This window comes from Schistocerca gregaria, chromosome 2 (assembly GCF_023897955.1).
Source record: "Schistocerca gregaria isolate iqSchGreg1 chromosome 2, iqSchGreg1.2, whole genome shotgun sequence".
Lineage (NCBI taxonomy): Eukaryota > Metazoa > Arthropoda > Insecta > Orthoptera > Acrididae > Schistocerca > Schistocerca gregaria.
In genome coordinates this window covers 481,375,317-481,519,495 of record NC_064921.1, presented here as the reverse complement: position 1 = coordinate 481,519,495, position 144,179 = coordinate 481,375,317, and the positions used below count along the sequence as shown (strand labels likewise).

Below are 144,179 nucleotides of genomic sequence, written 5' to 3'. Positions count from 1 at the left end.
TTCTGCGGATCGGAGCGTGGAATGTCAGATCCGTTAATCGGGCAGGTAGGTTAGAAAATTTAAAAAGGGAAATGGATAGGTTAAAGTTAGAATTAGTGAAGTTCGGTGGCAGGAGGAACAAGACTTTTGGTCAGGTGAATAAAGGGTTATAAATACAAAATCAAATAGGGGTAATGCAGGAGTAGGTTTAATAATGAATAAAAAAATAGAAGTGCGGTTAAGCTACTACAAACAGCATAGTGAACGCATTATTGTGGCCAAGATAGACACAAAGCCCACGCCTACTACAGTAGTACCAGTTTACATGCCAACTAGCTCTGCAGATGATGAAGAAATTGAGGAAATCTAAGATGAGATAAAAGAAATTATTCAGGTAGTGAAGGGAGACGAAAATTTAATAGTCATGGGTGACTGGAAATTGTCAGTAGGAAAAGGGCGAGAAGGAAACATAGTAGGTGAATATGGATTGGGGGGAAGAAATGAAAGAGGAGGCCGTCTGGTAGAATTTTGCACAGAGCATAACTTAATCATAGCTAATACTTGGTTTAAGAATCATAAAAGAGGGTTGTATACATGCAAGAATCCTGGAGACACTAAAAGGAATCAGATAAATTACATAATGGTAAGACAGAGATTTAGGAAACAGGTTTTAAATTGTAAGACATTTTCAGGGGCTGATGTGGACTCTGACCACAATCTATCGTTTATGAACTGTAGATTAAAACTGAAGAAACTACAAAAAGGTGCTAATTTAAGGAGATGGGACCTGGATAAACTGAAAGAACCAGAGGTTGTACAGAGTTTCAGGGAGAGCAAAAGGGAACAATTGCCAGGAATGGAGGAAAGAAATACAGTAGAAGAAGAATGGGTAGCCTTGAAGGATGAAGTAGTGAAGGCAGCAGAAGATAAAGTAGGTAAAAAGACGAGGGCTAATAGAAATCCATGGGTAACAGGAGAAATATTGAATTTAATTGATGAAAGGAGAAAATATAAAAATGCAGTAAATGAAGCAGGCAAAAAGGAATACAAACATCTCAAAAATAAGATCGACAGAAAGTGCAAAATGGCTAAGCAGGGTTGGCTAGAGGACAAATGTAAGGATGTAGAGGCTTATCTCACTAGGGGTAAGATAGATACTGTCTACAGGAAAATTAAAGAGACCTTTGGAGAAAAGAGAGCCACTTGTATGAATATCAAGAGCTCAGATGGAAACCCAGTTCTAAGCAAAGAAGGGAAGGCGGAAAGATGGAAGGAGTATATAGAAGGTTTATACAAGGGCGATGTACTGGAAATGGAAGAGGATGCAGATGCAGATGAAGATGAAATGGGAGATACAATACTGCGGGAAGAGTTTCACAAAGCACTGAAAGACCTGAGTCGAAACAAGACCCGGGAGTAGACAACATTCCATTAGAACTACAGACGGCCTTGGGACAGCCAGTCACGACAAAACTCTACCATCTGGTGAGCAAGATTTATGAGACAGGCGAAATACCCTCAGACTTCAAGAAGAATATAATAATTCTAATCCCAAAGAAAGCAGGTGTTGACAGATGTGAAAATTACCGAACTATCATGGCTGTTGATATACTTTCCGGGATGTGTGGTCGTGGTCCAAGAACTTTTTCTGCTCGTTACGTTTCGTCCAGGACTGCGCGGAACTTCCTCAGAGGCGCTGCTCCGCTGAGGAAGTCCAGCGCAGTCCTGGACGAAACGTAAGGAGCAGAAAAAGTTCTGGGACCACGACCTCACATCCCGGAAAGTATATCAACAGCCATGTCACCCGGTCGTGAAAGCCTTCATTCTACCGAACTATCAGTTTAATAAGTCACAGTTGCAAAATACTAACACTAATTCTTTACAGACGAATGGAAAAACTGGTAGAAGCGGACCTTGCGGAAGATCAGTTTGGATTCCGCAGAAATGTTGAAACACGTGAGGCAATGCTAACCTTACGACTTATCTTAGAAGAAAGATTAAGGATAGGCAAACCTACGTTTCTAGCATTTGTAGACTTAGAGAAAGCTTTTGACAATGTTGACTGGAATACTCTCTTTCAAATTCTAAAGGTGGCAGGGGTCAAATACAGGGAGCGTAAGGCTATTTACAGTTTGTACAGAAACCAGATGGCAGTTATAAGAGTCGAGGGACATGAAAGGGAGGCAGTGGATGACATCGGAAGTTCACTGAGGCTTTTTGCAGATGATGCTGTGGTGTATCGAGAGGTTGCAACAATGGAAAATTGTACTGAAATGCAGGAGGATCTGCAGCGAATTAACGCATGGTGCACGGAATGGCAATTGAATCTCAATGTAGCGAAGTGTAATGTGATGCGAATACATAGAAAGATAGGTCCCTTATCATTTAGCTACAAAATAGCAGGTCAGCAACTGGAAGCAGTTAATTCCATAAATTATCTGGGAGTACGCATTAGGAGTGATTTAAAATGGAATGATCATATAAAGTTGATCGTCGGTAAAGCAGATGCCAGACTGAGATTCATTGGAAGAATCCTAAGGAAATGCAATCCGACAACAAAGGAAGTAGGTTACAGTACGCTTGTTCGCCCAATGCTTGAATACTGCTCAGCAGTGTGGGATCCGCACCAGGTAGGGTTGATAGAAGAGATAGAGAAGATCCAACGGAGAGCAGCGCGCTTCGTTACAGGATCATTTAGTAATTGCGAAAGCGTTACGGAGATGATAGATAAACTCCAGTGGAAGACTCTGCAGGAGAGACGCTCAGTAGCTCGGTACGGGCTTTTGTTGAAGTTTCGAGAACATACCTTCACCGAAGAGTCAAGCAGTATATTGCTCCCTCCTACGTATATCTCGCGAAGAGACCATGAGGATAAAATCAGAGAGATTAGAGCCCACACAGAAGCATACCGACAATCCTTCTTTCCACGTACAATACGAGACTGGAATAGAAGGGAGAACCGATAGAGGTACTCAGGGTACCCTCCGCCACACACCGTCAGGTGGCTTGCGGAGTACGGATGTAGATGTAGATGTAGATGTAGAAGGGAGTGAGACAGGGTTGTAACCTCTCCCCGATGTTATTCAATCTGTATACTGAGCAAGCTGTAAAGAAAAGAAAATAAAATTTTGGAGTAGGTATCAAAGTCCATGGAGAAGAAATAAAAACTTTGAGGTTCACCGATGACATTGTAATTCTGTCAGAGACAGCAAAGGACTTGGAAGAGCAGTTGAATGGAATGGACAGTGTCCTGAAAGGAGGATATAAGATGAACATCAACAATAGCAAAACGAGGATAATGGAATGTAGTTAAATTAAATCGGCTGATGCTGAGGGAATTAGATTAGGAAATGAGACACTTAAAGTAGTAAAGGAGTTTTGCTATTTAGGGAGTAAAATAACTGATGATGGTCGAAGTAGAGAGGATATAAAACGTAGACTGGCAATGGCAAGGAAAGCGTTTCTGAAGAAGAGAAATTTGTTAACATCGAGTATAGATTTAATGGTCAGGAAGTCGTTTCTGAAAGTATTTGTATGGAGTGTAGCCATGTATGGAAGTGAAACATGGACGATAACTAGTTTGGACAAGAGGAGAATAGAAGCTTTCGAAATGTGGTGCTACAGAAGAATTCTGAAGATTAGATGGGTAGATCACATAACTAATGAGGAGGTATTGAGTAGAATTGGGGAGAAGAGGAGTTTGTGGCACAACTTGACAAAAAGAAGAGACCGTTTGGTAGGACATGTTTGGAGGCATCAAGGGATCACAAATTTAGCATTGGAGGGCAGTGTGGAGGGTAAACATCGTAGAGGGAGACCAAGAGATGAATACACTAAGCAGATTCGGAAAGATGTAGGTTGCAGCAAGTACTGGGAAATGAAGAAGCTTGCACAAGATAGAGTAGCATGGAGAGCTGCATCAAACCAGTCTCAGGACTGAAGACCTCAACAACAACAACTGATTTTGTCAAGAAATTTCTTTAGATCTTCTAAGCTGGCAGGCACTTAATTTTTTCTTGTGGATCCCATGTATTGCTGAGTTATTTGCAGTCTTTTAAGACACAGTATGTGGCCTAAGTGCTCCAACTGGTCTAGAAAGAACTCACAGTTTTCTGAAATGCACTTTTGCCCAATTTGTTGTAGTGTCTGTAACATTATACGTAAGTTTGCAATGACTTATTGCACCAGTTACTAATATATCGTACAGATAATTTATTGTACTCGTGCTCTATTGAATCAGCTGCTGCAAAAAATTCCGAAAATTACTCGTGCACAGCAATTTCTGATGGCTACATGTTCTTTCAAATATAGTCCAAAAGAGTGTTAATAACCACAAATTCGGGTGACTGTTCATCTGGTGGCATCTGCAATTATTCTTGGGGCAACTCAGTTTTGGAAATGTACTGACCACCTGAAGACATCAGCTCATCTGGCTTTTAGATGGAATAGGCGCCAGTCTCTGAGTGTGCAATTACAGTTGCTTTAAAATCATCACATACACGGAAGGAACCCTTTCATCTGCACAAAACTGATTGTGCTGACACTTGATGTGACTGTTGAGAGGATGTCTTCTTGTCTCCTTGCACCAGAAGATCAAATTCCATTGCAAGAACATTTCCCAATGCTACTGCCACTGGTTTAACAAGTAGCGAAATGTTGCGTAAGACTCCGAATTTCAGCTGAAATTCGGTTAGTCTTGTATAGATATGAAATTTAGCTCACAGTGAGTTAACATCATCGAATGGTTCAACTGCTGGTATAATATCGATGTCCTCTGCTATTTTAAATCCAAAATAAGAAAAGAGTCAATTCCAAAAAATTATTGTGAAAGGGCTGTGCTGTGGCTGCAGCTTGTTTACTTTGTGGCAGCGTTCTTGACGCAACACAGTGCTGCATTTAAAAACTTCCACCACACGCCCGTGCTTACAGCACTACGCATAGCTCGGAGCTGTGGCGGCTTTCTTGCTATGTATCGACATCACTACTCTTATGATCTCTAACATGTTGCCACTTGAGCACAGTGCTCTCTGGTGTGGCGGCTCGGGGCGTGGTGGCTGGTTTAGAGGGCAATACGAGCTGAGGAACGAATCTGTAACTCGCTTTCCGTGGGGCCTCTTCTCTTTGGTGTTATCTGATGGCGGACGACCAATATTGGGGTCATGACACTCACAGTAGGTTACTGAGCACCAACGTGGCTGGTGCTCTAATTTATCAGAAGGTCACGACCTGTCTGGGCAGTGTTCACTTTGATTTTGGTTTGCTTCCTTCTGTTTGTTGTGTACGGACGCCTGTGTTTCCGTGGTATTCGAAAGTCAATGAGATTCCAAGATCTGGCAGACATTTTAGACTATTTCATTGGCTGATGTCATATTACAATTTGTTTTATGTGTTAACCTTACGTATCCGTGGTGCTTATCAATCTTTAGCTGATGCAGAGCGCAGTGTTCCAGAATAAAGCTTATTTGGACGATTGGCGGTCTGCATTAGTGTATGCGTTCCTGTTATTGTCCGCCTCCCACACTAATTCTTCTTATTTTTGAAGTAAATGATTGGTCATGTGGTGTTACAGTGAAACGTTTAGCTTTACCAGTTACCACGGACGTTTAATTGTTCATGTCAGAATATGTGTCAGTTTTGCTATTTTATTTCCCTATTTATAATTTGCTTTGGTTGTTCGAGATTCCTCGAAGCTAATACTAAAGGCTGTCTAAAAAATTATTTAGTACATATGTCCTGTTTGAGTGGCTCAGATAAATTCCAGGACGCGTTTGTTCTCTCCGAACCACTATGGTCTAATGCGTGTACGGATGACCTTCGAATGTCATGCGAGAGAGAGATCTTGTGACTGCTAAAATCGTTTGCTAAAAAGAAAAAAAATTGATATTACAATTTTATTGCTGATTTCTTTTTAAATATTTGTAGCTGGTATCTTAAATCTTTTGGTTAAGTTGTCATTGTAGTTAAGTTGCCATTGTTTCTCGTATGAGCTCAGATTAATTAATTCTACCCCAAGAGTTATTAATTTGTTGCACGGCTGTATTTTGGCGTTCGTTCTAATTAAAATTATTTGTGCCGCAGGAAACTGTCGTTAATAATCTTTTGAACTCCATTGTTACGCAGGAACGGGCTGCACTTGCTCACGCCTCGTCGGCTTGCTTAGTCGGCTGTTAACGTCATTTTTAGTGCATACACTCGGCAACTTTGGATACATTCTAGTGTCCGATTCCACACGTCGGCTTTGAGCAATGACGTCATACCTAAAGCAAAGACGATACGTATAGGCAATGTGTGAAAGCATCCGATTATACACGAAAACAAACGAATGTAGCATACGATAAAATTACAATAACATTCACACACTTATTTACTTAGTCATGATTTATAACGAAACGAACTGAAGGTAATTAAAATAATTATGAACAAGAATTAGAAACAAATTTTCATGCCTTATAAGTAGTATTCTCGTAATTTATGCGACTAGAAAAGCAGAGAACCTTTAAATTGCATTACAGTAAAGCGCGTGGTGATGTCATACTGTTATAAAATAGCGTTAATTGTATATTAATTATTGAATCTAACGGAAGAAGCGCAGGAAAGTGAGAGTTTTGCACGGGGAGAAACTAAAATGTATCAGAAAAATGAGAAAATTAAATGAATGACAACAAATACGAAGTAGTAGCATAGAATGTGGAGAAACCAACACACTCAATTCTAAAAAAAAAGCCTGTGCATGGCAAAGGAATATCTACAAAAAAAGAATATTGAAGTAAATAACTAGAATTAACCAATGTAGGATAATTCCATTTAAAGATTCCAACCGCTCCTAGATTCATATGTAAATTATTTTTGCAGTTATATGCACTAAATAGTAATACCATTTCTATGTTCGTAATTGTACTCTAAAACTAGAACTGACCTTTTATATATATCAATTCTTGTTACTGACAGCAATATTAGTAACTTTTTTTGCTCTAGTTCAGCGGGCAATGACAAATGCAAAAATCATGTTAGCCTACACTTCACTACACACGCGTGCAGAAAAAACGATTTAATTAATGAATTATCGAAAGGTTGGAGTCGATAACTAGAATTAATCCACACAAGTCGGTTCCAGTTACCGATTCCAGTATTTGTTAGACACTATTTTTTGTAAATTTTCGTTACTTTTGTATTTGTTCCTTTACATTCAAGAATTAGTATTAAAAGTTGAAGCTGATTCACAATATTATGACTTCACCAGGCGCTATACTGTACTAGATTTAAAGGTTCTCTGTGCTTTTCTTACTCGCATAATTACGATAATAATTTATTTCAGGCATGTATACTTCTCTCCTTTTGTTCTTATTTATTTTCCTAACCTCTCATTCTGGTCGGTGTAATTTGTGGCAAAATAATTAATCACGTGAACTGTGTTTGTAATTTTATTGTATGCTAAAATCGTTTCTTTACGATTATGATCAGTTGCTTTCAAAGCTTGGCTCTATGTAGCATCTGCGCCTTGAGTATGGCGTCATTGTTCAAAGCCGACGAGTGGAATCGGCCACTAGAATTGACCCGCAGCTCTCGCTGCTGTCTGTCTTTCACGTTGTTTCCTCCAACCCCAACCGCACTGTTTAATGTTCCTGTTCAAATTAAGCTTGCTGCTCTTTTCCCATTTCAGCTAGGAACGTGGAGTAATACATTGCTGCACCAAGAAGAAATGTAGATGATAAACGGCTATTCATTGGACAAGTATATTATACTGGAACTGACATGTGATTACATTTTCACGCAATTTGGGTCCATAGACCCTGAGAAATCAGTACCCAGAACAACCACCTCTGCCCGTAATAACGGCCTTGATACGCCTGGGCATTGAGTGAAACAGAGCTTGGAATGCGTGTACATGTACAGCTGCCCATGCATCTTCAACACGATACCGCAGTTCATCAAGAGTAGTGACTGGCGTATTGTGACGAGCCAGTTGCTCGGCCACCATTGACCAGACATTTTCAATTGGTGAGAGATCTGGAGAATATGCTGCCCAGGGCAGCAGTCGAACATTTTATGTATCCACAAAGGCCCGTACAGGACCTGCAATATGCAGACGTGCATTATCCTGCTGAAATGAAGGGTTTCGCAGGGATCGAATAAAGGGTAGAGCCAGGGGTCGTAACACGTGAAATGTAACGTCCACTGTTCAAAGTGCCGTCAACGCGAACAAGAGATGACCGAGACGTGTAACCAATGGAATCCTATACCACCACACCAGGTGATACGCCAGTATCCAATGTGCGTTCACCGCGATGTCACCAAACACGGATGCGACCATCATGATGCTGTAAACAGAACCTGGATTCATCTGAAAAAATGACGTTTGCCATTCACGCACCTAGGTTCGTCGTTGAGTACACCATCGCAGGCGCTCCTGTCTGTGATGCAGCGTCAAGGGTAACAGGAGCCATGGTCTCCGAGCTGATAGTCCATGCTGTTGCAAATGTCGCAGATGGTTGTTGTCTTGCAAACGTCCCCCATCTGTTGACTCAGGGATCGAGACGTGGCTGCACGATCCGTTAGAGCCAGGCGGATAAGACGCCTGTTATCTCGAATGCTAGTGATACGAGGCCGTTGGGATTCAGCACGGCGTTCCGTATTACCCTCCTGAACCCACCGATTCCGATTCCATATTCTGATAACAGTCATTTGATCTCGACGAACGCGAGCAGCAATGCCGCGATACAATAAACCGCAATCGCGATAGGCTACAATCCGACCTTTATCAAAGTCGGAAATGTGATGGTACGCATTTCTCCTCCTTACACGAGGCATCACAACTACGTTTCACCAGGCAACGCTGGTCAACTGCTGTTTGTGTATGAGAAATCGATTGGAAAGTTTCGTCATGTCAGCACGTTGTTGGTGTCGCCAGCGGCGCCAACCTTGTGTGAATGTTCTGAAAACTAATCATTTGCATATCACGACATCTTCTTCCTGTCGGTTAAATTTCGCGTCTGTAGTACGTCATCTTCGTGGTGTAGCAATTTTATTGACCAGTAGTGTACGTTACAGAATATTAAGCATGTTAAGAAACGATGGACCAGGGCTGGCGACAAGGCAAATTCTGCGAATCGTTTAATTTCTTTTGAGAAAGACTTGTGTTGGTTTGAAATTAACGCTAAGCTAATGGCACCATTTACATTTGCACCGTGCTGGTTTTATGTGCAATAGTAGGCACCCTAAAATAACTCGGGACTGGAGAGAGACTGATGGTTCTAATTTGGTCCACTGTTGTATCGCACCATGGTCTAAGATAAGTTTGAACCGTCTGAAAACTGTCTTGGTTTGTTTGGATTTTACGTGCAAAAACATATTTTTCTGGGAAGTTTTTCATGTTCACCACTTCTATGCTTTAAACTTGTACGAATCAGTTCTGGCATCGCTCGAGGGTATAAAAATGGATCAAGAGGAAACAATGAATTTTTATCCAATAATCTTTACCGTTTGTGAAGGTACTATGGCTGATATTCGAGTAAACTGTAGCACATAAAATTCGTTCTCACGTGAATTGAATGCATGGAAGCATTAAGCAAATTAAATAAAAAATGTTTTCTTACTCGGTTTCAAAAATCTTCATTCGATTTTACGCACACTAAACGCGTCATGATGAGATGTTTTAAGCACGCCACTACTATGTTTCAAACGTGAGCGAAAATTTTGTAAGAAGGTACCAAATAAATTAATGGTCGTCCTGTTTTGTGAAAGATTTATCCTTCAGCACGATACAAGCAAAGTGATTCAAATGACAACAAAAAAATCTACAGTGGTTCAGTCTTCGACCGAGTTAATAAAATCGGTTGCCAAGCTATAGCGGCGCAATGACAAACTTGAGTAAGAATTGGGAACAAGAATGGAAGATGCACCTATCATAGCACAAAGAAAGTCGAATATGTATTAGTCATAGGTAGAGATGTAAAAGAAGGGAACTAGCTTCTCGACTTGTTTGGCAGCTTCAAAGACATTTTAGTCAGAACAGTATGACCTCAAGAGTGGGAGTGCACCCATAACAGGAAGTACCCCACTGTAGAGGTGCAAGCACCATAAACTCAAATGACACGACATGACAAGTGCCATGTTGAATGACATGAGGGCATGTGTCAAGTTATACGTCACGACATTATGTGTCATTGTTACATAACTTGACACAGTGCACTATATTACATGACATGGGTGCTAATACTAACAAGTAAAAAAGCACGAACGTACCAAGATGTTTTCATTTAAATGTCTTTGAAGCTGTCAGGTAAGTCGAAAAGCTAGTTTCCTTCTTTTAAATCTCTAACTCTAAATTCGTCATCTTTGTGCATCGATAGAAGCGTTTTTCATTCTGTTATGAAATTATTGTAATCTCTGTAACCCATGTTTCCCGAAGGAAAGAATTCCATTACTTTTCGAACGTGGTCATATATCACAAGGTTGAGGACGTTCGTACACTTTTGGCACGTCGTGGTCTGTGGTGACCAGAAGGCACCGTTTAGCCATCGTTCGAATCAGTAATCTTCAGACGGTCGCACTGATGCTATACAGTGAAAAACCGACTGCAAATTTTCCAGAACTAGGCTACCTCAGATGGGAGAAAATGGAGGAAGCCAGGCCATAGGTTCTACTCGTTTTACGGCGGTAAAGATGGAAGGCCAATTTTACTACGTGGGAAAGGTACGATTTGGGAACATCCGAATAGTTGAGTTGAGGTGGGCCACGGATTTGTTTTCTTTGGACGACATAAACGCTGCGATTTGCAGATCAGAACCTGTACGTCATTTTTCAAGTGTAACATTGCAAGGTAATACATCGTTCTTTCCAGTTTTGGATGAGACAACTCAGCTTCCTTTCTGTTTCTGATTTTTTTAAATACAGTACATTAGTTAAACATTGTGTAGATGTATTTTAATTGCAGAAGTCTCATTTTTCCATGCAATTCTTCCCTTTTACGTTCTTAATAAATGAGGGAGTTCTGTTCGAGAAAAAATGTAAGGATTAATCAAAAAATTTATCCGATGACTTCTGATTATGATTGGACTGTAACATACACAATTTTAAAGTGGCAACTAATGTTAAATTTAGTTCTGCTACTTCACGTCTGGTTTTAAAATTAAATTGCGAAGCCACAAACTTCAGTATTTTCTGTGCATTAGTTTAAAATATACTGTAACTTGCTGATTTAGAGAGAAACAGTCATACTAATAATACATAAATATTTAGGTGGTACAATTGTAAAGGACATCTTGTAATGATGTGAAGATAGGTAGCCACTGTATGTTTCATCATCTTTGGCTTTACGACAACAGACAAACCACAAGAAAGGAACTTCTGATAACAAACTGGTTAAAGCAAAACAGATGTAATTGTCCTACAGAACCTGGCGATAAAATACAGATGTAACAGTTCTACAGCAGGTGATGCTCGATGTGATCTTTAGCGGTCTCTTCCTCAGTTATTTACTTTCAAATTCTGAGAAGGCAAGCATTAAACAGGTCAGCAGTGAAAATACGTAATGTGCTTAAGAAGTGGCTTTATTATTATGCATTAGATTCTTCGGAATTACCATAGCTTCGAACTTGACAAATGTAGTTTCTCAAGTCACAGCAAATTTATATCATGTTAAGACGAAGAGACATTCTCAATTGCAGTTTGGAGGTAACTATATTGAAATGTAGTGCATCTTATTGTATAACAGCGTGTCTTCATATAGCTCCTGCCCAATGGTAAATTAATGTTAACTTCATTCTATACGGGCTTATTCTGTTGCACCGTACTTTAGCTTCAACGTTATAAGTAACAATCTGGCATATGTATCTCAACTATTCTGGTTACATTATTTCAACTGGATGTATTGATTAAATCCTAAACCCTAGACGCTACACAATAAAAATATATAAAATGATAATGTCATAGACCGTTACATGTTTCAATTAAATTTATGGTGCTGATCGACATATTTCCGCCATTCATCCACCCAGAAATAGGCCATCACATTGTGTTCCACTGTAAAAGATACTCGATGTAGGAAGATCATCAGCAATTTTAGATAAACGATCCATGCTGTCGACAGAGCGTTCCAGAATATAGCATCACGCAAAGGTTCTAGTATTTTAAAATCCTAACTCATCCCAGATACTTAGGTGAGGACGTAGTGACTAAATTCTGCACCACAAGGTGTTTGATAATTTCCAGAAATTGTTAAAAGTCGAGGAAATTTATTTTCTCTTCACTGTCCAGATTTTTGTTATAGGTAATCATTAACCTAGCTAGGCGACTTAATTTTTCCTGGGTATGATTTCAGTTTTGTAAGGGTCAATGGGAAACTATGATCAAGCCCAATTGGACAATTTACGTTTACTAGCACTGCTTTCCAGCAGATAATGCAGACTCGTTGGTAACTCACATACACGGAACGTTGGATTCACGCTGTCATTGTATTGTAAGTTGCATATCAAACTGTAGCAAATAAATCTTTATGCGTCTGATTGTGATCTGTATTGCTCGCAACACACCATTCATGTTGTTGTTGTTGTTGTGGTCTTCAGTCCTGAGACTGGTTTGAAGCAGCTCTCCATGCTACTCTATCCTGTGCAAGCTTCTTCATCTCCCAGTACCTACTGCAACCTACATCCTTCTGAATCTGCTTAGTGTATTCATCTCTTGGTCTCCCTCTACGATTTTTACCCTCCACACTGCCCTCCAATGGTAAATTAGTGATCCCTTGATGCCTCAGAACATGTCCTTCCAACCGACCCCTTCTTCTGGTTAAGTTCTACATCTACATCTACATCTACATCCGTACTCCGCAAGCCACCTGACGGTGTGTGGCGGAGGGTACCCTGAGTACCTCTATCGGTTCTCCCTTCTATTCCAGTCTCGTATTGTACGTGGAAAGAAGGATTGTCGGTATGCTTCTGTGTGGGCTCTAATCTCTCTGATTTTATCCTCATGGTCTCTTCGCGAGATATACGTAGGAGGGAGCAATATACTGCTTGACTCTTCGGTGAAGGTATGATCTCGAAACTTTAACAAAAGCCCGTACCGAGCTACTGAGCGTCTCTCCTGCAGAGTCTTCCACTGGAGTTTATCTATCATCTCCGTAACGCTTTCGCAATTACTAAATGATCCTGTAACGAAGCGCGCTGCTCTCCGTTGGATCTTCTCTATCTCTTCTATCAACCCTACCTGGTGCGGATCCCACACTGCTGAGCAGTATTCAAGCATTGGGTGAACAAGCGTACTGTAACCTACTTCCTTTGTTGTCGGATTGCATTTCCTTAGGATTCTTCCAATGAATCTCAGTCTGGCATCTGCTTTACCGACGATCAACTTCATATGATCATTCCATTTTAAATCACTCCTAATGCGTACTCCCAGATAATTTATGGAATTAACTGCTTCCAGTTGCTGACCTGCTATTTTGTAGCTAAATGATAAGGGACCTATCTTTCTATGTATTCGCATCACATTACACTTCGCTACATTGAGATTCAATTGCCATTCCGTGCACCATGCGTCAATTCGCTGCAGATCCTCCTGCATTTCAGTACAATTTTCCATTGTTGCAACCTTTCGATACACCACAGCATCATCTGCAAAAAGCCTCAGTGAACTTCCGATGTCATCCACCAGGTCATTTATGTATATTGTGAATAGCAACGGTCCTATGACACTCCCCTGCGGCACACCTGAAATCACTCTTACTTCGGAAGACTTCTCTCCATTGAGAATGACGTGCTGCGTTCTGTTATCTAGGAACTCCTCAATCCAATCACAAGTTGTGCCACAAGCTCCTCTTCTCCCCAATCCTGTTCAATACCTCCTCATTAGTTATGTGATCTACCCATCTAATCTTCAGCATTCTTCTGTAGCACCACATTTCGAAAGCTTCTATTATCTTCTTGTCCAAACTATTTATCGTCCATGTTTCACTTCAATACATGGCTACACTCCATACTAATACTTTCAGAAATGACTTCCTCACACTTAAATCTATACTGGATGTTAACAAATTTCTCTTCTTCAGAAACGCTTTCCTTGCCATTGCCAGTCCACATTTTATATCCTCTCTACTTCGACCATCATCAGTTATTTTACTCCCTAAGTAGCAAAACTCCTTTACTACTTTAAGTGTCTCATATCCTAATCTAATTCCCTCAGCATCACCCGACTTAATTCGACTACATTCCATTATCCTCGTTTTGCTTTTGTTAATGTTCATCTTATATCCTCCTTTCATGACACTGTCCATTCCATTCAACTGCTCTTCCAAGTCCTTTGCTGTCTCTGACAGAATTACAATGTCATCGGCGAACCTCAAAGTTTTTATTTCTTCTCCATGGACTTTGATACCTACTCTGAAATTTTCTTTTCTTTTCTTTACTGCTTGCTCAATATACAGCTTGAATAACATCGGGGAGAGGTTACAACCCTGTCTCACTCCCTTCCCAACCACTGCCTCCCTTTCATGACCCTCGACTCTTATAACTGCCATCTGGTTTCTGTACAAATTGTAAATAGCCTTTCGCTCCCTGTATTTTACCCCTGCCACCTTTAGAATTTGAAAGAGAGTATTCCAGTCAACATTGTCAAAAGCTTTCTTTAAGTCTACAAATGCTAGAAACGTAGGTTTGCCTTTCCTTAATCTTTCTTCTAAGATAAGTCGTAAGGTCAGTATTGCCTCACTTGTTCCAGTGTTTCTGCGGAATCCAAACTGATCTTCCCCGAGGTCGGCTTCTACTACATTTTCCATTCGTCTGTGAAGAATTCGTGTTAATATTTTGCAGCTGTGGCTTATTATTCTGATTGTTCAGTAATTTTCACATCTGTCAACACCTGCTTTCTTTGGGATTGGAATTATTATATTCTTCTTGAAGTCTGAGGGTATTTCGCCTGTTTCATACATCTTGCTCACCAGATGGTAGAGTTTTGTCAGGACTGGCTCTTCCAAGGCCGTCAGTAGTTCCAATGGGATGTTGTCTACTCCCGGGGCCTTGTTTCGACTCAGATCTTTCGGTGCTCTGTCAAATTCTTCACGCAATATCATATTTCCCATTTCATCTTCATCTACATCCTCTTCCATTTCCATAATGTCCTCAAGTACATCGCCCTTGTATAGACCCTCTATATACTCCTTCCACCTTTCTGCTTTCAATTCTTTGCTTTGAACTGGGTTTCCATCTGAGCTCTTGATGTTCATACAAGTGGTTCTCTTATCTCCAAAGGTCTCTTTAATTTTCCTGTAGGCAGTATCTATCTTACCCCTAGTGAGATAAGGCTCTATATCCTTACATTTGTCCTCTAGCCATCCCTGCTTAGCCATTTTGCGATTCCTGTCGACCTCATTTTTGAGACGTTTGCATTCCTTTTTGCCTGCTTCATTTACTGCATTTTTATATTTTCTCCTTTCATCAATTAAATTCAATATTTCTTCTGTTACCCAAGGATTTCTACTAGCCCTCGTCTTTTTACCTACTTGATCCTCTGCTGCCTTCACTACTTCATCCCTCAAAGCTACCCATTCTTCTTCTACTGTATTTCTTTCCCCCATTCCTGGCAATTGTTCCCTTTTGCTCTCCCTGAAACTCTGTACAACCTCTGGTTCTTTCAGTTTATCCAGGTCCCATCTCCTTAATTTCCCACCTTTTTGCAGTTTCTTCAGTTTTAATCTACAGGTCATAACCAATAGATTGTGGTCAGAGTCCACATCTGCCCCTGGAAATGTCTTACAATTTAAAACCTGTTACCTAAATCTCTGTCTTACCATTATATAATCTATCTGGTACCTTTTAGTATCTCCAGGGTTCTTCCATGTATACAACCTTCTTTCATGATTCTTAAACCAAGTGTTAGCTATGATTAAATTGTGCTCTGTGGAAGATTCTAGCAGGCGGCTTCCTCTTTCATTTCTTAGCCCCAATCCATATTCACCTACTATGTTTCCTTCTCGCCCTTTTCCTACTGACAATTTCCAGTCACCCATGACTATTAAATTTTCGTCTCCCTTCACTATCTGAATAATTTCTTTTATTTCATCATACATTTCTTCAATTTCTTCGTCATCGACAGAGCCAGTTGGCATATAAACTTGTGCTACTGTAGTAGGTGTGGGCTGCGTATCTATCTTGGCCACAATAATGCGTTGACTTTGCTGCTTGTAGTAGCTTACCGGCATTCCTATTTTTCTATTCATTATTAAACCTACTCCTGCATTAGCCCTATTTTATTTTGTGTTTATAACCCTGTAGTCACCTGACCAGAAGTCTTGTTCCTCCTGCCACCGAACTTCACTAATTCTAACTTTAACCTATCCATTTCCCTTTTTAAATTTTCTAACCTACCTGCCCGATTAAGGGATCTGACATTCCACGCTCCGATCCGTAGAACACCATTCATAACAGTAAATAATATTTCGTTTTATTACAGACTACACGGTTTCAGAATAGGAATTATCCGTCTACAGGAATCTGACCGTGAAGATCCTATGCTTTGAGACAACGGTTATCCACAGTCAAATGGCAGTAGATGGCCGATCACTCTTCAGAAAGAGGTAGTCTGTAATAAAGAGTGCTGCGGCCGAGGCGAGTCCTATATACTACGTGGTGGGTCTCTAATGAATAAGCTCTTATCTACGTTAATAAAGGTGCTGCAGTCATCGAAGTCTGCTTATATAGATGGAAGCGCCGATTCACAATCAGACATGTCTACAAAGTGACTACCTTTCAAGTTTTCCATATGACGAGGAAACAGAAAGAGGTCTGCAAGCGTCAAAGACAGGGTGTAGTGTGTGTTTTTGGTGGACAGTAGCGTGCGCGGATTGCAGCACGGCGGCAGGAGTCGTGCGACAAACTCCACTATCCAGTCTTCTACAGCCATACCCCAACACATTAGGAGCTTATCATCAACAATGTCGAAGCTGTGGCTTAGAATACGACGCTGACAGTTTAAATTTCAGACAAGTTACGGATGGATCATGGTACTGTCGTCGTAAATGTATATCAACATTTCGATCCTATCGTTTTGGAGATACTTTGTCGTGTGATGTGAAGAAAATGGTGGACGTCATTCCATGAAGCCTCGATTTGATTCCATATGGAACACACAGAACGAAGTATCATCCTCTGTAAGGAATTGGTTCCACGAATTTCACATTGGCATTGCCTGCAGCTCGGCTATGGCACAGATACTGTTATGCCGTGCAGAAGTACACTCGGCAGCACAACGGTGGGTTCTTTGGATTGCTGCGGAACGAGACAGAGTGTAACACATAAAATATTAGTTCACCATATTACAATATAGATATAAAGATTTACCTAACTCTGTATAATCCATTTCCACAGGAATGTTCACCGTATTTACATCGTTCTCTGAATACGGAAGTATCACTTGATACGGACATATTTACAAGAATCTTCACCTGAAGATGTTCACATTAAGTTCTCCATAAGGCATTTTATTTACTGGTGGCCGATGCTGTCGTCTGGATAGTTGACTGCGAACTGGTCCGAGCGTTCTCCTGCTCAGCGGTAAGTAGACCATCGATTGCAGTGGCGTTGTTCATTCATCAGTTCTGCATGCAGCGGTTATACTTTTCTGTGGATTCGTTGTTAGGTGTCAACCTAGCTTTGGCACGCCGCTCTGTGGACGACAGCACAATTCTCCCCTCCCTCCCCCCCCCCACCCCCACCTACAGAAAACATCTACATGCTGCCGTCGTGTAGGGCAGGCGCACATGTTGACGGCGGGGAGCGGAGGGAAAGCGGTGTAGGGAAGCAGAATGCGGAGGCAAATGAGGAGAGAGAGAGAGAGAGAGAGAGTGTAACACTAACGAATGGCTACTCCCTGCCCACACACCAGTCTCCAGCCTAGCAAGTGACCAGGAAAATCGATCGTGTGGTCGTTTGAACAGCAGTGGTGGTAAAGTGGAGATTATCAGAACTGTAGACTTTTAACAGCCGAGAAGTTATTGATTACCGTACATTTCAGATATGTGATGTGTGTAACAGAGATCGTGGTTCGTCTTACTATATGTCTACAATGCCGTTGGTTCTTAGGACAAGGAATCGTCGTAAAGTAAATGACTCAGAATCTGTGTCTGCATGGGTTAAAGATACACTGAACTGCGCTAAGATTAAAGTTGTTGGTGATGTGACACCTTACTATAGAAACTGAAATAAAGTATCTGTCCTTTCCTTATGTACAACTCTGGGTAGCCTGTTGCACTGCCTGTTAACTGAAGATAAAAATAAATCCTATTTTACTCAAGCGCAAAATCCGTACAACCCGAAGATCGTGCATATAAATAAACTAATTTGCTGCAATTTGCTTGAAAATGCTATGAGGCGAAACGGCCATTTGGGCGCGCTCTAACAAATTTATGATATTTTGAGCACACTTTCTATTATTTGCGAAATCGCCTTACGATTTTCGCCATTAGGAAAGGCTATAAAACACAACACAAAACCAGTATAAGATATGGAAAGTTGTAACATTTCACCGTTGATTAGTGGAATATTACCTTACATCAGTTACACAAAATTCTTCGTTAGATATATTGTATCTAGTGAACATTCTCAACAAGTACAAAGTATTACGAAGGGAAAAATTGGAAGCCAGGTGGACTAAATCGCTAGGCGGGGCTGCATACGTTGCACACGCTGCAATCGATTGTTTATAACTACGTCTTCATCGTCACATCGTATAAAATGATGTCATTACTAAACAGTTCATGGAAATCGCTTTACAACGTTTTATAAAAAGGTATTTCCTTACAGAAGAAATGTATATACAACAGAACTTTTGAGTGGTCGAAAATAATACACTGGAAAAGCCCGCTGAGTGGTGCTAGGGTACACGAAGCCAACTGTCCGTTAACAAACAATTTTTGATAGCTTTGTTGCTGTTGTGGTCTTCCGTCGAGAGACTGGCTTGTGTATCTCTTCACGCTACCCTATCGTGTGCAACCTTATTCACGTCCCAGTACCTACTGCAACCTACATCGTTCTGAATCTGTGTACTGTATTCATCTCTTGGTCTCTCTATACGATTTTTACCCTCCACGCTGCTCTCCAATACTAAATTGGTGATCCCTTGGTGCCTCAGAATATGCCCTACCAACCGATCCCTTCTTCTAGTCAGGTTGTGCCACAAATTTCTCTTCTCTCCAATTCTGTTCAGTACCTCCTCATTAGTTATGTGATCTACCCACCTAATCTTCATCATTCTCCTGTAGCAACATTGCATTGGGGCTTAAGTAAATATAATGCAAATATTTTTTGTTTTAGTAGCTGTTTGTCCGATTACGCAGTCTCGTAACCGGTTGGCCCTGAATAATATTAGTACGCAATTTGACTGCAGAGAATAACAACAAAGAATGAAAGAAAAGTTCCGTTAACACAATTAATTAATTAAGTCCCCAGCAACTATAAAAGCTTCGAAACAACAAAGCATAAATGTAATTGTTCTGTGCTTGGAAGTGTGATTCAACGTACACATCTAGCACGGTTCTTCCTCAATACGACAAGATGCTTTAAACGCCATTTACAATGAAGTAATTTAAAAAAAAAAAAATACAGAAATACTATGATTGCACATAGAAACCAGAATTACACTCTAATACATGAACACAAGCCAGATGCTTTGTTGACTGAACCTGTGAGCAAGAGGCATAGTTATTTACGAAATTTAATATACAAAAATGCTTTAAATACCTCATATATATTGACGAAAAATATACTCTGATCATTACAACATCCCTAATCGAACAGCATCGGTTGTCTAACCCATCAGAACAACTGCACACGACATGCTCACAACCAGTACTGCAACTACGCCTACCTCAGAACTACAACTGCCCACAGCAACTTTTCAACAAGCACTGCCAGTGGAGGCGGCTGAATAATACTCTTTGGCGCAATACTCTTTGGCTGAATAATACTCCCACCTTTCATGTGCCCCTCCTCCACGGGCTAGAATTTGATGGTATTTTTGCCAGCATTGGTGGTGTAAATACCACCAAATTCGTGCAAAGAATGCGGACAAAATTAAATGTCACATAACTAAATAAATTTTGACTTTGCACTGACCCTTCAATAACCGAATATACAAAAACAGTAAGGAATACAAATGCTTTCATACATGTGATTTTACACGATAGTTTACACAAGTATCATGTGGTTAAACAATTCAATCAATAGCGTCGGCATTGAAGAATAGTTGCGGGTAAGAGTCTCATAACATTTCATAAACAGTAAAAACAGAAAAAATCAGTTTGCACAAATATTCACATAAAATAGTTCAATAAACATGTAGGACGCCTCAGAGTAGTTGACAGTTCCAACAGTAGCACCCAGCAATGGTTAAAAGGTGCAAATAGCATCTCATAACATTTCATCATCAGTATTTAAACAGCTCCAACAGTGGCACCCAAAAATGGCGAGCAGGTGCAGACACCAACAAGTGACATTATCTCAGTAGAAGCAGTTCCATTAGTGGCACCCAGTAATGTCGAGCAGGTGCAGACAGCAACAAGTGACATCATCTCAGTAGAAGCAGTTTCATCAGTGGCACCCAGCAATGTTGAACAGGTGCAGACAGCAACAAGTGACATTATTTCAGTAGAAGCAGTTCCATCAGTGGCAGCCAGCAATGTTGAACAGGTGCAGAGAGCAACAAGTGACATTATTTCAGTAGAAGCAGTTCCATCAGTGGCACCCAGTAATGTTGAACAGGTGCAGGTAACAGTCCATAATATTCACTATCACTAATCAGACAGTTCATCAGAGTTTATCAGCAGAAATTAAACATTTCCAAGTGGCACCCATCAATGTTGAACAGGTGCAAGCACGAACAACAGTTTGAATGCACACACAATTGCTGTTGCAAAATTATTATCAATGCTCTTACACTAAACATGCTCAATATGTGTATCAAGTAGTAGTGGTACAGTGTATAACAGTCAGTCATAGTTAGTCAACGTCATAGTCATCATGTCAAGACCAATGTTTGCCAAGCCGTCTTTTTCTGAACAACTATCAGTGTGCCATGATATGCAAATACTTCCTCTCTCTAAAAAAAAAAAGTATATACTGCTTATAGATTTAACAAAGTGTGTGTGTGTGTGTAGACAATCTTCCTATTGTTCTAGTCTGCCATCTTCATCCTCCTTGTTCCATATAAACCAACAAAAAAAAATGCTCCTCACTTACTTTACCTCTTATCCACCAAGACTCCAATAATCATCAGCATCACATACTCTTAATACTTCAATAATACCTCTTCAATACGTCGATACATATAAACCTTACTACCAATGTCATTTACCTTACCTCTTATCCACCAAAACTCCAATAATCATCAACATTACACAATCTCATTACCTCAATAATACCTCTTCAATACGTCAATACACATAAACCTTATCGCCAATATAATTTCACTTCCATAACAACTCTTTCCTCTAGTCAGTCTCCTCGAACAAGTACAGATAAAATCCTAGTGCAAACTTCAATTCATCATCCCATACAATCTGAAGACACAATGTCCAGACACAACCTCTGTGTAATCCATTTGACCTAAATCATCTACTCATTATGAATCATAAAATACATTTTGGTTACCTTGTCCATCATTAAATAAAAGAAATGCATACATGACCTCTAACAGCTTTTAGTTTGAATAACTCTCAGTAAGTAAGTACGAGTACGAAGTGTGAAGGATCGTAATATTTCACAGTGTGTACACCACTTCAAGGATCAGGGCAAAACAGAAGCAAACATGTGGAGTATTTCTTGTGTTAAGTGTCACTTGCTATATCAATTGCTCACAAAGAATGCAGTATAATAACTGTCAATGGTCTAAACCTAATGTTGGTATTTCATGTCGTCAGCTTCCTTCTTATTAGCATAAATTTATCCAGCTTCCATAAAACCTCCAGCTCATGTGACTTCAATGAAGTTTCTTTTACCAATTTCGTTCGTAGAATTATAGCAGTTCATTTTCTTATCTTAAAATATAAAACACTGAACGTAAGCAAAAGATGCAATAGCGAGTAAATATACCAGTAGAGTACAGAATGTCAACAAGTGGATGCAGCACAAACCCTACAACGAGGCTCTGCCAAGCGAACAATCTATAATTAATAGCGTAGTGTGGCCTAAACTCCATGTTCGTACACCGTACATCAACATTTCTATATACCAAATTAAAGAATAGTTATGACAACAAAGCATAAATGTGTAAATATGCATTCCATAGGCATAGCAGCAAATATATATCTTACATTATTAACAGGTCATTAGCATCATATCACCATAAGCAAATAAATGTTCATATGTAATGTTAATAAGCGAACATGTAGGCGCAAGCAGATAAATCACAAAGTATAACCTACATAACCATGCCAGCACAACTAATCAGGTGACAATTATAATTTATATAAATAAGCAGAACAGGCACATAATAAAAGAAATGTGACAACAGTGAAAAAGCATAGCAGCCAAGCGATGCATTATATACACAAGTACCAACCCTGTTCATTAATAAACATCGTAAAAATCAGCAAATATACGCAAGCACGTCGCTTCACAAGTAAATTCATAGAACATAAAATTTAGCACAAAGTATAAATCACGTAATCGCGAGCAGCAAATTACGTATAAAGTACATACCTAAGTAGAAATATGTTACGTGAAAAATAAACTCAATTAATAGTTGCCTTTTTAGTTTATTACTTTCTTCTTCGAAATTACATTCTTCCTAAAATTTTCTCGATAGCAAGTCCTCTTAACGTCGGACACACACAGAATTTACCTGAGGTCCTTGAATATTTTATACAACCGTATCCTGAAAAATACTGAACGTTAATAACATAATTCATCAAGTCACTATAGCTTTAAACTGAATTTATTAGGAGAAACTAGACTGTGTATTTGTTTACGGCTGTCAGTGCATTCGCACTGAGCGCTCGATCAGCTGTAGGTACGCGTGACGTAAGAAGTAATTGTTTGCGGTCAACGACTGTCTTGTGTGGCGCGCAGACTTGACTGTTGTTTTGAGTATGTGCCGCCGCCAGAACACAGTGCGGTATCCTTGTATTCTCTGCGTGTTTACGTATAACTGTTAGTTTCTCAAAAGTATGTCATTCCACAAAAATTTCAACGTTCGATATGTGATGTATTCCCTTAGAACGCCGTGATTTAAGAGTTTCTACTTCGACAGTGTTATCATGAATAATTTTGCAAACCCTATATGGACTGTTATAAAGCAGTAAAAATTTGCGACACAAGCCTTTTCCTTTGTGAGACAACACCGTTTGACCAACTGACAAGATTTTCAAACGACCAGGACGTTTAGCCGATTTCTCTCTTCTATCAGCCGCAAATGCAATATTTTATAGAGTCCGATTGACAACTTCAGAATGCCGCAGTTTCCGTGAAGGCGGAAAAGGAACGATTTCAGAAAGCGATTTGACGGTGCTTTATTTTTTAATATCAATATAGGCGGTAAAGAAGTTGAATCATTAGGGAGTTCATTCATAATATTTTGAAAAATTTGAAGATACTGATCCCACATTCTGTGATTCTGATGACAATAAAGTCGACACAATTTATTGATTTCCTTCATCCATCTCTCTGAAGCGTTAGATTGAGGGTGAAAAAGTGAAATGAAAATTGGTTTAATCTTACGACGCCGTAGAGTACGAAGCCAAATTTTAGAGCTAATCTGTGATCCATTATCTGATATAACCTTATTAACATGACCCACTTCTTTAAGAAAACATTTGATGAAAGCATTAAATGCTGAACGAGCTGTTGCTTTGCGTAAAGGTGTAAAACACACATATTTTGATGTCAATTCCACTGCTACCAAAATGTACGCAAAACTATTAGTAGAACGAACCACTGGACCGAACAAATCGACTGCAGCCATCTCCTTTAATTTCGCTGGAATGATAAGAAACAACGGTGCTCTGTGAGAAATAGTTGGCGGCTTAGCCTTTTGACATAATTTGCATTTGGCAAGAACAGATCGAATACGTTTTTCCATATTACTGAAGTAGCAATTTTCTCGTAATTTATGAAAGCATTTTCTGGAACCAAAGTGCGCCTAACTGAAATGTGTATAGCAAATCAATTTATTCACCCACTCATCAGGAATGCATACTAACCAAACAGAGTTGTCGGCCGATTTTCATTTAAAAAGAATATCATTGCAACTATATACTAGTGTCTAATCGCTACACTTTCCTTTCTCCTCCACTTCTCCTTAATGTCCTTCCAGATTGGATCCTTGTTTTGCTCCTTAGTGATGTCCTGGAGCGAAGACGAAATAAAATTTTGAAACGCAACACCTTGAATATACATCAAACAATAATTGTTTTCTTTGCAGTCCTCCTCAGCACTTTGTTTCAAACCCATAGGTGCACGTGATAAAGCATCAGCAATAATATTTGAAGAATCCTGTATGTAAACAATACTAAAATCAAATTCCTGTAGATAGAGCGCCCATCGTGACAATCTTCCATGTGTTAATTTTGCTGACATAAGAAATTCCAGAGCTCTGTCATCGGTGTAAACCTTAGTATTTCTGCCATGCAAAAATATGCGAAATTTTGTGAAAGTCCAAACAACAGCCAAGGCTTCAAGTTCCGTAATCGAATAATTCTTTTCTGATACTAAAATGTAGACTTCCACGGCCGGAAATATCATGTCCATTATACTTGTCCGGGCTGTTATGCCGTGGTCATCAACCGATCACGGCATAACAGCCCGGACAAGTATAATGGACATGAATTCTTTTCTGATTTAGAGAAAACACGACTTCCAAATACAATAGTTTTCTGTACTACAACGTTGTTTGCTTATATCTCTTGACATAAGTGTGCGCCTAGGCCTTTGTATGATGAGTCCGTCGCCAAACAAAAATCGTTAGATAAATCCGGATGTGAAAGAAGTGGAACAGCAACTAAAGCAGCACATTGTTCCAATTCTGATTGAGCTTCCTCATCCCAACACCAATTAGAATTCTTTCCAGATAGTTCACACAAACGAGGTGTGGCCAAATTATCCAATCTAACAAAGCGGCTAAGAAAATTACAGACACCAAGGAAACTACGAACATTACGTTTTGTGGTAGGAACAGCATAATTACGAATAGCGCCTAGTTTCTCTGGATCAGGAAGAATACCTTCTGTAGAAATAATATGACCAAGAAATTTCACCCGAGAACGACCAAATTCCGATTTTTTCCAAGTTCACTGTAATGCCAACTCTTTAAAAAGTATGTAATAATGAATCCAAAATTTTGTGTTGCTCACTCCAAGAACGTTTAGCAAAAAGAATATCGTCAACATATAAGTAATATTGTCACGAAGATAAACATGTAAAATTTCGTTTAAACTACGAATGAATGCTGCAGAAGATCTAGTAAGTCCAAACGGTAATTTCCGAAATTGATAACAGTTGCCAAAGGCTAAAAAGGCAGTGTATTTTCTACAATCAGGGTGGAATTCTATTTGCCAGAAACTTACGCGCATATCAAGCGTGGATAAAACTCTAATTCCATGGAAATGTTGAAGAAGTTCATCTAAATTTTGTGGACTGTCAGTTTCAGGAATGATGATATTATTTATCTGTCTGGAATCCAGAACCAAACGAATTGACCCATCCTTTTTAAGAACGACGTGTAATGGGTTGGTATAAGGACTGACTGCTGGCTCAATAATGCCTTGATCTAACATGTATTGAAGTTCACTCTTAATCTTGTCTCTGTAAGCCAAAGGAATAGCGTAAGTTTTCCCCCGAAATGGTGTGTGTTCTTTTACTTTAAATAAATATTGTAAGCCTTGTATAGTTCCTGTGTGATGACTAAATACTGTAGCATGTGAAGTCAAAATTTGGTGCAACTCTTCTCTTGCAACGTCATCTGGCACTTCAGCTTTCTTAACCTTTTCATTAATTAATTCTTCGCTATTAATTATATCATCCATCGCGTCTCTGTATCTGTTGTCGTTGTCATGAATGAACACATTGATGTCATGATGCTCAGCGAAAACATCAGAAGTAAGAAATCTTAAACATTTTGTGTCTGATTCAGATTTTGTTAAACACTCGAAAAATTTCAAACATTTCGGCATTCCGGCAACAGTCAAATTCACATTTCCTTCTTTGAAGTTTAAAATTTCCTTATGTGCGTTAAGAAACTCCATACCTAATATAATTTGTGTACTGAGTAATGTAACAATAATAAAGTTAGCAGAAAATTCGTATCCTTGACAAATGAAATTTAAGTTGGTCTGTTGTTTGACTTCCACAATTTTTCCAGAAATAGCTCCTCGAATTGTAGTTTTAGAAACAGGTAACACAGGACAAGCAATAGTTCCTACACATATACGAAAAAGTGGTTCACTAATAAGGGTTGGAAAGGAATTGATTCTTTCGAATCATATGTTCAAAATATTCTGCCGGCGTGCGGAACTCAGACTGTTTAAAATTACGCTGCATGATAAGACTATGTTTGACTCTGTCTTGCGTGTTTTCGGAAATATGCCGATAGAAATGCATGATAAAAATCATTTAAATTATTACAGTCTCTAACAAGTGCGCGCATCCGCGTCGCCAGTTTGTTTTCTAAATATCCACAAATAAATTCCAGTTTGTGTCTTAGTGTCCAATTTGGTGGAAGTGCGTACATACATTGATCTAACCATGAACATGGATGTATGTCATTCTTAGAATTGCGAAAGATTTTAAATTTCCGAACAATTAAAAAGTGTTTATAGTCAAAGTTTTCACCTCGTGGCGACAAAGATCTACCGCGTCTGTCTGATTCCTAATGTCGATTATTGTCAAGGTCGCACGCCTGGCGCTCTCTTGTTGCTTCTCGCAAATGAAATAAATTATTTTCTTCAAAGCCCTCTGCTACCTGTGATTCTAAATTTCTTCTACTGTCCTTCCCTACGATTTCGCTTTCAATTTGTTTCACTTGCTTTCGTAACGTCTCAAATTCCCTTTTAACGCGTTCATTAAATTTTCCCTGATTTTCAACACGTTTATTTATATTCTGTTACTCTTCTGTTTCTGCAAATGGCAATGGATCTGTATCATCTGAATCTCTGTCCCCATTTAAATTAAGACTTGTCAATTTATCTGAAATCTCCTTAACTCATTCCAAGAAGTCAAGTATTTTTCCTTTCTTTTTATTTACGTTGCAGTACCCCGCGGTCTAGGGGTAGCGTCTTTGATTCATAATCATAAACGTCTTCGGTTCCGGGGTCCGATCCGCGCCACTGCCTAAATTTTGATAAATAATCAGCGTTGGCGGCCGAAAACTTCCGGCATAAGAAGTCAGTCTCATCCTGCCAACGGCCTTGTCAAAGAAGGCGGAGGAGCGGATAGAGGTTCAGGGCACTCTCTTGTCCTAGGGGTGGGAAATTACCCCTAAAGGCGGAAGAATCAGCAATGATCAACGACATGAGGATGCAGAAGGCAATGGAAACCACTGCATTAAAGACACGTAACGTGTATCCACAGGACATGTGGCCTGTAGTTGAAGAAGTGTCATGATGATCTCTCCATTGGCAAAAGATTCCGGAATAGTCCCCCATTCGGATCTCCGGGAGGGGATTGCCAAGGAGGAGGTTACCATGAGAAAAAGATTGAACAATCAACGAAAGGATAACGTTCTACGAGTCGGGGGGTGGAATGTCAGAAGCTTGAACGTGGTAGGGAAACTAGAAAATCTGAAAAGGTAAATGCAAAGGCTCAATCTAGATATTGTAGGGGTCAGTGAAGTGAAGTGGAAGGAAGACAAGGATTTCTGGTCAGATGAGTATCGGGTAATATCAACAGCAGCAGAAAATGGTATAACAGGTGTAGGATTCGTTATGAATAGGAAGGTAGGGCAGAGGGGGTGTTACTGTGAACAGTTCAGTGACCGGGTTGTTCTAATCAGAATCTACAGCAGACCAATACCGACAACGATAGTTCAGGTATACATGCCGACGTCGCAAGCTGAAGATGAACAGATAGAGAAAGTGTATGAGGATATTGAAAGGGTAATGCAGTATGTAATGGGGGACGAAAATCTAATAGTCATGTGCGACTGGAATGCAATTGTAGGGGAAGAAGTAGAGGAAAAGGTTACAGGAGAATATAGGCTTGGGACAAGGAATGAAAGAGGAGAAAGACTAATTGAATTCTGTAACAAGTTTCAGCTAGTAATAGCGAATACCCTGTTCAAGAATCACAGGCCGGGAGATGCGGGAAGATTTCAATTAGATTACATCATAGTCAGACAGAGATTCCTAAATCTAAACTGGATTGTAAGGCGTACCCAGGAGCAGATATAGACTCAGATCACAATATTGTAGTGATGAAGAGTAGGCTGAAGTTCAAGACATTAGTGAGGAAGAATCAATACGCAAAGAATTGGGATACGGAAGTTCTAAGGAATGACAAGATACGTTTGAAGTTCTCTAACGCTATAGGTTCAGCAAAAAGGAATAGCGCAGTAGGCAGCACAGTTCAAGAGGAATGGACATCTCTAAAAAGGGCCATCACAGAAGTTGGGATGGAAAACATAGGTACAAAGAAGGTAGCTGCGAAGAAACCATGGGTAACATAAGAAATACTTCAGTTGATTGATGAAAGGAGGAATACAGAAATACTAGTCGCTGAGGAATGAAATAAATAGGAAGTGCAGGGAGCTAAGACGAAATGGCTGCAGGAAAAATATGAAGACATCGAAAAAGATATGATTGTCGGAAGGACAGACTCAGCATACAGGAACGTCAAAACAACCTTTGGTGACATTAAAAGCAACGGTGGTAACATTAAGAGTACAACGGGAATTCCACTGTTAAATGCAGAGGAGAGAGCAGATAGGTGGTAAGAATACATTGAAAGCCTCTATGAGGGTGAAGATTTGTCTGATGTGATAGAAGTAGAAACAGGAGTCGATTTAGAAGAGATAGGGGATCCAGTATTAGAATCGGAATTTAAAAGAGTTTGGGAGAACTTACGGTCAAATAAGGCAGAACGGATAGATAACATTCCATCAGAATTTCTAAAATCATTAGGGGAAGTGGCAACAAAACGACTATTCACGTTGGTGTGTGGAATATATGAGTCTGGCGACATACCATCTAACTTTCGGAAAAGCATCATCCACACAATTGCGAAGACGGCAAGAGCTGACAAATGCGAAAATTATCGCACCATCAGCTTAACAGCTCATGCATCGAAGCTGCTTACAAGAATAATATACAGAAGAATGGAAAAGAAAATGGAGAATGCGCTAGGTGACGATCAGTTTGGCTTTAGGAAACGTAAAGGCACGAGAGAGGCAATTCTGACGTTACGTTACGAGGCTAAAGAAAAATCTAGACACGTTCATAGGATTTGTAGACCTGGAAAAAGCGTTCGACAATATAAAATGATGCAAGCTGTTTCATACTCTGAAAAAAGTAGGGGTAAGCTATAGGGAGAGACGGGTCATATACAATATGTACAACAACCAAGAGGGCATAATAAGAGTGGACGATCAAGAACGAAGTGCTCGTATTGAGAAGGGTGTAAGACAAGGCTGTAGCCTTTCGCCCCTACTCTTCAATCTGTACATCGAGAAGCAACGATGGAAATAAAAGAAAGGTTCAGGAGTGGAATTAAAATACAAGGTGAAAGGATATCAACGATTCGATTCGCTGATGACATTGCTATCCTGAGTGAAAGTGAAGAAGAATTAAATGATCTGCTGAACGGAATGAACAGTCTAATGAGTACACAGTATGGTTTGAGAGTAAATCGGAGAAAGACGAAGGTAATGAGAAGTAGTAGAAATGAGAACAGCGAGAAACTTAACATCCGGATTGATGGTCACGAAGTCAATGAAGTTAAGGAATTCTGCTACCTAGGCAGTAAAATAACCAATGACGGACGGAGCAAGGAAGACATCAAATGCAGACTCGCTATGGCAAAAAAGGCATTTCTGGTCAATAGAAGTCTACTAATATCAAATACCGGCCTTAATTTGAGGAAGAAATTTCTTAGGATGTATGTCTGGAATTCAGCATTGTATGGTAGTGAAACATGGACTGTGGGAATACCGGAGATGTGGTGCTATAGACGAATGTTGAAAATTAGGTGGACTGATAAGATAAGGAATGAGGAGGTTCTACGCAGAATCGGAGAGGAAAGGAATATGTGGAAAACACTGATGAGGAGAAGGGACAGGATGATAGGACATGTGCTAAGACATGAGGGAATGACTTCCATGGTACTAGAGGGAGGTGTAGAGGGCAAAAACTGTAGAGGAAGACAGAGATTGGAATACGTCAAGGAAATAATTGAGGACGTAGGTTGCAAGTGCTACTCTGAGATTAAGAGGTTGGCACAGGAAAGGAATTCGTGGCGGGCCGCTTGAAACCAGTCAGTAGACTGATGCCCAAAAAAAAAAAAAAAATAAAATAAAATAAAATAAAATAAAATAAAATAAAATAAAATTGACAAATTTAGTAGTTAACTGTTCATACTGTTGTGCTATTTATTCTGTCAATTGGTACCGATTCCTCGAGTCTTTCAAATATTTTTTCCTTATCGTGTGCACGTTGTAAATTTAACTCTGAAAACTTTTGTACTATCACGCGATCTCTTTCTTCCTGTTCTCTATCCTGTTCCTTTTGTCTGATTCCTATGGAAATTAATCTATATTGTGAGCATTCAAAATCGGTTGTACTTCTCCTCTAATTTCTTTCTGTAATTCATCTTTCATATTTTTGAAACATGTCCCTATTCGCGAGTCTAACCGTGTTTCCATTGTTCCCATATCAGTTTCTAACCGTGTTCCACTGTTTTTACTATTGCACTCACCAACTGCTCCATATTAACTGGTTAGAAATTATTTACGCCCCTAACATTTCCCGCAAAACCAACTTCCTTCGTCATAGCTCTAAAGCTATCTGTGTTCGATACTATTCCGGAATCTTCTTCGTTAATCTCGTATTCTGTGAATTTTTTGATTGAGAAAACTTTTGATCTGGTTCCGGACTATTTTACCGACTTATTAAATTATTTTCTACTTCATTATTCATCATACTGTTCTCATATGTTGGCGAGTTCGCCATGTTAACAATTTCGTCATTCTCACTATCCAACATTTTTGCCTTTTTCATCGAACGCGTAATCATTTACAAAACATACAAAACTCGTCACAAAACGAAAATTACACAGAATATAACACTATCACCATCAATACCAATCAGACGAAATGCTTCCCGACAAACACGCCTAACGAACAATTAAAATCTTCATAGTTGCACAAAATTGTCAAACCCGTATACAAGACATCAAAAATTAAATTCTGCCAAAATACTATTAAAAGAATGAAAAGACAACTATTAATGTCCAATTACCAAATCTACACATGCAATATAGACTACAATTACTAAACTACAAATTACTACAAAAATACTACTGTTTATTATTTTTACTATCAAAAGAATACCAAGGGACGATCCGAAGCAGCGGTTGCCACGTGCATGGGGGCTTAATTAATATAGAATACTAATAATTTTAATTTTTGTTGCTGTTTGTCCGATTACGCATTCTCGTAACCGGTTAGCCCTGAATAATATTAGTACGCAATTTGACTGCAGAGAATAACAACAAAGAATGAAAGAAAAGTTCCTTTAACACAATTAATTAATTAAGTCCCCAGCAACTATAAAAGCTTCGAAACAACAAAGCACTAATGTAACTGTTCTGTGTGTGGAAGTGTGATTCAACGTACACATCTGGCACGGTTCTTCCTCAATACGACAAGATGCTTTAAACGCCATTTACAATGAAGTAATTAAAAAAAACAGAAATACTATGATTGCACATAGAAACCAGAATTACACTCTAATACGTGAACACAAGCCAGATGCTTTGTTGACTGAACCTGTGAGCAAGAGGCATTGTTATTTACGAAATTTGAAATACAAAAATGATTTAATTACCTCATATATATTGACGAAAAATACACTCTGATCATCACAACAACCCCAATCGAACAGCATCGGCTGTCTAGTCCATCAGAACAACTGCACACGACATGTACACAACTAGTGCTGCAACTACGCCTACCTCAGAACTACCACTGCCCACAGCAACTTCTCAACAAGCAATGCCAGTGGAGGCGGCTGAATAATACTCTTTGGCGCAATCTCTAGCGCTGTGACTCAGTGTAGCCACCTTTCTACACATTTCGAAAGCTTCTATTCTCTTCTTGTCTAAACCATTTATCGTCCACGTTTCACTTCCATACATGGCTACACTCCATACAAATACTTTCAGAAACGACTTCCTGACCATTCGCTGGGTGTTCTTCGTGTGCTGCAGGCAGTGTGATTGACGCTGCGTACTGTGAGTAGCAGAAAGTCCGAGAGTCATGTCGGAAACAAGCCGAGATGTTGCTTGTGTGTTGCCAAGCAGATGGAAAGGACGAGAGCAGCACCGCTGTGCCTAAACCACTACCCTCATAGACTTCATCCACGACTCACAACATTTCAAGCACTTTTTGGGCGTTCGATTTCCCTTTACGGGAAGGATTTTGTCGATGGATTTTGCACCACATCATTACAGTGATGGGATTTATGTCATCAGTTTTATTTACCGATACGGCAACCTTTACCAGAACTGGCACCATCAGGCTGCATAATCGTCGTCTGGGACTACAGAAACGGTACGTGGTTGTAGTAAATTTCATTGGACAGCACCATCTACCATGGCGAGGATGTATTTCTGGACACATGTTCATAGGATATTTTTTCCTCCATTTTCTGTCAAGAATCTGTCCCTGCAGTTTGTCGGTTTTATTAATATTTATCCCGTATAGAGGACATTCAAACAATTTGAGAAGAAGCACGTGAAACCCCATCAATCAATTCCATCAGTAGTATCTCACAATTATCTCAGACAGCCTTATGAGCTAAAGCCCTTTCACCCCAAACGTCAATTTAACCAAAGCATCATCCAAAATAGTCATTCAAAAACCAGTGCAATATAATTGCGGTCAAGACATCAGAAAGTTATTGAAACTAATTTGTTCCTTGATTTGGGAGGTGTCGAGCCATGACTGCGGTCGATACTTGTATGACGAACTGCGGGATGCCGCAATAAACGGACGCAAGTCTCCACTACTCTAGTACTGCGAAAACAAAAGAAATGGTCATGTAGGCGGTTTTACAGCGCTATAAAGGTTTAATCCATTAAGTTTATGATGGAAACTGAGGGATGACACCGCTTCAGGGGGGACGGCCGTCCACCGCTGGAATGCGGGCTCGCTTTATGAGGGAATTACCGGCTGGGGCACGTATCGCGTCGCCTCGTGACGGCTGGCCCGACAGCGGCGCTCGTTAATATTGCAGGGTCGCGGATGGAAGCGCGGGGGGCGACGCCACGTTTTGCAGGTGTCTGCCGCGAATCCAATTTCCTTAACGCGCCGCACCGCCCGCTTCGTTCCTGGCGGTGAGGAGTAGACGACAACGGATCCCCGCACGCTGCACTGCGCTGGCTGCAGCGGGATACGGCAGGCGCCTCTGCCGGCAGCGATCGCTCCTGGAACGAGCTGCCGAGCGTCGCGTTCCTCCACAGGCTGTATCCTGCGGAACGAAATGGCGAGGGAGCACGGTGCAGTCTGGCGGCGTTTCTCATTCTGTCATCGTTGTTGGGGCTCCAGAGGCCGCGCAGTCGTGTGCTGTAGCACAAATAACTCCGAGAACACCGAGAAACCGTACGTTCACACTGCCGTGCGCTATGCCTTGTTTCTTACACCTTCCGTAGGAGGTACAACAGTTGCTCTTGCGTCGACAGTTTATGTTGCAGGAAACGTGGAGATATATTTATTTACTTGTTGATTCTAACCATACACGTTTCTTGACATAAGACGATCTTGGTTGCAAAATGTTATTAACTGTTTATTGGCAACGAAGCGTTTCGCCATGTGGTGAGCCTAGATCGGTCCTGTAATGCCACCATATGGCAGTAAGCTAAAAATTATTAGCAAAAACCGTCCCGTTTACCTTAACGCCATATGCTGGCACTGAATGTCGTGTGTTGGCTCACCACATTGCTGTGTACGTTAATCTGGAGATTGCCCATAAGGCCCAAACGCGTCATTGCCAATAAATAGATAAAAATAGTTTCCAGCCGAGAATGACTTCTTACAAGAAATTCATATCCGGTTGCTGTACCAGCCACTATATTGTCCTTTTTGAAATATTCAAGCCGATATATTTGAGGTGCATATTAAAAGGACTCTGAATAATATAATAATATAATATGGACATATAAATGGGACATGAGTCCCATAGTTCTCAGAGCCATTTGACAAGTTAATTATGAAATGTTTTAATTAGCTTCAAAGAAAGACTACATCGATTGCAATGTCATAAAAAGACATTATTTATTTTAGATGAGATCGAAGTGTATAACGTTCTCGAAACTAACATTATTATCGTTGTAATTATCTGTAAGAGAAAAAAGATATTTAAAATCACTTCCAGTCAGATCATTTTTTTCTGCTGTACGTAAGGAACGCTTGCGGTAGCTTTCGTTATTTTTACTCTCGTACGTAGCGAATAATTCAAGTGTGTATTCTGTGTTTTGTGGAAATATATTTAAAAAAAGTGAGGACATTGTGTTGCTTAAAGGACCCATGCAAACAATTTTTCCAGAATTAATAATTCCCATAAATTATGTAGCATTTTTTCAGTCTCTGCGATGCGAGCAGCGGTGATCTTTGAATGACAAGAATTGGCCGGCATTACGCGGCTTATTTAAATTTATTTTTCTGTGTAACATATCACCACAGCCAGAGCAGAAAGAATCATATCAAGTTGTTCAGTTAGGTAAAGTGCAAAGCTTCACTAATTTTATTTCGTCAAAAAATGCAAACTTTCAAAGATACGATTTATTCTAGGTTAGTGAACTTAGCTTGCATTACATTTCGCCAGAAGCATTTGAAATAATTTGTAGGGAGGCTGGCACTCATTTAAAACATAATTTAATATTTATCTTTGGCCACCTATATATATATATATATATATATATATATATATATATATATATATATATATATATATATCCCTTCCTTGTATTTTACTTAATAGTAATATTTCATAACCGGTTGCTGTACCAGCCACCCAGCATGGAATGGAACCAATTTTACAAGATTTTTGTTACAACGTTTTATTTTCATACTGATTTTCATACTGATACATCTGTCTTATTTAAATGAATTTATTACAATAGTAAAAACTTTGTACATTTTCACTTTGTTCGTGGGTAGCAAATAGTTGACGGCGATTGGTAGCTGCTGGTCAGATTCTACTACCAGATCTTTTTTTGGCGACTGTCGTACAGCGTATATAAAAAAAATCTTCGATTTTGGTATTCCATCGTACTCAAAACTTAGAAACTCAATGGTCTTGATTGGATCAAGATGACTAGGGTGTGGTTCATGGTAGAGTTTCACCCCTGTTAGCGATGTTACTCATTTTCTTTTTCGGGGAATATCCCCCTGTACTTTCTAACAACTTTAGCTTCTTACAATTTGAGATGGATTCCACTTGTGGTTCCATAATTGAATTTCTCGTTTGTTAATGATATTGTTAATTTTAATTCCTGATAATCTGAAACCGTTTGTTTTTGGCCTGTCTGTTGCCTTCGTCACTAGCCGGTCCGTTCGCTTATTCAATTAACATTCTATTTAAATTGTGCCTGTTGGACACTCTTACTGATTTTTTCACTTCTTGCTTCATATCGGGATTACCTCTATGGGGTATCTACATTTACTGAACGACTCCAATGATTTAAGTACAGTGTTGTCATGTAATATGATTGTTTTCTTCTCAGGTAGGATTGTTCAACCATAAAAGATTGCATCTTCGGTAACATATGCTTCTATGGAGGAGTGAAAATGTAAGTGGTATCTGGTGTTTCGGAAGAAAACATCTTCCTGAATTTTTCTGCGTAAGTATAAACGTCGTGGAAGTCTTGGTACCTATGATAAATGACATTTTTCATTTGTAAATTTGTATATGTTACTGTCATGTCTTTTGAGATGGCAGATGCTATTATGCTGGAGATAAACACTAAGTGGCCGGCCGCGGTGGTCTCGCGGTTAAGGCGCTCAATCCGGAACCGCGCGACTGCTACGGTCGCAGGTTCGAATCCTGCCTCGGGCATGGATGTGTGTGATTTCGTTAGGTTAGTTAGGTTTAAGTAATTCTAAGTTCTAGGGGACTGCTGACCACAGATGTTAAGTCCCATAGTGCTCAGGTCCATTTTAAACACTAAGTACGGGTTATATCATCCTTCGATAAGTAGGTGGAAAGTCGTTTGCCCTGTAAGACAGCAAAGCATAATATGAGTGATGAGGTATCTTTTGGAGATTATATCTAAGACGTATCCAATTCGCTTTTAGACTTTCTCAGGAAGTGGGTGTCCTTGGTCAGCAGACTCCACTTAGTCGAGTGTCGAGTTTAGCTTCCCGACATGAAAAATGGATCACCATCATCAGTTTCACATTCTCTCGATTTTAACACATTGCAGAGGGATTTGAAATTAAATATAGGAGATTGGAGTGTAGTCAGGTCATCAGTAGCTTTGCGCTAGCGGTTCTCCTGCCTATGCCGCTCAAATACTGGAGGTGACTCCTCCTTCTATAACCGGCTTTCCCACCGGCTACTTCTAGAGGAGCATCACTGCACAGGCATGAGTTAGCGACTTCGGTTACGGAGGCAGGTAGACAATTAAATGACGTCGAACAACATGGAGTAACAATAAAAGGTTCGGGCATAAAAGTGGATCCTGATGATGGTGTCAGTATAAACGATATCTGTGGAGTGCCAAAGCAAGGTCGGCATCTCACAATGACACCACAGAAAAGTACAGTCCCTACATGCACCACCGACAAATGAGCAACGATGGTATAACCACACCTTTGAGAGATCCGCTACGCCGCCAAAATCGCTGGTCTACTTAAGGCTGAGCAAAGGAATACTCGGTCCAGTTCCTACCCAGTGATCAAGATAACTGCATCGTCTTCTACAGGCCACCAGTGTTTGCAAATGCTTTATGCAGAACTTACTGTGAACATTGTGTCATTTATCCTTCAAGCGAACAGTCCTGCAAAGCAGTGTTTTTCAACCATTTGAATACGCGACCCGTTTCCAAGTAAAAATATTCTGGCGACCCCCAGAACAGTGACAAAGTATGTCAGCGATTCCAAAGGCCACGTACTTAATTTTCTTTCTACTGATATTATATTGATCGAGACATCAAGTGTAATGTGAAAAGAGATCGCACTGCTCTGCGGGCAGAGATATAATTATATTCTTTGCGGCGGTAGACGCGTGGGGGTGACAAGGGGTCAGCGTGTGCATTCTCGCGCCTTTTCGGTCACTACAATCAGTTGTCCGAGTACGCCAGCAAGTACGGACGTGATTATCGTCTTCGCGCTTCCCTCTGAGGGAGCATAAAATGGACAAGTTTCTCAAAAGATCTATAAAGTCCTCCTGGTCTGGTGGAAGTGGCAGTGGCGGAAGAGAATTAAAAAAAAGATAAAGGAAAAGAAATAGACTCTATGACGACAGTTACCTAAAGTATGGTTTTACTGTCATAAAAAATAAACCTCAATGTGTTATTTGTGACGAAATATTGTCACGTGAGAGTGTGAAGCCGTCAAAGCTTTTGCGTCACATCTCAAGTAAACATTCCAAGGATGCTCATAAAGCGTTAGATTTCTTCGGAATGAAACCGAAAAGACTTATGTTGTTGTTGTGGTCTTCAGTCCTGAGACTGGTTTGATGCAGCTCTCCATGCTACTCTATCCTGTGAGAGCTTCTTCATCTCCCAGTACTTACTGCAACCTACATCCTTCTGAATCTGCTTAGTGTATTCACCTCTTGGTTTCCCTCTACGGTTTTTACCATCCCTTGATTCCTCAGAACATGTCCTACCAACCGGTCCATTCTTCCTGTCAAGTTGTGCCACAAACTCTTCTTCTCCCCAGTTCTATTCAACACCTCCTCATTAGTTATGTGATCTACCCATCTAATCTTCAGCATTCTTCTGTAGCACCACATTTCAAAAGCTTCTATTATCTTCTTGTCCAAAATATCTATCGTCCATGTTTCACTTCCATACATGGCCACACTCCATACAAATACTTTCAGAAATGACTTCCTCACACTTAAATCTATACTCGGTGTTAACAAGTTTCTCTTCTTCAGAAACGCTTTCCTTGCCATTGCCAGTCTGCATTTTATATCCTCTCTACTTCGACCATCATCAGTTATTTTGCTCCCCAAGTAGCAAAACTCTTAAACACTTAACCAGCAGCAAACTATTATGATTCAGGTAATGAAATAGTAATGTTATTTGTTAATTTAAAATAAAATTAATGTTTCTGATTTTTTATTCGTTTTTCTGTTTTAACAATATTTTTATCTGAATTTAGGTATCCAGTGTCAACGAGAAAACGTTTATTTATCGCTAACACGGTGTATTTATTATAAAACAATCTACATTATGCTCTTTACTGAATTCATGTTAAACAAGGAGTAACGTAATTTCAATAAAAAATAAATACAATTTCCTATAGGCCTATGTTTTTGTATTATAGAATCCCTAGGTTTCAGAGATGTAGGATGATGGTAATTTCATTTGCTTTCATTCAGTTTCAAAAGTAGACAACATTCCTTTTTAAGTAATTGATGGTGTATGTAGTAAATATTTTTACAAATGATGGTATTAGATTTTTGTCTGATAATTTTCAACTCCTTTATCAAGCACTACCAAAAAAAAAAAAAACAATGACTCACTTCACGGCAATCACCACAACTAACTACACGAAAGAAATGAGAAATTAACCAAATGACCAGCAATGACGACTTTGTGGGAACCACGATAGAGCGATAGAAGTAGGAAAATAGAAACAACGTCATCATGCAGTGTGTGAATTAAAGTCTGAGTAGAGCTCAGGCATCCTAGATCCGCTCCGTAGAAATTTCCGTACTTCGTGCCTTTTCTCACTGCTATCAATCCCAGCGACCTGTTGTTTGGTTTGAAGCTTGTCACTCAAATGCATTCTAGTAACCGTGGTGCCAAATCTTGCACGTGAGCTGTGTGCATGTTGTTTAAATTAAATTTGTATTCATTATTATAAGAACGTGACCGAATTTGGAAGGTGCTTTCACAAAACCTGATCACATTCTTCTGACATTTACACCGTAGCAGATGATCGTCATGAAACATACGTTACCATCCATGCTCCAACTGCTTTCTCCTGCGACCGCAATCCCTGAGCAAGGCTTTGTGACCCTTCAGGGAGTCGCGACCCACAGGTTGAAAGGCACCAATGTCTATCTATTGTGTGTAAAGATATGTCCAGACACTAGTCCTGAATCAGTCAAGTACGACGACTTTGCTAAACTATTGAACGAGACGATAGTCAGCTCTATGTCGCAGTACCAAGGTTTGAATTATTTCGACTCAAGCAGCAGCCTGCACAAACACAAAAACAGTGGATAGCCGATCTCAGAGGGCTAACATGACACTGTAAGTTTAAGTGTTCTTGTGGTAATAATTACAGTGGTGTCATGTTACGTGATTCAGTCACACAGAATGTATCACATGGATGCATGCGCGCTGCAATTCCAAATCTGCCTGATCCTGATTTAAGAACAGTTCTGTCAGTTGAGGAATTTCAAAATAAATGTCGTCTCAGCGGAGGTTGATTTAGAAGCTCCATGAATGTCTATTTTTCAAAGTGCACAAAACACTTACGGAAGATGAAAGTGTTAAGTGATTAAGCATAGGGCCCAGAAAAACAGTAAGGAACTTTCAAACTCATGGTACACGACGTGTACTACAAAATTATGTGAGCAAGTCTTATCCTCAGTGGTTTTCGAATCGTAACCAGAAAGTTTGTTCTTTTTGTGCGGCAAAATGCTACCAGTGTGGATGGCAAGGTCCTGCTATGCGGTAACCGAGTTTTGCAAACAGACACAACCAGAGGAACGTGCTGCCGTGGCGCAGCTGTCAATCGCTGCGTACCGGACGTTTTCCTGTATTACCACCGTCCTGCGATTTTGCAATCTACTACCTGGATTGCTCACGGTGATGCTCTAATCGATGCACTATTATTGTCTTGGTATTTACGAGTGCGTTTTATTGCATGAACTACAGCTAATGATGCTTTATAATGCATATTCACATCTGTTTCACATTTTGAACGATCTGAGGGTGGTTGCAGATAGCAACCGTGTTAGCAAAATTGCGGTCTAGGCAATTTTTTACTTTACAAAAAATGTTTAATAAACTACATTAATACCGCCATCTCCTCCATGATAATATCAGGCTTCACTGAACTAATTAGGTGATGTACATAACGCACAAGGTGTTCATATTATTACATCGTACTTGGCTGTAATTAGAGATCTGCGGGCGCCCCGACATTAGGGAGCTCCAGTCAGTCATGGGAAAGTTCACCTATTACACACACCAATTTTTTTTAAATGCTGCACAAACTGCTGCACCGCTCAACCGGTTGCACTGGAAAAATGTTCCTATAGTGTGGTCCAAAGAATGCCAGAACGCATTTCAGCAGTTAGATGACGCACTGTTAAGTTGTCGACGCTTGATTCATTTTGAACCAGTGACGCCTGTAGTGTTAGCTTGTTACGGGTTCAGAGCTGAGCTCTCCCATAAAATTGGTTTTTCTGATATAATTATTAGTTTTGACTCGAAAACTCTTAACGTATGCGCAGTGTAACTACAGTCAACTTGGAAAATAGGCACCATCTAATAGCTATGGTGTTACGAATCTCCACTCGTATTCGTACGATCGGAAGTTTCATTTGCTGACAGATCATCTGCCTTTTACGGATTTGTTCAATCCTGCCAAGCCTGTCCCGCCATCGACACTGGAAAAATTGCAGCATTAGGCTCTGATATTGCCTAATTAGCAGTATGGATTGATGTACAGGTCCACGACCCAACATTCTAACGACGATTCGTGTCGACTACCGGTCGGTATCGATACAGCGTTTGATTCATCTGAGGAATCATGTTTTCACACCGATTCAATGGATTCTGAATATCTTAAAACTTTTCCTCTCGGTTCCCGGCGTGTTGTCGCAGCAACTCATCTAACGAAGCTCTTCAGGTTGTTTTGCGATACTTACGCGATGTGTGGCCAAGCAGTTTGGAAGGAGTCCCTCACCCACTGGCGCGTCACTATTTTTCGTAGCGTCATGTGCTGCCCATAGCAGCAGGTGTTCTGCTGTTGCATACTGAGAACGACGATGTGCATATTTTGATTCCTCACTCCCTACAGCGAGAAGTTTTGTCATTATTGCACCACAACCATTCGGACGTATTTCGCACGAAGTAGCTACACAGACATCATTGTACTTGGCAAGGAACGGTCGCTTAGACAGAGCGAATGACACATTCTTGCAAAGTTTATGTGGAACATTAGTAAGCTCCTCCACAACCCTCTTTTGATTGGCGATGGCCGTCCGGACCGTTCCAGTGCATTCATATTGATTAAGCAGGTCCGTTCTTGAAAACGCAATGACTGTTTGTGATAGGCGGTTATTGGAAGTTCCTTTTGTTGTCCCCATACATCCACCACTACTGCCTTGTCTACTTCTTTATGTCTTGAATGTCTTACAGAGGTCACTGTTGCAGATAATGGACCACAATTCATCTCAGCCGATTTCCAATAATTTTGTGCTGCCAATATCTAAAATGTGTGTGAAATCTACGGGACTTAAATGCTAAGGTCATCAGTCTCTAATCTTACACTCTATCTAACCTAAATTATCCTAAGGAAAAACACACACACCCATGTCCGAAGGAGGACGCGAACCTCCGCCGGGATCAGCCGCTCAGTCCATGACGGCAGCGCCTTAGACCGCTCGGCTAATCCCGCGCGTCGCCAATATCTAAGACATGTCTTATTAGCCAGTATAAGTTCATCTGGTGATGAAGGTGTAATCATCCAAAACACATAATAGAGTTGAAAATGCAATGTGGCTGGCTGCAGTAACTCGTAGTTTCAATTGATATTTCACAAGAGTCACTGCAAGACATAACCTTAGGCTTATGAATGGTGGGCTCCATGTGGTTCCCAAGTTGTACAGCGACCATAAACCATAAAATTACGAAATAAGCGGCGACCAGTCGCAAAATAATGTTTTGTTTATTCACTTTTGCAAATCGATTTCAACTGTTTAACAGCCATCATCTTAGCTTTCAACGAATATGTGCCCTGAGTAGTACTTTATGATTGACCTCTGCTTAAGACAGTATTACTACTCAGGAAACATATTCGTTGAAACCAAAGATGATGGCTGTTAATCAGTTGAAATCGATTTGCAAAAGTGAATAAATAAAACATGATGTTGCGACTAGTTGCTGCTTATTCGGTAATTTTATAACCTAAAGCGTTTTCATTTCAAGTCCACTGCTAATAAATTCTGTACTTTTGATGTTAAACAAGCACTTATTGAGTGGCATAGACTACATTTAGGTCGCTCCTGGAACAGTGGGACAACGGCATAGCTGTGGACTGGGAATGCCACTATCATATTTCTTAATCTGAAAATAAATACAGATTTTTTAAGTAGACAGAATAAAATTCACATACGGCCATTGTGATACTACTTGAGTTCGCCGTCTTATAACAGATTCAGGTAAAGAAACCAGAATACACGTCCATCAGAGTAAAAAGTTTAAAGACTGAAGCAATTAAAGAAACGGAAAAAAGTTAAGATGGTGGTTTTTAACGCTTCAAATGTTCTCTTCAGATGTCTCTGCCCCCTCCCCTTTCGTACTTGAGTACAACGCACAGAGGGTTCACACAACAATGTGAAACGCTCAGAAATGGACACGCAGAGGGGATTTTAAAGTGGCGCAGTGTTCGGCCTGCCGCAGTAGAATCTATGTCTACGATCGATAAATAAGAAGAACAGTGGACGTTTCTAGAATCTTCTGAAGCTTCTTTTAGGGTTTTTAATGTTGTTAATTGCTTGATTTAATGTTTTACGTGTTACGTTTAGGAAGGTTTTTGTGCATGAATTATTTCTCTCCATTGACGGATCTGCTGAGTGCTACTGGCTCTACGATCGCCAAATGGAAAGAGGAGAAGATATTTTTTGTATATATTAAACCTGTTTTAAAGTTTTTAATAATAATCTCCTCATCCATGTATCATATGCCAAATTTAGGGACATCTTTAATTTATTCTTGAAGTCCATGGAGGTGCCCTCCATGGACTTTGAGCGCCATTAGCTTCGCTCAAGTTAGGATCCTTATATTTTAAATAATTGATAAAGTTGTTTTAAATCGCTTTAATGCCATCAAATTCCGTCAACGGCCTTCCGCAGTGGTAAGACCGGTTCCCATCGGATCAACAAAGTTAAGCGCTGTCGGGATTGGCTAGCACTTAGACTCCGGGTCTGCCGAGCGCTGTTGGCAAGCGGGTTGCAGTCATCTCTCGTGAGGCCAATTAAGGAGCTACATAATGGACAAGTTGCGGCTCTGGTCAGGAAAACTGATAATGGCCGGAAGAGCGATATGCTGACCACATGCTCCTCTATATACGCATCCAATGGCGACTATCGGCTGAAAATGACACCGTGGTCGGTTGGTACCGTTGGGCCTTCCGATGCCTGTTCGGGCAGAGTTTTATTAAATTCCACCAGTGTTATACTTATGAGTATTTTTTTAAGAATTTCATCAGACCACTCTCTACGAATAGACGGCGCTTTCCAGTGCTGTAGGTGTTACACTAATCAGCATTCTTTAAAACCTCTTTCAAAAAGCCGCAGAAAGCTAGTGTGTGGCTAGTCATCACACTGCACTTCGAGTTTCATATTCGACAGGTTACTCTGCAATTGTCACAAATTGTATTTTACTCAGCTCTTTTAGTATAGGGTCTAACTGATTACTTAAGAAGTTTGACGTTTTCTCAAGGTAAAATTTTTAACCACATGTAAGATGAACATAATTGTAATTCAAAATTTTTGGGAATAGGTCTGAAGATAGGCAGCTGGCCCCAACTGGTTTTTTTTTAATTCTACGTCTTTATTCTTCACTAAATATTTGCAGGCTTCTTCTGGTAGAGGGATCGGACTCGTAGTGTGTAACGTAACTATTGCGATGCGTGAAAAACAGTCTGCTGTAATCGTGTTTCGAATTCGAAGAATTGGTCCATACATGGAGCAACCATTCCTTTAGCTTAATACCGTACCACATACGAGAGCTGCGACATCTGCAACAATTCGACGCCTTGGGTTCACTCTCGTCGTTCATCCCCCATAAAGACCCGACTTGCCCCATACGATGTTCGTCTGTTTCCAAAACTTAAAACTCGCCTTCAACGTTTCATTTTGATAGTGTCGAAGTGGTACAAGGAGATGTGAGGCCGTGGCTCTGTCAACAACTGTGAAGGTGTCTGTGTAGAGAAGTACATATGTAGACATGAGAAGAAAGATGTGGATTATTAATCACGTTTGTTTGAGAGATTTTACTTAAAGAATTTGAAATTATTACTTTTCAGCTAGCCCTCGTATTACGGGCAGATACGCTTGTCTTCCCTTACATTTTGCTCACATAAATGTTTGCACAAAAGTGTGAATTCATTGTATTCGACATCTGAATGAGTTCAGAACTACACGACTGGCCATTAAAATTGCTACACCACGAAGATGACGTGCTACAGATGCGAAATTTACCCGAAAGGAAGAAGATGCTGCGAATTGCAAATAATTAGCTTTTCAGAGCATTCACAAAAGGCTGGCGCCGGTGGGGACACCTAAAACGTGCTGACAAAAGGAAAGTTTCCAACCGATTTCTCATACACAAATAGCAGTTGACCGCCGTTGCCTGGTGAAAAATTCTGTTGCCTAGTGTAACGAAGAAAAATACGTACCGTCACATTTCCGACTTTGATAAAGGTCGGACTGTAGCCTATCGCGATTGTGGTTTATCGTATCCCGACATTGCAGCTCGCGTTGGTCGAGATCCAATGACTGTTAGGAGCCGGCCGCGGTGGCCGTGCGATTCTAGGCGCTGCAGCCCGGAACCACAAGATTGCTACGGTCGCAGGTTTGAAGCCTGCCTCGGGCGTGGATGTGTGTGATGTCTTTAGGTTAGTTAGGTTTAAGTAGTTCTAAGTTCTAGGGGACTGATGACCTAAGATGTTAAGTCCCATAGTACTCAGAGCCATTTGAATTTTTGAACTGTTAGGAGAATATGGAATTGATGGGTTCAGGAGGATAACACGGAACGCCGTGCTGGATCCCAACGGCCTCGTATCACTATCAGTCGAGATGACAGGCATCTTATCCGCACGGCTGTAACGGGTCGTGCAGCCACGTCTCGATCCCTGAGTCAACAGATGGGGACGTTTGCAAGACAACAATCATCTGCATGAACAGTTCGACGACGTTTGCAGCAGCATGGACTATCAGCTCGGAGACCGTAGCTGTGGTTACCCTTGACGATGCATCACAAACTGGAGCGCCTGCGATTGTGTACTCAACGTCGAACCTGGGTGCACGAATGGCAAAACGTAATTTCTTTTTAGATGAGTCCAGGTTCTGTTTACAGCATCATGATGGTGGCATTCATGTTTGGCGACATCTCGCTGAACGCACATTGGAAGCGTGTATTCGTCAACGCCATACTGGCGTATAACCCGGCGTGATAGTATGGGGTGCCATTGGTTACACATGTCGCTCACTTCTTGTTCACATTGACGGCACTTTGAACAGTGGACGTTACATTTCAGATGTGTTACGACCCGTGGCTCCACCCTTCATTCGATCCCTGCGAAACCCTACATTGCAGCAGGATAATGCACGACCGTATGCTGCTGGTCCTGTACAGAAAATGTTCGACTATTGCCCTGGCCAGCCCATTCTCCAGATATCTCAACAACTGGAAACGTTTGGTCAAAGGTGGTCGAGCAACTGACTCGTCACAATACGCCACTCACTACTCTTGGTGAACAGTGGTATCGTGTTGAAGCTGCATGGGCAGCTGTACCTGTACACACCATCCAGGCTCTCTTTGACTCAATACCCAGGCGTATCAAGGGCGTTATTACGGCGAGAGGTGGTTGTTCTGGGTACTGATTTCTCAGGATCTATGCACCCAAATTCCGTGAAAGTGTAATCACATGTGAGTTCTAGTATAATATATTTGTCCAATGAATACCCTTTTATCATATGCATTTCTCCTTGGTGTAGGAATTTTAATGGCCACTAGTGTAAGATTTTCCACATTACGTCATTTTCAAAAATTTTGTGAGCGAGGTATATCTTGAGGTGTGAAGAGATGAAATGCAACTTCGGATTGTTTGATAACGCAGTGCGACCCCACGGCTAATCAGTAGATTACCACGTTGACGTAGCAAGTTGTAATAAACAAGCTGTAAGTTGGGGGCGAAGAAAGTTCGTGCTTCGGCTCGAAGCCGCCATTAACGGTGACCTCAAATGCACGGAGGTCTTGAGATGGAAGTTTAATTTCCGTTCCATTAAGGATGTCCAATTTATCAGCGCGGCCGGCGCGCGGGTCCCGCGCCTGCAGCTGAGCTGGCGGCGCCTCCTGAATGCCTCCAGCAGGTAGCCGGCAGCAGCAGCAGCGGCGGCAGCGGCAGCAGGCGGGCGCAGTGGGCCTTTGTTCTGTAGCGCCTCTGGGGCCCTCGCTCTGCACTCCCGTCTCGTTGGCCCGCCTCGTCTTTAACAAGCACTCGCTGCCAGGCGTCTCCCTCATTCATTCCAAAACTACGCAGAAAATTCAGCACAATGTAAGTGAAATAACAAGGTCTAGCGAAGCAAATTAACTCAGCGACATTCCCTAAATATTAAAATAACTTCTTATTCCCTATGATCCAATTAGCTAAAGTTATTATCTGAGACTACGATAGTAACGGAGACCTGTACCACAATGTTACGTTTGTTCGTTGATTTTCTTGAGAAGGACACCTAATACGAAGGGCGTTCAGCAAGTAATGCAACACTTTCTTTTCTCGGCTAATTTCAGTTGAAAAAATCGGAAATTTGCTGTCGAACACTGCGGAATACACCCGCTTCAAGCTCTATAGGTTTATGGAGTTCCAATAGGAAGTGCATTATATACGTAAGCCTCAAACGGTGTACATTAAAAGCAGAGAGCCGTCATTGAGATTCTTTTGGGGATAAACCGGAGCATAGCAGATATTCATAGACGCTTGCACAATTGTCTACGGGGGCCTGGCAGTGAACAAGAGCACGGCCAGTCGCCAGCGAGATATCTGACATCATCGCAAGAAGGTCGCACAAACCAGTCCGATCTCCAGCGAGCCGGCTGGCCGCTTACAGCTGTGATGCCGCTGGAACATGCTGTCACTGTCATCCGAGATGATGGACGGTCCACAATGAAACACCTCGCTGCTCACCTGGACATTTCCCTTTGTAGTGGTGACACACTTTTCTACCAGTTGGGGGTAGTCAAAGGTGTGTTCCCGTTGCGTTCCCCGTCCCCTAACAGAAGACCATGTAGCTGCTTCCGCATTGAGAGGCTAATACCAAATTTTTGTCAAACATCGTCTCAGGCGATGAAACATGGGTTCACCACCTCTAACCGGAAAGCAACGGCAATTCTTGGAACGGCGCCAACAACGATTGCTCCGAAGAAAACGTTCAAAGCCGCACTCCTGGCCCTCACCCGGTAAGGTCAGGGCGGCGGTCGTCTGAAAGTCTGAAGCAGCTATTCTGTTTTATGTTCTCCCTCACGGTGCAACGATCAACTCTGAAGTGTATAGCGCTATCATCAGGAAATTGAAGGAACGACTTTGGTGTTATCTTCGCCGCAAAAATGCAAACGAACTCCTCCCTTCTAGTAAAAATGTAAGGCCTCACAAAAGTCTACTCACCCGAGAGGAGCTCACAAAACTTCATTGGATTGTTCTGCCTCAACCACCTTACAGCTTGCCCAATGAAGGATGCACTTCGCAGGAAGAAGTACATGGATGATGGCGAGGGTATTGATTCAGCAAGACGTTGGCTCCTTCGTCTGCCAGTAGAATGGTGCCAGTAGTGGTACCGTGCGGGCATACAGGTCTTTCCAGGCCATGGTGTAAGGCTGTCACAATGAACGGACATAATGTTCAGAAACAGTGTTTTGCAGCCGAAAGAATGTGTAATAATATGCTGTATTGGAAGCCTGAACAAAACCAACTTGCTTTCAGGAAAAGTAGTGTAGCAGTTACTTATTGAATGCCCTCGTACGTCAATTAAATGGCACAATTAAAGTGTGTAGTGAGTAGACAACGGCTTAGCGTCGCGAGAAGGAGTCAGAGGAGAGCACCAGGCTCCTGCTGGAGGCAATATAGTAGTATGTCTCTGCACTGTCGTAGGAAGAGTTCTAAACTTTCCAAACGCTCCAGTCTGTCCGCAAACGGCCACCATTGGAGATAAGGAAGCTAGAAGTTCTCGACTGCGCTCAGAGAATGCTGGCCGCGGAAATTCCGTGCGAATTAGCGTCTACTATCAATAAGCATTCAAAACCCGCCAGGATAGCCGAGAGCGCTAACGCGCTGCTTCCTGGACTCGGTTAGGCGCGCCGGCCCAGGATAGAATCCGCCCGGCAGATTAACGACGACGGCCGGTGTGCCGGCCAGCCTGGATGTGGTTTTTAGGTGCTTTCCCACATCCTCCTAGACGAATACCTGGTTGGTCCCCACGTCCCACCTCAGTTACACTACTCGCAGAGATTTGAAACACATCCACACTATTTCACGATTTACACTAGACGCAGACAGCTGGGGTACACTACTTCCGTCCCGGGGGTATGGGGTGGCGGCAGGAAGGGCATACGGCCACCCCTTAAAATTAAACATGCCAACTCGGTACTTAACCCTGCCGACCCTGCGCACAATGCGAGATAAAGGCGGTAGCCAAAGAAGAAGATTAATAAGCATTCAAAATTAGGTTGGTCATTCGTTAGAACAATTTTGCTCTACGGAATAGCGAGGGAACGTTAACAGTGTCGAAAACTCGCCCAAGACCGCCCACGGAAGAAAATGTTTGCAGGTAGTTGTCGTTGGTATAGTATAGGACTAGTAAGATGAGCTATACTTCTGTTAGATGACTATCAGTTTGATATTAGGAAATGTAAAGACCCCAGAAAGGCAGTTCCGAAACTGCACTTGATAATGGAAGAAAGATACCGTCGCATGATTACGTCTCCAGTGCAGCATGACGTAAAATCGAAATTTTCAGGAAGTGGATGTTAAGTACAGTATGCGCAATAACCACGAGGAAAATGTAACAGCGGATGATCTAGAACGATGTGCTAGGATTAGAAAGTATATAACACAAACATGTATTTTTTTGTCCGTAAGTGCAGTCTGTAATCGGTGATGAAAAGACAGAAATAAAAGGAAGGTTTCAGGAGTGAGATTAAAATTCAGGCGTTTGTAATTCACACTAAAATTAATTTAAGTCTTTCTAGCTTTACGTGTATCGCATTTGCACAGATAAGCCAAAACATTATGACGCCTCCTAATGGTGTTGAGGGCACGTGACGCAGTAAAGAAAGAATGCAACCGAAAGAGGGACGAGTGGGCAGTCATTATAGTGAAGATACGGACCGCAAACCTGGAAAATCTACTGATATAAGCGATTTTGACTAGGAACATATTGTTGTGGCGCTGCGGTTGGAAACGAGAATCTCTGAAACGGCGAAAGCGGAAATGATGATGATTAGGACAACACAACACCCAGTCCCTGAGTGGAGAAAATGGGGGTAACATTTTGATTTGCTTGCCTCTAATGCCACCACCGCATTATCTGGTCTCGTACTTATCTTTTCCTTGGGGCATTTTTTTTCCGTCCTGAAAATTGTCCAGTTGAAAACTAAAGTTCTGGCTACATTAACTGATAAAATCTCACAGACTTCAGTGAACCTTCGTTACTTGAGGATCCGCTCTGAATGCATTTAAATAAATTTTTATTGTTCCAAATCAGTCGTGGAACTGGTTTCTCAACCGATTGCAAGAAAATTAAGGATACGTTTATTCTGTAATATCCGTGCTGTTAGGACTATTGTGTGGATATATGTCTGTGGACACAGGCCTCGGCACTGTGGTTGTCACCTCGACTTTTTCTGCAAATTTCTGAATTCTTCGTCGCTATGCCGTACCATTTCTTCTATGACATTGGATGCGCTGCTGACACATTCCACTGCTGCAACAAGATTACAATTAATACTTCGAAGTGCCCTGCCAACAGAGGTGGTCAAGAAGAAGATGTTTTCTGGCAGTACGACAGAAACAATGAAATGCTTATGACTGACTGCACGTAGCAATTGGTTCGGTTTTTGAGTAGTTTCTTTCTAAGTAAACAATTATAATTGTTTAATAGAATGTGCTATGAATAAAAACATTTGTCAGCGGTGCAGAAGTGCCTTGTGTTAACAAATCCACCAAGTCTCGCACATTGCCAGAAGTATGGGGTCTTTGGTCGCTGGTAATAAATCATTGACAGAGCATTTCAGTACGTCATTATGTTTAGCTGTACTCCTATAGACATTTCCCGTTGATTGGATGGTCCGTGTGCTATTCCTGAGGGCCTGTAGAGACCACGAATAAGGTAAGGATGTATTTAAAGTGTATGCTCCGTAATGTATATAAACAACGAGCTGTTATTCTTTTCTAATGAAGGCTTGTGCTCCGCATAAATAATCACTCGTTGCCATTGCTCTGTCTGATCTACAAGAAATTCACGGTCAACGGATCATTTTCAAACCGGTTGATTCTGACTTCACCAGTCCATGTCCTTTAAAGGTTACAACAGGCGTAAAGGTCAGGAAGTCTTTACAGACCATAGGCCTATTTTATTCCAAATCTGCATCACGAGCTCAAGATGAACGTTGCTCAGTTCTTACAATGTATGGACTTTCGTCAGTAAGAACGGCTAAGAACGTTAATCATGATGTACCTTTCCGCTGTTCAATTGCTACAAAACACATGTCTTCCATCTTCAAGAAAATTGAAAATTGATTCTACATGTCCGCAGCTTGTGGTCGTGCGGTAGCGTTCTCGCTTCCCGCACCCTGGGTTCCCAGGTTCGATTCCCGGTGGGGTCAGGGATTTTCTCTGCCTCGTGATGACTGGGTGTTGTGTGATGTCCTTAGGTTAGTTAGGTTTAAGTGGTTCTAAGTTCTAGGGGACTGATGACCATAGATGTTAAGTCCAATAGTGCTCAGAGCCATTTGAACCATTTTTTGATTCGACAATTACTTATGAACATTGCATTTAAACGACCCGATATATATTCAAAAACTTTTTCCCCATTAGTGAATGGCCCTGTTACTAAAACACCTATTATTACTGTACACCATTCCCGACACAGTCTACAAAGGCGTAACGTACGCGATACGGGCCCGCCGGCAAAATGACATTTCGGGCCCATTAAAATAAAATTTATAACCTGTCACTAAGTAACGTAACTTCAATTCCGAGAGTTAGAAGTAGAAATGAAACAAAACAGAAATAAACTATTGACTATTTTCAAAAAATGAATCGTAATTATTAATACTGGTATATTTTATAAAAAATTCAATACATTATAGTGACTGACAGTCAGTATCAGTAAGAATAGGCCTATACTTCTACCTATTGACTTATGAATTTATAGAAGCTCACAGTACTCCGGTTGATCTCTAGTGACAATGGACCATGTGGCTTGCTTTCTGTGATACGAAGACTTGATGACTTCACTATCAATGGATATAGCTGTTTCACTGTAGATGCTGAGGATGTTGAGTTGACTAAGTGTGTCTTTTGTCGAAGAATTCCGAAGACGGATCTTTTTAAGTCTGAGCTTCGAAAATGCACAATCAGCCGAGAACACAATGACAGGAATGGTTAAAAACAGGAAAAATGCTGTTTTGTTAAGTCAGCTACAGAGGTTAATGAGGCTACGTCTTCTTTCGGAACATTTATGAAACCTATAACGCGGTCCGCGAATTTGCTATACACCTATTGTGAATTTCATCTTCTGAAGCAAAAATTAGATGTTTTAAGAAAATAATTTTGAGAAAATTGTTAACATTATGGTTGCCCTCAAATATGTTTTTTAATTCGGATACAGTAATAGTCAAACAGACATCAAAACAGCAGCTCTGAAATACATATTTTATCCACTCGTATATTATCCTGAGCCGGCCGGGGTGGCCTAGCGGTTCCAGCCGTTACGCTCATAGGTTTGAATCCTGCCTTGGGCATGGGTATGTGTGATGTGGTTAGGATAGTTAGTTTTAAGTAGTTCTAAGTTCTAGGGGACTGATGACATCAGCTGTTAAGTCTCATAGTGCTCAGAGTCATTTGAACCATTTATTATCCTGACTCAATTGATTAAAAACGTTTTTTTTTTTTTTTGCTTTTTGAATTCTTTTACTTTCAAGTTGTGGTGAAATGCCCCACTTCTCTGCCAAAGATGCAACTGATGACACTGCGTCTTCAAAATTGTCCGATAGTACTATGAATTACTAACAGGAGTATACGCTTTAACAAGCTTTACGTTTCCCGATTGCATAATTTGAGGTGTTAAAATAGTAAAATCTAAAATCTTTGATTGCACCACTATCTGAAAACAAATTTTTCTAACCGACTTTTCAAAACAACAGTTGTTCTCTTTCTTCCCTTTTGTTGGATATCAATATTGCTTTTGACATAAGCATAAGGAAGGATTTTAACAGATTACTATCTCGAAGACGAACGTATCGGGCAAAGCTTTTTTAAGGTACAAGAAGGTACAAAAGTTCTCATCTTTTAATACTACTACTGAAGAAAATATACAACTTTTCTGCTGTGTCATAAAGAAATTCACTTCTTGAATTCCACACGTACTATAGTTAAGTACTAGATTTTAATTGTACTTTCTACATTCCACATATATTGCATTTCTTTGCCTTTGTTGAATTCTCCTACTAGCACCTTTTCAGATGTTTGACGTATTGCCACAACGATCATAAACCTCTCCACGGCATGTTGTTAAAAAGTGTCCTTTTTCGTCTGTTGCAGTTAGTATTTTATTTTCTATTCCTAAAGCAATTCAATCTTTTATTTCACAAAAACCTAGAAATCTTGGGAAACTGTAACATACCTAAATATCTGAGTCTGTTGACCTCTTTTTGTAATGTTCTACGTTGTATTTGTAATAAATTACGGGTCGACTTTAATGTCATTAATAATTTCATTTTCAACAGCACGGGATAGGACATTTATTAACACTTCATGAATAAAAGGGCTAAGGTACTTTCGCGTATTTTTGGTTTCATTATTACATCGCTTAATACGGGATCGTGCTATGCGGGAAGTTCGATAAATGCTAAGTTCCTTCGTATGACCTCAAAAAGCCATGTTATTGGAAGCCCGTGTTAACTCCACATTCACAACACATATATTTTCATAAGTTCTCGCTTATCTCTAGCTTTTAATCCATACCCGCTTCTACTATATTTTTCTTACGACGCATGCGCTCTAATATTCACAACTAGTTTCGTGTTCCACTATCTTTGGTTAGTCACCTCCCTTCCAAGATGACGACGATTTATGCCCTCTAAACAGCCTAGAAGGTTCGCAGTGCTCTGTTATTTTTAGATCAATAACACAATCATTCTCTACAAATTCTTTGTCCTATGAATGAGAACTTTTCGTAATGTTTAGTGGAGAAGGACGTGTCTTCCTGCTTAACACCTTTGGGGAATGGAATCGCCAGCTGATAATGGTTTTGTCTAACAAAGACCTTCCTAGTTTCGTAGCTTACATCTAACCGACAAACTGCTCCATCATTTGAACAGTCTGCTATATTAATAGATCTAGGTATATTTATGGCGATTTTGTGACGGTCTTATTTTTCGCTTTCACGACTGTTGCTGCCATTTTTCACTCCCGGAGTGCACTCATTTCTGTAAGCACTAAAACTAGGAACGGAAAAAAATTACTTATTTTCACTAATTTGTTTTTCTTTCTAACACCATTTCTTTCATCTTTTTATGCGCCAGTTAGTTGTTCGTACTTTATTTAGAAAGTTTAATTATTTTTTTTAAAAGTGCGCAAATAAATACGAATAAAATGCTAAACTTTAAACTGTTCAAGTTTTCAAATTTGCCACATCATTTAATGAAGCACGTATTATCAAATCCTCGTGTAGAGCGTTCTTCTTCTACTTGACTGGTTGTTGACTGGTCGTTACACTTGCACAACAGCAAATTGATAATCGGTATTGTAATCAAATAAATGTGTGACAGATGTCAAATTTTTAGAGAAAATGTGCAAATTGCTCAGGTACTAATACAATCTCATGTACACTACACGCTTAGAAAGAATAATTTTCTATTTGAATGTGACATTTTGATATACATTTTCACTATTTTCATTGTTTTGTAATAATCAATACGCGCTGCTTCTTTGTGACAATCGAGGAACGTGGTGCAAAAGATGCGTTAGGAAAGACGACAATGACCGTCATTTCAGCTCAGCGCCGACCGACTGCAGGAGAACTGATGTGGTCTGAGCATTTCTTTGCACACTGGCATTTGGCTTCACTATCTTGTGTACACATTTCTGTATTTGTGTTTATAAATGGTTTAATGTTTTATACGCACCGTTCGTCCGCAGCTCGTGGTCTGGCGGTAGCGTTTTCGCTTCTCGGGTTCGATTCCCGGCGGGGTTATGGATTTTTACCTGCCCCGAGATGACTGGTGTTGTGTCGTCTTCATCATCACCATTCATTCCCGTTACGGTCGGAGGAAGGCAACGGCAAACCAACCCCATTAAAGACATTGCCTGGAATGGCTTTGCGGGTCTCCCGCATCGTTCCCCTGCGCTTTGTCAAAAAGCGTGGGATTTCATTTCCATATGCGCTTTTTACCTTAATGACAATAACACTAATATTTTATTTCTTTTTCTGAGGACTCCTCAAGTACCGGGCCCGCTGTATTGATAGCCCTGCCAGCCCTAATGTTACGGCCCTGACTGGTATACAAAGAGCGCAACATTTACAAAATTATGCTCTATGTTCAGAACATACAAAGGAGGAGTACCCGAGAAGCTACTGTTTTTGGAAGCGAAAGTTTCAGTTGGAAAATGCAAGAAATACAGTCTTCAGGTGACACACATGGGAATTTCAACAGTTGTTGTTTACAGACGACATCAACATGAATGTCGCTTAATAAAGAGAGGGCCTGATGGCCCTAATCTGATCAGGTTAAATAAATAAATAAATATTCTTCAATAATACAAAGCGCTTTATTAACAACTGACGTGAATTTCAATTAATTTTGATGAGTTTTCAATTAGGTCTGGACGTTCTTCTTTGAGGTAACAACAATGAACTTTAGGCATTAAACACGGTACTCACACTCAAAACTTTAGGTTCCAACCCTTGTGAAAATACGACACACATGCCATTGAGAGTACTGAGTGTGGCGTAGCGATATGCATGTAGGTGACTGTATGATTCGCCTTAGTGGCCCAGAGCCCTACAGAGCGCGTGCCTATACTGTGGATTTGGCATCTATCGTCTCCGCACTCGCACCTTGCAAGCCCAATCATGGTTTTCAGACCCTTTTAAATCGCACACTAACCTGGGAATTACAGGGTCCTGAGACATTAATGTAACCACCGTCCATGTTCGACGTAGGTGTGATTAACTACTCACAGACGGCAGGTGGTTTCACTAGCAATGGAAGGTATACAACCTGTGTCAGGGAGACACAGAAAACAGTGCAGTCGTTGTCGTAATACGGAAAAGGAAGTATTTTTCTAACCTCCAGAAGCGAATGTTCATTGGCTTTCAGGCCAAGAAAGGATGGAGACATTTCCGAAACAGCTCAGACTGTAAAATTTTCATGTGCCGACGTGGTAAAACTATAACGTGCATGACAAACCTGGCAGTCCAAAACTGGGAGCGAAGCCGTGTGGTGCACCAGGAGCCGTAGATGACAAAGGAAAACGACAGCTGCGGAGATGTGTACGGGCGACTAGACGTGCAACCGTTGAGCAGCTGATCATTCAGATGAACCCAGACTGTTCAGTGAACATTGCTGTGTGTGGCCCTCCGCAGCAAGCGAGTGCTGCTCCATGCACACACATATTGGCTGCTGCTCATCGGCAACAAAGGCTGCAATTTACGTGCCAGTACCGCACTGAGTGGTGGCAGGTGACCTTCTCGGATGAATCACGTTTTATATCCCATCGGACAGTTAACCGTTGGCGCGTACGAAATGAAACGTGTGAAAGCAAAGATCCTGCGACAGTTATGGACTGAGGAATGTTTTTGTGGCAGTCCCTGAGTGATCTTACGATTCTAGAACTCACAATGGATCAACGCAAGTACCAATCTTACCTTAGATGCCATGTCCACCGCTAAATGAAATTTGTTTTTCCTCGGCACGATGGCATCTAGCCGGCCGGGGTAGCCAAGCGGTTCTAGGCGCTATAGTCTGGAACTGCGCGACCGCTACGGTCGCAGATTCGAATCCTGCCTTGGGCATGGATGTTTGTGATGTCCTTAGGTTAGTTAGGTTTAAGTAGTTCCAAGTTCTAGAGGACTGATGACCTCAGATATTAAGTGCCATAGTGCTCAGAGCCATATGAACCATTTGATTCTCAGCGAAGAAACCTAGCGAAACTGAGCACAACACTGCAGTCGATATGACTCCTCACCCGTGTCAGAAACTCGCAGAACCTCATTGGTTCTCTTCTTGCACGTTCTCACGAGTCCGCGCTGCAAAAGGTAATTTTCGTGCTTTTGACAGGTGATCACATTAATGTAACTGGACAGCATAACAAAATCATTTTTGTGTTTGCTGTCCTTATTCCTTACTTGCGTCTACGCCTTTCGAGATGTGGTTCCGCAGTGCATTTAAAAATTGCGCAGGCATACCAAACCTCTAAAGATAGTAAATTCGTTTCCCATATACCAATCGGTATGCAACTTTATGTAGCCTTTCAGAATAACAACTGTTAACTTCCGAACGCACTTCTGTTTTACACCTGAGATATTCAAAATTACCTACGTAAAATTAAAATGTTTTCCAGCTTTTGGCCGGCCTCGGGCATGGATGTGTCTTATGTCCTTAGGTTAGTTAGGTTTAGGTAGTTCTAAGTTCTAGGAGACTGATGACCTCAGATGCTAAGTCTCATAGTGTTCAGAGCCATTTGAACCATTTTGTAGATTTCCATTAAAAGCAGCATCGTGACCAATTAATATGTGTTTTGTGCATTCATCAGAAGTTGTTTTAAACTAAACATCTTGCGGATAAACTGTTAATTAAATAATGTTTAGTTCCTGACAGTAAAGATATGTATTTCTCTTTCACTTTTCAAACCGTTATTATTATTATTAGTTGTTTGACATTATTAGTTAAAATTCATCTGCTGACGGAGTGACTGAGCGGTGAATAGAACAGTCATGTTATTGAGAGACTTGGTACTTGTCGGTAATTAACGATGTATGGGCGTGTGCATCACATAATGTAATCGTCAGTGTATCACAGAACAGGCATGAAATGGTTGTTGTAATTCAGCCAATTCACGGATTCTAGAAACGGATTTTCCGTCCTTAAGTAAAGGCGGCATTTAATGAGTTTATTTGTTTTCGAAAAATACAAAAAATTCGAAATAATTAAATGGTATTCTGAGTTGGTATTGGGAAGGAAGAAAATTCTACGCTGTCCGTGAAAAGTTATAAAGCTGACTGGCTACATTATATTCCAGCCATAAAGAACGGGGAACCATCGTGTGCTCTAGAAGTAGGAGAGATTTGTTCTCGTTCATCTCGAGGTGTCGTGATTGACATTTAGTAGCGGGAAGACATACTGTTTAGTGTAGTAATAATTTTGTGAAAATGTTATAGTTCGTTTAGTCCAGTCAATTATTGTTTCAGAAACTTTATAGGTCTGTTGTATATGATACTTCTGGAAGTTTCGGGATTTTTTGACAAAATTATGACGTGTGCGCTGGTCAACGCCACGTAGCATTCAGATTACTGAATAATGGTGAAGCGTGCAGTACCTTGTGACCACACTAACCTGAGAACTATCATGTAAAGTTTCTAATTTTTGTACGGACCGGTAAAGTAGCGACTCACTGGACAGCAGGTTTCGAGTTCTGTCTTAGAGAGAGAATGTTCAATGTGAATTAAGGGAGTAATTGAAACTACGCGCAAGTCTATACTTTTACGTCATGAATTCATTGTTAGGGCGGAGTTAGTAGAACGATTTGTATTACTAAAGAGAGAATATACACTGCCTGACAACAAACGTAGAACACAAAGAAGGAGAAGAAATAAGACCTCGCGGGTTGAGACGATGTGTGACGTTATCTGGGTGATTACAATCGCAGAACCGCGATTCATCGCTGAACGCAATATGACGCCTTTCATCTGCAGTGCCGGCCGGTGTGGCTGAGCGGTTCTAGGCGCTTCAGTCCGGAACCGCACTGTTGCTACGGTCTCAGGTTCGAATCCTGCCTCGGGGCGGGCCGGAGTGGCCGAGGGGTTCTAGGAGCTACAGTCTGGAACCGCGAGACCGCTACGGTCGAAGGTTCGAATCCTGCCTCGGGCACAGATGTGTGTGATGTCCTTAGGTTAGTTAAGTGTAAGTAGTTCTAAGTAGTAGGGGACTGATGACCACAGCACTTGAGACCCATAGTGCTCAGAGCCATTTTTTTTTAAACAAGCGGGCAACCACGCATAGTTGGATGATATAAAACAAGTGGAATTACATAGAACTTGGTTGATAATTATTCCGGGTTATGTGGCCGTGGTCCATTGAATTCTTCTATTCCTAACGTTTCGTCCAATACTACGTTGGACGTCCTCAGAGGTATGGCTGGTCCTGCTGAGTCCTGCCGACTATGTCGGCACTAATAGAAGAATTCCATGGACCACGGCCATATAACCCGGAAGAATTATCAACAACAGTACCATCCGGTCGTGGAAGCCTTCATTGTATGACATAGAACTTTAACAATAAAAATGATTCAAATGGCTCTGAGAACTATGGGACTTAACTTCTGAGGTCATCAGTCCCCTATAACTTAGAACTACTTAAACCTAACTAATCTAAGGACATCACACACGTCCATGCCCGAGGCAGGATTCGAACCTGCGACCGTAGCGGTTGTGCGGATCCAGACTGTAGCGCCTAGAACCGCTCGGCCACCCTGACCGGCGGTCTTTTATAAACCGACAATACAAAAACAGTGTTGTTGAAATCTCACAGTGCTTAACAGTAGTAGAGGTTAGGCACGGAAAAACGGAATAGAGAAATGTCCCTTCAGGAACGACTATGAAATAGCCGCGTGTAAAAATGGTTTAAATTAGTGAGTAGACCTATCTACATCTACATTTACATCCATACTCCGCAAGCCATCTGACGGCGCGTCGCGGAGGATACCTTGAGTACCTCTATCGTTTCTCCATTCTGTTCCAGTCACGTATTGTTCGTGGAAAAATAAATGGCATTACATAGAACTTTAACAATAAACTGCGTTATAAATCCCCAATACCAAAAACAGTGTAGGTTGTTCTGTTTATGCAGTAGAAGTTTGATAAACTATTGCAATGACGCAACTGTAGTTGTCCAGTGAGGGTATAAATTGGGAGGTGCTTTTTGCACCTTAATTTTTCGATCTCTTGGAGAATGTTGAGGTTATGTTCCTTTCTTACCCGATGAGCAGTTTTTAAATTATATTGCAAATTTTTAATGGTGTGCCCCTCCTCAAGCTGAAGGTTACTTCAAGCTTACTTAGAGTTAGCTACATTTAGCCTTTCTTTAAATATTGCTCAGAAGCTCCTGCCTGTTTCTCCACGGGACGTAATCTGCCCGTTTTCCTTATCAGCGCTGGCGCCGGTTCAGCTCAGTTCGTCTAGGCGCTCACTGCGGACCTCATGTTGTCGCTACGGTGCCAATCCTTACGTATTTATGTATAGCATATTATGTTTTCCTTTCTCCAGCCCTTTTATTTGGATGGCGGACTATTTTGTATGCAGTTTTTCATCTGAACTTGACTTATATTACATCATACAAGCTCTGCTTTGAGATTTATTTTAGCTTGCCAGTGTAACGTAGCTACCACCGCCTACACATATCAGTTTTTATATCTTTGACATCCATTTGATTTACCACTTTACTCTTATTCTACCTTTCCTGTATATGGCTGATGTTCCCTAGATTAAGCTCGATTTTAAATTGGGCTACCGACATCTTGGGACAAAGTATGTTGGCTCATTTACTGCTTTTCATTTGGAATAAATTATAAATGTGAGTACATAATTTTTCTTACGTTCATCACGGTCTGTCAGACAAACATAGTGCTGCCTCACATGAGTACGCACACATGCGCTCAATGTGGCACGTTGGAAAAATTTACTCTTTACGGCCTGTATACTCTACCAGGCCTGATAACAACGCTAACTATGACCAACACTATCGCAAGCTGGTGCACATTCGAACGGTCACAGATAATTGCAACTCTAAACGTTTTCATAACCCCCGATGGTGTGTACTCGTAAAAGTATGAAGTTACATCGATATTCGACCATGTCTTCTGAGTGTTTCAGTCCTTTTTTTCAGGTTGTGTAGCATACAAATTTAACGAAGAACGTATCTAGTAGCTTCAGTCAGTCCTGACAGAATAATATATGCTGCCTTTGTTTTAAAAAGCTTGTCCGTGTTCAGGGCAGGCCGTGGTTCTTGTTAAAAAAATGTTCAAATGTTTGTGAAATCTTATGGTACTTAACTGCTAAGGTCATCAGTCCCTAATATTACACACTACTTAACCTAAATTATCCTAAGGACAAACACATACACACCCATGCCCGAGGGAGGACTCGAACCTCCGCCGGGACCAGCCACATAGTCCATGACTGCAGCGCCTCAGACCGTTAGGCTAATCCCGCACGGCGTGGTACTTGTAATTTCATTTATGTAAGAGAGTAAATTACAGGAAAATAATGACCTCGTACGATCTCTTTGTGTACCGTGGAAGATAGGATTTTGGAAATGTAGATCAGTAGGAAGAGCTCATTCCCACAGATCAGCTACTGTCGCCAGACAACGCGACCTCCTCTTTTGCATTGGGAACGCGTTAGGAGTTGTTGCAGATACGGTAAGTGTGAGAACACAAAGGAACCAGGCATTCACCCTGCCGATCCCATGCGCAGGTCAACGCTAACACCTGCTCTAATGGGAAATGTAACTCTTACTAACAATACTCCAGGAGTCGGTTTGAATCCCCAAACCGGCTCTCCTTTGTGCGTACGCCATGTGTTCCGCTGCTGACATGTGCGCGAGTTGCGAAACAATGTCTCCTGGTTCTAGGTGACCTGTTTATTTACGTTCGATCTGAAAGAAAATCCCTTTAACTTTGGCATCTGTTTCCCCTCCATCGAGGTCTCTTGAACGTAATAATGTAGTTATTGAAACAACGTAAGAAACTGCTCCCTCTCCCCCCGCCCCCTATATGGAAATTCAGAAAGTGAACTCGTAGAACAAACGCCAGTGGAGTTCAGAAAATTCTCATCTTATGTATGAGAAGGACATAGCATAATCATTTTTACAGAGAAAAAGAGCTAACGAAAACACCGATGGTTATTTCACTCACGTCAATGCAGGACCACACACATGAATCTATGATAGGGTAACGGAAGTTTTCTTCTAGCAGCAGTTTACACTGTGTAACTTGGAATGGTCGTTATATGTCACTAGAGGGTGACACGGCAGCATAAACGTGGGGGCGGGGGGTATTGTGTTGCAAGCAGAGGAGTAGTAACACCAGAATGGGTCGTTTAGGAGAGCTTAGTGACTTCGAACGTACAGCAGTCATTGGGGTCATCTAAGTAAAGACATTTTAATCCTTCGTAGCTGCCCAAATATACGTCGGTATTGGGATTAAGTGGGAAAGCGAACGAACAACCACAGTTAAATCAAGACCAATCAAACCTCGTATACTGACGGACCGCTACCGTGGAGCACTGTCAAGGACGGCTACAAAATACCATGAAATCAATGGAAGGAATCACTTGTGAGTTTCAAATTTCTACCAGCAGTGCAGATAGCTGGACAATTGTGTGTATGAAGTTAAAAATAATGGGGTTTAACCGTAGAGGAGCACCTTATAAGGCGCACATTTCTTTCGGCAACGCTAAGCCATGCTTGACATAGTGCAAAGAGCGACACTACTGGGCAGTGGATTACTGGAAACCGTGATTTTTGAGTGATGAATCATATTATACTGTGTGGCAAAGAAATAGAAGGATTACATTTTGCGAATATCTGGAGAAAGTTCCCTGCTATCATGTATAGTGCAAACACTTAACGGAAAAGATGATGTTACGTTATTGGTGTTTGTTATCTTGGTCACATTGTTGTCCCCTAACTGCGATTAAGAAAATACTAAATGCAGAAGCATATGAACACACTGTACACCAGTGTGTCCTGTCTGCAGTACAGGAACTGTTCGGACAAATGTATGTATCAGCAGATGAAGGACCATGAGTGAGTCATTGATTTGCGGACAATAATGTTCCTGAAATGGACTCACTTGCACAGAGTTTTCACTCAATTACAAGGTTGATTCGCTCGAGAATCCAGCGTCCAACGTCACTGCCGTCATTGGTTTCGACTCTTGAAGAAGAATTGCCTCTGTCCCTCCACAGATATTCATGCACCTCGTTCAATATGTAGCGGCAAAGGGGTAGAGAAACCTCAATATTAATCTTCATTAACAAGTGTCCTGATACTTCCGATCATTTAATGTATATTCCCTAGGAATGAAATTAGAAACAGGTGCGATGAATCTAAATAAAATGAATCAAAGGAACTGTTAACCGAGAAAGAAATAGTCCCAAAATAATCTGACTTTTTGTCCGGAATGTCAATCATTATTTCGGAAAATTAAAAACTTGTAAGGTTTGTAATACGTAACAGGTGCGTGAAGGGAGCACGAGGAATAGTTGTACAAGCAAGACGTGACGAATTTTATGAATCGACCTAAGTTGACATCGTGGCATCACGCAGTGAATACTATGATGATTGAAACGTTTTCAATGTTGACATTACATTTGTTTTTGCTGCCAGACTATAACTCAGCATTTCCACTGTTCTCTTATTAATTTTATTTGGTATTGGTAGACGTCCTTCTGCTTCTCGACCAGTATTCTATAGATCCCAATGAACATTTACGTTGAATATCCTGTCTTAATATCAGGTTTGCACTTCGGTTCGTATATTGACTAGCCTCCAAGTGCACATATGGTAACATATCATTTGATAACAGAAATAATGTCGCTGTTACTTTTCATTTGGATGCTGTATATTATGCGCTGTAGGGACTCAAAACCGAGCGATACTAACTTTACAAGACAGTGACGCTTACCCGAGGTCATTACTAATCGTGCAACGTTTCATCAGTTTTCCTTGCCAAATTTTGCGTTTTACATCACCAACAGAACCACTGAATTCCTTAGGTTTGTGTTTTCTAGTGTATTGGGTTAAGGTCGTCGGTTTATTCTTATTTTTATTTTGCTTTCTATGATCTCCCAAGTCCTTTGATTACAGTTCATACTACTGCTAGTGTGTTCGCCATGTCTAGAAATATTAGTTAACTTGTTCGATACCGATATCTCTTTCCTTAACCTATTAATGCTTGCCACGAATTTGTAGGTCAAGGAAATCGAAACGCATGCAAGGAATTGATGTTAAGGTGTTCAGTGTGTGACCTGATGTATAATGCATTCATTTTTCCTTTGTTTAATCGACATATAATCAAAATCGTGTCCATAGAACCAGAGTCTCTGGATAAGACCACCTTTACCTGTTCTCCAGATGCAGATGTTTTCCGATCCTTTAAGCACGTGCACATGAAATATTTCACACGGAACTACCGAAACGATCGCTTCATCACCCGCTGAAATATTTACTTGCTGAAAACCCTCTAATTAAGGGTAAGCGTATTACAGAAATGTAAACGGCGGATATAAAGCCTTTGTTTATTCTTTAAGAGTTTCACAGTGTGTGAACAAAAGATCTGCCCGTGCACGTATATTCTGTTTGATTTGAAACTTGTTATTAACTCCACTGAGGCACGAAGCTTGCTATGCCGTGCCTTTTATAAATATCGCACAGAATTTTAAGCTTACCTCCGTATTATACCGCGTTTAACGCCGCAGTGTACCTTCCATTATTACATTCTATGCTACTAATTAGAAGCTGCGGCGTTCGGACGTCGTATTCCCTGCTTTTTTTTCCTCGAGGCAGAATAACAGGTTTCTAGAGAACAGCGAAGAGACGAGAAAAGTTTATGAAGTTTTCCTTCGTAAAGGACGAGTAGGCTTTGTAGATGGATTAATCTACGTTAAGACGCTGACCTGGTTAACGTACGCGGGCTTATACTAGGTTTTATGGTCCACCTTATTATTGCCAAGACTAAAATGGAGCGCAGAAACATACGTGACGAAGCGACGGAAGCAGACGTTCTCACGTGGCGGGACACTGTTGACTCTGTACTGAAGTACAACATCCGTCAGTTGAACGTGTGGGGGGTGTGGCCGTTGCCCGGCTCGGCTCTCTTCCATGCCTACACGGTCTTCATATTCGCGATGGGCCTCGGAGGGCTGGCGCAGGACCTGACGGGCGTCTACGTCAGCTGGAGCGATCTGCAGGAGGTCACCATGGCCCTCATCCACATACTGTCCGTCTGCGGCGGCTTCGTCAAGCTCGCGTTCTTCATTCGTCGGCGGCCCATGTTCAACGTGCTGGTGCGCCGCACGGACCAGCTGGTATCTGCCCAAAAGGAGTTCTGCGCCTCGGACGAGAGCCTGCGAGCTACGTTCAAGGCGTCGCACAGGAAGGCGGTGTACATCACGCTGCTCGCGTACGGCTACCTGTTCCTGCAGGGCGGTATCTGGCTGCCGATGCCACTGATCGCCTACCCTGGGCAGCGAAAACTGCCGTTCGTGCAGGTGCCGGGGGCCGACACCACCAGTGTCTACCTGTACGCCCTCTTGTACACTCTGCAGTGCTTATCGTCGATGTTCATCACCTTCGTGGGCGTCACCATCGACTGCTTTTTTGCCGTCGTCATGATTCACACGGTGGTGCAGTTTAGGATTCTCAATGCCCGCATCAAGGCTTTGCGACCAGATGTAGCAGCGTCTGCCAGCTGTAGAATTGTAGTAGACAGACAGACGAATTTTCACGATAACATGTATAACCAGCTCTGCCAGTGCATTCAAACGCACCAAAGCTTGCTCAGGTATGTCCATGCAACAAACGGTGAACAGTGCTTTTTCTGTGCCATCAAACACAAGAACACCTACCACAGGAACAAACACATGGAAACACACACCACACACAACCACACACAAACGCACACACACACACACGCGCGCGCATTAAACTGATCATCAATGGAAGCCACACATATTAGTGCTCTAAAAACAACAATCTCTAATACACTCCTGGAAATTGAAATAAGAACACCGTGAATTCATTGTCCCAGGAAGGGGAAACTTTATTGACACATTCCTGGGGTCAGATACATCACATGAACACACTGACAGAACCACAGGCACATAGATACAGGCAACAGAGCATGCACAATGTCGGCACTAGTACAGTGTATATCCACCTTTCGCAGCAATGCAGGCTGCTATTCTCCCATGGAAGCGATCGTAGAGATGCTGGATGTAGTCCTGTGGAACGGCTTACCATGCCATTTCCACTTGGCGCCTCAGTTGGACCAGCGTTCGTGCTGGACGTGCAGACCGCGTGAGATGACGCTTCATCCAGTCCCAAACATGCTCAATGGTGGACAGATCCGGAGATCTTGCTGGCCAGGGTAGTTGACTTACACCTTCTAGAGCACGTTGGGTGGCACGGGATACATGCGGACGTGCATTGTCCTATTGGAACAGCAAGTTCCCTTGCCGGTCTAGGAATGGTAGAACGATGGATTCGATGACGGTTTGGATGTACCGTGCACTATTCAGTGTCCCCTCGACGATCACCAGAGGTGTACAGCCAGTGTAGGAGATCGCTCCCTACACCATGATGCCGGGTGTTGGCCCTGTGTGCCTCGGTCGTATGCAGTCCTGATTGTGGCGCTCACCTGCACGGCGCCAAACACGCATACGACCATCCTTGGCACCAAGGCAGAAGCGACTCTCATCGCTGAAGACGACACGTCTCCATTCGTCCCTCCATTCACGCCTGTCGCGACACCACTGGAGGCGGGCTGCACGATGTTGGGGCGTGAGCGGAACACGGCCTAACGGTGTGCGGGACCGTAGCCCAGCTTCATGGAGTCGGTTGCGAATGGTCCTCGCCAATACCCCAGGAGCAACAGTGTCCCTAATTTGCTGGGAAGTAGCGGTGCGGTCCCCTACGACACTGCGTAGGATCCTACGGTCTTGGCGTGCATCCGTGCGTCGCTGCGGTCCGGTCTCAGGTCGACGGGCACGTGCACCTTCCGCCGACCACTGGCGACAACATCGATGTACTGTGGAGACCTCACGCCCCACGTGTTGGGCAATTCGGCGGTACGTCCACCCGGCCTCCGGCATGCACACTATACGCCCTCGCTCAAAGTCCGTCAACTGCACATACGGTTCACGTCCACGCTGTCGCGGCATGCTAGCAGTGTTAAAGACTGCGATGGAGCTCCGTATGCCACGGCATACTGACTGACACTGACGGCGGCGGTGCACAAATGCTGCGCAGCTAGCGCTGTTCGACGGCCAACACCGCGGTTCCTGGTGTGTCCGCTGTGCCGTGCGTGTGATCATTGCTTGTACAGCCCTCTCGCAGTGTCCGGAGCAAGTATGGTGGTTCTGACACACCGGTGTCAATGTGTTCTTTTTTCCATTTCCTGACCCAGTGGATAAAACATCAGACTCCGAGAGGGCGAGAACCGATTCTACATCTTGTCGTCCACACTGAATTTTTCCTTATCTTACCTAAATCGTTTCCTTTGGAAACGACGCAACCGGTACACTAGTGCGCAATTTCTCAATCGTAGCCCGTACAAATCAGTATGCTCCTAAGAATCTGTAAAAATGAATAATTATATATTCTGAAAAAAATAGCACAGGAAAAGGAAAAGAAAGTAACTGCGAAGAAACCAAGGATAACGGAAGAAATACGGCTGATCGATGAAAGAAGGAAGTACAAGAATGTTCAGAGATATTCGAGAGTATAGAGACACAGATCACGTAGGAATGAAATAAGAAGGAAGTGCAGGGAAGTCAAGGTGAAATGGCTGCTTGAAAAATGTGAAGAATCGGAAAAGAAATGGCTGTCAGCAGAAGGACTGTCTCACCATATAATAAAGTCAAAACAATCTTGGGTGAAATTAAAAGAGAGGGTGGTAACATCACGAGTGCAGTGCGAATTTCTCTGTTAAATGCACAGGAGAGCGCGGATAGGTGGAAAGAGTACACCGAAGCACTGAAGGCCCCCATGCGAGGGATGACTTGTCTGTTATAATAGAAGAAGATACAATAGCAGATAAAGAATAGGTAGTGCATCCAGGTATTAGGAAAATCACAATTTAAAACAGCTTTGGGAAGACTTAAGATCGAATAAGGCAGAAATAATACATAATATTCCATCAGAATTTCTAATATAATTGGGGGGAGTAGTAATAAAATGACCAGTCATTTTGGTGTGTAGAATGTATGAGACTGACGATATATCAACTGACTTTCGGAAAAACATCCTCCAGACAATTCCGAAAACAGCAAGAGCTGACATAGGCGAGAATTATCAAAAAGGCAGGTAAACAGCTCACGCATCTAAGTTGCTGACAACAATAATATACAGAGGGTGGAAAAGGAAATTGCGGACGTGTTAGATGGCGATCAGTTTGGCTTCAGGAAAGGTAAAGGTACCAGAAAGGTAACTCTGACATTGCGCTTGATACTGGAAGCAAGACTAAATAAAAATCAAGACACATTCATAGGATTTGTCAACTGCTGCAAGATGTTCGAAATTCTGAGCGAAATATGGGTAAGCTACAGGAAAAGATGGATAATATACAATACGTACAAGAACTAATAGGAAACAATAAGAATGACAAATGGAGAACAAAGTTTATGGAAGAAAAGGATGGAAGACAGGCATGTAGTGTTTCGCCTCTATTGTTCAACCTATACATCAATGGAACTATGAGGGAAATAAAAGAAAGGTTCAAGAGTGTAATTAAAATTCTTGGTCAAAGGATGTCAACGATATCATTCGCTGAGGACATTGTTACTCTCAGTGAAAGGCAAGAAGAATTGAAAAATCTGCTGAATGAAATGAACTGTCTGATGAGTGAAGAATGCGGTATGAGAGTAAGTCGAAGAAAGACGAAAATAATGAGAAGTAGTAGAAACGTGAACAGCGAGAAATTTAGCATCAGGATTGGTGATCACGGAGTAGATGAAGTTAATGGAGCCTGCTACTTAGGCAGCAAAACAACCAATGATGGACGGAGCAAGGACATCAAAAGTAGAGTAGCACTGACGAAAAAGGCATTCCTGGACAAGAGAAGTCTTCTAGTACAAAAAATACACTTTAATTTGAGGAAGAACTTTCTGTGTTGTACGTCTGGAGCTCAGCATTGTATGCCGTGAAACATGGACTCTGGGAAAACCGAAAAAGAAGAGAACCAAAGCATCTTAGCTGTTGTGCTACAGAAGAATGTTGAAAATTTGGTAAGGAATTAGGTTCTCCACAGTATCAGCGACGAAACGTGTAAGGTGAAAATACTAAGAAGAAGAAGGAACAGGATAATAGGATATCTGTTACGGTAAACCTCAGGGAATAACTTGCATGGCAATAGAGGGAGCTTTATTGGGTAAAAATCGTAGAAGAAGAGAGAGACTAGTACACATCCAGTAAATAATTGAGGAGGCAGGTTGCAAGTGCTACTCTGAGTTGAAGAGGTTGGCGCAGGAGGGGAATTCGTGGCGGGCCGCGTCAAACCAGTCAGAAGACCGGTGACTTTATCAGCTCATGGCTGTCAAAGGTTTCAACATGAAACTCCTCAACCTGCAACCCTCCACAAGCTGCCAATAAATAAATGGTGTTCTTTGTAGTTTTCATGTGATGTATAAAGGCGGGTAATTATGATTTTCTTAAATTGGTACATTACGTGTGACGCATGTTAATTTTTGATTTTCACAGCTTTTGGTGGGGATATGACATTCTATAGTGTTACTGAAACAACTGAATTGATAATTCACCCCTTTTTCTTAAACTAAGAGAATATTATTAGAGTCTACTTTACTGTTACATTCTGCCTCTGTCTAATTCTCATTACGTCACTAAATGTATTTTTCAGTTTCTTGCTTTTAGTACAATAACGTGCTCGTTGCGTTTCTGTGATATAGAACACATATAAGAAGGTCAGCCCTGTTTATGAAACGTAAAGTTACAGTCTGACAGGAAATTAAAATTGGAAAAGTTGTACCCAGAAATATTGTAAGAAATATGTCTGGAAGACTGAAGTTTGAAAGGCACATCAGTCATAATCTAAACTAGATGGACAACGTCTTAGTTTGACGTTCCTGGGGGGTGTTCTGGGTTCAGTTGAGTAACCATACACCGCTATGTTGTTCGTTGTTGTCATTTGTCTTAACTTGGTAATCCTGAACATTTCAAATGATAGCAGCTTCGTAAGTTTCAACTTCTATTCATTGTATCCCACCGTCCTCGGTACTGAGACTATACATTTTAAACAAATGTGCACTTCACTAAAAACGATTGTGGGAAATACTGATACTGACAAATTGCCTGTTGACTTGTGTCTCGTTTCTTCGACCGACTTCTGTTTGACAATTTTTCTGACTTTTCGCAAGCCCTAGTTGTAGGCATTGTCAAAACTTCTCCCTGGATTGCTGATGGTGGACCGGAGTCAGCCTAGCGGTTGCGGGTTATGGGTACCTGGCGCGTCTACGTCCAAGCGTTTTTCCGTGGTCAATTCCACTGCGGTTCTCTCGTTGCTACCTATAACGGTTGTTCTCTGACACAGGAATCCCTGATCACTTTGAGGGTTTCTTCTTTCTTATTCAAGCTATCCTCATGTTTGTGTGTTTCTATAGCTTCTCTGAAGAACCGGGTGTGACAGCTCTTCTCTACAGCAAGAACTTTCGTGTCGGCTAATTTCAGTATGTCGTCGATCTCATATAACGCGTGTTGCGCCGTAGCGAATTTCGCTATCTGCTCCAAGTTGCAATCCCGCTTATGTTCGGTGATCCTGCTGTTGATTGCTCGTCCAGTCGTTCCAACACAGACCTTTCAACATGTACTTGGTATTCGATATATTCCCGGCGTTGCAGGTGGGTCCCTTTCCTTCTTTGCCAATTATTTTATAAATAGCCTTTACACTGTGTTTGCGCAATAGACGACCGCTTCTGTCTGTCACTCTGAAAATGTGTGTCAGAATGACCGTACACATTTTTTTTCCACTGTGTCACATCGCCAAGTGTCTGATTCTGCGAGACTTCTCAGAACGTGTTCCAGGTGTTGCACCTCGAGCCTGAGGTGCTGTGGCTCACATATTGGTCTTGCTCGCGTTAAAGCGTGTTGATCGTGCCTATTCTATGGCTGAGTTAGTGATATGATAGTTTCTCTAAGTGTAGGTCCGTGTGTGTCGGTTTTCGGTACATGTTGTCTGCTAGGTTTTCACCACCCCTCGTGACCAGCACATCTAAAAAAAAGGTAGCTGTTTGTCCATAGTAAATTATACATCGAAGAGCCAAAGAAACTAGTACACCTGCCTAATATCGTCTAAGGCTCCTGCGAGCACTCGTAACACGATGTGGCTTCGACTCAAATAACGTCTAAAGTAGTGCTGGAGGGAACTGACACCATTAATCCTGTAGGGCTGGCCACAAAACCGTAAGAGTACGAGGGAGTGGAGACCTCTTCTGAACAGCACGTTGCAAGGCATCCCATATTTGTCCAATTATGTTCGTTTCTGGGCAGTTAGGTGGTCAGCGGAAGTGGTTAACTCAGAAGAGTGTTCATGGAGCCACTCTGTGGCAATTCTGGACGTCTGGGGTGTCACATTGTCATGCCAGAATTGCCCAACTACGTCGTAATGCACATTAGACGTGAATGGATGCAGGTGATCAGACAGGACATTTACGTACGTGTCCGAGTCGTATCAGGCGTCCCATATCACTCTAATTGCACAATTTTAGAGCCTCTACCAGCTTCAACAGTCCCCCGTTGACGTGCAGGGTCCTTGGTTTCACGAGGTTGTCTCCATACTCGTACACGTTCACGCGCTCGATAGAATTTGAAATCAGTCTCCTCCGACCAGGCAACATGTTTTCAGTCACCAACAGTCCAATGTCGATGTTGGCGGGCCTAAGGCAAGGCGTACAGCCTTGTGTCGTGCAGTCACCAAGGGTAAACGAGTGGAGCTTCGGCTCCGAAATCCCACATTGATGATGTTTCGTTGAATAATTCGTACGCTGACACTTGTTGATGGCCCAGCATTGAAATGTGCACCATTTGCGGAAGGGTTGCATTTGTAACGTTGAACGATTCTTTTCAGTAGTCTTTCGTCTGAATACCTTGCAAGATCTTTTACCTGCCGCAGCGATGTCAGACATGTGACGTTTTACCGGATTCCTGATATTCACGGTACACTCTTGGAATGGTCGTACGGAAGAAACACTACTTCATTGTTATGTCGAAGGTGTTGTGTCCCAATCGCTCGTGTGCCGGCTATAACGCCGCATTCAAACTCACTTAAATCTCGATAATCTGTCATAGCAGCAGCAGTAACCGATCTAACAATCGTTATATACATCGTACAATATGCGTTAGATGAGTATGTGCCAAGCAAGATCGTAAGAGATGGAAAAGAGCCACCGTGGTACAACAACCGAGTTAGAAAACTACTGCGGAAGCAAAGGGCACTTCACAGCAAACTTAAACATAGCCAAAGCCTTGCAGACAAACAAACATTACGCGAAGCGAAATGTTGTGTGAGGAGGGCTATGCGAGAGGCGTTCAATGAATTCGAAAGTAAAGTTCTATGTACTGACTTGGCAGAAAATCCTAAGAAGTTTTGGTCCTATGTCAAAGCGGTAGGTGGATCAAAACAAAATGTCCAGACACTCTGTGACCAAAATGGTACTGAAACAGAGGATGACGGACTAAAAGCCGAAATACTAAATGTCTTCTTCCAAAGCTGTTTCACAGAGGAAGACTGCACTGTAGTTCCTTCTCTAGATTGTCGCACAGATGACAAAATGGTAGATTTCGAAATAGACGACAGAGGTATAGAGAAACAATTAAAATCGCTCAAAAGAGGAAAGGCCGCTGGACATGATGGGATACCAGTTCGATTTTACACAGAGTACGCGAAGGAACTTGCCCCCCTTCTTGCAGCGGCGTACCGTAGGTCTCTAGCAGAGTGAAGCGTTCCAAAGGATTGGAAAAGGGCACAGGTCATCTCCAGTTTCAAGAAGAGACGTCGAACAGATGTGCAGAACTATAGACCTATATCTCTAACGTCGATCAGTTGTAGAATTTTGGAACACGTATTGTGTTCGAGTATAATGACTTTTCTATAGACTAGAAATCTACTCTGTAGGAATCAGCATGGGTTTCGAAAAAGACCGTCGTGTGAAACCCAGCTCGCGGTATTCGTCCACGAGACTCAGAGGGCCATAGCCACAAGTTCACAGGTAGATGCCTTGTTTCTTGACTTCCGTGAGGCGTTTGACACAGTTCCCCACAGTCGTTTAACGAACAAAGTAAGAGCATACGGACTATCAGACCAATTGTGTGATTGGATTGAGGGGTTAGTAGATAACAGAACGCAACATGCCATTCTCATTGGAGAGAAGTCTTCCGAAGTAAGAGTGATTTCAGGTGTGCCGCAGGGGAGTTTCATAGGACCGTTGCTATTCACAATATACATAAATGACCTGGTGGATGACATCGGAAGTTCACTGAGGCTTTTTGCAGATGATTCTGTGGTGTATCGAGACATTGCAACAATGAAAAATTGTACTGAAATGCAAGAGGATCTGCAGCGAATTGACCCATGGTGCAGGGAATGGTAATTGAATCTCAATGTAGACAAGTGTAATGTGCTGCGAATACATAGAAAGATAGGTCCCTTATCATTTAGCTACAAAATAGCAGGTCAGCAACTGGAAGCAGTTAATTCCAGGAGAGACGCTCAGTAGCTCGGTACGGGCTTTTGTTAAATTTTCGAGAACATACCTTCACCGAAGAGACAAGCAGTATATTACTCCCTCCAACGTATATCTCGCGAAGAGACCATGAGGATAAAATCAGAGAGATTAGAAACCGCACAGAAGCATACCGAAAATCCTTCTTTCCACGAACAATACGAGACTGGAATAGAAGGGAGAACCGATAGAGGTACTCAGGGTACCCTCCGACACACACCGCCATGTGGCTTGCGGAGTATGGATGTAGTAGATGTAGAACAACTGCGACAGACACTAGTTTTACGTAGACGTTGCCGACTCCAGAGCCTTATACTGCCTGTTTACTTTCCTCTGTATTCGAATACGCAAGCCTATACCAGTTTCCTTGGCGCATCAGTGTATGTGTATGTGTATGATCAGTGTATGGAGACTCTTCAGGTTCAAAATGGTTGAAATGGCTCTAAGCACTATGGGACTTAACATCTCAGGTTATCAGTCCCCTAGAACTTAGAACTAATTAAACCTAACTAATCTAAAGACATCACACACATCCATGCCCGAGGCAGGATTCGAACCTGCTACCGTAGCGGTCGCGCCGTTCCAGACTGAAGCGCCTAGAACCGCTCGACCACCAGCGGCCGGCTACTGTTCAGGTGTCTCAGGGTGTCACTGAGCTGTTCCTCACCATAGCACCACACAACAAAGGTATCGTCGACACATCTGTACCACAGGTTAAGTTTACAAAGTGCCAATTCCAGCTCTTGCGCTTCGTCATGTTCCATGTAGAAGTCGACCTCCACTGAACTACGTAAACTACTCAAGGTGACACCTCCCAGCTGTAAGTGGAAGTTTCAGTCCAACGTGAAATATCTCGTGGTGAAACATACACGAAAGAGATTGTCTTGCGGGGAAATGGAACCGATGTACTCCAGAATATCAGTGGCATTTTGGTAAACAAACAAACAAAAGCAAGGCTTGTCAGGATGTAGTCTGGTCCAAGTTTCAATTTCTTCATGAAACGCACTGAATCCTATATATATACACTCCTGGAAATAGAAATAAGAACACCGTGAATTCATTGTCCTTGGAAGGGGAAACTTTATTGACACATCACATGATCACACTGACAGAGCCACAGGCACATAGACACAGGCAACAGAGCATGCACAATGTCGGCACTAGTACAGTGTATATCCACCTTTCGCAGCAATGCAGGCTGCTATTCTCCCATGGAGACGATCGTAGAGATGCTGGATGTACTCCTGTGGAACGGCTTGCCATGCCATTTCCACCTGGCGCCTCAGTTGGACCAGCGTTCGTGCTGGACGTGCAGACTGCGTGAGACGACGCTTCATCCAGTTCCAAACATGCTGAATGGGGGACAGATCCGGAGATCTTGCTGGCCAGGGTAGTTGACTTACACCTTCTAGAGCACGTTGGGTGGCACGGGATACATGCGGACGTGCATTGTCCTGTTGGAACAGCAAGGTCCCTTGCCGGTCTAGGAATGGTAGAACGATGGGTTCGATGACGGTTTGGATGTACCGTGCACTATTCAGTGTCCCTTCGACGATCACCAGAGGTGTACGGCCAGTGCAGGAGATCGCTCCCCACACCATGATGCCGGGTGTAGGCCCTGTGGGCCTCGGTCGTATGCAGTCCTGATTGTGGCGCTCACGACCATCATTGGCACCAAGGCAAAAGCGACTCTCATCGCTGAAGACGACACGTCTCCATTCGTCCCTCCATTCACGCCTGTCGCGACACCACTGGAGGCGGGCTGGACGATGTTGGGGCGTGAGCGGAAGACGGCCTAACGGTGTGCGGGACCGTAGCCCAGCTTCATGGAGACGGTTGCGAATGGTCCTCGCCGATACCCCAGGAGCCACAGTGTCCCTAATTTGCTGGGAAGTGGCGGTCCGGTCCCTTACGGCACTGCGTAGGATCCTACGGTCTTGGCGTGCATCCGTGCGTCGCTGCGGTCCGGTCCCAGGTCGACGGGCACGTGCACCTTCCGCCGACCACTGGCGACAACATCGATGTACTGTGGAGACCTCACGCCCCACGTGTTGAGCAATTCGGCGGTACGTCCACCCGGCCTCCCGCATTCCCACTATACGCCCTCGCTCAAAGTCCGTCAACTGCACATACGGTTCACGTCCACGCTGTCGCGGCATGCTACCAGTGTTAAAGACTGCGCTGGAGCTCCGTATGCCACGGCAAACTGGCTGACACTGACGGTGGCGGTGCACAAATGCTGCGCAGCTAGCGCCATTCGACGGCCAACACCGCGGTTCCTGGTGTGTCCGCTGTGCCGTTGGTGTGATCATTGCTTGTACAGCCCTCTCGCAGTGTCCGGAGTAAGTATGGTGGGTCTGACACACCGGTGTCAATGTGTTCTTTTTTCCATTTCCAGGAGTGTATATGACAGCCTTTCCTATGTGCGACCAGACCGAGATGCCAAGTTTTTGCCAGTTTATGCGCCGGTGAGGCAGAAGGACTGTCAGTCAGTCTTAATGGAGCATTATTCTGATGGATATTTGGTAATCCATAAAAGCGAGATGGTAGGGCTTTTGTGTTGAGCAGGTTTCTCTGTACGTCCGTCGAGAGAGAAGATGCCTCGATTAACCAAATCGTAGTCCGTGTGATCCACTGCGTCGGATCTGTGCTTCGTTTTCGGTACGTCGTCGGATTTAGCTGGTCCCGGATCTTCTGCTCATACAGTTTGTTCCTCATCACGACAGTTGCATATCCCTTATCGTAAGGCAGTACCAATATATTCTTGTCTGCTTTATAAATCTTGATAGCTTGAAACTCTTCTTTCTTCATGTTGCGAGCTAGTGGTTTTATTCGGCGCATTATCCTGGCGGTTTCAGCGCATATTTTCGTAGCTTTCCGAATAGCTGTCTCGGCATTAGAAGTGATATCCTCCATAGGTATAATCCTCCCGATAATAACGAAATTCTCTTGATTTGGAATGAAAGACTGTTCCTGTTTAATTAGTTGTCGTTCGGTGAGATTGATTACTCTGCGTGACATATCGGTAATCGCGTTCTTAATTTGCTTCTCGCATCTCGAAAACTTTTTCTTCTTTCACTCAGTTCATTCTGCAGGTTTCTGTCAGTGATTATGTCGACCTCGTCGCAGTCGTCTCGATGCATGTTGCTCTTAGACGGTAGAAAATGCTCAGAAGTTCCTCATCCGTATTTGCGGAGTATCTCCGTGTTACATGAATTCACTCACGAAGAGGAGCTCGTTCCATTCTGTCATAAGTAAGATGTGATTGGGCGGTGGTGATTAGGGCCTTACATTTCAAGATCTTTGGTGTGCTCCCTTGAGCCCGGCACCGCTACAGAGAAGCGAGAGAGAACATCAATCGCGCCTTCTTCTTCCGTCGTTGGTCAAGACGTCGGTAAAATCTCTGAGTCTCTTCCCTGTAGAGGCCTAGCAGAGAGTTCTTAAGGTTTTAGTGGCCACTTGTTGACAAATGGCTATTGGCTTCGTCCCGCGTTCTTCGGCCGACGTTTGTTTGAATAAATAAATAAATAATTAAATGCGGCTGCAGGAACATTGAATGGTACATGTTGTTTCATACGTGTCAGAAAGAATAAACACCACACGTATAAATATATTCGCCTGGATGGAAAATAATGATACCTTCCGGATGCACTTTTTGTTCACCTCCATTGGGAATTAGGTGTGACTGCGAGCAATAAGAATAATGGACCGGAACATTAAGTATGTGGAGTGTGACACAGAGCTGTGGAAATTTAGGATGGATGGGAAGTGTGTTTAGATAGTAAAGTGATTATTGTGATAAGCGAAAATATGTGTTCCGGTCCCGGATCCGGCACGAATTTTCGTTTGTCACCACTGAATTTATTTCTACGTCCGATTTCAACTGATATCGGAATTTCTCTTTCGTCTTCTGTATACGGGTGCACTGTCACAAATGGTGTCTGTTCTTTGGGACCTCTTTCGAGATTTTAAGGGAATCAGGTGAGGCTGCGAGCAATGAGGATAATGGAGAGAGGACACTACGTATGTAGTGTGCGACATATGGTAATTTGGAATGCACAGGTAGCACGCTCTTGTAGATGAAGAGGTTGAAGCGACCGTTCGCGATGATTGAGATATCTGGTTTCGTGTCCCAGTCCGCCACAAATTCTCACATGTCACCGTTCGGTTTATTTCAATTTCTGTCATGTATATACGGCTCAGGATCGTTATGTTGTCCGTAAGTGAAATGGAAAATAGACAAGGATGTCTGGTTAGATGAGTATAGGGTAATATCAACAGCAGCAGAAAATGGTACAACGGGAGTAGGATTCGTTATGAATATGAAGGTAGGGCAGGGAGTGTCTTATTGTGAACAATTCAGTGATAGAATCGACAGTAAACCAACACCGACGACGATAGTTCAGGTATACATGCCGACGTCGCAAGCTGAAGACATAGGGAAGGTATATGGGAATACTGAAAGGGTAATATAGTACGTAAATGGAGACGAAAATCTAATAAATGTGGGGGACTGGAATGCAGTTGTATGGGGAAGGAGTACAAGAACAGGTTACAGTAGAATATGCGCTTGGGACAAGGAATGAGAGAGGACTAATAATAGCGACTACTCTGTTCAAAAATCACAAGACGAGGACGTAAACTTCGAAAAGGCCGACTGACACGGGAAGATTTTAGATTACATCATGGTCTGATAGAGATTCTGAAATCGGGTACGGGATTGTAAGGCGTATTCATGAGCAGATATAGACTCAGATCACAATGTAGTAATGATGAAGAGTGGGCTGAAATTCAAGACATTAGTCAGAAAAAATCAACACTCAAAGAAGTGGGATACAGAAGTACTAAGGAATGACGAGATACGCTTAAAGTTCTCTAAGGCTATAGATACAGCAGTAAGGAATAGCTCAGTAGGCAGTACAGTTGAAGAGGATAGGGCATCTCTAAAAAGGGCCATCACAGAAGTCTGAAAGAAAACATAAGTACAAAGAAGGTAGCTGCGAAGAAACCATGGGTAACAGAAAAAATACTTCATCTAATCGATAAAAGGAGGAGGCACAAAAATGTTCCGGGAAACTCAGGAATACAGAAATACAGGTCATTGAGGAATGAAATAAATAAGAAGTTCAGGGAAGCTAAGACGAAATGGCTGCAAGATTAATGTGAAGCAATCGAAAAATAAATGATTGGCGGAAGGACAGACTCAGAATACAGGAAAGTAAAAACGATCTTCGGTGACATTAAAAGCAAGGGTGGTAATATTAAGAGTGCAACGGGAATTCCGCTGCTAAATGCAGAGAAGAGAGCGGATAGGTGGAAAGAATACATTGAAAGCCTATATGAGGGGGAAAATTTATACGATGTGATAGAAGAGGAAACATGTGTCGATTTGGAAGAGGTAGGGAATCCAGTATTAGAATCAGAATTGAAAACAGCTTTGGAGGACTTAAGATCAAATAAGCCAGAAGGAATGTAATTCCTAAAATCATTGGGGGAAGCGGTAACAAAACGACTATTCATGTTGGTGTGCAAAATGTACGAGTCTCACGAGATACCATCCGACTTTCGGAAAAATGTCATCCACGCAACTTCAAAAATCTTATGGGCTGATAAGTGCGAGAACTTTCGTACAATCAGCTTAATAGCTCATGCATCCACGTTGCTAACAAGAGTCGTATATAGAAGTATGGAAAAGAAAATTGTGGATGTGCTAGATGACGATCAGTTTGGCTTCAGAAAAGGTAAAGGCACGAGATAGGCAATTCTGAGGTTGCTGTTGGTAAGGGAGGCAAGATTAAAGAAAAATCAAGTCACGTTCATAGGATTTGTCGACCTGGAAAAAGCATTCGACAACGCATAAATGCTACAAGATTTTCGAAATTCTGAGAAAAATAGATGTAAGTTATACGAAGAGAAGGGTGATATACTATATGTACAAGAGCCAAGAAGGAATAATAAAAGTGGACGACCAAGAACGTGGTGCTCGGATTAAAATGGGTATAAGACAGGGATGTAGTCTTTCGCTCCTACTGTTAAATCTGTATATCGAAGAATCAATGATGGAAATAAAAGAAAGGCTCAGGAGTGGAATTAAAATTCAAGATGAAAGGATATCAATGATACGGTTCGCTGATGACATTGCTATCTTGAGTGAAAGTGAAGAAGAATCACATGATCTGCTGATTACAATGAACAGTCTAATGATTGCAGAATATGGATTGAAAGTAAATCGAAGGAAGACGAAATTAATGAGAAGTAGCTGAAGTGAGAACAGCGAGAAACTTAACATCAGGATTGATGGTCACGAAGTAGATGAAGTTAAGAAATTCTGATACTTAGGTAGGAGGACATCAAAAGCAGACTAGCAATGGCAAAAAGGGGGTTTCTGGACAAGAGAAGTCTACTATCAAATATCGGCCTTAAATTGAGGAATAAATCTCTGAGAACGTACGTCTGGAGTACAGCATTGTATGGTAGTGAAACATGGACTGTGGGAAAACCGAAACAGAAGAGAATCGAAGCATTTGAGGTGTGGTGCTACAAACGAATGTTGAAAATTAGGTGGACGGATGAGGAAGGAATGAGGAGGTTCTGTACAGAACCGGAGAGGAAAGGAATATGTGGAGAACACTGATAAGGAGATGGGGCAGGATGATAGGACATCAGTTAAGCTATGAGTGAATGACTTCCATGGTACTAGAGGGTATTGTAGGGGGCAAAAACTGTAGAGGAAGACAGAGATTGGAATATATCCAGCAAGTAATTGAGGACGTAGGTTGCAAGTGCTACTCTGAGATGAAGAGGTTGGCGCAGGATAGGCATTCGTGGCGGGCCGCATCAAACCATCCAAGCGTGCGCGCGCACGCACATACGCACACACACACACACACACACACACACACACACACACACACATACATACACATACAAGTGATTATATTATTTAAGTGTTGCGCTCATTAATAAATATACAAATTCAGCATTTACATCTAGGTGACCTTAATTTTTCAAGTACAACGTACTGCATTGTTCTTGTTGTAGTTGAATCTGTGTACCACAACTTACATATTTATTTATTGTCTTGATTTGACGATGTCTCATAGAACGTTTCACATTTGTATAGTATCAAGGGACATTTTATCCCTTTATGACGACACGCACTTTTCACATGAAGGAAAAGAACAATTTCATGTTCCATGAGCATCGATGTTTTTCGCGACCGGTGTCTATCTTATTTAACACTGCTAACTCTAAGGGAAAGGAGAAAATATAGTGTTTCCAGGCGTTTTTCTTTCATGGTTTTTAACGGGGTTGGAACTGAAACATTGGATGGCTACTTACAAGTCGCCATTGGTGTTCCAAAATGTTGAAAGTATTCAATACCTCCACGTCTGGCCTCCCCCCCCCCCCCCCCCCCCCGCCACAACACATCCCACATCCCCCGCTACGAAAGTCCGTATATGGACGCTTATTGATGAAGCCATTCCATCGACCGCCTGAAGTTGCATTGGAAACCACTGAGTACATAAATCAGGATTATAAGAGGGTAAATGAAAACTCGAACTTCGTGGGGAGAGATACAGCCTATTAAGTAATCTTCTACCTCACTCACTCAAGCCGTCTTTAGCTGTTGGTCGTATTTGTGAATCCTTCAGTTTTGGCGCATGTGTGCATCATGTAAGCTCCTTTGCATTGAAGTAGACTCCTCTGGAGCAACTTGTTGCTTCCAATATCTATTGATGAATCCTTATTAAAATACACTTTCCAGTTTTTCAGTTCCACTTTTTTCTTACCGAAATATACTAATTGAACCACTTGTTACTAAAATTTAAATCTATATTGCAGATTGTGGAAGAATTACGTGGCCAAATTGTCCGTAGCGTCGGTACGAAATTCCATAACTGTCATTGTGTCCTACCATTTTCGCTGCAGAAGCAAACGAAGTTGCTTCAATACATAGCGTGGATTTGACCGTGTTATGTGGCGCATTCAACACTAGCCTCAAGTTGTGGAGGACGATCGTACCGTTACCCGTCCAGCCATACAGATTTAGGTTTTCCATTATTTCACTAAAATTGTTAAACGCAAATGCTGGATTGGTTATTTCAAAAAGGCATGACAGATTTACATTCCTACCCTTTCGTAATCCATGCCTATGTTTCGTCTCTAATCACCTCACTGCTGCCGGGAACTTAAGATTTAACGTTCCTTCTTTTTTTACGGTATTTTTGGTAAGCGCTCTCGGGATTGGAGAGGACATTGATGGGCGAGAGTCCAAGTCTGGAGTCTCCATAGTACTGTTGGCATGTTAGCTGCACTCAGTCCTTGTGAAGCCTATTGAGGAGCTACTTGACTCAGAAGTTGCGGCTCCGGTCACGAAATCTAACCAAGGGAGAGAGGGACGTGCTGACCAAATGCCCCTTCATATCCACATACCGTGGCTGCTATCGGCTAAGGATGACAGGGCAGTTGATAGGTACCGTTAGGTCTTCCGAGGTCTGTTCGGACCGAGTTTGGTAAGTGCAAGATGCAAATTCAGTAGGAAGGGCCAACATTGTACCATCAAACTAGTGTAACATGACGTCGCCAATGAGAGCATTTACCGTAAAGGAGAAGCCCAGCTGTGCAGCGAGTCTTTAACAACGCTAAAACTTCAGTGATATTTCTATGACTGCGCGGTGTACTGCAATAGGCACAACTGCAGTACGACTGCCGCGCGTGGTAGCCCCGCGACCTCTGGCACTTTGACACGGTTCGAGCGGCTCTTCCCGTCGAAGGTCGATCCCTCCCTCGGGCACGGGTGTATGTGTGTCTTGTCCTTAGCGAACTTTATTTTAAGTTAGGTTATGTAGTGTGTAAGACCAGGGGTCGATGACCTCAGCTGTTTGGTCCCATAGGAACTTACCACAAAAACAAAATGCAGTACGACTATGTTTTCTGTTCCAGGTTTGTCAGCTTCCTGGATTCTGTCATGAATCCAATTGTTATGACACAGTTCACTTTTGGCGTCATGGTTGCAGGAGTAACACTCTTCCAAGCAACATTCGTAAGTGAACGTATCTACTAGTGTCGGTGTCAGAAGATGTTGTACTATTGGTTACTAAGGTTGTTAAATTGTTGATGATAGCTACCTGATATACGACTAGTGTAATTTTGGAAGAATATTTGCTTTTTTTAAGTAAAAAATATTCCAGTTATAAAACATTATTTCCGAAGTTACACCCCTTGAAACCCCTTTAAGCTGTACACAGTTTATTATAGGCTTTGTTGGATTCAAAAAGCATGAAAGTAAATTTTAATGTCTCTCCTAAATGACGTAGAGGGCATACGAAAAATTATAAAATTTACATTCTCACTCATTCAATGTAGATTTTATGTAGAGTAATTTAGAAAGCAGTTATGTATAGTTTCTACGTAGCACTTATTCACCATCTCCTAAAAGAATGTTATACACAAAATGAAAAATTTCTGAAATCTATTATTATAAAGTATGTGTGGAAGACGTCGCATGCAAATCATGTCCCTGAAGGTGCAGTCTTAAGAAATTGAATAGTACTCGCTAACAGATGACCAAATATATCTCCAACACATGTCATTTTATTGTAGTGAGATTAACGAAGTTCCGGTTCTGTGCTCCGTCCACAATCCATTCAAGAAATTTTCTCTGTAAACAAAAATATCATCTCTCGTTCTACTCGCGGGGAAACTCCTTATTGCTAGGTTTTTCTTATTGGTATACTCATTGAGCATTCAGTGGAAACAGAGATGTCGCGATCGAAGCATACTTTAAGATGTCCTTTACTGGTATTAACATACTTCGGTTAAATGGCTTGTGTAAAAAAGAGATTTCGATTTTCGCTGTTGCTTTAGCAGTACACTCAACTCCAGTTAATGCCTCAGTTAACAAGGTGGCAAGACGTGCATTCCCCAGAAGCTTTCTAAGTCGTGCAATTGTACAGTGTGTTATATTTGAAGCGCTCGACTCACATATTTCCTGAACCATTTCAGATACCGTAATTCTTCCTTCACCCGTATGAACTGAGAAAAACACTCACAAACTTACGTACAATATGTTTTCGTACCTATATTAACTAAGAAAGCACCTAAATCAGTTTAAATTTTTCAAACAGAACTTCAGTAATATATGATGCTACTATCCAAAATTCGATTGATAGTTTCAGAGAAACTAGAGCATTAAAAAATTAAGATTTATATGTTTTGCGTATGAAATCGATTGGTGTCTTACACAGCGTCGCTTCGAACCGACGGGGTGATCCAGCTTGGCGCAGCTAACTAGAGTCTGCTTACAAATTTATAACCGAAGCTAATCACATTTGGTTGTATGAGTTTGGATCGTCCGCCCCTGGTAGCTGAGTGGTCAGCGCGACGGAATGTCATACCTAACGGCCCGGGTTCGATTCCCATCTGGGTTGGAGATTTTCTCCGCTCAGGGGCTGGGTGTTTTGTTGTTCTTATCATCATCATTTCATTCCGATCGACACGCAAGTCGCCGCAGTGGCGTCAACTCGAAAGACTTGCACTAGGCGAAAGTTCTACCCGATGGGAGGCCCTAGCCACACGGCATTTTCACGGCAGTTTGGACAGGCACACCAACAAGAAGGTAAAGGACATGACGTCTGGGGCCCATTCACTAGTTAACCACTGAAAAATTCTGCTCTTGTTTGTGTCACAGTTTTGAAAGAAAGTTGCACGTAAAACAGAATGGATTTGTAAATCGCGGAATTGAGGGAAAAACAACGTTAAATAATAACTTCACGTAATGAGAAACACTCTTAAGCTGCAAATTACTTCCGCAACGACAACAGAAGGAAAATCACAAAATAAAGTGATCAAAAACACTTCCTTGAAACTACATTTATATCATAAGGTGTTCGAATTTCCCACCGTCTGATACATGTTAGCAGTCGCTATTGCAAAGAGTTCTAGACAGACTTCAGAGCTTCTTATGTTGTCATTGAGTGTGCTCCAACAATACGGTTTTTTACATCCTCTGGCATGGTCGAAAACTGTACATAGACGTCATTTTTGAGTAAACCTAAAAAAAAAGATTTTAGTAACATAAGATCATCCGAGAGTGCTGTACAACCGAAAACGCCTTCAGGCCCATACAGGGAGAAGAAACGATCCGAGTGATCCCACTCCTTTGATCGAGCCAATGGTGAGCCGGGAACTCAACACTCTGGCACCACATACGTCAACTAATTTCAAGTGGCGCCTCCTATAGGAGAGCTGGCAGCACTTGTTTTACCCGTTGAGGTTTCTTTAATGAAGCCAGAACCAAACACGTAGTTTTCAACAGTCCCACACCGAATGTTCACACTCCGTTGCCTTCGATGTTGCGGATTCTCATGGAAAAATACACTATGTGATCAAAAGTATCCGTACACCCCCCAAAACATACGTCTTTCATACTGCGCACACTGTGTCTCCTGGCCACCCAGAGCTGTTGTATAGCGATTTGATTCACGGATCCAGTTATATGGCTCTTTCCATGTATAGCAATTTTACGACTATGACGTTTGGAGTCTGAAGATGGCATCAATGTAATGCCGAAACTGGTAGCATATAAGAAGTTCATAAATTCAATTTCTACAATACATACGGCTGTTGGTAAATTATTGTATCCAGAAACAAATTAATCAGTTTGGTAATGAAGTATATAACCGGAAGTGCCTAGCTATTTCGTTTTCTCATGCGATACCACTCACATATGAAATTAGTCAAATTAAGACACGACTGCACCTACAGAGAAGTAACAAAATATTATGTAACGTTATTTCATTCAGGGAAATGGTATATGAGTGCCTTGAATTAGGATTATCATACTTGAAGAAACATACGGCCTAACCAGTTTTCCAAGGTGGTTTGGTTGTTGGGGACGGTGTACAATTGGTCCCGGTCGGCCAGCGGCACTGAAGAGACCATCTTCCACATCGTCACCTACTCGTCGGTCGGAGATTATGAAAAACAAACCAGCAGACAGTAAGCCTTAGCAGTCGATCTTTGCTATCTGATTGTGTCTTCCTTTAGGCGATGGTTCAGTTATGGACGGTAATACAGGCAACTCACAAAGAAGCGAAACGAACTAACTAGTTCGCAGCTATGAGAAATGGCGATTTCAGAAAGGGGCGTAACATCAGTTTCGACTTAGAGCATTTCCTTCAGTCTCTCTAAGAGCAACAAACGTTCTCAGTTTCACCTGAATCATCTATCTACATGGCGGAGTTACTGGCTCCAGGGAGGTTTTCTATTATGGCACACAGACATTCAAACCAGAACTGATCCCCACGACCTTATAAAGCATATTGCAGTTCAGTATTTGATAAAGAGGCAAATGTAACTTGGACACTCATTGTGAATAGATATCTGTTCACTCTGAATGAAAGAATAGCATTCTCAATAATGAAACTGCCGATCGCCTCACCTAGAGGAGCATTACGGAAGGACAGTTACTCAACACCTCTCCTTTATACTGGTCTCAAATCGACGATTAAGGAAGCCGCTTATCATGACTGTAGCTGAATGGCACATATCCCATCACTATAGGGGCTCATAAATGGCAACCATACAACCGAGCATCTGTTCTCGGCCACAGCTCGCCTCAGTGGAACTTAGTAAACGTCATGCGACTTCTATGATTCGCATGAGGCTGGGACGTAGGTGTTAGTCCGTCCACCTAAACCAGTTAAAAATTATATGTTGGACACAGCGAGAGGAACCCATTGGCAGTGGCAGATCTGAACCACATGATATTGACGTGTATCAAGCAGACTGTCGCTTAGGCGTTCCTGAAGAGGAAATTGGTTGCTAGGGGCTACCACATACATACAAGGGACAAGCGTTATTTTACCGGTATGACATATCTAAGTACAATTTGCTCTAGAACTATTTAAAAGTCACCTGTATCCAGCTTTAAACAATACGTTGCTGTGGATTTCACATGGAACCAGCGTGGCTCGATAACAAGGCCGTAATTTTGTGTTCGTATTTTACATCACTAACTTATATTTCTATTTCAAACTTTCATCATTGTTCTATTGCGAAATCTACAATTCTCTTAAGTTGCCAGTATTGTAACTTCTTTTTGCTGTGTGTTGCTTGTCATGTTGTCTTTTTATTTTACGTTGAGAACTTATGTTTGTAACCAGACTCTCATTACTATTCTACTGTGAAATCTGGAATTACGTTAATCTGGTACTGTTGTAACTACTGCTAACTGTGTAGTCATTGCTACCCAGAGGCGATATAAACAAATAAGAAACTGTTCAGAAGTTTTCTTGGAATAAAATACGTTTATCATCTGTAAGTCGACGTGCTGAAATGTTGTAGCTGCGATCAGAAGTTCCTAGTCACAATATCACGCAGATATTTCACACACATTTCCACACTTTTATATGTAATTGTAGCACAGCATTTCCCATGTCGGCTACTTGCAAAATGACAAATAGTTACTGAATTCGATGTACAGTCGATATACAGATAATACGCATCCAGTTGTATTAAACCAGTAGAAGATGGGATAAGTCCGAAACTCATCTAGGGGTACACAGGCAATTCGACAGGATTTTTCGTTTATTCAATAAACTGTATTATTTGTTCAACTTAAAGGTCACTGAGGCCGCTACACGCTACGATGAATTCGTTTAACTGACAAGTTAGTATCAAGTTTTAACGTCACGAGGAACATTAAATTTTTCCTGCAGGATATAATTTCCCCTAACGCTGCCTATCATCCTCTCGTGACGCAACTCGCTCCAAAACTCTTTCCTTTGAACAAAGAGTGCCGCATTGCGCTAACTTATCGAACTTCCGTCAATCGCCACACCATTGCCTGCGTTGACCGAAACAGTTGAAAGTAATCTGGTTTAACATTAGTTGTAACTAAGCAAATAAATTCGAGGGTTCAGTCCACAGAATATTATACGTCTGCAGACAATCAGGACCTTCCAACAGACAAGACCTGTCGTCACTGTACTAGAATGAACTGTCAGACATATTATGAATGTTATATTTCATGGTCCATTGCAGGACTTTTCTAATGTTTTGGCCCATTTTCTACACACCTGCCGGAGTAAATGCTATATACACCTTCTAATTTGACGATACAGCAAAATACAATAGAGAGGACCCAATAATTATCTTGTTCCATCACAAATTTTTTGTTTGGAATTCTTTGGTACCAGTGGAGCAGACGGCAACATCGACATCCTATGCTGGTAACTGCTTTACAATCCTTCACGCCCATTTCCACACCATTTAGTCATTACTACAATGCATTTATTCACATTTCAAAGTGAAATCGTGTTTTGATTACTTCTGCTGGTTTCGCATTACCTGCAGACTATCTTAATGGCATAAACTCTCTCTCTCTCTCTCTCTCTCTCTCTCTCTCTCTCTCTCCCTCTCTCTCTCTATCCCTCTCCCTCCGCGTGTGTGTGTATTGTGTGTGTGTGTGTGTGTGTGTGAGTGTGACGTTCGTACCATTTCTAGTGTTTTAGTACATTCGTGTCTTTTCTGCTGAACGCACAAACTACTAAATCATAAGCACTAGATAGACACGCAATGTACCATTAAAATTAGCTCTTTATACAAAAGCCCATTTGCAAATGTACTAAAATTGAATTGCTGGTGTAGTTTGTTGAACAACAATACATACGTGGTTTGTGTTTAGATGTAGCATAAGTTCAGGAGTGTACTTCCGTTTCTTTGCAGAGTCCGAGCAACAGCACTATTTTCAAGTGCGTCACATGGCTTCCCATGCCGAGCACTCAGATTTTTCTATACTGCTGGGGCGCCCACGACATCATGGACCAAGTAAGACGTCCAGTATATTTCTCTATTTAAATTTTGTTATTAATTTCTACTTCCAACAGCCGACTTTGCGAATGTGTCGTCACGGCCCCGAGTATTTATGAGGTTAAGCCAAGTAGCATCGACACCGAGGGGTCATACCAAGTCTGTTCGACGTCGTGTCCTTGTGTACATGTGCTGTTGCGTGGGTTTCCATTAACCGCCATCCGCAAGTAGTGGACACTGTCGTTGTCATACTGAGTGCCGAATTTTTGTGTCAAATTCAATCAGTCTCACTGCGGCTGGCACTTAATTGGTTAGTTAGTTTCATGTTCATGTGCCTCTTCCCACGAGATATTGTTCTTTCTGTTTTTCAGCCCAAAGACTAGTTTAAAGCGTTTCTTTCCTCTGATCTATTTTTTTCAGTTCTACATAACTGCTGTACCCTACATTCTTTTGCACCTGCTTACTGTATTCCAGACTTGACATAATTTGAAATTTTTACCCATCCTTCTCCCACTCACACTTCCCTCCATTGCCATATCGACAATTCCTTATTAATTCAAGATATGTTCTATCAATAAAGATCTTCCTTTTGTGAGGTTGTGGCACGAAACGCGTTTTTCCTCGTTTAAATCACTGTTTCATCATTATATATTCGATCGACCATCTAGCCGTCAGCACTTTTTCGTAATACCAATTATCAAAGTTTCCATTCCGTTTTTGTCTGCGCTCTTTAGAAACACGTTTCATGTCCGTAGAATGCTGCAATTTTAACAAGTATATTCAGAAATGACTTCCTAACACTTAAATTTATTTTCATTGCTAAAATTCTTTTCTTTTTCGTAATTGGCTTGCTTGTTGTTACCGGACTGCTATTTATATACCCTCTACGTCGGTGACTATTGGGTATATTGCTGCTCAAATTGAAAACTCATCTATTACCTTTAGTCTCCCACTTCCTACTCTAATTCCTTCAGCATCATCTGCTTTTCAGCTATATTCCACTACCCTTGTTTTACTTTTGTTGATGTTCATCTTATAACTTATTTTTAAGACATTATAGGTTCCCACTTCAACTATTTTTCCAAGTCTTTTACTGTCTCTGTTAGAATTACTATGTCCCCACCAAACCTCAAAATTCTTATTTCCTCTGCCAGAACTTATTGCTTTCCAAATTTATTCTCGGTAGTCCTCACAGCTTGCTCAGTGGACATGTGGAATAACGTTGTGGATAGGCTGAAACTCTCTCACTCCATTGTCATCCACTGTCTCCCTTCAACGTCCTGCGATTCTTATAACTGCAATCTGATTCCTGTACATGCTGTTAATCAAAATGGTTCAAATGGCTCCAAGCACTATGGGACTTAACATCTGAGGTCATCAGTCCCCTAGACTTAGAACTACTTAAACCTAATTAACCTAAGGACATTACACACATCCATGCCTGAGGCAGGATTCGAACCTGCGACCGTAGCAGCCGCAAGATTCCGGACTGAAGCAACTAGAACTGCTCGACTACAGTGGCCGTCATGCTGTTGATAATCTTTCGTTCTCAGTGCTTTATTTATCCTACCTGCAGAATTTCAAATAGTGGAATCTAATTAATATTCCTCTAAATCTACAAACACAGCAAGTGCACTTTCGTCTCCTTTTAATATTCTGAGTGATACGAGAGTATTGCGGCACCGGTTCCTACACTTTTCCCGTATGAAATAACCCGTATGAATATTTTGTAGCCATCAGTCACTAAATTGATAGTTCTGTGCTATTCACACTTATCAGCTGTTGCCTTTTATGGAACTGAAATTATTACATACTTCTTTAAGTTTGAGGGTATTCCTCCCGCCTCCTACATCTTGCACACGAGACAGAATAGGTTTGACATGATTGGCTCTAATAAGGCTGACAGTACTTCTGACCTAATGTTGCCTACTCCCGGGGAATTGGTTCGACTTCTTTCAGCACTCTGCCAAATTCTTTTCGCAGTGTCGTATAACTCATCTCACCTTCATCCACGTCCTCTCCACTTTCTACAACATTGTCAACAAGTCATCTCCCACATCAATACTGTATCCGCCTTTCAGCTTTCCGTTCTATGCTTAGTTGCTTTCCCTTCTTTTTTTAGGTTTGGAAATCTGAACCCGCTGATACTCATACTGGCTTCTCTTTCCTACAAAGGCCTCTACAATTTTCGTTTACGTGGTATTTATCTTTCCGCTAGTGAAATATGCTTCTAAATCCTTTCATTTGTCCTCTACCCGTTCCTGTTTAGCCATTCTGCACTTCATAACAACCGCATTTTCAAACGACAGTGTTCTCTTTCTCTTGCTTTATTTCCTGCATTTTTATATTTTCTCCTTTCATCAATTAAATTTAATATCTTCAGTGATAGCCAAGGATTTCTGCCACGCCTTGACTTTTTATATATTTGATCCGCTGCTGTTTCATCTCTCAAAGCTATCCATCCGTCTTCTCCTGTTTTAGGCAATCGTTCCCTAATGCTGTTTCTGAAACTTTCATCAACATCTCGTTCTTTCAACTTATCCAGGTCCCACCTCCTCAATATCCTACCTTATTGATATTTCTTCAGTTTTAATCTGTTGTTCATAACCAATAAATTGTGATCGGAGTCAACATCTACCACCTGAAAATGTCTTACAATTACAAATATAGTTCCGAAATCACTGTCTTATCAGTATATAATCAATATGAAACCTTCCAGTGTCCCCACGCTACTTCCACATATACAACTTTCTTTCTCGATTCTTAAACCAAGTCTTAGGCATGATTAAATAATTGTCCTCGCGCAAAATTCTTTTAGGCTGCTGTCTCTTTCATTCCTTTCCCCCAATCTATATTCACTTGTTAGTTTTCCTTCTGCTCCTTTCCCTAATATCGAATTCCTGGCCCGCATCAGAATAAAGTTTTCTTCCCCTTTAACTATCTGAATAAGTTTTTTTTTTTATCTCGTCTTTCATTTCATCAATGTCTTCTTCGTCTGTGGAGCTAGCTTTCATATAATCTACTTGGTGGGTGTTGGCTTAGTATCTATCTCGGCTACGATAATGCGCTTACTATGCTATATTATTCCTGCTTGGTTTTGTGTTTATAACTCTGTATTCCCCTTACCAGAGATTGTGTTTCTCCTGCCACGGAACTTCACTGACTCCCACTACATCTAATTTCAACCTATCCATTTCCCTAACTTGCTTGTCCGATTAAGGGATCTAACATTCCACATATCTACCCGCAGAACACCATTATGTGTCTACTGATGAGGACATGCTCCTGAGTAGTCCCCAACCGGAGACGCGAATCAGGACGATTTTACCTTCGGAATATTTTACGCAAGAGGATACTATCATCATTTAACCATACAGTAGAGCTGCATGCCCCCAGGAAAAATTACGGCTTTAGTGTCTACTTACTTCCAGCCATTCGCAGTACTAGCACAGCAAGACTTCGTGGTTGATGACACAAGCCAGACCAGTCTGTCATCGAGAGAGTTGCCGCTGCAATTACTGACAGGGCTGCTGTCTCTCTTCAGGAACCACGTGTTTGTCTGACCTCTCAATAGATACCCGTCTCTTGTGGTTGCACATAAGGTACGACTATCTTTATCGCTGAGGCATAGAAACCATTCCACCAACGGCAAGGTCCATGGTTCGTCGTTTAGTTTTGATATGTTTCAGAAAGAGTTACCCAGAAGAAACTTTTTGAGCATAGTTCGAATTTAGTTTACGCGTCAGGCAGTTAACACCCCTGGACTAGTGATCGCAGAGTCTTAGCAGCATTATTCATCCTTTTTGAGCTAAAGATGATTTCGATGATCTGTATGGTTTCAGAAGCTCTAAAAATATGTTATTTCTGTAATCTAAATTATCATTAATAATCAATGTAAAAATATATACAGTCTAGAATTAAAGAACTGTGACATACATATTTTTCTGTATTCCTTTTTGTTACGTACGATGAGAGCCAACTTTTAGATGCACACTATTTCTTCTGACAAAATTAAGTGATTTATACGCCAAACGTCTTGGACAGGTCACAGAAAACACAGAATGGCGATCTGTTTTTTATTGAATCCTTGTAAACTATGGTGAGTGGGTTTATTAATAGCACTATCAGTTTAGCATCTATTCTGAAATAAAAATTAAGAACTGCAAAATATATTATTATTATTACCGAGATTGAATAATATTGTTTAGAGTAAATTACGTTCTCAAAAAATTTTAAAAAGGCTTCAGCAATGAAATAAATCATTAATTACTAACTCCTATCATTTCTTTTACAATGCGATTTAATTATTATATATTTTAATTATCTGAAAAAGAATATCCTGATTTAATGATGAATTAAATATCTTACAGAGAATTATGCATACTATATTATACCTCACTGGAACTTTATTGATAAGACTATCGGCTCGTACGGGTTTTATTTTAGAGGTACGTTATTATTTTCTTAACTTCAGGTGATGAAGTGGGCGAGAGAATCAGATTACTAAATTTTAAGGACGTTGCTTTCTCAACAATTCACTTTGACTTTTTTGCTGAACTATATGATTCTATAGTCTGCTAGAATAGCAAAATATGCTTTTTAATACCTGTTAGCAGTGAATCACTCTCTGCCATGCACTTAAATGCGATTTGCAGAGTGTCCATATAGATGGAGATGTGAAACCTCTCCATTGAAATTAGTAGGTATGCAATTTTGTTGTGCAATTTTTGTTTGCTTGTTTATAAATGGCTGCTAAAGTTTTTATTACTTTTACCTTCCCATGAAATGTGGTTTTGATCAATATGGAATGAAGTTGTTATTCAACAATCCTCTAACTCTTACTGTGAAGGATTTGTGTATTTAAATACAAACCGAATGCATGGATTTTTGTCGTAGCATACCCAAGCTTTGTTTGATTCATTTCCATGACATTTATGCGTTCTGATTAAAACATATGGCTTCACAGGTTTTCAAATTCTCAAGGTCTGTGATAATTTGCAGTTCCTAAAATATACTCATTTGTCTATTGTCTTGTACATTATTTGTGGATAATGCTCAAACCATATAATATGCCACAGTCTCAGCAGTGCAGTGTTCACAAATCTTACTGTAATGTAGATCTTTGTTAACAAATAAAAATTCCAAAATATAAAAAGTTGCACCTCTTTAACTACAAAAAACATCTAGTTGAACATCTCCACGAAATTACGCTGCAGTGGACCTGAAACAGAATAAATGTCATGTAAGAGTTGATGACATATACACATAGTTAGTTATTGGATGCAAGTTTGCATCAGAACTCCTAGTTCACGATCATATATTTCACCCGTTTGTTAAGTATTTCTTTTACTTTACCATGCTGTGATTTTATTTTGTAGCCAAATCACTTGATCGTGCTTCAAATTATCTTACTATAGATTAAAAAGGTGTTCGTCAGTGCTCCCTTCAAAATGAATAACGGCGTTAGATCAGGAGGTGTGGGTGCAGTCTCCACTTATTAGTCGGCCTATCGACCTTTCAGAAAAATTAATATTACATCCAGGAACTGCCGCATGTCACAATGGTAATGCGACGGTGCACCGTCTGATTGAAAAAAAAGAAAAGAAGAAAAAAAACCACACTCTTCATCGGGGCACATTTGGTGGATAGGTGGTACAGTTCATTCCTGCAACATGGTAATGTACTTCACAACTGTCACTGTTCCTTCGAAAAACAGTGCTCCTACAGGTTCTCTGACGGAGGTAATAACAACTTGTTCTTCCGCAACCTGGGATTTACCTCTCGTACAACACACACAGCTACGGGGCTTGACGGTTCCATTTAGTTTAAATGTTGCCTTATCGGACCGTAATATGGCATGTTGAAAAGTGTCCAAGCAGTGTGCCTCAACTCTTCTCATTGTGCATAACGTTACTAAGCGAATTAGCTTCATTTTCATATTTAGAGACAATTAGATATGCAAATTAATTATGTACCACTTTAATCTAATCTAAATAGGGGAGACAGAGGGTACTCATGTTTACACAGAGGTGAAAAGTGTCATGAGGTACTTCCTAATATCGTATCGGACCTCCTTTTGTCCGGCTTAGTGCAGAAACTCGACATGGCATGGACTCAACAAGTCGCTGGAAGTCCCATGCCGAAATACTGAATTGTGCTGTCTCTATAATCGTCCATAACTGTGAAAGATTCACCGGTGCTGGATTGAACTAATCTCTCGATTATGTCCCATAATGTTCAACTAGATTCACATAGGGTCATATGGGTGGCCAAATCATTAACTCGAATTTTCCAAATTGCTCTTCAAAACAATTGAGAACAGTTGCAGCCCGGTGACATGGCACATTATCATCCATGAAAGGTCCATCGTTGTTTGGGACTTGAAAGCCGTGGATGGCTGCAAATGGTCTCCAAGCAGCTGAATGAAACAGCTACCAGTCAATGACCGAGTCTGTTCCATGTAAACGCAGCCTAAACCATTATGGAGCCATCAATATTTTTCACGGTGCCTTGTTCACAATGGGGGTCCATTGTTTCGTGAGATCTGTGCCACATCTTACCATCAGCTGTTCTCTCGTCTGAACAGGCCGCGATATTTCAGTCGTCTAGCGTCCAACCGATATCGTCACGAGCCCAGCAGAGGCGCTGCAGGCGATGTGACGTCGGACTGTTAGCAAAGGCACTCGCGTCGGTCGCATGCTGCCATGCCCAAGTTAAGCCATACTTCTCCGCAGCTCCCTAACGGATATGTACGTGATACGTCCCACATTGACTTCAGCGGTTATTTCACACAGTGTTGCTTATCTGTTAGCACCGACAACTCTGCACAAACATCGGTGCTCTGGGTTTTAAAGTGGAGTCCGTCAGCCACTGCGCTGTACGGGGTGGGAGGTATCGCCTGAAATGTGGTATTCTGGGCACACTCTTGACGCCGTGGATCGCGGAATACGGAATTACAAAATGTAATGCCCCATGCGTCTAGCTCCAACTACTATTCCCCGTTCAAAACCTGTTAATTCCCGTCGTAAGGCCATAATCACGTCTGAAACCTTTTCGCATGAATCAGCTAAGTACAAATGGCAGCTCCGCCAATGTATTGTACTTGTGTACCTTGTGTACGCCATTTGTATATTTGCATATCGCTATCCCATGACTTTTATCACCCCAGTGTATTTCCAGTTTCAGTACAACACTAGTGATTATGTGAGTAATTTCTTCGGCTCCCTTCATCTGAGAATTTGTAGACATATCTTGCATATGCATCGGTTATGGATTAAGACAGTTTCGGTGAGCTGTGTCAGTCCCAGAGCAGGATGTTGCAACAGAAGTACCAAACAAATCTCCCGCTGACTCAGGAGGCAGAGAAAGCACCGGCTCTTGCGTATGGAAGACTGTTGCTGTGCCACCTGAGCCATGCTGCGGCTCGCGTTGATGCTGTTTGTGGGTTTCTGCCCTTTGTTGGGGGCCAGACGGTATGGTTTAGTTGGTAGGTTTGCGGTTGTTTGTCGTCTTCTCGTGTTGACTGGCGCCTCTCGGATTTGCAAGAGTTGCCTGTCCGATAGTGGCAGCAGCGGCAGTTATCGTTATGCAGTAACTGTTGCCCTATCTTTGGGGCGACGTCGTTGTTTTTCCGGGTCATGTGAATGGTCCAGATCGGATAGAGACTCAGGAGGAGCCAGGTCTGCGCAGCTCGAGAACACGCTGGGACCGCTAGCGGCACGCATGAACTGCCGGATGGAAGGGCTGTGGTCACGAGGGTGCATGACCTCGTCGTAAATCGGATCCAGAAAGCCTTAAGATGAGTCCCTTTCAATCCAGGTAGACAAACTTTCACCATTTTGATATTTCGCGATTCTCCAGTGACTTGGGTTCATGTTCAAAAATGGCTCTGAGCACTATGGGACTCAACTGCTGTGGTCATCAGTCCCCTAGAACTTAGACTACTTAAACCTAACTAACCTAAGGACATCACACACATCCATGCCCGAGGCAGGATTCGAACCTGCGACCGTAGCAGTCGCACGGTTCCAGACTGCGCGCCAAGAATCGCGAGACCACCGCGGCCGGCTGGGTTCATGTGTCTGCTCGTAGCGGCGCTGAGGCGAAGAGCAGAGAGTGAAGTCCTTTCTACTCTGGTGGTAGTGGTTCCTTTCTTGTTCTAGGCACTCTAAATACAGTATTCTGGGGACATAGTGCAGACCGCGCGGTTCCGGCTTTGGCGTATTGTTCCATCGTTACATTTGGTTTTTCGTCAGGTAGCTTCAGCAAGATTATCAATAGTCATCCGTTAGACTGCCACTAGTCTGAGCTAACATCTTGTGAAGTGAATGTAACTCTTAGCTGCCCATCTCATCGCTCGCGAAAGTGTTTGTTGCCGCACCTTGTCAGAGGTCGATTCCTGGAGCACCGTCTGTGGTCCCTTGTGTTACGAAGATTACCATCATACTATTTCACCCGTCTGGTGATCAGTTGCTTCGTTTTTTAATTAACCTTCGCTATTGTATTTGCTGTTTTACGGCAGGTTTCCAAATTTTTTATATTGCTGCCGGTCCTGGCGTGTAAGGCCTTCAGCCATGATTGTTGTCACTTGCCTTAAAATTCTAATTTGGTAATTGTATTTACCCAGTAAGCCTTTAAAATCTTATTTGCTGCCATTCCAGGCGTCTGATGCCTTCTGCTGTGTTTGTGGCGACTTGCCTTTAATATTTCAATATCTATAATTTGTAAGTTGCAGCGAGTTTTAAACAATTCTTAATTTATTGCCATCCTGGCGTGTAAGGACTTCTGCCCAGATCGCAGTGGCTTGTTTTTAAAACATTATCTGTGGTATCTGTATCTAATGGTGATTTGCTACATTGTAGCTCACCGAAAGCACTGTTATTTGCACGGTTGTTTATTCCTTCATTAATAACGTGTGGTATTTTATTTATTGTTGAGTCTGGAATTACTAGTTTAAAATAAACTATGTGTGACTGTAAAAGGCAACCAATAGTAACTGCATACGGCCCCGTACACAATCGTGACGGAATCCTGCCTTCCCTTGGCTATCAGGTCTCACCACCAGCTGGCACTTGTGCCACCCGCTTCCTGCAGATTTGTCGGTCACGAGCCTCACATGTTTACTGCTATGGATCTCTGCAAAATGTTTCTCAGCTAGAGGAGGATACTTAAACAACATAGACTGTTCTTTGATTCATTCTTAAGAGGAATTTTCTATAGCAGATACAGATCTTAAAAGGTTCCTAAAATGCACCAGCAGTCTCTGGAAACGATGGTTGCAAGAAATTCGGCAGCCAGTTCGGCACCTAGCCCAACATTTTTTCTTCTTTTTCTGTTCTAATGATCGAAAATAGCGCGCCAAAAGTAATCCTTTCGGATTGGCTGCAACTAATGACATTGATTTTTTAGATGCAAGTTTTTGAAACTAGGGCATTAGTGCACTTTATTGGGAAGTCCGCATTTTCCCTACGCTGGTGGGTGTACCATGGCGTCAGCATAATTGTTTCATTGGCGGAGCGCCAAATCTAATTTTTCTGATTAGCAGCTGCTAACTTGAGGAGTTTCGTTCCCAACATCAGGTGGAGACTTCGCCTGCAGCTTTCTGATTCACACCTCATCCGACGGCGATGCAGCTGCTCTACACACACAGGCGCACTTAGCGACCCATTGGCACCACCAGCAGCTGGCAGATTCATACTTTAATGATGATGAGATCCACGGGCGTCACCGGCAGTACAGATCGAGATGAACCCTCCATACTTCCACTGTTACATTCAACGTCGCACTAGAATAGGTATATCTTGACAACAGCCATGATATGTAATCGCTGTTGTCGATTCATGGAGTTCCGCCAGTCAGTTTTTGACAATGTAGGGGGCTCCACTTACTACTATGTGCTTCCGTTTCCTAAACTTTATCAACATTAGGTCAAGCCAGTTTTATTTTTTCGTTTATTATTAGTGTTTGTTACATCTGGAGTGTGTTCTTTATTGAATTATATGAGAATGTTTAGTTTAATAAACTCAGGGATTTATTGTATTTGAATCACCCCTTTCCATAGTTAATGAAAATCTGTGATTATCCACTGATTTTTCCATGCTTGAACCAAAAATTCGTGTTTTTAATTCCGTTTCAGATATTCAGATTAGCAGCAGTGGTTAGCACACTGGACTCGCATTCGGGAGGACGACGGTTCAATCCCGTCTCCGGCCATCCTGATTTAGGTTTTCCGTGATTTCCCTAAATCGCTTCAGGCAAATGCCGGGATGGTTCCTTTGAAAGGGCATGGCCGATTTCCTTCCCAATCCTTCCCTAACCCGAGCTTGCGCTCCGTCTCTAATGACCTCGTTGTCGACGGGGCGTTAAACACTAACCACCACCACCATTCAAATTAGCATGTTTCTTATATTTTATTTTCAACGCACTCCACTACAATTTTTCTAATACTACATGTACGGTACGTATCGTACGTGTGTCGGTGTGTTTCGCGATGATAAAATGCAAAGGGTGAAATGCAGTGCTGTCACATATCGTGCTCCTCCCGAATAGCACCACCCGACGGACTGATCATCGTCAACTATGTCACATGCCCTCACATCATGCCCTGCGGAAGGTTTTAGTATTTCAACTAGGACACTGGCTCAAAGTCCGGTGATCAAGAACTTTACGCCACCACCTATCCAACCCTTTCCGGCCAAATACTGCCACGAAAGTTTCTTCCACAACCATAATTCGAAGTGCCTTAAACCTAGGTCGAGCGACAACGCACAAGCCTGGCGTTAGCGTCTTCGACCTGAGGGGCGGGCAAAGCCGTAGGTAGGTGACTATCTAACATCTTTAATCTCTCCGTAAAAGAAAAGGAAGTGAGGGGGGGGGGGGGGGGGGCGAGAGCAGACCGCATAATTAGGTGAGCCCCGCCTATGATTTCGGAAATTTACGTGGTCTTTCGTGAAGTTAGAAACATTCAACTGACAACAATGATTTGCTCTTAGTCATAAATTTTCTTTTCTTTCGTTGCATAGTGTTTGAGATACGTTAGAACTAGGATTTTATAATTTTCTTCAAGTTTCTGGTGCCAATACGTAACACATAGATTTTTCTTACTGCTTTTCTCTTCTTTTGTGGATTATGTTCCACATTCAGTAAATACCGGCTTCGATATCAGCGTTGTATCTTCTGGATGTATGTGCGTGTTATGCACTTTTTGTTCTGCTTGCGATTTTTGTTTTGGTGGTTTTCACAAACGCATTGCGCAGTGGTTAGCACACTGGACTCGCATTCGGCAGGACGACGGTTCAATCCCGTCTCCGGCCATTCTGATTTAGGTTTTCCGTGATTTCCCTAAATCGTTTCAGGCAAATGCCGGGATGGTTCCTTTGAAAGGGCACGGCCGATTTCCCTCCCAATCCTTCCCTAACCCGAGCTTCTGCTCCGTCTCTAATGATCTAGTTGTCGACGGGACGTTAAACACTAACCACCACCACCACCACCACAAACGCATTGAGTAGTTCGTGGTTTGAATGAGAACGTGAAAAGCGACCGACGTTAGCTGGGGTTCAGGCTAAAGTTGATCAAGTAACAAATATGGGGATAAGAAGTGGTAGATACCGGGAAGCAGTATCATGGAATTAGTGAGCACCATTGGTTATGATAGCAAGGATGAGGTCATGGACGCCTCACGACATGCTGAAGGTACAGTAAAAAAAAAAAAAAAAAAAAAAAAAAAAAAAAAAAAAAAAAAAAGAGAGAGAGAGAGAGATGGAGAGAACGGTAGACAGGGCACGCTGCCACAGACACATACTCAATTTTGTTTGCGGGTGTTAACTCCAAATAGAAGAGACGAGCAGGAAGGCATAGACTAATTTCACTGTATTACAGTTTTCGACAGGAATAGATGAAAGGAAAGTAAGATTACAATAGATGATTACAGGAAGTTGACAAAAAATTACAAGAGTTTAGGAAGGAAGCCAAGGTAGAAGTAGCGGAGACTAGAAGGTAATGAAAATAAACCAGGAAAGTGGCAGAAGAGGCAAACGAAGAGGCTATGGAAGCGGAGGAGGAAGCAGTAAGCACGCGAAGAGAAATGAAGGCAAGGTGGGGGGTAGAAGTAATGAAGCCACAGAAAAAGTAGTAGTATTTAGAAAGTAATAAGGGAAAAATGAGACATAGCATCAGCATAAACGAAAGAAGACAGGAAGGCAGCAAAGGAAGCCAAAGATGAAACTACAGAGAGCAGAAAATAATCGCAAGCGGCTAAAATGATAGCTAGGGAGGGAAAAAAAAGGTGGAGGAAGAAACTATTGATAGATTAGAACAACCTCCAGTCATGGAACTAGACCTTGAGAATATTAGCGATAAGCAGGAGTTGTAAGAGGAACGTATAGGCAGGAAAGAAGGTGGTGATTTTTACTGATAGCTTTACGTGTGCGGTGGCTCTCTTGGTAGTACGAGCATTTAAAGCACGTTGACTGTCTGCGCAGGGTGAGGCCGTAAGCGAGGCGCTGTACAGCTGCGGCTGGATGGAGGCGCCCGCCCGCTTCAGGCGCGCTATGAGGATCGTCATGTGCTGCGCCCAGCGGCCGCTCTCCCTCACCGCGGGCCGAGTGTACGCCATCAACAGGGCCACATTCATCTCCGTGAGTACCACTCCACTCTTTGGTAGGGCTCTGGCTGTCAGGTACAATGTGTTCAGCCACGACAACCTGGTACTGCCAATACCGGGGAGGCTGCTTCCTATCGCCTCTTTCGGTCTGGCGCGTTCCTCGTACTGCAGCAGGTGATAGAGGTCACAGAAGTAGGAATGGCCTTCGAAAGGAACCTAAGAAAATCGTTCAGACAATGAATTATTTGATACCACCCGTCTGCTTCAAACCGTGATGTAGTTACATTAACTGCCACGTTTTGCAATCATCATTTTGCATTTGATTTCGAACTTCTTATTACTTTATTAGACAGTAAAGGACAGGGCCATCTGCAAACAGTTTAACAGAGCTGCTCGGGTTGTCCTGCAAAGTGCTTCTGCAAGGTGTAATGGGTATATGTGCAGGTATTTTTATATAAGGAAACTGAATATGTACATACGTCAATGTCTTGGTTGTTTTTTCTCTGCGACGAACACCCTTCCCACAAAGCGTCGTAATCCCTACGACAAGATATTGTCTGCATGGTCGTACTGCACCACGCCTCTCAGTATAGATTAACCGTTTTGTGTCCACACATCCACACTTCAACACCTGACTTTCTGCACAGGGAAAATTAAGCATTAATGGCTTGCTCTTGCCACATGTACTAACTGTGGTGTGCATACTGTAAGACCTGCAGTACACACACCATCAGATTACTTGCCTTGTCGATCTAACGAAGTAGGCGAATGTCAGCAAAATGTCTCGTGGTCTTATCGTGGCGTGTTTATCTTCTGCCATTAGGTCAGACGATAGAAATGCCACATGAACACTTAGAGCAGCAGATTGACAGTGATCAACTTTAAACAGAACTTGATTAATTTTCACACACATTTATGAAAATAATAACAAGCATAAAAATTACTTAACTTAGTTCTGGATGCTATTTACAATTGACAATCTGAAGTTCCTTTGGTATTAGTACTTTAATATTATTCTCACATATATCTCTGATACTTGACAAAAGTGTCTATACATTTAGCTTCATGGCTATGTACAGAAATATGGTAATCTTATTAGGTGCAGACTGAAACTTGACTATGGACTGATACAGACAAATGTAGAACTCGTACAAACTGGTACAGACTAATGCAGACTGTTACAGACTGATTCAGACAAATGCAGACTGACTAATCAGAGATCTGTACACTTGTTATAACACCTTGCACGTTCATGTAGCACTGCGCGAGTGCGATCAGTGAGGAGAAAAGGTTCTACGTTAGCAGCAATCTCATTGGCTGCGTTACATATTAATATGCGGATCGGCCGAAACAGAATTTGGTCCGTCTCTATGGCAGCGCCATCTGTCGTAGTAGGGAGGCAGACGAGCGCTGCGCCTGCGCTGTTGTGCTTAGCAGGGCGCGGTCTAGTGGGAAAGTTGTGTACGCGCTGACTACGTGGAACTATGTACACAACACTGACCAATCTAAAAATATACGTATAGCTACTAATGGCTATAATTAATAGTATGAAAATGACTTAAATATTGATCTGATGTTCAGTACACTGTAATCATGCACCACTGGAAATAACACTACCTGTACGCATTACACCCTGCTGCTGTCGTGGTCTTCAGTCCGAAAACAGGTTTGATGCAGCTCTCTATGCAACTCTATCCTGTGCGAGCCTCTCCATCTCTAAATAACTATTGTAACCTACATACTTCTGATTCTGCTTAGTGTATTCATCTCTAGGTCTCGCTTTATGGTGTTTACCCCACCAAACTGCCCTCCACCACCAATCTGATGATCCCTTGACGTCTCAGAATGAGTCCTATCAACCAACCCCTTCTTTTGGTCAAGCTGTGCAACAAATGTTTGGCTCCCGAATTGTATTCAGTACCTCCGCATTAGTTGCGTAATCCACTCGTCTAATCTTCAACATTATTCTGTAACACCACATTTCAAAAGCTTCTATCTTTTTTTGTCTAAACCGTCTGTCGGCCATGTTTCACTTGTTCACTGTGCTGGATGATAGCCAGTCAAACAAAGTTTAGGGAAATGGTTTAAAAAATTTATTTCAAAGACCCCAGTCAAATCCTTACAAGTTTTCTCCGAGAGCAGCTTCCGCTGTGCCTACGTGACACAAGTTGCCTGCCTTTCAGAACCGAGGCAGTTCAGTCCAGCTAAAGCTGCTGACGAGAGATGTCCTGAGCTCTCTGCTGAAACTGCTAGCGAATTCACGCCATTGGTTTTAGCCAGTAGCATGTGTGGGATACAGGTCACACGTGTAGACACTGGAGGATTCTGCATAGCAGAACACGGTTGCTTCGTTCTCTTGATACCCAGACAGCGACTAGTACAGACGTTTTCTTGTGTAGGCAGAGGCTCTAGCACAGTGTCCTGCGTCCGGCCACCAACACAACATGAACCGCCACCCCTTCCGTTGCCCAGCTGTTTATCGTCCTCCTAGAGAGGCCTACAACCTGTAACGTCCGCCCTAGGCGCAAACCTAGCGTTCAGTACACCGAAATATATTCTCTTTCTCTGACCAAATTTCGTGTTTTGCCATTTAACGCAGACCCTGGATGTCCACTCACAAGTCCTGCCGCTCGACGCCCTGTACATTGTAGTCATAAGCCGGATGCAACAACCTTCCTCCCTCGCCCTACACATGTACGTTGGTGACAGAAACGCGACTCGTTCCCACCGTTCGGTCCCTTTTACTTTTGGTTCATGTTTGACGTTTTATGGTCGGTAAGTATTCCCTACTGTCTGCTGCGAGCCGAGCTTGGTTGCTGCAGCGCGTCGGCCATGATGCCGCTCCAGACGATGTGTCGGCACATATCAGTCCCCAGGGTGTACTCCACTGCTGCCTGCAGCTATAATACGTGCACGCAGAAAACAATGAGTCGCGCCTCTCAGCACTCAGCGCAAGTCGGCTGCATTTGACAGTCGTAGCTGGTGCAGCTTCTCGGTCGCTGCAGGCTTACACTCGGCCGTGCGCCGAGATAGGAACAAACTGCGAGATGGGAGATGTGTCAGAGCAACACCGACTCAAAGGAAGGCCTCGGCGCTTGTTGGTGACGTCACGTCAGGTCTGTAGCAGGCAGAAACGCCTGGGCGTGCTTATCTCTTATTTTTGGACAAAATGTTTGGTACTGTTTTGTATTCGGCAGTTTTATTTAGATGAAAGATGTTCTTACTATCGTAAAGCTACAAATGAAGATGATAGTTCTGTATTACTGAATCCTGACGAAACAAACGTAGATCAATATGAGAAGATGCTTTGCCCCATTGCAAGCTTCGGAAATTTTACATTCATTTAACTATATTTACTTGATCTCTTTTGTTATCGAAACTTACCCCGACACCCTTACAATTAACTCGTTTCTTTTATTTATTTATTTTCGTTTGACTGGAAATGTGAACTAATTTACATGTGTAAATGTCCAACTGTTGCCAGTCATTAGATTACAGTCGTTTTCAACGAAAGGAATTCTAAACAGGAAACAAAATAGCTTCATACATCGAAAATACTGCTGAGCTTAAACTTTTTTAAACATGCACATGAGAAAAGATAAATATTCCCCTCTTGCAACTGAAAGGAGATATCGCCCGCACCTCGTGGTCGTGCGGTAGCGTTCTCGTTTCCCACGCCCGGGTTCCCGGGTTCGTTTCCTGGCGAGGTAAGGGATTTTCTCTGCCTCGTGATGGCTGGGTGTTGTGTGATGTCCTTAGGTTAGTTAGGTTTAAGTAGTTCTAAGTTCTAGGGGACTGATGACCATAGATGTTCAGTCCCATAGTGCTCAGAGCCATTTGAACCATTTGAAAGGTGATACTTTATCAGATAAAAAAATTTATTTGATAAAACAAGTATCTCTCTTTTACCTCTTCTTCTGTCCCCACCCCATCCCCCAACGTGTACAATCGCAAGATAGTTCATTAACATTCACCCCATGGTCAACCAAGATACCTAAAGAAGAGCACCAATATGTTCACAGTTTGTTGTAAAAGCAACCCAGTACAAACGTAACTTCCTCAGATTTACAAATACGGTAAAGATGCACGAATTCTGTTGCTGCTGGACCATGAAGTTGTTTTTGTATGTCAGTCCTTAAAACAGGTGGAAATTTAAGTTCAGGAGTACGCTATTTATTAAGAAGTGTAATGAATTGCACAATTAACTGATTGCAGAAATCTCTCAGAGCAATGTGTGTTGGTTAACTACCGCCAATAGTTTCACATTTTCCTGTGTCAGAAAGAGAGAGACACCACCATTATGAGTATGCCTGCAACAGACCTGGCGTTCGCCGTGCCTAGCTGACGTGACGTCACGAACAAGCGCCGAGGCCTTCCTTTGAGTTGGTGTTGGTCAGAGCGGCTGCGGCTCAAGGAGCGCATGGGAGCCCCACCCACTGTCGGCGCCGCTTCCCTGCCACTGCATCGCCCACTGAAGCCGGCCGTTGGCTGAGTGCAGCGTGGCAGGTCAGGAACCCCTGCCCCCAGGCACCGGGTAAGATGTCCGCGTCGCGGGCAATTTGGCTGCTGGTGCTGCCCACTAGCTACGCGACCCACGTGCCGCCGTGCTGCCCCACTTCGCCACCAGTCAGCCCCCCGTTGCCATCTGCGTAAGAGTCCTGGCCTCGACGCCCCGGTCTCGTACTTTCGCCGCCGTGCAGCCAGCAGCCACGACGGCAATACCGCGTGCGTAACGCCCCTAGCGCGTTGACCTCCGCCGCCGCCACCGACGCCCACGCATACTGTGCATCGCGACACGTCGAAGTTCGTAAGTGTTGAGATGTACTGAGGCACTACAGCCAGTTGCTCAGGGAACAACGCAGTGAGCGAACAGAGATTCTTAAGCAGTAAATTAAATCATAAATATTGCATATTATATATAGTTATTGCCTTTAGAGTTTTCACGTGTCTTTACTTACAAGAACGATTCAAACTTAAATTTTTTGTGAGTGTAGTTATCAGGAGGTATGTTGAATTTATAATTGTTCCTAGATAAGCACTTCAAATCTATGTTGGTTGGATAGTTAATGCCTGTGTAATTTAAACTCATTATCCCGTTGATCCTGTGGACTGCAGTGAATTTCTTATATTTGATTTAAATTCTGTTAGAAGTATTGTGTGGTTAGTTGTTGTGATGAGAAGTTTCAAGGGGTATATTTCTGAGAACTTTCAATTAATCTCCACGGATTTGTAACTGTAACATATGTTTAGCAACGATAGAAGCTCCCAGCCGTTCATGCCATTTTATTCCTTTTGGTTTACGCGTCATAATTCCATTCTTTTTACTTTCATCTTTTCTCTAAGCATAATTTCTGTGGCCCTGATAAAAGTATGTTCGTACTCCTTGGTCTAGAGACGTGAGCGCTTCAAGGGGTCTGTAACCCCCTGTGCCTCCATACCGCGTCTGCAAGATTTCCGAAGTCGTTGGCGCAATAAATCGTTGTACTTTGATGGAAGTGTGTTTTATTGCTAGACCAGGCCAGATGCGAAATCTTCGTTCTCTTCTTTCTCGTCTCTCTACGTGCTTTTTCACGACCTTTTATTCTTTTTCCGTCCATGCCTTTCGCTTCTCGTAACTGTCAGTTGCTTAACTTTGTTAAGCCATGCACGCAGCCAAGCTGTATTAACCTATGAACCGCAATAAAAGTTATAATGAATGTTGAAAGGGAATTGATCTTTTGTACGCCTCCAAGTTATAAAGTAAAGATACGACGACTTTCAGCTGTTATCCCCAGAGGGGAGCGAAGTATTTTTTATGTGAAGAGATGTACGAGGTTGTTTTTTTCTTTTTTTTAAGGTTATCTGTGAGCAGTAAGAGGTCCTGCGGTTGATGTAGTTGAAGGTAATTATGTGCAGACAAGAGTTCCTGTCAGTTGTTTTAAGTGATGTTATTTCTGTTGTATAGATAATGTTTTGTCGTGGAAGCTTAGGTGGATACAATGAAAGCTAATTATGTTGCTAACTGTATAAGACAAGACTACTGATTGAGGATATAAGATCTATTTTTTGCCGTCGACCCCAGAGGTCAGAGTAGACCAGTGAAGCATGCTTAATATTACCATGCAGCTAGTTTCCAGTAGAGTCGAGACAATGTGTTTTTGAAATCATTTAAAATGCAGCGTCATGTAATCAGTCAAAGAATACTGTAAGCGGAGATCACATTGTACGAACACGTGGGCCGCTACAGCTGTCGCGTGCGATAAGCCAGCCAAGTAAACACGTTACGATTTCCCTCACACTTCTTCGTGTTGTCTGTCGTAATTAAATCCAATTTTCATATATTCTTATGATTTATAAATCATTTATTGCATAGGTTTTGAGTGACAATGTACTGAGAGTATTATAATGTGTATAAATTTTAAATGGTTGTAAACGTTAATAGTTCTGCGAGCAGGATTGTCCATGTGCACATCTATTTGTACTCTGTGGGGAGCTTAGATATTTCTCAAGATTCTGAGGTATTTAAAGGTATCCTTTCTCATCTGCTGTATAGATCTATGTAATTTGATGATATGAGGAAATTATGCAGCTTTTTTGTAGATGTTTGATATACTCTATTTCATTCGTAAATCTCTTTTGTTGACAAGCATTTTGTTTCGAAATAATGCATTAAGTTTACCTTGTTAAAGTTTTTCCGTAATGCTTCTTTTTACAAGCCTGCTTTGTTGAGTGTGCTAAACATAGAATGTTCAGCCCCTCTTTTCAGTGTCCATTCTGTTTGTCTTTTACTTTTCAATAGATTGTGCTAAGAATTTTCATCTAGCTTTCGTAATTAATGTTTTACTGCTTTGCAGGTAAGCTAATTCCACTGACGCTTCAGAAGCTCCGTTAGTTTCTTTCAGGGCGCCACTCATAAGGGTTAAAAGTAATTGCATGTATTTAATTCTCATTTCCGCCGAAATGACCGTTTCCCTACAGTCTCTCTTTATAAAACTGTCCTACCCTTTGTCCAGGAAATTAAAATTTAATTTTCTCTTACCTACGTGTTTTACACGGTATGAAGTCCTGCAGTGCTCTATCACACTCCAACACCTACGCATCAAAATTTTCGTCCTGTTGAGATGACTCTATTGTAGTTCTTATACAGACGAAAAGCTAAAACGACTGGCCAGCGTTTTTTTTATTTATTTTATTTTTTTTTAATTCTGTGTTTGCTGAAATTCAACACTGAGATTCTCTGAGAGATGCACTCTGTCACCTGATTCTGTTTCAAATTTAAAACAGGTGCTGTCCTAAGGGTCCGAGCTAACCCTTCTTGACCTTTCTTTTTATCATATAAAAGTTAAGATCCTTTAATGTATAAATATAAAAAATGTAAAGTCAGACGAAAACTGGCAAGACACATTTCTGTCTTGAACTTTGTCGTCATAGAGGAAAAAATTGAGGTTATAACCGATCCTGATTTTATGTTGACAATCCAAGAAGTGCTGTTTCTGGCCTTGTCCTTCAGTATTTCTCGTTATAATGTTAGTTATGCAGAACATTTCGTTAGTAATTATCGTAACAAGTTTGGAGAACACTGTGGTGGAGTGACACCATTGGAAAAAATTTTGTAATCGTGAGCACTAGGTCTTGTGCAAATATACTACGTGTTATGGTGAGATCTTAAACTCCTGGCCTGTTTTATCATTTTACCTTCATAGATAACGGAAATGAATGGATATTAACTATTTGTCATAGATCTTTTCAATCTCTTCCCCCCCCCCCCTCCCCGAGCTCAGGGGTGTAAAACGTCAGAATGACAGAAAGGTGTGGTTTGGGAGAGACGGACGACTCACATCGAAGCGTGCGCAGAAACATAGGCAACTGCGTCAGAACTTTGTTTTGTTGTCAGAGTTCGCATCTCCCTCTGAAAATGTCTTACAATTTAAAACCTGTTTGGAAGCTATAACCGCTATTTGAGTGACCAACAGAATTAATTCCACATTTTAGATTTCGGCCTTAGGCCATTTTCAAGTGTTACAAGATTCAAAAATAATTAGACTCGAGTAGAAATCTATATTGTCGAATAAAACCTGTTATACAGTCAAATGGGGGTTATATCTTCCAAAAAGTTTTATATGACTGCGACTCCACACCAAAAGTAAAATCATAAACCTCTGGCTTACCATTATATGATTCATACGAAACCTTCCGTTGCCCTCCAGGTATCTGTCACGCATACAACCTTCTCTTATGATTCTTAAACCAAGTATCTGCGATGATTAAATTATGGTCTGAAAAAAATTCTACCAGGTGGCTCCCTCTTTCATTCCTTTCCCGGTGTCCGTATTCACCTGCTATTTTTCCTTCTCCTTTTCCTTTTCTTGTTGTCTAATTCCAGTCCGCCACAACACTAAAATTTTCGTCTTTCTGTTATTTCATCATACGTTTCTTCAATCTCTTCATCATCTACAGAGTTAGCAGGCATATAAACTTGTACTGCTGATGCAGACGTGGGCTTTGTGTGTCTCTTGGCTACGCTAATGTGTTCACTATGCTGTTCATAGCAGCTCATTCGCATTCCTATTTTCTCATTCGGTATTAAACCTACTCAGCCTCCGTGCTGAGTCTGGTGTTTGTGCCACTTACTTACATCAGGCTCCTCTCTTTTTATCTTTCCTATCTCGTCATCCTCGGCCTGTCCTTGTTATTTTGCGTCCACTTAAGCCCTTAGGTCTCCAGGGCTACCGCATCTTTCATTTTCCATTCTCTTCCTGTTACATATTATCAACGGCTTGGAAGACGGAGGAGGGTAGTCTGTAAAGCCTCAACGATAGAAAGGGCGGATGAACCATATTTTCAACAAAAAAGAAGTCCTAACCCGCAACTGCAGCTAAGATGGAGACCATCGTTATGGTGTGGTTGGCAGATAATTAAAATAATAATCATAAAAATGTAGCGTCTGTTCTCCATGTCAGGACAGGCTTAAATTAATGCTGGCAGCAGCTTCTGAAATGATTGGCGACACACTTTGTGACAAGCCGGCCGTAAATCCACCATCGTTATGGAAATGCTATCTCAACGTTTTGGTACCACGGTTAGGACGCCCTCGAAAGCGACCACCGTTGGCAGGGTCCAGTCAGAGTGTCAGGTATGCAAGCATTACCGTCGCAAATTCTGCGACGGCTAAACAAGCGAGCCCACACTCTGTCTCATGTAACAAAGTCGCAATTATGACTGGACGATGCAGCGAACTAACTAAGGCACACGAAAAGAGATGTGCAGTTCAGGAAACAAGATGAAGTGGGAAAAAGTCGTGTAACATTGATATACCGCTGAACAACCGGCGGTGCCGGCGTTGTCGTATCAGCGAAATTCGGTGGTTCTGTCTATGATCTGCAGCGTTACGGCGACCGCCTTATGACAGCTGCCTGCATTGCAGGCAGACGGAAAATCCACTTCTTTAGTGCCTGTGCCCCACAAACCGACCTGAGTGCACACACCAAAGATACCTTCTGGTCACTACTTGACGAGAAGACTACAGAAGCGCCAGCAGCAGAATGCTCCATACTCGCTGGTGATCTGAATGGACACGTCGGGCAAAGAAAAGTAGACCCTGATGCCACTGGTGAACATGGATATGGAGAGAACAACGATGACAGCCAGCTAATGATCGATCATGCAGAAACTCATGACTTGGTCATAACGAACAATTGGTTAAAAAATGCGAAACACTCCTAATCCCGTATTATAATCCGATTGACTATTTCCTAGTTAGACGTCGTAAACTCGAAGATATGTTAGACGCGAAAGTTGTCTCATATGAAACTGTCGCAATGGCAACTCTAAGCTTAGAATAAACCCAGATCTGGATGCTCTGTCAGAAAAGGAACATCAAGAATCAAATGGTTGCGCTTGAAGGAGAAGAAGGCTGACGTTATGACAGATATTACGGTGCTACCAGTTACCACAGTCGAAGGTAGATGGACTAAATTGAAGCCCTTTGTTCACGAAGCCGCAGGCCTATTCTCGGAACAACGACACGAGAACGACGAAGGATCATCAAACAACTTGGCTATGGAATGACGATATTAATGATACCGTACGCAAGAAGAAAAAAATTACCACGAGTTTCTTGCAGACAAAACATTATCCCGTTGGATCTACCGTAGAAAGGCGAAGGAAGTCATTGCAGTCACAAAAACAGACAGGTATTCAGATCTCTACACTCGAAAAGAGACACGCAGAGGAGAACGTGACAGTTACCGACTAGTCAAATCAAGAAGACATCCATCACTTTAACGGTATCAACGACGAAACGGGTGAGCTGTTGGTAGACAGAAAGAAAGCAAGGGAACGGTGGCGATATTTCTTTGAGACACTTTCTACCGAGGAAGTTCCCCATCCATCAGCACCAACTATGTCAGTTGTTGAAGGGATCACTTAAGGAAATTAACATTGCTGAAGCTGAGGATGCTCTGTAGGAGATGAAAAGACGGAAACCCACTGTCCCCTATGGCCTTCCAACAGTTTTATGGTGTTTTCCACAGAGGAATGCGGCACGTAGGCTAGAGGATCTTTCCAGCCAGATCATTAAAGATTGTAGAACAACAACAGACTAGTAGTGGAGCATCACTTAACCAGTCTTCAGAGAAAACGGAAGGCTTGCTGAGTGTTCTGATTACCGTCCGATCATATTACTGAGCCATGCGATGAAGATCTTTCAACGTATTCTCGACAAAAGGATATATAAAACAATCACTAGGAACCAAGCTGTAGTTGTTAGAAATTGTGGCACAACTGACGGAAGATTCAGATGGAAATTTTTTTTACCTCCAGAATATTTAATCCAAGAGGATGTTATCGTCATTTAACCACACAGCAGAGCTTCATGCCCCGGGGAAAAGTTACGGCTGTAGGTTCCCCTTGCTTTCAGCGGTTCCCAATACCAGCACAGCAAGGCCGTTTTGGTTGATGTTACAAGGCCAGATCAGTGAATCATCCAGACTGTGAAACTTCCTGGCAGATTAAAACTGTGTGTCGGACCGAGACTCGAACTCGTGACCTTTGCCTTTAGCGGGCAAGTGCTCTACCATCTGAGCTACCCAAGCACGACTCACACGCCGTCCTCAGAGCTTTACGTCTGCCAGTACTTCGTCTCTGGAAACATACAGACTGTTGCTGCTGCAGCTACCGAAAAGCCTTATGCCCCTCTTCAGGAACCACATGTTTATTTGGGCTCTCAACCGGCACCCCTCTATTGTGTTTGCACATACAGTATGACTATCTTTATCGCTGACACACGCAAGTCACACCATTGACGGCAAGACCCGGGGTCCATCTACACACCCTGTATAGATGAAGAATAGGAGAGGGCGAACACCAGATATCAGTTCTGTTTGAATTTGTTGACTTCCCGTGAATTACTGTGATCTTTGACCTTTCTGACGACAAATCAGGAATCCAGTCGCACGAGTGACATAATATTCCGTGGGCGCGCAATTTCATCAGAAGCAGGAACGGTGTCAAAAGCCAGTAAGGAGCCATATTGAGACCCAGCCAATGTTGAGACCCCTATCGATAGCACTTATCACTTTGTATGAAAGAAGATCTAGTTGTGTTTCAAAAGAACGATATTTCCTGAATCCGTGCTTATTTTGTGTCAATACATCCTTTTTCTTTTTTATATCTAATTCATAACATTCGAATAGAGTTTATGTTCCAAAGTCCTAATCCAAATTGACATAAGTGATATGGGTCTGTAATTCAGAGAATTGTATTTCTGCTACAGATGCACATGAAAACAATGCCTCCCAGTACATATACACGGGCTATTTAGTCAAATATAGTGAAGCTTGAAACTTTTGATAATTGCTTGATAATATCCGATGGTCCAAATTGGCTAATAACACAGACAATAAATAGATTACAACCTGCCTGGCCAATTTTTTTGTCTTTAAAACGTACTGAGGCAGTGGTCACCCTAAGACCGAATTCTAAAAACTGCTATTTCCTTTTTTGTGACCTGAATATGCCGGCCGGTGTGGCCGAGCGGTTCTAGGCGCTTCAGTATGGATCCGCGCGACCGCTACGGTCGCAGGTTCGAATCCTGCCTCGGGCATGGATGTGTGATGTCCTTAGGTTAGTTAAGTTTAAGTAGTTCTAAGTTCTAGGGGACTGATCACCTCAGATGTTAAGTCCCATTGTGCTCAGAGCCATTTGAACCATTTTTTGGTCTGAACATTTCGTCCGTAAGAGACGTCTGTTCTCTACACCAACACCAGCCTTGTAAACAAACACGTCTCCACATGAAGATGATGGTGTGAACAATCGGAACGCATAGTGGCAAAATAAACAAGCGACTGACGCAGAAGCTTTTGTATTTGTACTGGTGTGAATGTAATTCTCTCCATTATTTAGGTACGAGACGAGTGAAGTGGTGTGGCGCAGTGGTTAGCACACTGGGATCGCGCGTGGGAAGACGACTTCAAATCCGCGTCCAGACATCCAGATTTAGGCTTTCTGTAAGTTTCCTGAATCGCCCCAAGCGAGTTACGGAATGGGCCGTTTTAAAGGACGCTGCCGATTTCCTTCCACATCGTTAAACCGTTTTCCTTCCTTGGGGTACAGATCTTTATTACTGCCTAGTTTGGTGTGTGTCAGAATGGTCAGCTTGAGACCTGATTGCATAATTTATACACCGGAAGCTGTACATTTCTTAAGCCGTTTCGCTACGCTAAGGATATATACTTCTAAATAACTCATATTGGCAGCTATTCTTGATTCGAATTCTGAAATATCTGCCTCGTCTTATCTGATAAAGGAATGTCGCAAAACCATGTGTAGAACCTCTGCTTCAGTGGTTCCGTGCTTTACTGCGAGTAGTCACCCGTATTTCAACGGCTTCCTTCTGAACATCGTGCCAAAATAATGTCATCTGTCGTTCATATTTCGTTGAGTCCCCTGTTGTTAAACAGCGTTCCGCTACTGCAGATTTTGATGATTGCTTTTGTGTCTCCTGTTCTCACATTCCATCCCATGTAGGCATTAAGATGTTTGTATGGAACACGATAGACATCCGCTTTATGGAGCGTCAGGTTCTTTAACCGTAAGTAATATTAAATGCGTTTTCGGAGGTAGACGGAAAACGAATATAAATTTATGCCAAGCCAAGATTCTGCCGAGTGTGGCCTATACTTAGCCGACGTACAGCAAATACGCCGTTGTCTTAAACTCCATGTGGTGTTCAGTTTGTTGGGCCTAAAACGAACTACCTGGAAGCCGTTGGGTGCGTCTCCACCGTATCCGTTCTTATTCATTGCATTCATAAGGTTGCTGAGTATCGAAACTTTTGCTTGGTGCTATAGAAATCTGATAAAAATCAGGTAGACTGATAAAAAAAGGAATGAGGAGAATTTCCACTGAATGGGAAGGGAACATATCGAAACACTCTAAAGGAGAAGCCACAGGGCGTTAGGGCACCGGAGAATAACGTCCGTGGTACTACAGGGAGCATTAGTGGATAAAAGCTGGAGCTGGTACAGCGAACGAAGCGTTATAGCTACTTTTAGTACTAACAAGTTCTCAGTACCATCTTCTTTTCACTACTGCTTATTCCGATTCTCGGCTACAGCAGCAAGAGATTCAAGTTTCTTATTTCTGCGTTCACGAAATTTTATAATTGTCCAAATTTGTCTGCAAAAGTAAAAATATATTTCCATGTTGCTGTGAGGTAATGTTGTACTATGAAAACTGGTTACCCTAAAGATTTCGCTTTCTAATGCTGTCAACACAAATTAAATTATGTACTGATGCAGAATTTGGCATGGTTTTTGTTTTCTCTTCATTCATAGCAAAGTCCACGTATTTCGAATGTATTTCCTAATGTAATTTACATAGTTTCCCATAAAGTTTTATTAACCACTAAATAGAAAACCATTGCTGCATTTCAGACGCTCATGTATATATTTTATCAATAATTATTAATTACATATTTTGTAAAATCTAAATAAGTAACACCTTATAATTATATGTATTATATTCCATAATTTTAAAAGTCACATCTAATAATTATTTGGAACAATCTATATTACTATTTTCATCTTTATATTTTTGTAAACATCAAAATATGCAATTGTGTTTAAATAGTGCACCTATTTAAAAAACGAAGATAGTGCAAGTATTAATTTGATCAGTTACCAGTTCTAGAGCATACGAGAAGCTCATGTTTGAATACATGTATCTGAATCTGTACCAAAGCGATCACTTCAGTTCGACATTTCAGTTCCTCAAGTCAGTGCAGACACATCTTGTCAGTCTCTTTGTGCTGGATGACTGATCTGAATTTCATATGTCAAAATATGCAATTAAAATTTGTGTTGTGCTATTGTGATGCATCTTTAGTTAAAATTGATATCCAGGATCTTAGAGCACTTGTAGACTGAGTACGAAAAGCCTGAAATCTGGAACTCCAACAAAACTGAATATAAGTTTTACCCACATAATTATTCATCTACAAACTTCTAGTTATTGTTATCTCTTTCCACGTAAATTAGGTATGTTATGAAAGCATTATCAGTTAAAAATGCTTGAAGAGTACATTATTATGAAACTAAGTTTCAGCAGCGATTTTGATGCACATGAGAAACGAGCACCATTATATGTGGATCCACAGTCCGAGATCCAGTACATATTACTGAAGACACGCAAAACATTTCATGTTTAAGATGAAGGAAGAAAAATATACATGTTTCTACAAATTTGTTAAACAGCAGCAAGAAGAAGAGAGTACTGGATTTAATCTGGACATAAGAAAAATAAATATCCATATCAAATAGGTATGAAGAACAATCACTGGCTCTCAATGAAAGTTATAAAACCATTAGAAGATTGATAAGCTTAGCTCCACAAGAAATGAAATCTTAAAACATGTGCCTTTTGGTTCTATTACCGCCAAGTTTGGAGTGTATCAGAATGGTCAGCTTGAGACATGATTGCATAAATTCTAGACCGGAAGCTGTACATTTCTTAAGCTGTTTCACTACACCAAGGAGATATACTTCTAAAGAACCCCTTTTGGCAGCTGTTCTTGATTCGAATTCTGGAATATCTGCCTCGTCTGAAGATATGCACAGTGAAACAGTATGGAATGTGTCAGATCTGAATTAGATTAAAGAGGCAGCACAAGAGATAAGGAATCAAAACCAGGCAAGGTTATTGGAAACATTTTTGCTGAAAACAATAATCAGTTGAGTGAAAACAAGTTAGCAATAACACACGAGTGAACACTTAGAGATTTAATTTTTAGAACACAATAATTAGTTAGGTGAACAGAACTCTGAAATGAAAATTTTTCAAAGAGGAAATTAGACAACAAATGTTAGATAAGACTAATCAAATTACAGAAGTAAAAAGCTATTACGAGTCTAGGGTGAGTGTAAATGACAGTGACAATAGTTTTGTTGAAGGAGAGCATCCAGTCGACGCCACCAGTAATGTTGTTGTACAAGATCATTAATTAGGCAGTAGTGTAACAGTAGAACTAAGATGTGCATTTGTTGACACAGTATCACCAATTACAAGATTACCTGTCATCCCAAATAGCAAAACTTCCTATTACACACACAAAACTGTTATCAGAAAATGAGTTGAAAGCGTATTTGAAAAACTAGCGATCTATGTACTGAATATATGAATGGGACCAAAGATTAAAGTGTCTGCATGTTATTGCAGTACAGTGAAGAACTATTGGCTATTTTAAAGTCTTTTGAAATCATTTACTTTGAAGGTGCTTTGAAAAAACTAAAAACTATTTTCGGCAACATATTGTAATTATGGAAATATACTGTTACTTGTTAGTAACTTAGGTGCAGATTCAAATAAGTTTAGTTCAAAACACCTTTGCGTTGTATACTTGTCAATATGTGGTAACAATGCTATATATGGACGTGTTATAACATTGGGTTGCTAGTAAAACCATTACAGTATTTGAAACTGATGGGGTACAGGAAAACGGTGGTGAAAAACGCCAATAAAGATATGCCCAGGGGGTCACAAGTTATGTTTGTGATTAGCATATGGTGAACTGAAGGCTTGGAAGCTCAAGCACTATTACTTCTAAAATTTTCTCTTTCCATCCTGCAGTTGTTCTCAACATCATGTGTTTAACCTTTCAAATTATCTTCTGCTATCGATTTGTTGGCTTCTTGTGTGGAAATTCTTTAATAATTGTAGCAATTTTATCTGATAAAAATAATGTCAATAGCATGGAAAATTATGTAGTATTTGAATCAACTGACTCTTAAAGTTTCTTGCTTGTTAAAAGTAAAAGTTTTATTGCTGTCTAAGTTTAAAAACTCTTTGGACATGAAATAACTGTTGTTGCTTGTTGAAATTTTATTCTGTATTAATTTCAAGGGGTTTGAATGAACAATAATTTGGTTGTGTGTGGGGGACTTCTATGCTCTGTTCAAATTTAGCATCAGGTCTGGTTTATTTACGCAGAGATGGAGGTATCCCATACTTACCTCCGTTGGAATGTGTAGAATGTAAATAGATGTGATTTATCACTGCTTTTGGAGAATTTTTGTGCAATTTGCAAAGGCATTTTGGTTTTTGTACTATGAAAAATTAGACCGAAAATTTTACTATTTTATTGTGTTTGTAGCTAGCCATTAAATATGGGTACTGTGAAAGTATCTGAAGTATCAGTGAGAGAAAGTGAAGGAAATGGAGACGCTATAGTTCACATAAACAGTATCAACTTTGCTTCTATACTGACACCATTGTGGAAGTTTAGAACTAAAGATGTTTATCAGGTCACAACAGTGACTATATTATCAGAATTAAGAGTTATATGAGTACTTACAAGAAATGCTTCAAGAATAAGTTAATATGTGAGAAGTTTCTTGGTTTGAGGAATATACTATGATGTTATGGAATGAGAATGATCTTCGGAACACTTTTATATTTAAGATAATATGATACAGTTTTGTAGAAACTACGGAGAAGAATTATTTGATATATACAATATTAGGCGACTGATGATGGAGAGTTGAGGAAATTATGGTGATTTATTAGGTGATAATTATTAGAGGGTTTTAAGTAATAGTTTGGGTTGATGATTTTAAGTTCATGCTGGGTTAGCGATTTCTTGTATTCTGTATTATAGCTCTACAAGCTCACTGAGCAGAGTAATGCTTTTCTTGAAGCAGGAGCAATTTTTATGTGTTGAAGTAAAATTTTGGTCTATGAAAACTGGCATTAGGTATTTGGTATGGGTCTGATATGTCTCAAGTATTTTAATTCCACTTGACTAATTTAAAATGATGGCATTATAAGGATGTGAAAATTATAATGATGATTATGTGAAATACTGGGCATAAAGCTATAGATGACTGGAGATAGATACCAATTGCATCCATTTTTTTTAAAAAACGTAGCCTAACAATTTGTATGTAAAGTAAAAGAAAATAAGTGTGAAAAAGTACTTGAAGATTATGCAAGTATAATTTCTTGAAAAAAATGGGAATGGTTTTTGCATTTCTCAGTAATGCTGTGGAAGGTATGTCCTGTTTGTGTAGGCCTAACGATGAAGCCAGGTTCTTTAGTTCAAGGTTCTTTGGGGGAATTTAAAACAAAATGTTTGCTTAGAACTTGTCTTTACATTTTAAAAGATAAATATTTAGCACAATGTTTAAATAAGTATTATTTTCAATTTGCTTTTGTATTAACAATTTCTGAAAATAGATTTGTATTACTTGTTTGATCAAATATTCTGCAGCAACAGTTTTACTATGTGATAAATTTCTTAGCTATTATAGGACTCTCGATAGAAGAGTTAATTAGAATATAACTGTAATAGGGGGCCACGAAAAATTGACTTCATAAAATTTGTCAGTTTTGTATTACTAGATCTTCTCATTTAATATGCTTTCTTGTAAACAGTTTTTGAAAAATTGTGACAGTTAGTTGAATTTTATTACAAACCGTTAATTCTCTTCTTTGTTAGTCTGTTTTTACCTCCCAGTGGCTTCCCATCCTCTAGTAGCTTGTCTTTGTTGTCTGCAACAAGTATTCAGAGTCATCCACCCATCCCCTTCTGAATGTGGCCTAAGCGCTCCAGTTTCTCAATAGTGCAATCATTTCCATAGGGCTGACTTTCAACTACATTCTTGAAAGCACTAGAGTCTCCATCTCCTAAATACTGTACGTATCTTACTCCATAATTTTGTAAAGATCTATGGAAGATGCAGCTTCCATCCCACCACTGGAGCCTCCATAATTTCTGCTACAAACAGCGTTATGGGTTTCTTGCCATTCTGTTTCTATACCTGCATCAATATATTTCTTATGCAAGGAACATGCAGAACAATATTTAGACATCACCTCTAAGTCTAATACTTTTCCTGTGTTGACACTAATGATTGTTGAAACTCCATACAGTGAAGTATGCCCCCTCTTCATCCAGCAACTGTCACAGGAAACTGCTATATCGTTGCTATTAGTTACTTCACAATTTTGTTGAATTGCCCCCAGGACTGCCATTTTCATGCCTCTTCACTTACTTCTGCAATTGCATTGAGGAGAGCTGTATTCACTGCAGATAGCTTTTGGAGGAGGACCAGGCATGTTCATAATACCTACCACACGAAAGGTTTCCACCATCTCTTCTAATCCCTATACATCTTAGTCCATAAGCAAATCTCATATTGGCTTCATAGATTCTATTACTGACCTTCGATGTCTTGAATGGTCTGTCAGCCTCACAGTTTTGACACAAAATGTGTAATGTGCAAAATGCATATATTTTATGAATAAAACATATATTGTAATTAGTTATGGGAAATTTATAACTTACTATCTGCTTTTAATGACATATTCTGAGTTATGAAAAACCATGCAAAATGTTTTACATCCAAGCATAAAATTATATGCCATTTAATACCAAAGATTGTTTTTATGAACTGAACATTCTTTTTACGAATCATTGTAGTTAAATGTAAAGACGATTTGCCTGGAAAGTTTTACAATACAGAACTTTTCAAATTGTGGAATGACTAACTTTTATAAAAGCGTATGCTCCACAGAGTCATGTAATCACATTCTTATTCTAAGCTCGACAATGTGTGAGCAGATTTCATAACAAAGAGTTAAGAAAATTTTCTGGGTAATGCTTCTTCACTTTCACTTAGGAAAGCAATGCCATCAGACTATCTTAACAATGGTGTCTTTTCTGAAATTTATAGTACAACGTTCTGTTCAGTAATGATTATTGAAATTTTTGGCTAAAAATTATGAGATTCAAATGTAGGCCATAGAGTATGAGGATTTATAATGAGATTGATTTTTCTCTATTAGTTATGTTACACATTTTTCATAGGCCATAGAGCATGAGGATTTATAATGAGCCTGATTTTCCTCTATTAGTTATGTTACACATTTTTCATTTTCGAAAATTTTATATCTTTCCACATTCGTCTTCCAAGTAATAACGGCTTTTGTATTTCTGGGAGATAATGTCGTGCTATGAATATTAGTTGTCCTATTGATTTCGCTCTGTAATGATGTGAATCCAAATTGCAGTATGGACTTTTACAAAATGTGGCCTGATTGTATTTCTTTGTATAATTCATGCCAAAGGCCATATATTTCGAATGTTTTTCCAAGTGCAATTTACATAATTTTCCATAAAGTTTTATTATTCGCAAAGTAGAATACTATTTGTATATTGAAAAAACTCAAGAAATTTTTTCAGTGATATTTATTAATTTATGTTTTGTAAAAGCTAAGTACATATTGCGTTATTTATGTAGTATTTTCAATAATATTAATGATTGTGCGTCATAATTATTTAAAACCATCTATATTACTATTTTCATGCTTATACTTTTGTGAACATAAGGAGATGCAAATTGTTGAAACTATTCATTTAGTTTGAACAGAAAATTAATGCAACAAATAATTTGATCAATTATCGCTTCTAGAACACGCCAGAAGATCACATTCTAGTGGATACATCTGAATCCAAGCCAAAACAATCACTTCGAAATTTCAGTTCCTCAAGTTAGTGCAGGCACATCTTGTGAGCTTTTCGTCTGACATTAAATGTATTGCACAGTTAGTACATGTAGAAACTCTTTTTAGAACAAAAAGGAAGGTTGGTGTGAATTTATACTGTCTCAACATGTCAAAATGTGTAATTAAACTTTTTGTTGTGTGGGCAGAATATACAGTTTGGACCTGCAGCGAAAACGAGTATAAATTTCACTGACGTTATCATTCATCTACGAAATTTTAGCTGACGTTGTCTCTTTCCGCGTAAATCAGGTATGTACTGAATGAATTAGCAACTAAAAGTGCAGGAAGAGTGCATTAATACAATATTAATATTCGTCAGCGAATAGTATGTAGAAAAGAGAATAATAAGTGGTGGGCCATGCAAAAGTAGCTAGAAGACTTATAACTAAAAAAAACATGTTTTCGGTGAACCTATACATCTTTTACGTACTGGCAACAGTGCGTGGTAGTATCGATTGTGGCCAGATGATTACTAATGTTCGATTGTCCCTAAACTGAATTGAAGAAACTGTCCTAAATTTTCTTTCCCCATTTCATTTATTACTGTCGGATGTACTTTTCTCTGTGTGGTTGATTTGTGTGCTGGGCTACAAACTTAACTGAGGCAGGCAGAAGCCTGTTTGTATTGCGTCAGATTCCGCCATTGCGTTTGGGAGGCTTGGGTGATTGCGGCAGCGTCCCATGTTTAAGCCACGATAGAATATATGGTTTATGTATGTTCTTTCTTTGAAATGGCTTAAGCTCAAGCCAACTAGAATAATTCATTATAGCAACTGTTTGGAGGCATTATATGATGCTGGTGGCTGAAGAAGGGATCGGTTTGTCCATTTACTGGAAACCCCACTCAGATGGCTGAATTGGGTGTCAGCAGTATTAATCTGTTTGTCAATCTGCCTCGCCCTATCCACAGAGCTATGAAGGAAAGAGGCGCGTTCTTGGGCGATACCTCATCGCAAATACACTCCTGGAAATGGAAAAAACAACACATTGACACCGGTGTGTCAGACCCACCATACTTGCTCCGGACACTGCGAGAGGGCTCTACAAGCAATGATCACACGCACGGCACAGCGGACACACCAGGAACCGCCGTGTAGGCCGTCGAATGGCGCTAGCTGCGCAGCATTTTTGCACCGCCGCCGTCAGTGTCAGCCAGTTTGCCGTGGCATACGGAGCTCCATCGCAGTCTTTAACACTGGTAGCATGCCGCGGCAGCGTGGACGTGAACCGTATGTGCAGTTGACGGACTTTGAGCGAGGGCGTATAGTGGGCATGCGGGAGGCCGGGTGGACGTACCGCCGAATTGCTCAACACGTGGGGCGTGAGGTCTCCACAGTACATCGATGTTATCGCCAGTGGTCGGCGGAAGGTGCACGTGCCCGTCGACCTGGGACCGGACCGCAGCGACGCACGGATGCACGCCAAGACCGTAGGATCTTACGCAGTGCCGTAGGGGACCACACCGCCACTTCCCAGCAAATTAGGGAGACTGTTGCTCCTGGGGTATCGGCGAGGACCATTCGCAACCGTCTCCATCAAGCTGGGCTACGGTCCCGCACACCGTTAGGCCGTCTTCCGCTCACGCCCCAACATCGTGCAGCCCGCCTCCAGTGGTGTCGCGACAGGCGTGAATGGAGGGACGAATGGAGACGTGTCGTCTTCAGCGATGAGAGTCGCTTCTGCCTTGGTGCCAATGATGGTCGTATGCGTGTTTGGCGCCGTGCAGGTTATTTTACTGCCTAGGTAGCAGAATTCCTTAACTTCATTGACTTCGTTACCATCAATCCTGATGTTAAATTTCTCGCTGTTCTCATTTCTACTACTTCTCATTACCTTCGTATTTCTCCGATTTACTCTCAAACCATATTGTGTACTCATTAGACTATTCATTCCGTTCAGCACATCATTTAATTCTTCTTCACTTTCACTCAGGACAGCAATGTCATCAGCGAATCGTATCATTGATATCCTTTCACCTTGTATTTTAATTCCACTCCTGAACCTTTCTTTTATTTCCATCATTGCTTCCTCGACGTACAGATTGAAGAGTAGGGGCGAAAGGCTACTGCCTTGTCTTACACCCTTCTTAATACGAGCACTTCGTTCTTGATCGTCCACTCTTATTATTCCCTCTTGGTTGTTGTACATATTGTATATGACCCGTCTCTCCCTATAGCTTACCCCTACTTTTTTCAGAATCTCGAACAGCTTCACCAATTTATATTGTCGAACGCTTTTTCCAGGTCGACAAACCCTATGAACGTGTCCTGATTTTTCTTGAGCCTTGCTTCCATTATTAGCCGTAACGTCAGAATTGCCTCTTTCGTCCCTTTACTTTTCCTAAAGCCAAACTGATCGTCACCTAGCGCTTTCTCAATTTTCTTTTCCATTCTTCTGTATATTATTCTTGTAAGCAGCTTCGATGCATGAGCTGTTAAGCTGATTGTGCGATAATTATCGCACTTGTCAGCTCTTGCCGTTTTCGGAATTGTGTGGATGATGCTTTCCCGAAAGTCAGATGGTATGTCGCCAGTCTCATATATTCTACACACAAACGTGAGTAGTAGTTTTGTTGTCACTTCCCCCAATGATTTTAGAAATTCTGATGGAATGTTATCTATCCCTTCTGCCTTATTTGATCGTAAGTCCTCCAAAGCTCTTTTAAATTCCGATTCTAATACTGGATCCCCTAACTCTTCTAAATCGACTCTTGTTTCTTCTTCTATCACATCAGACAAATCTTCACCCACATAGAGGCTTTCAATGTATTCTTTCCACCTATCTGCTCTCTCCTCTGCATTTAACAGTGGTATCCCCGTTGCACTCTTAATGTTACAACCGTTGCTTTTAATGTCACCAAAGGTTTTTTTGACTTTCCTGTATGCTGAGTCTGTCCTTTCGACAATCATATCTTTTTCGATGTCTTCACATTTGTCCTGCAGCCATTTCGTCTTAGCTTCCCTGCACTTCCTATTCATTTCATTCCACAGCGACTTGTATTTCTGTACTCCTGATTTTCTAGGAACATGTTTGTACTTCCTCGTTTCATCAATCAACTGAAGTACTTCTTCTGTTACCCATGGTTTCTTCGCAGCTACCTTCTTTGTACCTATGTTTTCCTTCCGAACTTCTGTGATGGCCCTTTTTAGAGAAGTCCATTCCTCTTCAACTATGTTGCCTACTGCGCTATTCCTTATTGCTGTATCTATAACGTTGGAGAACTTCAAACGTATCTCGTCATTCCTTAGAACTTCCGTATCCCACTTCTTAGCGTACTGATTCATCCTGACTAATGTCTTGAACTTCAGCCTACTTTTCATCACTACTATATTGTGATCTGAGTCTATATCTGCTCCTGGGTACGCCTTACAATCCAGTATCTGATTTCGGAATCTCTGTCTGACCATGATGTAATCTAATTGAAATCTTCCCGTATCTCCCGGCCTTTTCCAAGTATACCTCCTCCTCTTGTGATTCTTGAACTAGGTATTCGCTATTACTAGCTGAAACTTGTTACATAACTCAATTAGTCTTTCTCCTCTTTCATTCCTTGTCCCAAACTTATATTCTCCTGTAACCTTTTCTTCTACTCCTACCCCTACAACTACATTCCAGTCGCCCATGACTATTAGATTTTCGTCCCCCTTTACATACTGCATTACCCTTTCAATATCCTCATACACTCTCTCTATCTGTTCATCTTCAGCTTGCGACGTCAGCATGTATACCTGAACTACCGTTGTCGGTGTTGGTCTGCTGTCGATTCTGATTAGAACAACCCGGTCACTGAACTGTTCACAGTAACACACCCTCTGCCCTAACTTCCTATTCGTAACGAATCCTACACCTGTTATACCATTTTCTGCTGCTGTTGATATTACCCGATACTCATCTGACCAGAAATACTTGTCTTCCTTCCACTTCACTTCACTGACCCCCTACTATATCTAGATTGAGCCTTTGCATTTCCCTTTTCAGATTTTCTAGTTTCCCTACCACGTTCAAGCTTCTGACATTCCACGCCCCGACTCGTAGAACGGTATCCTTTAGTTGATTATTCAATCTTTTTCTCATGGTAACCTCCCCCTTGGCAGTCCCCTCCCGGAGATCCGAATGGGGGACTATTCCGGAATCTTTTGCCAATGGAGAGATCATCATGACACTTTTTCAGTTACAGGCCACATGTCCTGTGGATACACGTTACGTGTCTTTAATGCAGTGGTTTCCATTTCATACTACTTAACCTAAATTATCCTAAGGGAAAACACATACACCCATGCCCGAGGGGTGCCTCGAACCTCCGCCGGGACCAGCCGCGCAGTCTATGACTGCATGGCCTGAGACCGATCGGCTAATCCCGCGCGGCGGTTGTATAAGCATCGAAGTGTAGTAAGAGTTCATTGCGACCGTCGAAAGGAAACTTTTTCATCGCCCACGAACGGAAAAAATTGCAACACCAAAAGTTTATTTTATTAATTTTATTAAATTTCGTCAATAAATTTGTCAAGGTGACAGATTCAAGCGATTCACATTGCGATATCTCAAGTTAACGAAAGCGTGAAATAAGCTGTTGAAAGTTCAAATGTAGCAACTGCTGTACCAAGCACACAAAGGTGCAAGTATTGTGTCGTACAGGTGTGGGATGTCAGGTTGCAGGATTGAATTCTATTCCTGTTGCACTTGGTCGGCTACTACAGGGGCAATTAACGCCGGTTGTGGATAACGTTTTAGTTTTCATCCAATCATGTCCAGTATGTGTCGCCTGTAGACAGATCTCGTTACTATCCAGGACAAGGCGACATGTTGGCACTGTGTAGAGCATGTTGGGTTAGAACAGTGGTATGTGGCCGATTGTTATCGTGTTGGAAAATTCTGTTCATGAATGGCAGCAAAAAAAGGCAAATCATTAAACCGTCGTAAAATTTCTTAGTATGGGTGCGTGGTATAACCACGAGAGCGCTCCTGCTGATGTATTATACCGTACCCAGACCATAACTCCAGAACTGGGGCCATTGAGTTTTGCATGCAGACAGAATCGTTGCAGGCGCTCACCCTGCCCCCTTCTGACCAACACACTGCCATCACTGGTAGCGAGTCAGAACAAGTTTTCAGCAGAGAACACAACATACCTCCACCTTGCCTCGAATGAGTTCTCCATTGACACCACTGAAGTCACAAATGGCGTAGGTTAGGGACAGTGGAATGCGCTGTGCACGGCATCTAGATCGGATCTGTTCTGCCAGTAACCGATTTGAAACAGTCCTTTGTGTCACCGTGATGCCAACTGCTGCTCAAATTGCTGCTGCAGATACAGTACAAAGCGCCACAGCCATACGCCGGACATAATGGTGTACTCTGCCGGTAGTGCAACTTATTGTCGTGATCACGGCTATCACTAATGATATACAGTAGCTACATTCCAGGCAGTCTTTCTCTAGTATCGCAGAAGGAATATCCAGGTCTCGTAGTCCTATTTAGACGACCTCGTTCAAACTGAGTGACGTGTTGATAGTGGCTTCTCTGAAGCTTTAAATTCTTTCTTGACGAACATCAACTCTCCACGTCCATTTTGAAAAATAACTAAGGCTCACAACAGGTACAGCATATGTATAAAGCAAACCTAAACTGCATTTTTACAGTGGCGCTATTAGCTACTGGCGCAAGCTTTGAAGAAACGTCGTGTACCAACTTTCCTTTTTGTTACACAACTTCTTCTACGTGTTGCGACTTTTTTCCCGTCACTGTATACTAGAATGTATCATACCGCATGATAGTTCACGCCTCTACGTGAACTTGCTAGTTAGAGCTCCAACTACCTCTTCAGCAAGTTGAAAATATCATACAGGCGGATGAGCAGCACCGTGTTAAACACGGAATGCGAGAGGCAGGTGCTTTGCTTGAGGAAAGGGTTGCTGGTGATATTAGTTCCCAATTGACCGGTAAACGTTTTGAATGTGGCAGTACCAGCCATTTTAGGGGGAGACCTCCCAGTTTTAGTTTCGCTTAAATCTGCTAGGGCCAGATGACTATATAGTGGGTCTGTGCCGCAGGAAGTTTACTGTGAAAGGTTCCTCGTTGTGTAATAGAATAGTCGACGCTTCAAATCTCCACGTTCTTTTAATTTATGTGACTCTATGTGAATATAAATGACGAACTATACTGTGTATCTTGGATTCGGACTGTTATGTGTAGTTGGATGGCGAAGCTTTTTATTCTGTCACTTGTACTGGGTATAAAAGAGCTCCATTTTTAAAACTCCCAACGGCCAACAAATACAGTTCTTAGACGAATTATGATACTGCGGACTGGTAATTTCATTTGGAAATTTAGGTTTAATGTGGTACTTGATTTAGCTGCTCCAGTTATCGCGGCTTCTGATGTTATTCAGCAAACTGGTCTTATACATGATTGGACTCAGAGGAAATTTACCTTTGGCTTCCTTCAGAGTAGACCATATTATTTTCACAGCATTGTTTCTTTTTTTCCGTTTGAAATTGGTTACCGGTGACCAGTCTGAATACATCTTGCTGCAACAATCTATCCAACTGTGAGAGTTATGCGGATCCTGTCATGACGTTATTACCAATAAATATAGGTGACACAGTAAACTGAGTAGTTCACTTATTAGTCATAACACGACCGCCAGGTGTGCTGTATTAGGACTATGTTACCTCTCTCCACCCCAATACGTCAACGATGTACCTATTGTATTTACTTGTGATTGAGGAAGCGGGCAATGACGGGTTCTTTTAAGAACAGTTATTGTTAGCTACTTAAAAATTACACACTTTACTACTGAAATTGTTACTCACTCCAACACTCTTAAAGACAGTAGTTTTTACCAATATTCCGCGTGGCACTGTACGACATTAAACGATTCATACTGAAACTTTTAAAATGAACAGAACGTGGTGTTAATAATTAATTATACCTAAAGCAAATTTGCAAATACGTTCAAGCATGCCGGCATGCACTCCTTCTGAGGTCCACTTCCCATCTAGCACTGACTCGATCATCATAGTGCTGCCAAAGGTAAAAAATATGTTATGCCAAATTTTCGTATAGAAAATGACAATCACATGCTGAGGTTTACGAAAAATGTGCAACAAAAAGGCCAACACTATTACTGTAACTACCAGAAAATAACTACACTAATAAACAGTTCTGCGTAATGTCGTTTCTCTTACTATTACAAGCTCTACCGCGTGAAAACTGAGTCATAAGCATCTCTACCATGGGAATATCTACCGAATACATTACCTGCCGTAAATGTGAGTACCAGTTTTGCACTCTACTTATCGCAAGGCTATCATTAATAGGTTGAGCAAAATGAAATTTTACAACTTCAACAGAATAATTCTATACACCTAAACAGCTTTAGCAAGAAACCAAAAAGCAACAAAAAACTACATAAGGTAAAATTACTATTTTTTAACACAAACGAAATGCAGCTGTACCAGGATTGAATAGTATTAGAAAAAATATCGCATGCTTCATTAGTCTAATGGTGATAGACGAATTTCATCTTCAGAATTATGTGAAACAAAACTTAAATATATTTCCTAGATGAAAATAAGAATAAACAGCAAAATCAATAAATAATCTCTGATCCGGATTCGTATGTAAGTTTCGCATCTGAACTTCCAGGATTCTCCTATCCAACAACACCAACGAAATATGAAGTCCAACAAGTATGACATCATCTTGCAAGATGTCACATCTAATGTCGATTAATGCAGTGCTGTGGCACGGTGGAAACTAAAACGCTCCTGATAACGCAAATTTATTTTTTGAACGAAAATCATTGACTTATCGCTAACAATGCTCAGAAATACGCTGTACGCTAAACTGAATTTTTCGTTCTATCTCGTAGGAAAACATGCTAAATTTAGCCATCTGCGATGAAGCAGTCGATAGTGTTACGACCAAATGTCACAAAAACCAAAAAATATGTCCACTTGGGATGATTTAACATCCTCAAAGATCACATTTATTGCCTTTCACCACTCTGAATGAAGCAGGTGAAGACGTTGGTGGCAGGAGAGAATAATTAGGCCCTCTACCTCACCATTTTTCGCCCATATTTTTGGTGCTGAAAGGGCAGGGGGAGTTAGGTCAGTTGTTGATTTTAGGATATTAAATAAAAACGTAATTTTTTGTGGCTCTGAAAAGCCAAATATTTTACGACGTAGATCTTAATCAGGTGTATTAACAAATTCCTTTGGCAGAAGAATGTAAACCGTTCATTTCCTGACGGATTTTGCAGTAATTTGTATAATGTTTTTAAGTCTGGATTTGTATACCACGGCTTATATGACCTCTTTCTTTCTGTTCAGTGATTTGATGATCATCTGCAACAATTTGCTGAAATTTTGTGGCGACTTCCTCGGCCCTTGTTAAAGATTAAACTATCGAGGATGAAGTTATCCCCGCCTCAGATACCCCTTTTAGGGGTCATTGGGGACTTGATGGCTTTAGTACTGATCAGGATCGCATTCAAGCTACTTACAACTGTCCTACACCTACAAATACTAAGGAAACAGACCCATTTATCGGCAAGGTAATTGTTTCTTTTTCGCAGATTTACACCATATTTTGAGCAGTTGATAACCCCCATAAGTGAACTCAGAAAAATAAAAAGCTAATATCCTGTTTGTTGTTGTTGAGGTCTTCAGTCCTGAGACTGGTTTGATGCAGCTCTCCATGCTACTCCATCCCGTGCAAGCTTCTTCATCTACCAGTACCTACTGCAACCTACATCCTTCTGAATCTGCTTGGTGTATTCATCTCTTGGTCTCCCTCTACGATTTTCACCCTCCACGCTGCCCTCCAATACGAAATCGGCGATCCCTTGATGCCTCAGAACATGTCCTACCAACCGATCCCTTCTTTTAGTCAAGTTGTGCCACAAACTTCTCCCCAATCCTATTCAATTCTTACTCATTAGTTATGTGATCTACCCATCTAATCTTCAGCATTCTTCTGTAGCACCACATTTCGAAAGCTTCTATTCTCTTCTTGTCCAAACTATTTATCGTCCATGTTTCACTTCCATACATGGCTACACTCCATACAAATACTTTCAGAAATGACTTCCTGACACTTAAATCTATACTCGATGTTAACAAATTTCTCTTCTTCATAAACGCTTTCCTTGCCATTGCCAGTCTACATTTTATATCCTCCGTACTTCGACCATCATCAGTTATTTTGCTCCCCAAATAGCAAAACACCTTTACCACTTTAAGTGTCTAATTTCCTAATCTAATTCCCTCAGCATTACCCGACTTAATTCGACTACATTCCATTATTCTCGTTTTGCTTTTGTTGATGTTCATCTTAAATCCTCCTTTCAAGACACTGTCCATTCCGTTCAACTGCTCTTCCAAGTCCTTTGCTGTCTCTGACAGAATTACAATATCATCGGCAAACCTCAAAGTTTTTATTTCTTCTCCATGGTTTTTAATACCTACTCCGAATTTTTCTTTTGTTTCCTTTACTGCTTGCTCAATATAACATCGGGGAGAGGCTACAACCCTGTCTCACTCCTTTCCCAACCACTGCTTCCCTTTCATGCCCCTCGACTCTTATTACTGCCATCTGGTTTCTGTACTAATTGTAAATAGCCTTTCGCTCCCTGTATTTTACCCCTGCCACCTTTAGAATTTGAAAGAGAGTATTCCAGTCAACATTATCAAAAGCTTTCTCTAAGTCTACAAATGCTAGAAATGCAGGTTTGCCTTTCCTTAACCTTTCTTCTAAAACAAGTCGTAAGGTCAGTATTGCCTCACGTGTTCCAGTATTTCTACGGAATCCAAACTGATCTTCCCTGAGGTCGGCTTCTACTAGTTTTTCCATTCGCCTGTAAAGAATTCGTGTTAGTATTTTGCAGCTGTGACTTATTATACTGATAGTTCGGTAATTTTCACATCTGTCAACACCTGCTGTCTTTGGGATTGGAATTATTATATTCTTCTTGAAGTCTGAGGGTATTTCGCCTGTCTCATACATCTTGCTCACCAGATGGTAGAGTTTTGTAAGGAATGGCTCTCCCGAGGCCGTCAGTAGTTCCAATGGAATGTTGTCTACTCCGGGGCCTTGTTTCGACTCAGGTCTTTCAGTGCTCTGTCAAACTCTACACGCAGTATCGTATCTCCCATTTCATCTTCATCTACATCCTCTTCCAATTCCATAATATTGTCCTCAAGTATATCGCCCTTGTATAGACCCTCTATATACTCCCTCCACATTTCTGCTTTCCCTTCTTTGCTTGGAACTGGGTTTCCATCTGAGCTCTTGATATTCATGCAAGTGGTTCTCTTATCTCCAAAGGTCTCTTTAATTTTCCTCTAAGCAGTATATATCTTACCCCTAGTGAGATAAGCCTTTACATCCTTACATTTGTCCTCTAGCCATACCTGCTTAGCCATTTTGCACTTCCTGTCGACCTCATTTTTGAGACGTTTATATTCCTTTTTGTCTGCTTCATTTACTGCATTTTTATATTTTCTCCTTTCATCAATTAAATTCAATATTTCTTCTGTTACCCAAGGATTTCTACTATCCCTCGTCTTTTTACCTACTTGATCCTCTGCTGCCTTCACTACTTCATCCCTCAAAGCTACCCATTCTTCTTCTACTGTATTTCTTTCCCCCACTCCTGTCATTTGTTCCCTTATGCTCTCCCTGAAACTCTGTACAACCTCTGGTTCTTTCAGTTTATCCAGGTCCCATCTCTTTTATTTCCCACATCTTTGCAGTTTCTACAGTTTTAATCTACAGGTCATAACCAATAGATTGTGGTCAGAGCCCACATCTGCCCCTGGAAATGTCTTACAATTTAAAACCTGTTTCCTAAATCTCTGTCTTACCATTATATAATCTATCTGATACCTTTTAGTATCTCCAGGGTTCCTCCATGTATACAACCTTCTTTCATGATTCTTAAACCAAGTGTTAGCTATGATTAAGTTGTGCTCTGTGCAAAATTCTACCAGGCGGCACCCTCTTTCATTTGTTAGCCCCAATCCATATTTACCTACTATGTTTCCTTCTCTCCCTTTCCTACACTCGAATTCCAGTCACCCATGATTATTAAATTTTCGTCTCCCTTCACTATCTCAATAATTTCTTTTATTTCATCAGACATTTCTTCAATTTCTTCGTCATCTGCAGAGCTAGTTGGCATATAAACTTGTACTACTGTAGTAGGTGTGGGCTTCGTATCTATCTTAGCCACAATAATGCGTTCACTAATGTGTTTGTAGTAGCTTACCCGCATTCCTATTTTCCTATTCATTATTAAACCTACTCCTGCATTACCCCTATTTGATTTTGTGTTTATAACCATGTAGTCACCTGACCAGAAGTGTTGTTCCTCCTGCCACCGAACTTCACTAATTCCCACTATATCTAACTTTAACCTATCCATTTCCCTTTTTAAATTTTCTAGCCTACCTGCCCGATTAACGGATCTGACATTCCACGCTCCGATCCGTAGAACGCTAGTTTTCTTTCTCCTGATAACGACGTCCTCTTGGATAGCCCCCGCCGGACATCCCAATGGGGGACTATTTTACCTCCGGAATATGTTACCCAAGAGGACGCCATCATCATTTAATCACACAGTAAAGCTGCATGCCCTCGGGAAAAATTACGGCCGTAGTTTCCCCTTGCTTTCAGCCATTCGCAGTACCAGCACAGCAAAGCCGTTTGGGTTATTGTTACAAGGCCAGATCAGTCAATCATCCAGACTGTTGCCCTTGAAACTACTGTAAAGGCTGCTGCCCCTCTTCAGGAACCACACGTTTGTCTGGCCTCTCAACAGATACACCTCCGTTGTGGTTGCACCTACGGTACGGCTCTCTCTGTATCTCTGAGGCACGCAAGCCTCCCCACCAACGGCAAGGTCCATGGTTCATGGGGAGGGGGGGGGGCTGGGAGGGGTGGGGGGGCTAATATCCTAATAAGTTGAATTCCAAGTATCAGCACTGCAGTGATCATAAAATGCAACGGCCGGGATACCAATCCAGGAAATTCCAGATTAAGTTTCTACAGCCGAAGTTAGCGTGGTATTGTAGCGGAAATACCCAAAATTCCTTCCTTCTTCGAATCTAAGTTCGAACAGCAGATAGTAAGTAGGCTGCTACATTGTTGTCTTAAGTTGCCTTTTATTCGAGCACTTCTTTCTTCCATGCATCTTGTTCTTGGTTCTAGTGAATTGTAATACGTTACCTCTTTTCTGTATAGCCTATACCTATTTTGAGAGAGCTGCAGTCATGAACCACTTAACTCTGTTCTATGGTTTTATAATTCGAAAAATAATGTGTCATGATTTTTCGTAAGCTGTGTTTCCATCACCAATTGTATTATCAAAAATACCTCCGATACCTCCTGGTTCTTCATCCTCCCTATGGCCAAACCGATGCTCATCTAAAATTGCCTCGATTATATGATTCATTACCTAGGAGCAGTTATTTCTTGTTCATTATTGCATGTTTAGTACAAAAGAGATCAGTTAAATGCTGAATAGTGTGCATGATGCAAAACTTCTCTCCAGATGACAGGAGAAAGGAAGGCTAAATGGAACTAGCTAGCTGTTCTACAGTTTAAGTATGTAGAAATAGTTTGTATGATGAATTTAGAGTGTATGGACGCAGGCTTTATGTCGCCGATCACGATGTGTACCACTTTCGGCATTTTCTTCCTCCGTGTGGAACAATTTGTTGCGTGAGAGGAAGGAAGCCTTTATATTCTGTTGATGCTGGTACAGCGTTTTTCGTTTAAACTGTCTTGTGTTATTAGATGGAGACGCAAATGCAGTCACTGATTATTCTGAGAATTGCTTAAAAATATTGTTGCAGTTCCATTTAGAGTATATCCCCCGCAGCACGTTTGTCTTTCAGCTTTCATGATACCCCCTGCAGGGAGAGCAGTTTTGTGAGATTTCACTTTTGCAGGTAAAGTCTTGCAACATCATCATGGTTTTTAGAGGCGCGTAATTAAAAGTTTCGGGTAAGAATCTGAATGCAAAGTGACGGAAAGCAGGGCAGAAAACAATACGTTTGGCCTTTTCTCATTTCCGCCGGAGAGTCTGGAATTCAACCACGCTCATTATAGCTATAAACCGTCAAATGTAAACTTCTCTCTGTGGTAGAAAGAGAACAGTAAAATAACACAATCCAGCCTGAAATAGCGTAATAGAATTCACAAAGGAAAGCAGATTCTGCAGATATTAGATGACGCAGGCAGTCAACAAGAAAATTTCGTCTGCAGAACTAACAGTGCTCAAAAGTAATGGGCAAAATTCGAGAATATTGTACGACATGCTTCAGACCGGTGCGTGGTAAGTAATATAGTCAGGCATGGGAAAGATTCACCAAGGTTCAACAGACTTACTAAGAAGATGGAACAAAAACAAAGAGTTTTTCACTACAATTTTTAAAGTATTTGAAGCCTCACACAAAAATTGAACTTGACCGATGTCAAAATGTGAGCAAGATGCGCCTTACGTGACTACAATTCCATGTATCGGCGTGACAGAAAATCCTACAATGTTTTGCTCTTATGTTAAATCAGTAAACGGAGCGAAGCCAACTGTCCAGACGCTCTGTGATCGCAATGACTTCGAAATGTAGGATGCCACAAAGAAGACCTAAATACTAAAAGTTTCCAAAATTGTGTCACTGAGGAGATCCTCCTTTGAACTGACGCATGTGCTCCAAAATGAAATATCGAAATAAGTGAACATATAATAGAAAAGCAACTGAACTACAGGTGGCGGCAGACCAACACCATTCTGAAAATTATATGCTAAACAACTTGCTCCTATTCTAGCAGCAGAGTGCCTTAGGTCGCTGAAAGAGCAGAGCGTTTCTAATGACTGGAAAAAAAGCTCAGGTAATTCCCACTTTCAAGAAGGGTCGTCCAACTGATGCACAAAACTATTGGCCTGTCTCCCTGACCCTCAACATGAACAAATATAACGTACTGCTCATAGATAATTTGTTTTACCTAACGAATACAGAACGGTTAATGGAACCAGTTACTTCCATAGACAAGCCAGACGTCTGCGTACGGAGTGAATGAAAGTGGAATGATCACATAATACTAATCGCAGGTCAGGCAGATACCAAACTCAGATGCTTTGGAAGAATCCTCCGGAAATATAGTCCACTGACAAAGCAGGTAGCTGATAAAACGCTGGTTTGATCAGTGTTTCTATGTCACTCGTCCGTCTGAGATCATAACCAGGTAGGATCGGTAGAGGAAACAGAAAATATCCAAAGAAGAGCAGCGCGATTCGTTATAGGTTTATTTAGTTGGCGCGAAAGAGTCACGGGGATGCTTAGCCAACTCTGGTACCAGACTTTGCAACACAGACGTTCTGCATCACGGTTCGACCTGTTGATGAAGTTCTGAGGCTGTACGTTCCTAGAAGAGTAAGCCAATGCATTGCTTCCTCCTCCGCGTATCTCGCAAAAAAACCATTAAGGGGAGTTGGAACGCCCTCTCCCGAAAATGTTAAATTTAGTGGCTTGGCTTCCCTGTATTTCAGGAACCACTGTAGCCATTGACATGACACTTTTATAGGACATTAAACTGTATGTTCTGAGTTTACTTAACTAAAATAATCGCATTTCAGCCTCTGCTTTCGGAAATACAATTTTTCGTACGCTATTCTAAATAATTTTAATTATACATAACATTATGTTCTTCTTTTAGTTCTGTATACTCAGGATATGTATGTTATTACTCCCTGAAAATATGAATAGTCTACTAGAAGTGGTTTCTGAGATTCAGGGAGAAATGCAACAGAAAATATAAATTTTCAGGAATGGCTTCTGAAGTTTCAAAAGACTATAAATCTGTATATACTTATTTTTCATATTTTTAATCACTCAGAAGCAACCTGCACCATACTGTATATTATCCTCTTGACCTTTCTTCAAGTTTTCTTCTTCTTTTAATCTTTATGGACTCCTTAGTGACCAACTGTGCTGCATATTCTGCTTTATCAATGCGAACCTTGTCCATCCGTTCAATTTCTCTGATGGAATTTGCTTCAGGATTAATTCCCATATGATGTAGCACTTCCATCATACCAATTTTGCCATCATTAGAAGCAATAACAGCATCACTGACCCCCCAGTTTAGTGTCTTGATTCCAACAAAAACATTTTTTGGTAAGCGAGTCCATATAAGATTATTGAAAGACTCATTGGGAGTCACTTCTTGAGTAATTTGGGATTTGCAGGTCTCTGTAAATAGGTTTTATGATATCCATGACTGCTGCTGGGATGGAGGTTCAAATGACTCTGAGCACAATGGGACTTAACATCTGAGGTCATATGTCCCCTAGAGCTTAGAACTACTTAAATCTAAATAACCTAAGGACACCACATACAACCATGCCCGAGGCAGGATTCGAACCGGTGACCGTAGCGGTCACGCGGTTCCAGACTGAAGGGCCTACAACCGCTCGGCCACCACGGCTGGCCTGCTGGGACGGAGTCTTTATGGCTGCATGAACTGTTTGAATACTGGGCTTTGCGGTAGTTGCACCACGAATCAGGTCCTGGAGAACAAATGTGGTGTACTGGTTTTTCATAAGTTGACAGTCTGTGGAAGAAGGTAGCCCATACTGCCTGCTTCATTTTCAACAAACCCTCCATATTTATTCTAACGTCCATCCCGTAATACTGCTATAGTTCATCAATCATTTTGTCTGGCAGCCTGCCTCTTATGGTTTTACCATCATAAAACTTCTTGTCTCTCAAATTTTGTTTCAACTTCCTCAACCTGGTGCCCAACCTCTTCTGGACATAACCAACAAAATCCAGTTTTGTGATAATCTTTTTACCTGAAGGCTGTGCGGCTACTACAATGTTGTATGCTTGTGAGTCTCCATCACCTAAGAACTTAGTGTTACACACTCCCCTTTTGTTCACAGATCGACTGAAAATTTCAAAAGCTGCAGAGGCCTCCATTCCACCACTTGTTCCTTCATAATTTCTGTCACAGATATGCCCTTTTCATCCCTGATTTACACTTATAACTATGTTTGGTTAAAATCTGGTGATCCATTTCATTTCCAGTATCCACACTGGTCCCCACATCAACAGAATTCTTAGAACTGTGGCTGCACTCCTGCCAAGTGCCATCAAAAGATACTACTATATCAGTCATACCATAATTTATTTCAACAGCTTCGTTTGCAGCACATGCAACAGATTCCACAGCAGCTCCAATAAAATCTGCATACTTGTCGATTTTACAAGGTGGGCGTGGCATAAGCACCACGGCATACACTTTTTCTGCTGCAGTGTGTCCTTTGCCAATAGCTCTCAATCCATAAAACCACCTAACATTTACTTCAAAATAATTATCTTTACATTTATCAGAATTCCAAAGTGAATGAGTGTATTTACAACTGGCACATTAATGATACGTTTCCTGGCTAGTCCATTCGATACCTCACTATCTTCATGTAAACTAACTGGTCCTCCAAATATTTTACAACTCACACATTCACCTAATACCCTTCCTGGCACGTGTAAATCTATAAGAATATAACCAAACCTACCATTTACATCACTTTAGTTTTGAGAAAACTGTGTATCACAACGTTTTATTTCAATCTTCGAAGCACTAATATGTGTTTCTCTAGCTACTGACGAGTTTCCCTCTATTTCATTCTTTGTAACTTCACATGCTACATACTGAACACAATGTTTGCCTTTATTCGAAAATCGGATACCACGAAACACACGTTTCTTAAAAACACTTCGGCTTGGCGACATACTTTAGTTTTTCAGAGATTTGCCAATCTATTCGTCATTTTACCTCGGAAAAACGTTGGCACTTCGAGATACAACTCGTGTTTTTCTATGAAACGATACGATACTGTTTGTGACAGTGCTACCTACACAAATAACACTTTCGACCAGTGTAGATTATATTTTTAAAAAAATTCTTCCTATGTGAGTTTATAAGTGATATATATATATTATTTGGAAAATTGCAAATTTTATAACGAGATAAAAATCCGAAAATGTGAAAGAATATTTTTAATCCGTTCTAACTCCCCTTAAAAGTAGATTTGAATCCACACGGAGACTTAGGATTAGCAGTAATCGTGCTTACCGTGAACCATTCGCGAATGGAACAGTAAAAGTCGGAAGTGACGGTGCTACATAAAGGACCCTGCGTCCCACACCCTAAGGTGGTTTGTGCAGTACAGACTTAGATGCGAGTTCACTAAAATCATGTCTGGATGACGATGAAATAAACTGTGCTTTGTCACTAAAATTAACCTATTTTCCAGTCTTTTTGCTGCACGTATACGGGAGAACTGTGAGTACCCTAGAACGCATGGAGGTTACTCTTATTTTCCTACACTGTAAATTTGATCCATGCATAGTATTAATAAAAATTTATAATATAAACGATTGTCCTACTCTATCACGACCACACATACTTACCGTGGTGTGGGGATGGGGGGTAAGGGGTGGGGGTTATACTACCACAGAAATCCAGTGTACTGTGTAATTATCGTATGACACTGAAACGCGGTAGTATGCTAATACGTTAATGCGGAACCGGTTAAGGCTGACAAAAATATAGTTCTAGTTTTAGCCAGTACATTCATATCTGGCACTGTGAATGCAAGAAAGATGTGTAGAAATGTTTCCATGTGTAATGGCTTCGCAACAGGACGAGGGCAGAAAATGTCAAATAAGTAAGTGTGGGATAATATTGGCGCTTACACAGTTTGCTCAGTATGAGCACCGGAGACGTCGACGAGATGCTGTACGGCGTTAACTTTGCACCTGGTGACCAAATTTTGAACCAATTATTTTCCTGCTTAATTTTGTTCCGCATTAATGCGTTAACCAAGTTTCGCTGCCATGCGATAATTACAGCCCACACTGGACCTCCCTGAGTAGTTGCACTGTAATTACAACCATCCGGTTGTGTTCTTCGATCACGATCATAATGGGACTGTGAGAACTGAGTCCCAAATACGCTTAACATAAAACGCTTTGACGATCACCCCAGTATCAATCACTGAAAGGTCAGTAGCAGGACCACGAATTTCTGCATCCTGTACACCTTTCGACTAATATATTGGAAATTACTAATTTGTAGACCGATTACACATTCGTATATGGTATAGACAAAATACTGCTGTATATTTTATTTTCATCTGATTCAGAGTTCTGTTTCGTTTATGTTTCAGCTGATGAATGCAGCCTACTCCTACTACACTCTGCTACGTCAGGTGAACGGGCGCGACTAACCTCATGGGTGTCACCTGGTATAGCACAGTTGGACAACTTCCATGTAAATCGCTAAGAAATAAGTATAGTAGTAGTGAAAGACGACAGGCCTTCAGTCTCTCGCCTTGGTGCTCAACTCACAAGCGTGCACTGTCAAATCACGAAATGGTTTTATGAATCGTTGACAGTAGGAACAGCGCAATATAGCCATTTCATTATTAGAAGCACGTTATTTCCAGATCCAACCAGCACCAATACAAAGAATCAGAAGCTTTCATGTGTCTTTCCGAGATACAGAAAATTACCAGTAAATCTCAATATAGAACGCAAACTTTACTACCCGACACAATGAACCGCTATATTAGGAATACAGTAAGGAAAGAACTTTAGCTGAAATAAATAAAATGTGAAGATGAAACAATACGATACAATTACTCATTAAACATAAGATGTCTTACCAGGAACATACATTTACCACATAGCAAATTAATGTATGCAATAAGCTATGAATATGAAGCTATACCATCATATATACTTATTAATGATTTATAAAACACATTAAATTTTAAACAGAGTAAAACTTTACTTTCGCTGACTGAAATATTATAAAATTGACGAAATATTTCAATCTGCTTAGTAGTACTCTTCGGTAAAAATGTTTTGTTTGGTTTTTCCGAGTGGTCGAACGGGTCTAGGCGCTACGCTCTGGAACCGCGTGACCGCTACGGTAGCAGGTTCGAACCCTGCCTCGGGCATGTATGTGTGTGATGTCCTTAATTTAGTTAGGTTTAAGTAGTTCTTAGTTCTAGGGGACCGATGACGTCACACGTTAAGTGCTCAGAGCCATTTCTTTTTTGTTTCTCCTCAATTACGACTCTCCCGCCTCCGTTTCAATACCTCACTAGTTTTCCAAATAACTGGAGATACCTCAAGTTCAGTTTCTTCCACTAGTAGCCATTTAAGCACAAAAAAATCAACTATTAAACTGCGATATTCCACATAAATTACGATAACTAATCTAATTCCTGCATATTTTAGGAAATTTCCTTTCCAAATCAACATGCCACACATTTAATCTATTCATCCTGAATTAACAAAGTTTTCTTCATTGCTCGAAGGATGTATGTAACTTGGAACGATACATATTGTTCTACAATCTTCTCAAGAATTCTACTGAAGCGTCAGTGATAATTGAGAGTTTCAAAATTAATATCGAAGTTTTAAGGCTTTGCAGCATTTATCATATTCAACTTACAATTATAAATAATACATGAAATGCCAGAGCAACTCGGTTTTCTTTGGATACCCGTGTGAATACGTATGCACTGTTTTCTGTGTCTTCGTTTAAAATGCGCTAGTACCATATACACTGATCAATGAACAGCAAGTCTTCCATGCTTTAAGGTTCACAAGGTCTAAATCCGTTGTTACAGTGCAACGTGCATTCCATATTAAGTAACCAACTCGTGATTATAACATCCTTAGAAGGTTTTATCAGTCTGAGAGTTCGGGATGACTAAGAGTCAATGAAGAACAACGAGAGTCTTTCGTGCGTATCGCCAAGATTAGTCATGACTTAGCAGTTCCAGTTACGCCTCTGTGGAGCCTTTTAAGGATACACTTACAACTATGTCCGTATCGTTTGCAGTTGTTACATGCTCTGTATCCCAACTGTCTAGGTGCCAACTCTGCAAACGAAATATTGCTGAATGACGATGAAGATTTTCTGGATTGTGTCGTCTTCAGCGATTGTGTCGTCTTCAGCGATGAGTCGACATTTCTCCAATACGTGGGTCGGAACAACAAAGTGATTGAGAGTGAAGTACATTTGAGCGTGAAAGGGGGCTCGCAGTATGGCTGTAGCAGCAACAGCTGTTAAGTTTCCGTACCGTATAAACTAATTTCATAAGCTGCCTTTCAACTGCTGACTGAGTTCGCTTTACGGGATCGTAATACCTGTATCCTTGTCACTTAACGAACGCACTCATGTGGATAAAATGATATAATTTTCATGTTATTTGTATATTTCAATAAAAGCAATGAATCAGAATGATTCATGTTTAGTTCACTTTTCCTAATGGAAGGGGTGCTGAAGTGGATCTGAGTCATTCTTTCGTTGGTGTAAATACAGCAACTCACAACATTAAAGTAATGTGAGCTGCATAAGTATTTACCAATCACTGTGGTGTGCATGTAGTGCGTCATGCTTGTGCAGAGTGGTTTTTCTTAATAATTAGGTGACAGTTATTGTGGTTGGTTGGTTGCTTGTTTGGTTCATTCGGGGAGCGGACTAATGCATTTTTGTGAAAATGCAGTAGCCACCACTCAGTCAAATATGTGAAACACGAACGTAAAAATTTAGACAAAAGGCTAATGCCGCATAGTTCAGTCCCTTTCTTCTTCTACACCGTCGTTATCAGTGTTTTAGTCCGTAGAAGACTCACTGCAATTGCCCAATGATGTACGATATCGTAATTATATTTTAGGTATTACTTTTACTTTTTCACGCTTCATTAACAATCGTGTCTGTGTTGCCTACAATATTATTCCACTTCTGTGGCGTTAGTTGTGCCACTGCTTCCTCTAACACCCTGAATTTTTGCAAACAGTGACGATTTTGTTATTTGTTACCACGTAATGTCTAATCTTTGCCCAAATCATTTCGATGACGCTGAAGTGGCGGTGGTACTGTGGAAGTCTAACAACCCTCTGGCCATGTTCGTTATGTAATTCGTCCATAACATAGTGTTCAAACTGTGGCTTAATTTTTCTCACTATATTCATGAGTTCCTCCCTACATAAATCGTCCCGTAACCGTTCAATAATGTCAGATTTCTTCGTTGCCATCGTCGAAGCTTTATCTTTAGTAACAGTAGTAGAGTTCATTAGCCATTACTATGATAGACAGCCAAATCAAGTTTTCTCATGGTTGCCCCTCGAACAACATCAGAAAATTATCGTACTGCATCTCCTCGTGGTAGTTGCTTGTTTCCTTTGATTTGTAATAGAAGAGACAGTTAAGTACGAAACCAGAAAACAAGTATTCTTGTGCCTTTTCCACAGTAACAGCAGAACTTCTAAATATACCATCATCTGAACAGTTTTTTCTGAGGGAATGACCGGCGTTCATCCAGGTTTCCTTGAGCCATGCAGTGTCGCCAAGCGGAACTTTAACAATGTCTCTTAAAAATGGACCACACTATGCTACGATGTCACCTATCCCCCTAATAATTATCCGTCCAATAGGCTACTCTTTTTTGCACCGAAAACCGTTAACAAGTAACTCTTGCTGCTATCGAATAGTTCTTTTAGTTCCCAGCATTTTTCCTTACAAACGTTTACGGCAGTGTTTCTTCACATCCTCATAGCGTCTGCAGTTGTTTCAGCTTCCTTCATTGGAGGCAATAGATCGCACCATTGTGTCTCTTCTTCTAGAAATATATCCGAGCACAAAACCTCACGTGTGTGACCACTCAAAACATGACCAGATCACTAAACGTTCTGTTTGTTCAACCACACTTTCCTACACTCGTCTGCTGCAAGCTACTGGCATCCTGTAGCACAAAATAAACTCGACCCTAAAAGAAACAAAGCACACAACGAAACGGATCACACCTGTTTAGGTTACCGGCCGCAGTCATCGTCTACAAATGAATACGGTACCTGTAATACAGAGATTTAACAATAGAGAATGGAACAGAAGACGAGACCAAGAGCGTTCTTTGATTGTCTGTTGCTAAGATAGCAATCCTGTAAACAGTTAGACGTCAGTCGCTTTGGTATTCTGACCAGGTGTAAGTGGAAGTGTGAACACATTTAAGGTGCGCCTCTGGGAGTCATCAAATCACCTCAACGTCGTACATTTGCAACGAGATTCCTCTAAATTGAATGTGTCTTGTGCCATGTACAGGTGGAAAGTTGATGGGACTTTCTTTTCCGGTGAAGCAACTGTGACAGGTGTTTCTCATCTTGATACATTGTAGATATGGCTCTTTCCTTAATTGGAAGCACTTGAACTACAGAACACTATCTGGCAGCAAGATGGTGCGCAATTCATTAAACGATATTGTAACCGACTGGTGGACTGGCCGCAAGAGGCCATTTGATGACAGAGCTTGTTTCCCACGGCCTGCACATTCACCCGATCTGATGTCATGCGATTTTTACCTTTGGGGTTTCATAAAAGATCATGTGTGTATGCCTCCACTACCGGCTAATCCATCAGACTTAAGAAACAGGATTCAAGCAGTTGTTGGTGCGACTCTGATCAAGGCTTGAGAATAACTTGCCTATCGACTCGATGGTAGCCACATTGAACATTTGTGAGAACAACCTGTTTCAGTTTATTTTCCATATGATATATTATTTAAAATTCTGATCCGAATGAAATAACTGCTACAAAGGCCTATAACCGGGATATTCATTCTGAAATACCTCCTACCAAAAAATAACCACAATTAAACTTTAGATTACAAAAAGCACAATAAAACATTTGTTTAAATACAGCGCTCTGTTAATATATGAAATAATCCACAAAACAACACCTAACAAAATAAGGTAGCGTTTTGCATTATTTCCAGGAAATCCAAAGGAAAAAATAGAAAGTGATGATGTGATAAAAATACTGTTATCCCTCGAGTAGTTTGTAATGATTACTTTCACAATTGAAGCTCTAGACCAACCTACACAAGGAAAAAATAAATTTGCTGCAGATTCTTTCTTTGTTAACTTTATTCATTTATTCAGACAAGAAAATAATTTACCTTTGTGTATGTAGGAACAAGATAGATCGGGAAATCAGCATACGATTACAAGTAGGGAACAGGTTAAGGTTTGCTCTGGGAAAGCTGTTTAAGTCCCAGCTTCTTTCGAGATTCTCAAAGACCAAGATCTACAAGACTATAATACAACTTGTAGTCTTATATGGAGCAGAGAGCTGGGCCATCACCAAAACGAGGGGAAGAAAACTCCAGACATTTGAGAATGCCATCGTCAGACAGATTTTTGGGCCAATGGAGGATTGAGGTGAATAGAGGAAAACAAAGAAATGTGAATTGCAGGTGCTGTACAAGTCGATGAACGTTGTGGCAGTTATCAAAGAAAGAAGACTGAAGTGGTATGGTCA

At 41.4% G+C, this 144,179-nt stretch overlaps 1 protein-coding gene across 1 annotated transcript; it reads left to right on the top strand.

Moving 5' to 3' along the window:
- The first annotated feature begins 64,543 nt into the window (after positions 1–64,543).
- Positions 64,544–139,074, top strand: LOC126335851 (odorant receptor Or2-like). Its single transcript, XM_049999322.1, has 5 exons — positions 64,544–65,367; positions 82,262–82,361; positions 88,049–88,150; positions 100,612–100,767; positions 139,015–139,074. Exons 1-5 carry the CDS (start codon positions 64,544–64,546, stop codon positions 139,072–139,074), a joined length of 1,242 nt encoding a protein of 413 aa, XP_049855279.1.
- The last annotated feature ends 5,105 nt before the right edge of the window (positions 139,075–144,179 follow it).

Coding starts and splice junctions, on each gene's coding strand:
- LOC126335851 (XM_049999322.1), top strand. CDS start 64,544: ATGGAGCGCAGAAACATACGTGACGAAGCGACGGAAGCAGACGTTCTC. Junction 82,362..88,048: donor CACTCTTCCAAGCAACATTC/GTAAGTGAACGT, acceptor GTTTCTTTGCAG/AGTCCGAGCAACAGCACTAT. Junction 88,151..100,611: donor CCCACGACATCATGGACCAA/GTAAGACGTCCA, acceptor CTGTCTGCGCAG/GGTGAGGCCGTAAGCGAGGC.